Source organism: Arvicola amphibius, chromosome 7 (genome assembly GCF_903992535.2).
Source record: "Arvicola amphibius chromosome 7, mArvAmp1.2, whole genome shotgun sequence".
Classification (NCBI taxonomy): Eukaryota; Metazoa; Chordata; class Mammalia; order Rodentia; family Cricetidae; genus Arvicola; species Arvicola amphibius.
Window position 1 is genome coordinate 12,427,443 of NC_052053.1, and position 144,179 is coordinate 12,571,621.

Below are 144,179 nucleotides of genomic sequence, written 5' to 3' on the forward strand. Positions count from 1 at the left end.
GCTTTAAGAAATGTAGGGAAGGAAGAGGGGTAAGATCAAAGCAAGGAAGAATGAAGAGTCAGCCTTATTAAAGACTTTTATAAATTCTCTAGAAATCCATAACAGTGAAAACTTTGCAGCTGATTGATGCCTATGATATAGTGCAATATTGAATAATCATGACTATAAGAAAATTTATTCTGTGACTTTAAAAATATTATTACTGTTTAGTAAATCCAAGGCATTGTATGTGTGTACTTCTGGGAAGAAATCAATACTGTATGAAATAACACCTCTATTCTTTAGGGCACTAAAAAATAAATACAGAAATCCATTTACTTGTTTTAGTATTTGGCAAGGTGGGTTTTAATTGTAGGATATTACACACAATTTAATAGGACCTCTTAGCGCCATTAATATGTTAATGAGAACCAGGGCTTATTTGTAAAAACTAGATAAACTATGCAGTGGCCTTCAAACTTATTTGAAGATGGTCTTCAAATTTTCTTGTCTTCATGGTTGTATTTAGGTCTATGGAGAAATAATGTGAGTACAGCCTGGAACACAATATGGAAAAAAATAGATAAAAATAACCAGGTCCATAACAGGAAGAATTTAGGTATCTCCTTCTTCAGTATTTATTAACAGCTTCACACTGAGAGATAAGAAGATGCCCCCACACATGCAGGGCCCACCATCAGCAGCATATCTGAAGGCCAAAGGGGCAATGAAAGGGTGAACAAAATGTGGCTGATCCATACAACACGTATTGACCAGCCGCGGAAAGGAACGCACGACTGACCCAAGCTGTAATGTGGAACAGCCACAAAGGCATTATGTTAAATGAAAGGAGCCAGACACCAAAGTCTTGTAACACGTGATTCCAATTAGCGGAGGTTCAGAGCGGAGCTCCTATCGACAGAAGGTAGATTAGGGTTGCCTGGGGTTGGGAGGAGAAATGAGAAACGAATGCTAACGATTGTCCCCTCTGCAAGGTGACAATATGATGTCAGACAGTGATAATGGTTTTGCAACATCATGAGCATACTCAATTAGTGTATGATTTTGTTTCAAGAAAACAACAGCAACAAAAACCAAATGCAGGCTGGGTTGCAGCCTCAGGCTGAGTGTGAATTTAGCATGCACGAGGCCCTGGGTTCAAGTCCTCAGCACATGCACAAAATAAATAAATAAATGGGGAAAAAATCCATACTTTCCAGTATGGTGGAAAGTATGACTTTCTGTATCCAAGAAACTGACAACACAGCTATGTCTTGTCAAGGATATTTAATGAAGATACTGGCTGCTATTTACAGAAGAAATATGTACATACAATGCCTACACGTTAAATGTAGTCTAATTGTGAAAACAGGAAAAAAATGTACTCCAAAATTTCATACTGAATATAATAAATAAAAAGGAATCATTTGGCACAATGTCTATTATGTAATGAATAAATAACTCTATACCATGGATCGCACGACCTATTTACAATCTATCTGAAAGTGCAAATCAATTGCTGAAAATTAAGATTTTTGTAGTAACATTTAAGTCCAGAAAATACGGTTTTCTTCATCAGTAACAATAAATTTGTAGAGGAAAGGTTTTTAATGCCCAGGAAAAGATTTCAGTTTTGAAAAACGTTTTGTGCATATTGTGCTCTTTTGAATGTTGTTCTCCCTCTTAACGCTGACGATATTAAGAGCCTTAGTATTTCTTAGCAGTTATTACACACGCAATCCTGATTTGTAAATTTGTAAGAGTTACAATGTAAACATATTTTCTATAGTATCATTCAGAAATTACAGACCAAATAGCCATGATGCTTCATAGTATTGTGGTGCAGTTCTAGTCCTTCAGAGGTAAGATTATGGAAATGGAGGAATATGACCTATAATTTGGACTTTTATGGTTCCTCCACACCCTCCCCAGACGCCATGCCCCAAATCAAAGTGCTAAGTTTAAAAAAAAATTATTCAATTATATCATCATCAATGTATCTAAGTCAAACCCACCAGGCACAGTCTCATACTGCAGCCTGGAAGGGGATGTCAGGGGCTTGGCTTCCCTCAGCAATGGCGTTTCTTCGTGTGAGCCTGACGACGGCATGTCTGGAAATGAAGAAGGGAGACTATAGCGGATGACCCTAAGCTACGGCAGGCCCAATCACTTCCTCTCCTGTGGGATGCTTGGAAAGCTGGGTGTGGCCCCGAGGGGGTCTCAGGATGTGTCTCCGCTCATTCTGGAGAATTCTCTAGTGACAACACGGTCAGCAGTCACACGCGCACACAGGGCGTTTCGGAGAGATTGTGGACCGGAGACAGAACGTCGCTCTGAGCCCTTCGCGTGCCTATGGCCTGCGAGGCTCTAGTCTGTGTGACATCTGTGATAAAGTTCTCTGGTTGTCAATCACATTTAATTGCCGTACATAACTCCGGACATCCTGATGGTTTTTATTAGCTTGAGCGGCATCGGGATCTGTTAAAAGAAAGAGCAGGCAGAGTTGGCGTGCCTACTATCTGCACGTGAGATGCAGCTTTATTTTCCCCACTGGCTGACCACATTTATCACAGATTCCCTGGGTTCCGCCGAGACCTGGCCACGCACCACAGCCACAGAACTGCTTCGACTTGGTTGGTCTCTCTGCTCCCTCCTACCCTCCGGTTTTCCTTTCTTCCCCGGAACCATCTCTTTTGATCATTTTCTTTTGCATTGCACACCGGGAAAAAAAAAAATTAAAAAGGGTACCAAATAAAAAGGGAAGCGTCTGTCTGATGGCCCTGGTGGCAGATGAGGATTGTTTTCCCTTCCCAGCTCACCTCTGTGTCTCATACCCTGTCTCCACCTCCTTTGATCTGGATGAGGACCAATGTCAAAGATACAGTTTCATTAGCAACTCACAAGAGTACTTAACACCTGGACCGCACTGAAGCCAGCCAGTGGGCATCAGGCCTCATGGGCCCCCTGAGCTCGCATGCACGTACAGCAGCACTTCACTGTATGCCCCTGGGCACGGTCCAGACTTGGGACATGCCGCCTCTGGCTAATGACTTCTAGTGCAGTTTCCTTCTCTGACATGACTTGCTCTGATCTATTTTGATCTATCGATGTGAGCACCTGGGCTATCAAAAAAGGTAAATGGATTTTATTCAAACCAGGACTCCAAGGAAATCTAACACCCATAGTTCCTACACACATTATTTATTAGAACGAAGAAGGCCAGATTCACAAGGAGAGTGGAAAACTGGAAACACAGTACCTTGGGAAGTGACTACCTAGTGGCTCCTGAATGCTGCCACCACATAAGAATCTGTGTCCAGACTAGCCAGGTCTTCTTCTCTGGGTTTCTCTGTTTCTTCTTCTTATCCTTCCTTCCTTTCTTTTTTCCTTTCTTTTTTCCTCCCTCCCTCCCTCCCTACCTCCCTCCCTCCCTCCCTCCCTCCCTTCTCTCCTTCCCTTTTCCTTTCATTCTTTTTGAAACAAGGAGTCTGAATTTCTCCCCTGTAAGGTTCCCCAAATTTGAAATGGAGCCCCTCCTTCTAAAGAAGGACAGGTTGTTTATACACAGCCTAGCCCTCTGCTGCAGTCCATGGGTCAGGGACTGGCCCGGGGAACCATTCCTTTCTCTAGCAGAAAGCAGGAGTGGCCAAGTTGGAATCTGGACTCTGGACTGAGTTCTCTCCTCCCACCCCAACGCTGCTTTCTGAAGTCCAGTTGCTCCTGCTAGATCCACCCACAGCTCCACAAGACAATCAGAACGCCATCTGCATAAGGAGTTGGAGGGGAGTGAAGCAGGTCTGAGCACAGACGCAGAGACAAGCTACAAAGGCCCCTGCTTGTTGTAAGAAGAAACTCATCAGTGTAATTATCACATATAAATAATACCACAGCGAACCACAGAACACATTGTGCTTCATTTCCTCTGCTTCCCACTGGCAGTATACTCTGCATGTACAATATACTGTAATTACATTGTATATATCCTCATGATGTTTATGAATCTATTCCTATAGCTTTATCTAATGATTGTTGACTTCAGCGATGAGCAGCTGCTGTTTACCCGCAGTTGCTGATAAGTTCAACAAATGCACTGGAAATTTACAACAACAACAACAAAAAAAAACCCTCACTTTTCTCAAAGATATGGAAGAAAGTAGAATTTACTGCCCAAGAGGCTGGTGAAGCAAAGCTGATTCTTCTGTGGCTCATGTTTGGTTCTAGAACCTCCCCGAGAATCCTTCCCAAAGGCTGAGCCCTCTCCAGCACACAGGGCTTTGCATGTGATTTTGAGAATGTTTTGGAATCTTCTGAAGGGACGTGGATTCTGGCTAATAAAGTCTGTTTGTTGTAACTGGTACTGCTTCTCCCCCACTCTCAGCCGATGTATGGTCCCGTCTCTCACACACAGAGTAAATTATTATAGGAAAGGATGTGAGATGCTTGACCGCTGGCAGGATCCAGGTCGGAGGGGTTGGTAACATGCAAGACCGATCTCATTTTCAGGAATGAGAGGGCACGGTTGTGTGAATTAGTTTTTTAAAAGCCCTTCTCACTCCCTAAGCCAAGATTACTTTCTCCAATTGTTTTTCTTTCTTTCTTTCTCCTGAACGTTAAAAAAAATTGAAGCGTGAGGAGCTCTGGCATTCTATGTTAGCAAGCTCTGGCTTTGGGCCAGAGCCACACTACAAAGAGCGTACCACTGTGATTATTAAAACAAGAACCTGTCAGTCTCTTAAGACAGGATCTGCTGGAGAGGGTGGTGAGGTAGGCTGCTGTCATATCTGTGCCGTCATATCATGTTGAGCTAAAATGCCAGCTCTCTCAAATGACTCACATAATGCCATTAGCACCGAACTTCAAAGGGTTCACCTGCTTTCTCCCAAACCAGACCGAGGGAGCAAAGCTCTAGACCTTTTCCCGTGTCCTAGGCCAGCAAAGACAGCAGCACCGACCTAACGTGGCCAGCTGGCACGACGAGGAAACTGAAGTCCCAACAGTTTAAAACGGTCATCTGCTAAGACTAATATTTTATACCTACAAAAGCATAGCACTGGTGCTTATGACATATGGCCAACATTTAAAAGAATCCCCGGGAACACTACAAACGTTATATAAAATCCTACCATGGGACTTTTTGCCAATGTGTTATAAACATTAATGCATTTTCGAGAGACAATAAATTATCTTCAGTTTATAAACAATGGCACTGACTTTCCAAGGGTTGCTAAGTTCCTTGGCACGGAGCAGTGCATCACATCAAGAGTGGCACGGGGAGGCAGGCTTTCACGGGCCTTTGCAACATGTTCTAGCTGCACTGGCATGAGCAAAGGAAACTCCTTCAAACTCACTCATTGAAAGACCATTCTGACCCATATTTTTTTTTTGTTACAGCAATGTGACTATATCTTAGTCTTATAACAGCCAAACAAAGTTCTTAGACCCAAGGCACATGTGTGCTTCATGGTCCAAATTCCATTTAACACAGTCAAATGCTAGCCAGACTCCCAGGATGTCTTGAAAGTCTCATTAGAAAGGACTTAATCGCCACCACGTCCATGGCAGCGTGCCGTAACTCGGAACTTACTGAAGGGCTGGCTTCTGTAGTACCGCACAGTTCTGGCAGTATTGGCGATCATGCGCTGTGAGGAAGAAGAGAAGGGAAATGGTAGTCGGTTTAGTGCGTGATCCGCCAAGGGGGAAAACATTAGCTATTCCAACAACACTTGGTATCACCGGAGACAGCAGCATGCCCTGGCATGCCCTGGCATGTTGACGCTCGGAAGGCACCTGGTTGATATGTAACTTGCAGAGTGACATTAATAAGGCATCCTAGTACAAAGCGCTTGCAGGTAACGAATATTCACGGCTTCATGACACAGCTCTTTGTCTCGGCCTGGGCCTGCGCCTCACGTTGTAAAAGTGCACCTGACACTCTACTTTGATGCCAAGAAACTGCTTCCCCGTCCTTTGAAACTGTCTCGGATCTGAAGGAGGTTAGCTTTCAAGTTTCTCCCAGTTAGCAGGCAGTGAGGTGGTAGATTACACGGAACAGGAAGTCCGAATATTCTGCTTGGGATTGTTGCTGCTCACTATGCTTTCCTGACCCTTTTCAGTGTCAGAAAAAGTTTCTGTTTCAATCTGAACTCTGTTTTCCTTCCTTCTTTGTTTTTACCTCCTTATTTATAACACTGCCATAGTAACATTGTAGGAAACCAAAACGGTAAGAACAAGTAAAACCATGTAGATTATAAACTCAAGGGGTAAACGTATTTCTATTTTGGTGCATTGCCTTCTGATTTTTTTTTTTCGAGACAGGGTTTCTCTGTGGCTTTGGAGCCTGTCCTAGAACTAGCTCTTGTAGACCAGGCTGTTCTCAAACTCACAGAGATCCGCCTGCCTCTGCCTCCCGAGTGCTGGGATTAAAGGCGTGAGCCACCATCGCCCGGCTGCCTTCTGATTTTATAAATATATATGTATTTGTATATATGCATGTATCAGGCATATATCTGAAAACATTTTAAAAATATATAATAAAAATTGTTTTGGTTTTTTGAGACAGGATTTCTCTGTGTAGCCCTGGCTGTCCTCTGTAGACCAGGCTGGCCTCGAACTCAGAGATCCGCTCCTCTACTTCCCACGAGTCCTGGATTAAAGGTTGTGCGCCACCACCTGTCTGACTAGCCTTCTGATATTTTAGAAATGAACATGCAAATTCATTTAAAAAGTTAAGTCATACCCTGTATGTATATTTGATTTTGGTTTCCACTTTTACATTGCACTGAGATTTTTCCCCACACCATTTGCATCTTAAACATTCTCTAAGCAGACCAAAACTCAGTTGGCCTTTGTTAATTTTGTCAGCTTCCAGCGATCTTAATTCTTCTAAGGTTTTGGTTGCAATAAAAATTTAAAAGAGCATTTTTGTGTGTGTTTGCATACAGACACGAAAGAAGCAGAAAGGGCTGGGGGATGTGGCCTAGTGGGAAAGTGCTTGTTGAGCAGACGAGAGACCCCAGACTCAGTGGGCAAGTGGAAGAAGAGGACAGACACCTCTACCGTGAAGGCCAGGAACAGAGACCTCAGACTCCCATGGAGAAACCCTGGTGAGGCCTAAGCACCATTCTTCAGCCGGATGTCAGGTTTTGTTTAAGCTACTTGAGCAGAAGCTTGGCTTGGAAGTCCCTGCTACTGGACTTGGTGTTTCAGATTCTGAAGGGAACTCTGCAGAGGGTTGGATGAATGGTTCTCTCAGCAGACAACTGGAAAGGTTCCATCTGGGTAAAGGAACCCCCTATTTCCAAGGAGCTATGTAAACCGGTCCCCACTTTTTGCTCTCATAGGCCTTGGTTTGCTGAAGTGCAAGAAGATGCCTTTGAGGCCACGATGGAAGAGCCAAGGCCCACGAATGTGTATACAAGAGCATACAATGTGTGCTTGCCGCTCCCTTCCATTGCAGGATTCTGGCAAGCAGAGGCAGCACGTGTCTGTGAGGGACGCTTTCTCCCACACAAAGAGGCCATCGGAAAAGTTGCTCAAACTTTACTTTCATAAAGGATCCTAAAAACCAGCAGGACTGTTGATCGGCATGAGAAACAAACTACCAATACCTCCAAGGAAACATAGCATACAATGTATAATTAGCCTCTGGTATACGGAGCCCCAGAATAAACAGTAACTATGATAATTTCCCTGCTAATTTACTTTAAGCTGTTTCTTCACTCCTCTGAAGGCTCTGCATCGGAAGGGCACAAGTATATTCCATGTAGAATTATTGTAATTCTTCAGATATTGAATGGAGTGTAATTACCGAAACCCCCATGAAATGCTGCCAGTATGCCCCTCTGAAGAATAATAAAACAATTAGCAGAGGTCAGAAACCTCTTCCTATACCATTTTGTAGGGAGTAATTGTTCTGCTTTTTAGTTTTGAAAGATAAAACATCTCATTCTGACTTTAGTTTTAGTCCTACTCTTTATAGCTATCCTCTGAGGCTTCATAATTTTTAGCTCATTATGTAGTTTAAAATGTGAGAACACATTGTTCAATCTGTAATTTCTAGGCCCCGAAGTTCATTTTACCCCTTCCAAATCTTTGAGTAATTTTCACCAATGGTTTTAATTTTGACATATCCTTTTAATTTGTATTGGCCAAGATAACTTCAGCTTAACTTCAACATCCAAATTGGGCTTTATAAGGAGGTCCATTCTTTCTCCACGTGAGGTCCACCACAATAATGTTTCATGGTTGTAAATCCGTGATGATAAGTGAGGGCCACCAGGCATTGCTGGCCAATCCGTTGCTTTATAGAATTTTCCAGGGGGCTTGAAAAGGGAGGGGGTGGTTGTTACATATTTTAGCTCCAACCTTTTTTGCTTTGCACCCATTGACACATGCAATATTTATTTATTTATTTATTTATTTTTTTTTTTTTTTTTTTGGTTTTTCGAGACAGGGTTTCTCTGTAGCTTTGGAGCCTGTCCTGGAACTAGCTCTTGTAGACCAGGCTGGTCTCGAACTCACAGAGATCCGCCTGCCTCTGCCTCCCGAGTGCTGGGATTAAAGGCGTGCGCCACCACCGCCCGGCTCACATGCAATATTTAATATGCTACTGAGACTCCAGGAATCAGGCCCCCCCCCCAGCATTCCAGGGTGCATAATGCCTTCTATAGCCTGCTTATAAGCCATGGCTTCCAGGTGTTCAAGTACGCCCAGCAGTGCGAACAAACCACCTCCAAAGTCAACCTTCTCATCTATAACCATTTCTGAACTAGAAGTTCTTTGCTGGTTGGAGTCAAAAGTATTTCTCCCTCTTCTTTCCAGTCAATGAGCTCTGGAACCTTAGCAGATAGGTTAGTTCCTCCAACATGTAGAATCCCTCCTTTGGTCTCCCTTATTCAACCTAAACATCCTGATTTATTCAGCAGTTTCATTCATTCATTCATTCTTTGTGTATGGGGAGGGAGGGAGAAGGTGTTTTCTTGTTTTTTTTCCAAAACAGGGTGTTTCTCTGTGTAACAATCCTGGTTACTCTGGAACTCACTCTGCAGACAAGCCTGGCCTCCAGCTCAAAGAAACTCACTGACTTCTGCCTCCCAAAGGCGTGCACCACCATGATTGGTTATTCAACAGTTCCATACGGGACAATTTTGTCTCTCCTAGTCAGTTTCTACCATGGCATCTTCTTTCTTTTCTTTTTTTTCTTTTTCTTTTTTTTTTTTTTTTTTGGTTTTTCGAGACAGGGTTTCTCTGCAGCTTTTTTAGAGCCTGTCCTGGCACTAGCTCTTGTAGACCAGGCTGGCCTCAAACTCACAGAGATCTGCCTGCCTCTGCCTCCCGAGTGCTGGGATTAAAGGCGTGCGCCACCACCGCCCGGCTACCATGGCATCTTAAAGCACAGAAAATTACTTTCCTCCTTTGCTTGAGCTGGCTAAGTTATACATCTAAGTCACAATTTGGATAAAACTATGTAACTGACATCTGTTGGACATTGGAGAACTAAACCTTACTGCCTGATTCACTGGGCCTGGATTCAGCTCTCTGCTCTGTCCATGTGCAGCTGATTTTGAGGACCAAGGGGGAGGATTTTACACTCATCTCCACTAAAACATATCTAGTTGGTCTTTCTGTCTTTTGTGTTTCAAAGGACCTCGCCCCATGTGTCATCTTTGGTGGCAGACAAGATTATTCATGGTTGCATTCAACTGAGGCTCGCTGAAACCGAAGTTCAAGAGACTTGGGTTTCATTATCCAATTCCCATCATGGGGAGGGAGCAAAAAAATTATACCCTAGATTTGGAGATTTTGCCAGAGCAGGTTGGCCAGGCTGGAGCCAGCCAGGCAACTCTCCACAATGCCAGGCCTGGGGTCGGGTGGAGGCAGTACAGGGAGGGGAGTTGTGGGGAGTAAGCGCGGGGGGGGGGGGGAATGCTTGATTATTCCAGAGCAGAGCATCAAACCTTTTTCCATCCCAGCAAAGCTGAGGATTATGACTCCTATCAACTATTGCCTCATCACCAAAGTGACTTATAATTTGGGGTGATTGTGAGAACACCTCCATCGGAAGATGTTCCACGTTGGTGGGGTGGACAGGCTGGAACCCCTCGTCAGAACCCCTGAAATAACTCTCTGGTTCTAAGTGCAGGCCTTTGGGGCTTGTCTGCTTAGTGCAGGGCTGAGAGATGGGCCCAGCTGAGGCTGAGGAATTCTCCCCAGGATGAGCGCGTGCCGAGAGCTCTCCAAAGACTGTGGCCGCATCCAGGTATTTATTTCTCTTTATAGCTGAAGACAGATGCAGAAAGAGATGGCCCGCCCCGGGCCTAAGAGAACAATATGGAGACGAGCGGTGCCCGTGCTTTACATCTGGGGTGATAAACCAGACGCAAATGTCCCTCAACCTCTGAGGTAGATATTTATCCTTGGATCCAGTGGGTGGGAAGTGTCTTGTTCATGGCCTCAGTCTCACCCTTTACTGACCTGTCGCCCAATCAGGTCTTATCACTCATACCTCCATACCGTGTGGACCTGGGCTTATCTGCCAGGCCTCTACGCTTCCCAGTCTGCCTAGCTTCTTCCTGCTGACCCTTGGCTCTGCCCAAGCTCACCACTCCTGTTATTGAGAAGGTTCAGGCTTAGGTGTCCAGTGTTCAAGCTCAGACTTGCAGGCCTCCAGGCAAGGCCACCTGACACTGCTACAGGCTCAGACACCAGCGCTACAGCCTCCCTGTCCTTAGGCCATTTGGCTTCTCAGCTAGGAGCATCCTGAGGAGTGGCTCCTGGGAATCATGCCCTTTCTAGTGAGTGTTCTGAGGGGGTCAGTTTTTTGCCTCTCCTTCTGTTGACAGTTAAGATATCCATGACTATTCTTATTCTCTTTAATTTTTTTTATTTATTTAATTTAAATTTAAATTTTCAAAGAAAAATCTTGCTCTAGTCCAGGCTGGCCTTGAACTCATGACCCTCCAATGCCAGGATTATAGACATGTACCACACTGGGCACCACTGCTCCCCTTGCTTGCCTGGCTCTCTTTTTTCCTCTGACACTTCTGTTCTGCCTGCTTTGAATCTCTCCGTCTCTGTGCTTATCCAGGATAGGCTGCCTACAGCCCTTCCATGCTTAGCATATATAACTAATAAAATTTATACACAATAGTTTTATTCAGACTGCTCCATATTCAGGACACAATTTTTCCCAATAAGAAGGTACAGAAATATATAGTCTCTCTTCTACAAAGATTATGCCAATAGTAGCAACAACTAGTTATGCACAGTAAGGCCCAACTTCCCAGAACTCAACCAGCCTTTGCTGTATACATTTCTGAAGAAGCCTGAGCTTTGTCCCCAGTAGTGGGTCTTTGTTATGCAAAGGATCTGTGACAAACAGACGCACACATCTATCATATATAATATTCACATAGGAAGGTCATGGGACATCACAACTCAGGCAAGAGTGTTGTGTGCTTCTCTGCGCACACTGAAATAGATTGGAAAGACCCCGAAGGACAAAGTGCCATGGGTTGGGGGAGGGGAAGAATAATGTCCATTCTGGAACAGAAAGCTAAGGGAAAGAGAAAGACATCCTGAGTTAAATCTCAGTTTGGTGAAATGCAAAACATGACACCCTTACTAATTAATTTCTAACAAACAGAAAATGCTTTTGTTATCATTTTTTGTCATAGCATCCTTTCCAAATGTCCTTCCTTATCAAGTTCAGCATGGGAATATCACTGGATCATTCTTCTATTTAACGATTATTTCTTGCCTACTTAGAATACACCAGACACATTTATGGACGCTCATGAAACAGCAGAGGACAAAACAGACAAGATCCCTGGTCCACAGCCCTCACCTTCTAGTGCAGAGGACAGATGAAGAAGAGCAAAGATGGCCATCTCAGATGGTAAGAACTACTCTCCAGGCTGAGCAATCAGTCAGAGCGCTTGATGTGAGAGAGCAAAGGCAGATGGGGAGTCAAGGGCACCATGAGAAGAAGCATGGGTTTCAAGCCTGAACCATGGAAAGGAGCCCGATACCTGAAACTGGGGGAGAGAAAAACTCCCAGGCCAAGGTGACAGCTAGAACAAGGACTCGAGGCTGGAAGAGAAAGGAAAGAAGGGCAGTTTTGCCAACGTGGGCTCTGTTCAGAGTTGAAGTCTGAGAGGATGCTTGACGGGTACTTAGCATGGCTGGATCTTCTTCTGTGACTGTATGCAATGTGGTTTTCTCTGCTGCTGGCATGGTTGCAGAAACTTCTCACCCAGCTGCTTCTTTGGTGCATGTCTTTTACTACTACCATGACCCCTGCTTTAATAACTTGTTAAGTTTTAGTATTCCATGTGTTTTCATCTTATCTTTACTACAGCATCTATTCTAAAGGGACAAGGGACTACTCTGTAAGGTTTTTCCCACCTAGTGAAATCCTTTTCCTGGGCACTCTCATCTGCTCTGTTGCTTTGAAGCACGCTCTTTGGAAAATCTGCATTTGTCTTAGTCTGTGAAGTCTATATAAAGTGTGTTAGTCCCCAAAGTATTCCTATAGATTTCCTTTGAATTGAAAAAGTCTTGGGGACCAGGCAAATTTGAACGCTTAGATTTTTACCTAAGGACTCTTCCATAGCGGCAGGTAACAAAGCCAGCATTCCACAACTGTGTTTTAGACCATCACGGCTGCTGGAAGTCACACTGTTGCTAATTATATAACGGCATGCCTAGAAATGCCAAGCTGAAAGGATTCAAAACATCTCTCTTCCTTAATAAGCTTCTGTTCATGTTTCCAGAAGTCTAGAAGTTTCCTCTATGCTTCTCATTCCAGAAAAAAAATGACTACTTCCAAATCTTATTCTTAAATAAATATACCTAAATATGGCTATGTCTGAAATAGAACTAGCCTTCCAGTATTGCAGCAACTGTACCTATCAGTGTGCTTTCTGTAGCCGGGAAGAGTGGCAGCAGGCCAGCGTATTATCCTCTAATCCATAGCCAGTCTACCTTCCCAGCATTATAAATATTCATACATGCCATAGAAAGCTATGAGGGGCTTTATTCAAACATACTCCTTTATGTTTCCCCCCAAAGAAAGAATGCATGAGAATTTTTCCTTTTTTTTTTTTTGCACTGGGACCAGAGTGTGAATTCTCTTTTGTTCATACCCACAGATCCTGAAAACCAGTATGCAACAAAATTCTCTAATCCTCATTCACACCTCAAGGGGGAAGACACTCAAAACAAACAAACAAACAAACCAAAAACTTAGCCTTGGCATGCTGGCTTGCGGTCCCCTTGTGAGGTCAGCTCCACCGAAAGGCATTGGTTCCCTGGCTACCCTGGTGTCTTCTGCCCCTGTGAGGGGTTCCCACTGAGGACAGAGCCCAGCAGGCGCACAGACTGCCAACCCTGCTCGCACCTGGTCCTTGCTGATGGATGACTGACAAGAATCGAAAAAAGACGACGTACCCTTCTCCAAGATACTTAAGAGGAACCGTGTATAATAGTGATGGATGGGGTGGTGCCTGGAGGAAGGGTGGGCGGGCTGACTGACTGAGGGGAGGATAGCTTGGAAAGCGGACCAACACTGATTGATCAGTGTTGATGGATAATACCACATTGATCAGTCAGTTTTGGAAAGCCAATAAAATCTTTTTGAACTTCGATTTCATTTTCTAGTAACATCTAACTCATGGAAGGGCATTTCCAAAATCGAACTATCTGGTGACACAGTTTATCAAATCAAATCAAACCAAGCTTAGAAAATTGCCAGTACAGAGGATTAAAGGCACTTGGCAAACCTCTCCCTCCCTATCTCTCACAGCAGCAGGGCCTCTTTAATTTCTAATGAGGCACACACCAAACCCCAAGTGAGAGGCTATGTTTCTAGCCTTCCTTTCAAGTGACGACAATTTCTAGCCCACAAGGTGATGAAAGTGACCAGCGCAGCCTCTTCCCCAGCCTTAATGGGAACAAGCGTGCCCTGCCCCAGCCCTGTCCCCTTCTTCACGGCTGGGTGTGGGCGTGATGGCGTCCCATCATGGACCACGCTGAAATGAGAAAGAGGGTTTGAAGCCAGGAGCATTGACTGCTTCCTCCGAGCCCAGAGGCTGCCCATGCTCACTGAAGATTTTGACATTGCAAAGAAACAACACTTAACCGTGCTTCTAAATATAATAATGGCGTCCAACCCGCCATTAATCTCGGCTTGTGCGTTCGTAGCTGCGGATGCCAGCTTAACTAAATCAGTGGCTGTTGAACAAACACAAACATGGCCACCCAGAGAGACAGAAACAGTTAGGATCCCTCTTTGGCTTACTGCCTAGCCGGGAGGAGTTCACGGGCTTGTGGCTCTAAGGGTACAGGAATGAGGAGAGCCCTACTCGTGGGTCATCTTGACTTTGCCTTCGCAGGGGCCTACTACGAGAGGACACAGCTCTAGGAACTCAGAGACAACTCTCAGCCTCCCCAGCGAGACGGCGTGTTGGCTCAGCGTATGCTGCCAAGCTTGCTTGTTCTGGACCATCTCCTTCCTTTCATGTTAGCCAGTCCTAAAGTCAGTCGATTCTCCAGGGAGTGTGGGCTTCACATCTCTGCCTGTATTTTATAGCCCAGTGGTTGGCTTAGCTTCTCCTTGCGTCTTCGAATGTTCTGCATAAGTGACTTCAGGAGGGCATTTTCCTACTTGCTCAACTGTCCACTTTGGAAAAACAAGCATTTATCTTTTCAGAAAGGCTGGGAATGTTTCGCTCTCTACGCTAACAAGTGAGCAAGGAATCACTATTTTGCCTATGGCGCAGGTCTTTGAGGAGGGTGTGTTATTGTCTGCTTCCTCAGAAGGTCTAAGACAGTGGAGTTGAGCTGTGCTTCCTAATCATAAGCTTATATGAACAGGGCTGAGCCTTAGCCCACATACAGTGGGGTGTTTCTAATTTGTCTACAGACATACACGCTAGCTTGATGTTTCAAGAGACAATTGGAACTACAGGTTCTGCTAAGACCTCTCCAGCACTTTCTGACATACAGGGAGACTCATACACCACGGACCATCTATCAACCTAGAGGTGGCTAAAGCAGGCATGAGCCCCATTTTTTTTTTGTTGGGGAAAAAGACTTGTGCAAATGATGAGGGACGCAAGGACGGAACTGAGTATTGACCCCAATGTCTCCCAAGTTCCAAATCCCGGGGCCACGTTCACAGTGCAAAACAACCTTGGGCAAATGCATACCCCTTGGGCAAATGAAGCTCTACCACTCTGGCACTCCAGGCGACACGCAGCCCAGGGATTCGGAGACAGTGTGGCGTTCCATTGTCATAGACTGTGCAGCTAAAGAAAGGCTCTGGCAAGGGCCGGCCTTATTGCTTCACGGAAGGTAAGGACACAAACTACAGAGTACCTTTGCCAGACTCCCTCTTCTCTGGGTGGGGGTGGGGCAGAGGAGAAGGGGCTGGGAAAAACGGACTAGGAAAGGGCCAGTTTCCCATTTGTTACTGACATTCCATTGTTGTTGTTGCTGTCGCCGTCGTCATGGAGATCTCGGAGCCTCCAAGTCCCCTCACTGAACTTGAGTGAACTTTATGAGACTAAGCAATCCACACTTAGATTAATACCCTGCAATAAAGACCCACTCGGCTGCAGCGCTGCCTTTCCCCCACAGGCACTCCTGTCAGCCTTGGCAGAGAAACATTTCAAAGGCGTCCTGGGGCGGTCTAGCGCGCACAGACCTCACCAAACAACCAGAAACCCAGAAGTCACTCTTGAACATGCGTGCATTTTAACAACAGGCAGCGGAGGGGCAGAAACACGCGGGCATAAAAAGCCGGCTGCCGCTGAGAGCCAAGGTACAAATACCATTCAGCTCCACAAAAGAGTACTGACAGCAGACGGGGAAGCCAACCCGAACCAAGTGTTTCAAAACTCCTTTCTGTATAACTACCTTTGTAACATGGCAGCACACGCAGACGTTATTTGCCTGATTAGTACAAATGCAAATTTTATTTGAAAAAAAAAACATTGTGGTTAAGGTTATAATACGGCACCTACCATTTTTTCAAAGTTTACTAGATTGTCAATGAAAGTCTTGTTCCCCTCATGAGTAAATGTCATATCTGTAAAGAAATAAAAGCCACATTCTAGTCACTAACCGAAATATGTCATACTAAGAAAGCACAATAGCACCATTAGCATATGCGGGTGGATTTGCATAACACTGCCGTTGAAAAAGCTGATAATAGTTTCTTTTATGTTAGGTGTTTAACTTTCCAAATCACTTTTACCTGAGGTTAGTAAAATCTCTAACATAAACCTTTTTTTTTTTTTTTTTTCACTCGCAAGGCTTCGGAAATCACAGGCTTTTCATACCACCTCCTTCCCACCTCCCAACCCTTTCAGGACACTTAGACCCAGGAGTGGGAACCAAGGCAGGCAGTGTCTTTCTGCCAGACGACCCCTCCATCCTCACCCCTCCAGTCTCCCTCCCGCCTGGCCTGGGTGTGTCTTGAGATTTTACCTTTAATGAGCAAGGGCATGAAAGGGATGATGGGGGGGTCCAGTTTCGCTGCTGTCAACCTGTAGGCCCTGTGGTTTCTGGAAGGATCCTTGGGAGAAACAAAGTGTTGCTGGTCAGTGATGAGTGACAGAAACCACACCCCCCTTTCTAGCCTCCTAGGACACGTAGCCTCGTCATCCCACAAGCGGGTATTTGGGGTGAGACGGAACTATGGAAGAAAGGCAGATTTAAACAGGTTTGATTGGTTTTAAAACAACTTCACGCATGGAAGAGACAGTACTGCATGCCTGTTTTCACTAAGGAGCCTCCAGGAGCCAAGGACAGGCATCCTTTTGAGTGTAAAATGAACCTGTAGGACAAACTTCCACAGATTCCCCACTCCCTGAAGCCCCACCTCCTCCCTGAAGGTTGGCTCCCCACCCCATCCCCTACCTCGCATAGCCAGTTCTAACTCGCCCTCTGAACCGTACATTCCCTGCCTCCCAGCAAGACCCATTCATCCCATTCCTGTCTGGTTACACCTCCCAGACAACGGGGAGACATAATTTTGGCAAGCCGAGAGATGTAGCTTCCAACCCCTGGCCAACCTGAGCTGTGTTAGGTAGGAATCCTATTACACTGCTTTTCTAAGTTACGCAAATTGACCTTATGTGGGACATAAGTCCTCTTTAAGTTAGTTCCCGAGGGGGCCGTTCATTAGTCAGGCATGCTTGTTTTAGCAGCACTAAAAGGGATCATAAACTTCTTAAAGTCATACAAGGACAGATAAAATTTCTGCCATGAGAACTCGAGCTAATCGGAAATTGGATTAAGGCGGACGGCGGAGGGAATGAGAAAGCCACTGTCACTTACCATTAAACTCTCAAACTCCGCGTAGAACTTCTTAAACTTGCTTGGCAGTTTCTGTTCATCAAATGAAAATGACACACACATCTGTCAGAGTCTAGATCTAGATATGGATTGTGTGCGCTACCGTTTCTAAGGGAGATGCATGTCTTCTGGCCCTCAGTCAACCGCCTCTGAGCCGGGATGAACTATCGTGTGCTCTGTCACTTGGGAATCATCTCTGGCATATACGGAACTTGCCTTTGAGAGGTCTTCCTGTTGCTGAACTCTAGGAAGCTATGAAGGTGTTGGCCTTACCGCTTTTATTACATATTCTTGACTGGACGGTTCATAATCAGGATTGCCTGCATTCCTGAAACTATAAGTGGCCTGGACCCTCCAAACCCTTGTTTCTCGTTAACTCTTGATTTCCCAAATAGGCATTTAGCCCTGGAGAATGTTAGGATACAAAGAGCCTTAGGAAAGATGCAGCCCTTCTCCTTCGTATGTTAAGACATGAGAAAAAGGGCCCCTTCTTATGGTGTTTTCTTTTTAATTGTTTTTATAATTGTTTTCTCCTTGGTTCCCCAACAGTGCTGAGGTACAGAGATGCTCAGTTTCCTTAGAAAAGTTGAACCCTGTGTGTAACCTACGGAAGGAGTTAATCTCACGGCCTGGCCTGTCCCTAAGCCACGCTTCCTCTGGTCCACAGTTCCTACTTGCTTTTAGGTCACTTCCCTTCTGTGCTCCGAGCTGCCCTTCCAACCAAGCTCTCTGGCATGCTTTCTCTGCCTGGCTCTAATGGAAAAGGTGAGAGGCTACCAGAATGCTGGCTTCTCCCATCTACACGTTGGTGCTTGGCAGCACCACGATCCCTTTTCAATCTGCTGCTTCCCATTTTGCTGAGAGTTGCTTTGGTAAAGCCGAACTTTCTACCAACAAACCCAGATGAAGCAAAGCGATGTGTTTCTGCAGTGCACAACGCCTGTCTGCGCTCTATGTGCTACCATACAGTTCGTGAGCTTTGGGCAAGGGGCTGGAGGTTGAAACATGCAAAGACACACAGACAGAGAGACAGAGACACAGATCTCTAGTCCCTGGTAAGAAGCCCTTTCATCAATAGCACCATGGAGGCTCATATACCCAACAGTCAGGTGGGCCAACAGGTGAAAACCTTATCCTCTGATCCTCAAGGCCAAGGTAACACGTGCTCGTGAAGCAGAGCTGGTAAACAACTTTGACACAGCTTTCAGTAACTCAAATCAGAAGGAAAGTAAAGATCTCTAGCAGGAAAGAGCAGCTGGAAGCCAGGACTCCAAATGGTCCCAAAATGTTTCCCCAGCGTGAGAGTGGGTGGGTGGGACCTGGAGACTCCCAGCAGCCCTGCTCTGCTCCCTGTGGTCCCCCTTCTATAGCTGCTCCACCCACTAGCCCCCTGCAGTCCTCAGAGAACTCCCACCTCTTCCCCGGGGGTGTGGCTCAGACTGTCAGATTTCCATCTAATCACCCTTAGAACTTCCTATTCTGTTTCTGGAAGCTAGTGCCTTGTGCATTCTCCACATCCTCTAGAATCCATTTTCAAGGATGTGAGGAACCTTGTATTTTCTCGCAGAAGATGAATTTCAGGCTGAAAGTTGTGACAGGCGTTAGGGTTCTGATGATGTCACATGGAGCATCACCACACTGGATAGTAAATACAGTCCATTTTAAAAACTAAACCTTCTTGGAGCTGGCCATGGCAACACACACCTTTAACCCAAGCACTCTGGGAGCGGGTACAAGCAGAACTCTGCACGTTCCAGGCCAGCCTGGTCTCCGTCATGTGTTCAAGGCCAACTAGGGCTACGTACCCAGGACTACATATTGAACAGACTTGTGTGTGCTAGAACTATTTTTTTTTTTTATCAACGTTCACGGATACAGTCTGTTTTGGATCACACCTCTGTCATTCTAGCCCTCTTAACTCAGCCAGATTCTCAGACAAAGACAATACCCAACATGGTAATAAACCGTTTGGGGGCTCTCTCCACACACTATTTCCAAAGATGTGCCTTAGTGGGGGCCATTAGCCAATCCAGGGGATGGCTAGAAAAGTCAGCGGGTATTTTTGCTGTCATGATTGCGGAGTGGGGGTGGGGCGATGGGAAGTGCTACAGAAGTAGAGTGGGTGTGGTCAGAGAAGGAAGCAGAGAGCCCTCCACTACAGGGTGCCAATGTCTCACTAGGCCAAGGCCAGCACTCTCAGCGGCTTCCCCCCAGATATGGGTTGCTCTCCCGCTTTGAGCTCTTCTTACCACAAGCGTTTTCACTTGCTCCTTTGCTCCCTGACTGTGCTACAGTCCCCTGAGATCAGGCAACGTTCCTTACACTGCCCATGCCGTCACTCTGGGGCTCACGGGAGCTGTGTAGGATGCCCTTGGGAGGTTTTCATCAGAGAAATAATCCAAATCGAAGATGCTCATGAGCAGAAGTTCTCCTTACAGAATCGCATAATCACACTTCAACTCAAAAAACAAATGAAGGTTTATCAATCATGAAAAGGCTGATTTTTTCTGTCCGAGACAGACAATGACCGAAATAGAAGTTCATACCCGTGGCACTCTTATACTGGGGGAAAGTAAAGGCCTGGCCAATCAGCTGGCTGGATCCTCTCTAGGGGCTTCCGAGGTAGCCGGAAGGGCCCAGATTGTGCTCTGTCTCGCTATCTGGTTGCTGTTACGTGGAACCTACAGCTGGCCTCCATGGGCCCCTCCTCAAAAACCTCTAGAACTTTCCTTTCTTCTGACCCACCCTTTTGGACTCTGTGCATGGGATCAGAAGCCAGAGACATACTACGGAGGGCAGACTCCCTGAGGGGAACCCTGGGTCTCTCGAGATCCCAGGAAACATGGGCAGTCAGACGGTCGCTGCACAACGGCCTCCCTGATCGCTTATTATTGGCACGCCCACTCTGCTCCTCGGCCGGCTGGAAGCCGATACGGCCGCGTGGCTCGCAGGCCTCACCAATGCCCTCATGCCTATATTCAGGGGATGAACCGCTGCAAGCTGCATGCTGCCTGGAATTTGAAGGGAAACTCAAGACAGAAGGACGTGTGAGGACCTGCCTTAGAAAACAATGGAAATATTTAGGGAAGCGGGGGAAGAAAAGAGCTTCAAGGGGAAATGGGTGGGAAAAGAACGCCAAGGGGAACGGGACACAAGCGGTTGCTATTAAACACCGTGGCAAAGAGAGTCTCTCATACACTCTTTGCCTTCTTCTGCTGCGGTCCCTCTTACACATGCTTGTGTATGTTTATCAGGAGTCTATTTTTGTGAGTATGTTCTTAGAGTTTAGTGTTTCTTCAACTATGTCACATGGAAGGGGATAAGCACTCTCCGAGTGCTGAGCTAATGACAGATGAGGGTGTTTTTGAACTGTCAATGAATCACTCGCCCTGTTTGCTGCAGAAGTTCATAACACACCTGTATAACTTTAGCTCCAAAGACAGTCCGAGCCCACTGTTGCTCCTCTCTGGAGGGAGGAGTTGCCAGGTGGTTATGAGATACTCGGTCCTTTGCTGCTCCCAACAGCTGGCTTTTTTTTTTTTTTTCCCAGAAGCAAAATGACTACTTGGATAAAAATGGATCTTCTGCCCCCTTTCAATCATAGGGAAGGTCCCGTGTAAAGGCAATAAGCAGACAGTTTGGAGACAATTGAACCTGTGTGCAAAGCGACTTTTGCGGCCATCTGAACTAAGCTGCTCCTTCGTGTTATGCGTCAGACCTGCATTTATGACTATTTACATTGTAGAGACGGAACCGCTGAGGCTTCCCGTCCCTCCCCTTCCTGCCCCCACCTGGACAGTATCTTTTTAAACTCTCACGCTGCGGTGAGCAGAAGGAGGAGAAGGGTCATCTCCCTCCGCGGGTCCCACCTTTTCCATTGTTCCACCAGCGCGAGAGCTATTTCTACAGAAGAGCTCACCGGAGAGCCTCTGTTTTTATTCCTGTGGCAAAAGTCACAGCTGGATCCCAGCAGCGGCTTACCTCCCACGTTAGTGCCAAGCGGCTCACGGCGACGTTGCTGAGTCCCATGACGATGGCAAAAAAGGAATTTAGGTTTTTGTATTCCTTGCAGCTGGAACACAAGAGGTGCGTGTTTAAGTAGAATGCCACTTTTGAGTGAGATTTTTTTTAAAAAAAAAAAAAGTTAGAGTTATATTTTCTGATAGTCATTAATATTCATCAGGACTCGTTTATATAACCGGCAATGAGAGACTCAGCACCCTGTAGGAGTTTTGCTTGGGTAGCTAGGCTCTGCTGTTTGACACCCCCCTACAGCTTTAGAAAGTAGATGGTTTGGGCCATCGAGGTTTGAGTTTTGAGAATTTAAATTTACATCCCCAGAAGGTTGTTATTATAATCAGAAATCTGCTGAAAGCCGTAGTGAATCTGGGAGTGGGGAAGGGAAAGACATCCCATGGCACTGGGAAAGGGAAGGCAAATGTGGAGAATTTGAGACCTGGAGGTGGGAGCTCGGACCTGCCAGGTAGAAAGAAGTTAAGGATGTCACAAGGCTGTGGCCGCCCTGCCTCCTGCACGCTACGTTAAATGACACTAAATTGCTGAAAAGTGTCAGCTTCCTAGGCGCGGTCCCCGGGGCTTGGGCACTTGTTCTCCAGGAATTTGAAGTTGGGAGATAATTTATAGCATCAATAACAAAATAAACTTACTTTCTACTTAGCTGACGTTAGGGAGGTTGATAATTTTGAGTCTATGCTTATACCATTATGAGAATTTATATTTTGGAATGAAGCATGTGGACCAAGCCTTGAAATTAAATTTTTATTAAATTACAAATTTAATAATAAATATAGTATAGAAATTTAATTCTTATTAAAAATGGTGATATTATCCCAGGTACTTGCTATACCTGGTGGCAAACAACAATAACCACACCTTAAGTTCTTCATCCCAGGCCCCTAAAAAGGGAACACATTCACTTCATAATAAACACAAATCAATATGGCTATCTAAGTTGACCAGCACAATAAATAAATGTTGAATAAACATTTTTGTAGAAGGCTCACTAAATGGTTGCTTTGGCTGCTCATATTCACACTCAAAAACCATCAAATGAGCCCTTCTCCACGTGTGTAGAGATGGACGAACATGCACGCTAGCGGAGCTGTGGTGGTGGTCAGATCACACGTGAGAAACAAGCTAAGCCATTACAGTGCCAAGGTGAAGGGCTAATGCCATTCCATATATTATTTGCCCCTGTCTTGTGTAAGTGACTGGGAGAATGACCCAGAGCCCAGACCTGCTCTCTTACCCTTCAAGGCAGGTCAGGAGAGGGCTGTGTGTCTCATTTCTTCTCATGTGAAGAGAGGATAAAATCATCTACCCCAGTCCTGCGCCTCATCTTTCCTAAGCTCCTAACGGGGCCAAGAGCTTAAAGAAAATGTCGCAGCTCTCTACAGACAGCAGGCCAGAAAGACCCTATGCCTATAGCTTTCTGTTTCATTCTTGAGACTCGGGTTCCGAAAGCCGGCAATCTTAAACAGCCCAGGCTGAGTAAATTGGCTTCATTAAGGGACAGTCACACTCAGAACAAGGCTGAATAAAGGCTTAAATTAACCCAGTTTGATGTATAGGGAAGGCCAAGTTCATCTACATAATTAACAGGAGCCAGAAGGATAAATAACAAACATTAAAAAAATATATTCCTGAGTATTTTGAAAGGCTCATCTGTGTTGCCTCCATAAAACAAGAGGCAGGCCTCCTCTTCCCTCGGCGGGGGCATTTGGCCACCAGCAGGCTAAGTGTAAGAGAGAACACGCTCTCTGGGATGGGAAAGCACACCCTGTCATAGTTTCCATAATCACTCATTCCAAACACATGAAGGCATTCGCCCACTGCACAGAGGCCGTTCACGCTGCTCGGCAAAGTGGCCACACTCGGCTAACCCTTTCTTCAGATAGCCAGCTTTTCCAGAGAAAGAGCAAGCAGCGTGTGCATTCAGAGGACCTGGTATTCTATTGAACCCTCAACATTTTTGGCAAACACAACTCCAGGCATTTGGCAAGCCTGGCACCTATAAAGCACCAAAGTAGCTTCTCCCTCCTTTGTTTAGCTCTGGAAATCAGCCGCCCGTGTGGATCAGAACTGTTTTGGCTCAAGCAAATTGCCTGGCTGGAGGGCCACTTGTTCTCCCAACCTTCCTGAGCTCGCGCATCTGCGTCTAGGAGGGGAAGGAGTCCTCAGCTGTGGCCACATTTTAATTGTTATTTTTAGTACTGTGGTGATACCAAAAACATGGAAGTAAACAGGAGGTCGTCAGGCGTATCTAAATAGCCAGAGAAGATTAAATTCATGTCAGGGAGAAACCTAACTGGCCCCCGCAGTAAATAAACAGTTCCCCAAGAAGGGCTTTAAAAGAGAATATTTATAAGATGTTTGCTTTCTCTGATGTGTATGGAGATGATGTCCTAGTACCAGGTTAGCTGGCCTTTATGCATTTTACTGATTTTTATTCTGGCCGAGTTGGATAAACTGTTGTTCCAGCATGTTCTACTGCCCTCTACTGGTGAGAACGTTGTTATGTGGGACAGGGCTTCAAAAGCCTTGCAACAGAAATTCCTGCAGAAGGACGTTTGTTTACTTAAAGCACTCTTCAAACACAAAGAGGTTTAAAAATCTGAGGCGCTCAGAGCAAAACTGAGCCCCCCTTTGACTCCAGCACCCTTATTACAAGATGTGAATTTACGTATTGATGCTAACTGTTAGAAAGTCGGAAGACGTTCTTCTCTTACAGAATCCAGCTGCCGGATTTTCATTTTAAGCTGTAGTCCATTGAGAGACACAGCTCAAAGACTTATTATTTTTCCCTCCAAAGTTAAGGCTACTTACTGAGCTGCTATCTTGATAAACTTTTTCAAAAGCTGAACACGCTTGCTGAGCTGGGAACAAAGGCAGATCTCAGTGACAACCCAAAACTGAATTTCATTAAATCTCCTCAGGAACAAATCCAAGTTTGCTGTGGTCTTTTTTTAAAATATGCCTTCCAAATGTGTGAGTAGATTAGCTCCAGCTAGAAAGAAAGGAAAAACAATTTCACTTATTTGTTGCTTTTAAATCAAAACGCCAGCCTGGCTCCTCTATTGTCAAGAAAGCGTTCCTATGGAGCAGCAGATGTGAATTCCATCACTAACACGGATGTACTGTCATATAGATTTGAAGGGCCTTCATGAGGCTCGTGGAATATATACATATAAACTAGGGTTATCGCTTAATAGACTCTGGAAGACATAGCATACCATCACAGAGATTTCTTTCTTTAATATTTGAGGACTTTTATAAGCTCGGCATTCACAAAAGCCATCATGTGCTTCCAGATGGCAGCGCCCAGAAACGAAAGTTGAGTGGAGCAATCAGGCCCCCCAATCCGAGAGCCACCCAGGAACCGTTCCCTGGATGCTCCCAGCATGACCTCACCTCGTGCACGCAGTTGGAAAGATTTCCCAATCATATGTGGTCATCTGGTACGCCAAGTCCTTTGAGCTCATCAGCTCAAAAGTTCCCACTGTCCCAGTGGTGTGGGGCCTTCTTGTTCTGGCAAGGGAGTCTGGGAATAATTGTTGGGAAACTGGGATCATGAATCACAAAAGGTTTTAAGTGCTGGGTGATCAAACACCCATGACAGGAGTATTTTGAGGGGAAAGGATTCTGGGGACACGGTCCGAGGGCATATTGTTGAACAATGTGGTTTGGAAGTTAAAAAACGCCTTTGCCGTTTGATGTACTCTTGCTTCAAGGCCATCTCTGTCATCAACGTCACCACCACAGCCATCATCCCTGCCACCATGGCAATGAGATTTGGCAAAGGATGACCCAGGAAGGTTCTCTGTTGTAGGATGTTTAGATCACATTCTGACAAAGTTTGCTTTGAGTCAGAGGGTGGAGCTAGCTACGAGCTGACCAATAACCACAGAGTTTTGGAGGACTGCAGGCAGATAAAGAGACAAGGAAGTAGTAGGGCGGGGCTTAGAGAGGGTTTCAACCCTTTTGGATGGAGGAACGAACGGGATGAGAGGTCACTGTTAGCCAGGCGGTGGTGGCACTGCCTTTAGTCCAGCCATTTGGGTAGGCCTGAGGCCTAGTCTGGTCTACACAGAGCTTGTTTCCAGGATAGAATATAGAGAAACCCTGTCTCGAAAACCAAATAAATCAAATCAAATCAAATCAAAAAATAAAGAGAGAGAGGTCACTGGACACTTCAGGTTCTTACCCGGATATCTGACTCCTGAGTTTTTGTTGCTAATGAATAACTAGATAAACACTTCAGGTCTCCTTTGCCTGGGGCTTGGAGGTACCTGGAAACTTCCTTTTCCGTGGTTAAAGAGGGAAGATGATCTTGGAGACCTTCCACTTGTGTTCCCATGGAAACTGTTATAAAGCCAAGTACTAGCACGGGAGCTTGAATGTCTACCCACAGTACCACTTAACTGCTGCTGGTGATGGAGGTCAGGCTGCCACAGCCATGTGTGCGCACACCACCTGAAAAGGTGAAGCAGTGGCGAGTGTATGAACTGAGGCTATGCAGGATTTCCAGGTCCCTGAGCTCCTGAGAGCGCCTGAACGTTACTCACGTGTTTGGGCCAAACCCAAACTCTACGGCTCTGGCTAAGACTCTTGGTCAGAAGTTCTCATTGGTTCGCTTACCTCCCTCTGTATTGGGAGAAATGTACTATAAAGTGTCTTTACCTTGTAAGATGGGTGACTGGATAGTCTATAAAACCTTAATACTTATCTGTAAGCCTGCTAACTGTATTTGGATATTCAATATTCATGTCCCAGTGCTAGGGATACAAACTCTGGCTGTGCACTTTCTTTGCATGTTCAGGCTGTGTGCTCCAGCCCCAGGAAAGGGGTTCATGTTAGAAGCACTAATATTATACAGGTTTCATCTCACCCCTACGTTACGCACTGTGTTCTACAAATGCCCCTGCTTCCTAGACACCAAAGAAATGACATGGTCAAAAGTGGTAGGTGGTACCCCGCATTGCAAAGTTCAGTCTGCGAGATGCGCAAGTCAAGCTTACCACATAGTAGTCACCCCTCCACCCAATGGGTGTAATGCTACTTGTGGATACAGTAAGCTGGACTATGTGCACATCTGGAGACAGAGTATCAACATACTAGACTGCTAGGTACCCAGACAGGCAGGTGGAGGCACTGAATGGACCTTTTAAAGATACTGCATACTTGGGATCAATGTGTGATGGAGGATTAAAAGAGCCAGTGGGCAGGTGAATGAGAGAAGCCTTGCTCAGGGACAGTCCATGTTAGGCAGATAGCAAGGGCGGCTTGGAAGTGGGGAAGCTGCCAGGAGACTTGATTTGCAGGAACAGATTGCACAGAGGGACCAAATAACAGCTTTTAAAGAGCCTCTGAGTACCATCTTAGGAGACAGGGTTATGTCACAGGCAAGATAATAGACCATGTTAGCGCCAGCCTCGGGAAACAGCAGACTGAGCACAAACCGCACGATAGTAACACATGCTTGAAAATCATCCCTTAATCTTTTGACTGTCGTCTCCAGCTCCGGGAAATCAGGGTTATACTACCTAAGTTGGCAACTTAGGGTATTAATACCAAGGTTTGTTAAGAGGATTAAATGGGAGCGATTTAAGTGCAGCATGTGAGCCCAGTCCTTGGCACAGGGAGGGCCCATCTCTCAAATTAGGTCTCCTTTCCAGAGCGACTCCAGGGCTGCACACGCACAGGAAAGAAAGTGTGATTAGAGGCTAAGAGCTGGGCATGGAGTCACTCCGCAGAGTGCAGATAAGAAGGCAGAGGGTGACGATTCCAAACAGACCTGACGCCGATGGGCAAGTAGCTTACGGGACCAGGTGGGAATGGTTTCAGCCAGGGCAGGTATTTAGTAGAAGGTCTTAGGACCATGACTTAGGTTGGACTGGTTCTCTGTGGTCTCCCTGCCCCCCTATGGTGGCTGTTGAGGGCACAACCTTTCTGCTCCACTCCTCAACTGCTCCCCGCTCTATTCACTGACTCTGCTGTCTCGAGGCTGGGGTGACCCCATCTACCCACTAGCACTTTCCTGGAGGTTTTATGGTAGACAGGACTAATTCACCCGAGGTTTCAACACTAAGAAAGATGGGGAGCTCTTTTGGCCATGGACGCTGGGTTGTCATCTCGACATTACTCCAGGGTATAAAAGAAAGCCCTGTAGACTCTCCATCTTCCTGTAGTGGAACTTGTCATAGCAGGCTCTCTCTGATGACCCACCGGACATCACAAGCTCCGTGAGGAACCATGGACTATGAAGGTTTGTCTTTTTAGACTTTCCCACCGCAGAACGTCCACAGAACTGGAACGATGGTGGCAGATACTAAATAAAAGTCTAAGGAACCCAGTGAGTGGATACAAGGCGAGCCAAATTACAGTACACTGAAGCCCTGTTGTAATTGGTTTTGTACTAATATTTATACTCAAATAAAACTCCAAGAGAGTAAATCTCCTGAATCCAAGCCCCGCTCCAGTCGGATCAACGCTGGCACTCTACTGGGTGTAGACAACACAGTTTAACACTAAAATTCATTTTCTCCTGGACTGTTTGGGTTACCCGCATCCTGATTTGACTGTCATTGTTGTAAGGACAATGCTCCGGGGCACTTGTCCTGTTGGCCACAGAAGCAGGCACAGCACGGAGCGCTTAGCAGACACTTAGTAAGTGTGTGCTGATAGATCTGAGGGTTCTGTTGACATTTGGCCCTGCAGTCACCCCCTGGACAACTCTTTCTAGAAGGGTGATCCTCACAGAAATGCTTCAGCAAGTCCGAGAGGGAGGGCTTCAGGTAAGGTCTGACCTCTGTGAGCACAGAGAGACATGGCACCACCCAGCTGAGAGCTTCCTGTCCAGGGTCCTCGTTGCCAAGCAAATTCCTTCCAACCAGTCAGGCCTTAAAATGGAAGATAAGCAAGAGCCCAGAACTTGGAAGGCCAAAGGACTGTGTTCAATAAACAGAAGCTTAAAACGTTAGTGTCTGCCCCCAGGGAGCTGGAGACATTCCACATGCCTATCTATCTACCCCCCCTGGCTCAACACAGCGGCCAAGAACCAGCTGGCAAGAGAGGCCCCAGCACACTGTGTGGCAAACACATCACCCAGCACCCTCGACGGAACATCAGCAACACTGGCTGTTCAAGGTGTGAGTCTCCAGGGGAGGGTAGCAATTTTTAAAAATTATATGTGTATGCATGATGTGTGTGGGGAGAGGAAGGGCAAATGGTTCGTGGCACCAGTGGAGGTCAGAGGATGACTTTGTGGGAACACTTTTCCCCTTCTGTCTTGATGCGGTTTCCTGGGTTATTCATTTCATTTCTTAATTGCTCCATGTTGAGAGATGTTTACTCAGAGAGGGAGGAAGGCAGGTGACTAAGAACTCAGGAATACACAGACAGGAGTGTGACTCCATGCTGAGATTCCTGGGCTGGTAGCTAGGGTTAGGGCATGGCTAGGGAATCAAAGGCACTATGTCACATTTGTTCTTCCCTAAGTGAAAGCAAGATGGTGCCAAATGAGCTGTCCCGTTGGGTCTGGTTGCATACACTTGTAATCTCAGAACACGGGAGACTAAGGAATGAGGATTAAAACCTAGCAAAGGTGCATCCTTTTAGTCCCAGCACTTAGGAGGCAGAGGCAGGGGAATCTCTAAGTTCGAGGCCGTCCTGGTCTTCAGATCAAGTTCCAGGAGAGCCAGAGCTATACAGAAAACAACTCTGTCTTGAAAAACAAACAAGCAACCCAAAATATAAAACCCTCCAAAAAATAAAAATAGTAAAAATTTAAAAAAAAAGCAAAATAAAAAACAAAAACCCCAGGGGTCAGCATGGGCTACCTGGCAAGTCCACATCTAGAAAAGTGAGTGAGCAAAGACCCGTGGCCTTCTCTGAAGCGGAAACCAGGCTCCTGAGCAGTGAAAAACGGGGCCCTCATACGCCACCAAGGACTCTGACTCCACCCTCCAGCCCGACTCCCTCCTGAAGTTCCAGGCAAGAATCTACCTACTAAGGAGAATGCAATGTTCTCCAAGTTTTCATGTGGTTCACCTCTCACTTACATACTGCTTTTTTTTTTTTATATATATAACAAGGGAAGCCCATGGGTCCAGACCACAGGAAAGCTGGGGGCTTTGTGAAGCTAAACTTGGTCCTGTGGCTTCTAAGATCCTTTAATAGCTGGTCAATTCCACACTTAATTTCTATAGGATAAACAGAAATGGGGTGCGTCCTTTCTTCACAGAAGTTCTGGGTGGCTGGGGACAAGTGCTCTGACCTCTAGTTTCCCTATGAAGGTCCTGAGAGTATGCTGAGGGACGAGCCCTTCTAGGCCTGCTGCTGGCCCTGCCACCTGTCCTCCTTCAGAAGTCTCCGAAGACTGGTACTTCCCTTACAAGCCATCACTGCCCTCCTGATCTGAGCATCCCGATTTCGAACGCTAATACTGAATTTAAAGATGTTTCAATGAAATGAATCACCCCCCAAGGTTCTGAATACTAAACTGTCCTCCATAGTGGTGTGGCTTGGCTAATTTCCACAGATCACCGCAGCTGGGAGCATCTCCAGCGAGAGGCACCTGAGGCTTTCCCGGCAGACCACAGTGTAGAAACAAGCCACACAGTAGTCACGATTTTCAGCCACCAAGCCTCAGTGTGGCTGTGAATTAAGCTGCAGACAAGGTTTTCTGATTGCACACCACTGCCTCCAAGGCGAGGCCATTCACACCTACCAGTGAGTTCGAATTGCTCTCGCGGGCAGTGCAAACAGGCGTCCATTAATGGTGAGCGTCGTAAATACTGAAACATCATTAGGTTTGAGCACCACCTTTTCTGTGAACATAAAAAGCATGAGATTGGCCTATTAAATCCATCTGAGATTTGCTGCACTGCCCTAATCACACCAACCAAATTGCCAGCTCGGTGAATTACCGGAACACGCAACGCGCCTGCATAAAAGCAGGGGTGAGGGGATCCACTGAATAAAAAAGACAGCGCTTCAGATAGCCGCACAGTGCTTGGGATGCCATCGGAAATGACCACAACGACAGGAGGGCGAACACCCAAGGATCCATTTGCCCTGATCTACTCTGCAACCATGATTATTTATAAAACCTGCACAGCCATTTAGATAGCAAGTTAGGTTTCTTGAGGGTAACAATGCCTCGGCCCTTTGGAGAGAGAAAGAGCATTGCTAAAAACCTTGGTGGATGTTTTCAGAGATCGCACATGGTTTAGTTGCAAAAATGTTTTTTTTTTTCTTAAAACTTGTTCCCGAAGTTAACAGCATAACTACCTTCAGACCTTTTCTGTATTTTACAAATTAGTTTATTGAATATTATATTATTACTTACTATGTACCAGCCACTGGGGACACATAAAGAAATGATGGAAAGATAAAATATAAATGATAGAGATAATATAAAGCATAAATTAAAAATTCCAGTCAGGCACAGAGGGAATAATGAATGTGTGTATGTGTAGTGTGTGTATGTGTGAGGTGTGTGTCTGTGAGGTGTGTGAATGTGTAAGTGTGTGTGAGAGGTGTGTGTATGTGTGTGTGTATAGTGTGTGTATGTATAGTGTGTGTGTGTATATAGTGTGTGTGTGTAGTTGAGATGGGATAAGGGCCACCAGAGAACAGTAGGGAAGGGGGGGTTAGACAGTATGTGGCAGGGGAGCAGTTTAAGATTTTAGATGGGACATCAAGGGGCAGGCATCAACAGCACAATATCATTTAGGTGAATACCTAGTTTACTGGGACACCTATGGAAGAGTGTGTGGTCATCCCTGGGCCTGGACCAACTGGGACAAAAACAGAAGGCAGGGTATTGAGATCCCATCATCCACTTTAAGACCCTGCATCACTGGAATCATCGACCTTCACATGAGGCAGAAATGTTCCACTCCGCTCCTAAAGACCCCTCAAATGGCTATGAGACCTCCCCTGGGGAATTCATACCCTGGCTCCTTCCCGCATCCTCTCAATGCATTGTGGGTGACCACTGTCCAACCCTGCCAGCATGGGGTGCAGGTGCTCATTTACTTCCTAACCCCTCCCAGCCTGGGAGCGACTCGTGGACACAGAGTGTGTCTAATTCACCCTTTTCTGTCATTGCTACGTGCAATTGCCCAGGGCATTCGGGATGACACAAATTGACATTTCAGGTATGATATAATCGGGGACAAGGGAAAGAAGTTTAGTCCCAGGTTTGGGGGAATGGCATACTCCTCATGCTATGAGGGCAGCTGAGCTCGCTGGCTCTAACGGATAAGGAGGAAACTGTAATCACTTGAAAAGAGTCAGCCCTCAACTGCCCCGAGCTTCAGGTTTGCAGGCACTGGAGCCTTAGCTAGTTCAAGCTCCATGCACCTTTCTCAGGGATCTATAGGCCCAGAGAAAGAGCCTATGGTTTCCAAGGAAAGAAGCCCCAGGCTGTCACATATGCCAGAGGTTACAGACACAGCTGCCTCCCAAAATCCCTTCTCTTCTTACTCTTTTCTGTGGGAAGCTCTGAGGCAGGGAATCTCAGACATCTAATCAGTTCACCTCTTCCCACAATGTTTCTGTCATTCTTGGGAGCTCACACTGTCTCTGCCATCCTTCCGGGTCAGCCACGAATGGCCTTGCTACTTATGGTTAGCTAACAATGGTTCTTATTGGACAGGTGGCCTCTTTCACAAAAGCCCAGATGCTAATCCAGTTGTTACCTCCTCCGGAGTTCATCTTGACTATGATCAGGCCTTCCAGAGCCGAGTTTGTCAGCCACTGCACTGATGACGTCCTTCACCGAGGCAGCTACAGGCACCCGGATGGTGGTATAGGTATGGTCCCTGCAGTAGACCTAAACAAGACTTCGGAGATGGTTGACATAGTGAGAAAATGGTCACAGGCATTCAGAGAAAAGCATAAGCAATGCAAGTTATTAGATATCTGTGGTCAGGGTCTGAGCAGACACCTGGCTCAGAAGCCTTGCTCTTACTGACCCACTGGTGTGTGTGGTGTGTGTCTGTCTGTCTGTCTGTGTTACACCTAGCTCTGGAATCCATAGGTTCCCACAGCCTTCCCACCAGTTCTTTCACAGAAGTTGATAATCTTGACAACCAAGCCCTTTAAGAGATGGCGACAATTGAGGAGGAGAGGCAGTGCCGGTCAGGTGTGGGCAAGCATCTCAGCTCTGCCTGGGTACCAGACTCCAAGAACATAACTTATCAAGAGACCAAGGGGCACATCCAAGAGCCGAGAGCAGGGCTTTTTTTTTTTTTTTTTTTTTTTTTTTTTTTTTTGTGGTAGTGGTGGTTTCAAGGTGATGACATCCAGGGGCAGATGTTAGCCTGACTATAAAATTCCACACAAGAGATTGCTCACCCTCATCAGAGCCACGAATCGGCTGACGCTTCTGGGCCCTCTCGTCACCTGTGTTGAACTGCTGCAAAAGGACCTTGTGCTGTAAAAATAATAACCGCAAGTGACGTAAGGCAGAGCGAGTGACGTAAGGCACAGCGAGCGACTAACATTCCCTAACAACTCAGAGAAAAGAAGATGCGCCTGAGGAGCACTTAGGGCCACGGAATGAAGCAAGCAGATTTTATGTGTACAGAGGAGACATCACTCCAATATACTGTAATCCGGGGCTTCTGGGTGATCATAATGCTACAGATAGTGCCAGGCTCCGAAGACCCCTTACCTTCTTCTGTGGCGCTTTCGCATCTTCTGAGCTACAAGAAGCAGAGAAGCACACTGTTGAGTACCATTGCTTGCTGTCTCATTTTAGGTTGCTTCATTTGCACATCACTTTCATGTTGTGTTAAGCAGTGAAGTCACACAGTCCCTCTGGGCAGCAATGGGAGGCATACCATCCCATTCTAACAGGAAGAGGCCAAAATGCACGGAGGTGGCAGAACCATTAGCTCTCGTCACAGGGCAGATTCTGAGCAGACCCGAGGTTAAATGCTCCAGCCTCCTGGCTTTCAAAGTCAAACTCCTAACTTACTACTCGCTCTCCAGTACTAATCTAACAGTTCACTAACAGCAAATCCTTTCAATTAACAGAGTTAGCAGCAGGAGTGAATTTCCCATCTAGGTAAATGTCTTCAAATACCCAAAATGCCCATGGACTATTTTATTGCGGGTGGTCTAAGGGGCCCATAGCCTGCTAGCACAGAAGGCATCCAGCCTCTGCGCTTCCAGCCTCACTGCCACCGTGTGTCTGGGGCCGGTGACACAAAATCAGAACTGTGCCTAATGATAGACCAGCCGTAGCCATTTCTGCAGGCACAAGACTTTTTGGAGGAGGTTCTAATCGCGATGCTGGCACTCACTTGGGGGAAAGTGCACCCCAGAGCAAAGTCCCTCCTTACATTTGTTTGACGTCTTCTCCAACTCCGGCAGCTGCTCCTTGAAGGCAGCCATCGACCCCGGGCGTCATCTAGAGACAGACACATAGAACTCCTGTAATCGGCAAAGGCCAGGATCTTAGCGAGACCGGCATGGGGCAACGGCTCTCTAGAGAGCGACAGAGACGCGCGCCTGGGCCATGAATGTGGCTAGGCACCCCCCAAACTATAGCTTCATGGCGAGGAGAGGATAGAAGGGGGGCGGAGGAAGGGAGAGAAGGAGGAGGAAGTCAATATTACATTGAAATTGTTAATGAGAAAAGGTCCTGGAAATAGATAATGGTGATGAAATGACTATCAATGAATTATGTATTTTTAATTGGTCAAAATAATAAATTCTATTCTATTTACACTTTTACCATAACAAAAATTAAAACAATAACCGCAAGTGAATTTATGCGGCATTGTGTGAAAGAGCGCCAAGGCCAACTTTACAATCTATACTTTAAAAACGCTTTTATCTTTTTTGTTCTTTTATCCCCAGGGAATGTTTAATATTTATTCTTTTTCTTCTTTTCAACACAGGGGTTTCTCTGTGTAGCCCTGGCTGTCCTGGCACTCACTCTGTAGACCAGGCTTGGTCTCGAACTCACTGAGATCCGCCTGCCTCTGCCATCCCTGAGACTGGGATTAAAATCGTATGCCAACTCTGTCCAACTTAATATTTATTTTTGATATTATTGTAGTATTTGTTGTTTATTTAATATATCACCAGTGGCGGTTGTTAATGGTGCAAATGCAGACGCGGTCCTCCACACTGTGGCCCTTGTGCCGCCATCCCAGCTGTACTGTCTCAGAGCTGTGCCGACCACCTAGTAGCAAAAGCGGCACCCATTCCCCGTGTCTCTCAGTAGCAGCAGTCTCCATGGTCTGGCCACCACAACATGGTGATTACAGGGGAGGGGGCCCCAAGTCAGAATATTTCTTATTTTCCAAATCCTAACCCCTTGAATGACCACCCCCCTCAGAGTCCACTTTCCCTGATGCTGCACAAAGATGGCATGAGTCAAAAGGAGCACAGTTTCTTTGGGAAATTCTTTTTAGAGTAAACCGACATGGAAATTTTGAAACAGAACCACACTGTCCTTCTCGCTGTACCCAAGTATTCCTGGAGAGTTCTGCGGAGGAGCGTGAGTACCGTTTTATCCCCTTATCCTGGGAGAGTCATGTCCCACTGTGTCAGTTACCTGTCACCAACTACAAGTCTGGGAATACTACATGGAAAATACATAATTCATAAATTTAAAAAACTTTGATTACAATATAGGTAATATTTTCCTATCAGTTACTGTCATTTACCTCCTAGTGTGCTGAGGCTGAGAAACTCATCCTGGGTAGATATGTGTAGAAAAAAAAACCAGTAATATTCAGAACTTTGTTCTTTTAGCGCATAGGTCTCTGCCAATGGCTACAAGGGTAACTACTTAAGCTAGGGTTAAAACCCAAAGCCCATGTTGCAGTGAGCCACAGAAAGAAAGACAGCTAAGCAAGAAGAAGTATTAACCAAGGACGCAATCTCCATTCAAGACTGCCCCCCTGGCTGCCCTGACAGTTCCTCATGAAAATCAACCTGCTTCTTAAGCAGCCAGACTCACCTGCCGTTTGTCCGAGTGATCTTACTCCTAAGAAAGGAAGGAACATGACAAAGTCTGCATGCACAAAAATGTTTGTTGTGCAATTATCCAGGGAGGAGAGAAATGGAACAATACAAGCACAGATAAATAAATTTGTTGATAGTTACTGACTGATCATCAGAACTTTATATTACAAAGATCATAACTGACATGAAAAAATCTTTACAGAGCTAAGTAGAAAAGGCAGGCCTACAAATGCGGATACTAATGTGATTACATGCCTTTCAAACTACAAAGAGGACAAGAGGCAGACAATACACATTGCAATGCCACCGCTCACTTGAAATAGAATAGCCGTATAGTGGATGATGGTTTTGTTTTTGTTTTTTGTTGTTTTGTTTTTTTTTTTTATCAAAGTACCTCTCTGGCAGTGAACATGCTAACCAAATCAGAGCTGGCAATCCAGCATCTCTATAGAGTTTGCTGTATATAGCCCTGTGCTATGAGAAGGGGAGAATATTCTTGGAATGAATGACCCCCCCCCCCTTCACGTACCTCCAGGAAAGCCATGGCCACCATCGTCTTCTTGGAGAAGGTCCCCAATACATGGCAGCCCACTGCAGAACTAATCGGATGACCTCCTCTTGTTGTTGAGGGCAATAGTCCATTCTCTCCTGTTCTGTACCTTGAGAAGGCTGTGCGTGGGTAAGTGCCAAGGAGTCAAGGAAACCACAGACAGAGCTACTGCCCACCCAGTTCCGTGCACTACTAGCAATGCAGAGAGTGACAAAACCCAGCTGCAGACAGCTGCAATCTCCCACGTTGGTCCTTAAGGAGTCTCCCCCTCATAGGGTACTGAAGTACACACATACACACTCTTGGGAACTCTGAGCACTTTCCCCCTGATAGCTGACGGAGGAGTTAAAGACTATAGACTACATAGACTAATGTGTTGACAAAGATTCCTGTCGGATCTAGTTTCAGCTCATTCCCCCGGCCTGCCCTCTATCCTGCCTTCACCTCTCAGGATAGTAATGGATTTCCCTTAGCTTATTTCTGGGTACTTTGCTTCATCCCGTTGGGTCTCATAATTGTACCTACCATCTTTAGGATCCCCTTCTTTACATGGATTTCAATTTAACATTGCTGGGTGGTACCCTGTCCTGCCAGGACCATGCTCCTATGAACAAGCAAGGTGGGAGTAGAAAAACTCACTCGGTATCAGGGAGAGAACACCTTTATATAATCAGCCCCTGATGAGGACGCTAGACCCTCCTGTACCACACCTTCTTCTCTTACCTAGAGCCCCACATCCTACTTCATTGTCAACTTGTACACAAATGGGCAGCCCTCCGGTACAAGCTCTGTGAGGCTTGGGCTGATGCTGTTTGCCCTGTGTTCTATACCATGCCCAGTGCCACGACCTTCATCTCAAAGTTTGACCCATTCATCAATAGAACTCAACACTTTGTTGAGTGCCTACCACATGCCAAAAGTAAAGGGCCATGCTGTCATTGACACTCCTGTGAGGACGATACAAGTATTTTAGACAGACTTTTCCTTTTTTAGTGATTTATAGTAGCTCATATCATCATCACCTAGTTCATAAAACTTAGAATTTATAGTTTATGCCATAAACTATACCAAAAGGCCCCCGGCAGAGCTCTATTTTCCCACCTGTGAAGAAACTGTTGTTTCCTTTCTGAGAGTGAGCAAAGCACACAAGAGGAACAAAAAAGGCTATGATGATCTAGCGACAGGACACAGCTGGTTTCAAGTCCAAGACTCCCAAACTCCAGATACTGTTGTTCCCATTGAAGCACATTCCTGAGCCTCGTCGCAAGGCCACGAGATGCCCCCATCCTAGCTGAAGGCGACAGCTTAAAAGGCAGCTTAGAAAACTGCCTTGTGGCAGTGCTGCCGCCCAGAGCTGAACCGAAAGGGGCCTCTCGGAGAGAACCATAAAATAATCACGATCAAGGGGAATGACAGGACCGTTAAGCAAAGGTTTACTGCATGTAATGGGTTGCAAAATGGCTTTCATAAATTGAGCACGAGGATTCATAAAAAGAAATTGCTTCAAGCTGTATTGCTACAATTCTCTCTAGCTTACAATAAAAAGAGGGAAGACAGATCACTTTATGTGAAAATTATTTCTTTTCTGATTACCCTTTGGTCTCTTGAATATATGTATATATATATATTATATATATACACACACACACACATATATACATAAAATATGCATACTCGGATTTTCTTTCTAAGAATTACAGCGCTGGTTTATAAAGTCGTGTGGCCATCGTGTATGGCAGGCGTCAGCACTGTTGGGATTGACTGACGAAACTCGGATACTGGTTGGCTCAGCAGAGGCTGAGAATCTGGACTTGCGTCCTTCGGTTCCCGCTGTCTATTGCTTTGATTTGGAGTGAGTCACTGTGAACGAGACAAGGACAACTTCCAGGCTGCTCTTCAGATATAGTTAATGACACCAGCATGAGGCTGATCCAAAGAGAATGAGGGACCACAAACTAATAAAGCCTAACACGGTCTCTTTTGCTTAATTTTAATGGTAACCGTGTGTCGTGTGGCGCTAGTTTTTATAGGGTACGCTCCCACTAAGATTCAAGTCTAGGTTTTAATGCTCTAACGCAACACCACCACAAGGTGATGTCTTGAGGGACGTTAACGTCTTTGTGGAGAGACTGTGTGTCTTCTCAGGAATGGATTGGTTCTTTCTAGAGTGAATCATTGTGAGGCATGTGAGCTCCTTTCTTGGCTCTCTTTTACAATTCTGCCATTTGCCCTTCTGCTTAAGAGTGGGATGAATGCCTTCGGCAGATACTGAGTCAGATGTGGCCCCCTGGAACTTCCAGCCTGCAGAACTGGGAGCTAATACAGCTCTTTCTTTGTAGCTGCCCTAGTGTCTGATGTTCAAGGGCAACAGCGAAATGAATCTCAATTCAAGAAGTAGGAAAAAAACTCGGCTTAGGCCCAGGCTTTGGAGAGTTTCTATTTTAAAATTCATCTTTGGAGTCAGTAGGATAAAGTAAGAATGGCTACGTTGTGGGGTTTGGTAAGTATGAGATAGTAAAATTTATGAAATCCAATAGAGTGTGTTTTTAAAAGCCCCTGCTATGCCAGGGCTTACTCTGAGCTCGCTCTCTACGCCAGCTTTCGTGACTTCAGGCTGTCCCCACGGTGTCTGTACTCCTCTCTTCCCCTCAACCAGGCTTTCCCTCCATCCACTTTGCTACAACCTAAGTCATATCACCTATGGAAAAACATCTTTCTTAAGGCCCTACACTGTGAAAATGTGCACATATTCTTGAACTTCCGTGTCCTTCAACTTTAAAAAAGAATGTCACACTGTGTCCTGTCTGATCCGAGTCTTTAAAAAGATTTCATTACACACGCGGTATGATTTCGAATCACTCGAAGACGGTGATGTCATACAAAGGAAAATGGGAGTGACTACGGAGTGATGTACGGAATGGGAGCACTGCCTATCTCCTACCCTATCGCTATTGCTAGGTTACAAATCATACCTGGCTTTACATGGGTTCTGGGGACCTGAACTCCATCCTCCTGTGTGCACAGTAGTCATTTTGGTAATTGAGCCATCTCCCCAGACCCTGGAATCTGTTTCCTAAGGGACACAGAGAAGACTTCATAGGTGACAAACTGGTAATAAACTAGTGGTTTCTGTTCATTCCCACAAAAATCTACCCCAAATTTGAGAAGGGTTGATGGTCTGGAAGAAAATATATTGTTTAAATGGCCAAACTCGTCACTTATGCGTTGCTGGTTTCAAATGGGGCAGTTATTTACAGTTTCCATAGCCTTTTGATAGCAATTCCTTCAACTGTCAAGAGGCCGAGCAAGATTAAACGATTTCCCAGAATTTAACAATGAAACTCTTAGGACTGGGACTCAAATTCTCAGGTCGCATAGTCTTTCCCCGGAGCGTGCTATGTTCTATTTCATGTGATACTGGTTTCCTTAGCAAACATGTGCTATGTAGTAGATTTAAGTCTGTTGGGTATCAGGAAAATTCATTGGAGATGGAGAGAAATGTACCCAAATTCTCAAAGCATGCCCAGAACATACAAAAAATAAAAGTACAAGTGTTACTGTCTGCTTGGGTAAAGTGAGTCAGGGAGGCAGGAGCTGCTGGTGTCTGAACTAACATCTGCACTGCGTTCATTGCTGACAGCGTCGCCATGACTAAGCCAACTCTGTCACATCTACCGGCTATTCCAGTTCTGGCCTCAGCCTTCTCTCTAAAGGGGAGCCGCTGCAGGCAGGAGCACCGAGTCGGAACCCTTAAGAGCTGGGTCCAGGTTTTAAGGACACGGTGGATCTCCACATTTACTATTTGGGGACTAGGCTCAAAAGAGACTTCAAAACGCTGGTTGGTTAACTATCTTAAGTCATTACTCCATTTGGAAATGCCAACACAGAATGTACTTCCCCCCCTCAAAAAAATTACTTCAAAAATATCACAGCTTCTCTAGACTTTTATCCAAATGATCCAAAATCTTTCTCCACAAAGATGTCGAGCACAGCTCACAGAGCTGTTTCTAAATCAGTTCCCAGTGATTTCAATGCCACCAGGTACAGGAAGTCCACGCAGATGTCAAAACATCTGGCACATCTCTTAAACGGGAGCTTTCAGTATCGGTTGCTGAATCTACAAGATGACAAGCAAGCCCTCAGGGCGGCTGTCTCCATGGGAGAGGACCAGCTGGTTAGGCACCCGTCCTAGGGCTGCAGAGAGACCCGGTGTGTGCTCAGGGTTGAGAACGGAAGAGGTGCAGGCCGGAAGGCAGGCCGCACTCTTTCTACTCTTCCCGACAGCAGGCTTGATGTTCCATTGAGTCATTTTCCTCACGCCAGCTCTGCCGTTCAAACACTGTAATTATTTCATATATTTTTACCTAGTTATTATCTTACTCACCACAGGCACCTGTAATTTTTCTGTATTTTTTTAACTGCTCATTTACTTATTCTTAATTCAGCTAATAATGGTGCCATGTATTAAAATTATCACAGGGAAAGTAAGTGAAAACCTCCCAGGATGTGGAGACAGCAGATTCATTACAGCCTACAACGGGGAATAAAATATTATGTATACTTTTTGCGGTAAGTACATGCTAATTATGCAGCTATTTATAAAACACTTATCAACATTCAAACTGATACCCCTCAATGTTGTTGTTTTCGAAAACCCTGCTTTGCATACAAGATCTCTGCTTGCAACCTGAAAACAAACTTTGGGGGTCACCTGCCCCCTGAGGAGGCAAAGCTTTAGCCGTCCTTGCCCGATGCCAAGCTCCTCTCGCGATGGCACACTCGCCATGGCGGTATTTAATGGGATGCCAAGGTTTATAATGTGCTTTCACACACAGAGCCCCATCTGATCTTCAAGACACGCCGGAGAGTGGGGAGGGCAGGGATAATTACCGCTATTATTCCGAGGGTCTCCTCCAGGTTAAGTATAATTGCCCATGTGGTTCGGAAGCTGTAGATCTTCCACATGACCTTCTGGCTTCAGAACACTTGCTCTTCCCTCTCTGACCTGGGGCCTCTTTGCTGCCTGTCCACCCTGGGGAGCAAGCAGTTCAACACTCTGCCCACTGTCCTTTCCTCGGGTGGGTGCTCAGGCTCTAGAATGGGATGGCCAGGTTCACACGTAAGCTGTCTGCATAGATGCTCTTCAGTTAGCTTCAAAGCCAAGGATGGAATGGGCTAATGTAAGACGTCAGACCTACTTCTGCAGCAGATGGAGTGTTTAGCAGACCTTAGCTATGGTACTTGTCGCTGCCCTACCTTTGGGCCGACTCTGCTCAGGGACCCTGTCAAACCAATGCACATTGCTCCTGTGTTTATGTGCAACTGTTAACTCCAGGCTTCCAGAAGCATCTACGGCGCTGTCAATATCTTTACACATCTCTCATTTTCTTGCTTAGACTAGTTTTCCTTTGTTGATTTTCAGAATTTCTGCCTTTAGAAGCCCCTGCCTCTTAGGATTCTCCTTTCAAGTTTCAAAGGCAGGGTCTGCACTGTCTTATGGCTGAGTAGTGAGGACACAGCGCTTGGTAACACACTGTCAGAGTTCACACTGGGTGGAGTTGGGGGCACTGCCTTATCTCAGGTCTCCTACCGGAAGAAGCAGGTTGAAGAGGCCACACCCCACAATACTGATATGAGCTGAGAAAACGTCTTTGAGGAACTTTGCTGCTCAGCTGCCAAGATGGTTGTTTCCTTCAAATCAAGGCATCGAGTTCATATCAGCAAATCAACACTTCCTTACCAGGAAGAAATCCTCAAACTGCACAACTGCCCAGGGGAACTGTTCTGAGGGCGATAGACAGACACACTTTTTCCAGAATTAAATAGGGGTTATAGTATATTTGGCTTCCAGGAAATTGAAGTTGACAATTTTTCCATTTAGAAATCTAAAGAGGGCCTGGGGAGATGGCTGAGAACTTAAGAACACTTAACTGCTGTTCCAGAGAACTCAAGTTCAGTTCCCAGCACCCACACTGGGCAGTTCACAACAGCCTGGAACCTCAGCTCCAGGGGCATCCAATGCCTTTGACCTCCATGGGTACCCACACTCGTTTGCATATACCCATATGCAGACATACAAATGCACATAATTAAAAATAATAAAAATAAGTCTTAAAAAATAAATTTAAAGAATGTCCCTGAAAGCTCACTTCATCTCAAGACTATGAAATTAACTGCTTTATTAATCTTCTGTCTACAACAGAAACAAGTTTTGATATGCATTCCCGTTGAGAGCCCCAGCCAATTCATAAAGATAACATTTCCTGATCAGGTTCACAGAGCCATGACTGACGGGGACGCTGTCTTCTCAGAACGAGACCCTGTTATGTTTGTTTCTATATAGGAACAAGATACATAAAAGGACAGTTTTAGCTAGAACTTAGTAGCAAATCTATATTCCATTTTGCCTTTTTAATTCGGGAAACTAAATAAATTACTTTCATATCAAAAGCATAAAATTTGTCCTGATACTCAGCCAAAGAAAATTAGTATGCTAATAGAAAATATTGAACTAAAATTACTGCTGTATTTAAAATTCTATACATTTAAATATAACCCATTTATCACTTAGGATCCTTTTAGCTTCAGTCAGAATTCATTCTAAATAACAAAGACTGGTATTCACTGACATTAAAAAAAAATATATTGGCAGGGTAAGTTCCAGACTGGTCCAAATGCTGACGTCGCCATCACAGTCCCCATCTTTGTGACTGCCGACTCATCTCAGGTTTATCCTTGAGTTCTTCATTTTCCTTACCGCCCTAGATGGTTAGTCCTAGAAACTGGGCTTAGAGGCTTCCTGTTCTGTCTTAAATATTTCCACTGTTTTTGCCCAGAAAACCAAGAAGCCTTTCTCTGAATGTTCACTGGCCCAGTCTACACGGGAGCCTCGAGATGGTCTGCAAGAGCAGCTAAGAACTAAGCCTGCCAGCCTGGTCTCCAGTGATGGCTTGCATACCGGTGAGGCAACTGGAACACAGACTGCCAACAGCTACGTCCCTGTGATATGTTCTTCCTGGCAGTAGATTCAGACTCTCCAGTGTTTCCTTGGTCCTCCCGGCCTCAATCATTCTTTTGTGTCAAGTGAGATATGTAATACATCCTTTCTTTTGGTCTTGTGTTTGAGGAATGGGTATTGGAAAAGCAAACAACATGAAAACACTCAACGTGGTGGCAGTAGTGATCAAATTTCAAATATAGTTAACGCATAGCGGTCACCCACTGGGCTGAGGGCTATGGTAGAGTTTAACCTCAAAGCAGAAAATGAAGACACCAGGAGAGAAATTTGGTTTAAAAAAACCCAAACACTGTAAACAAAACATTCTATCTCCCCCTTTCCTTCCCCTCCTTTTCCCAACTATTGGAATGTTTTTTCATAAAACTCTTAACAGTAGAAAGATGTCAGGTGGATTTTTCTCTTGCTCTTTCCATGGCAACCGAAAAGTTTTGCAGGGACAGTGTTGTGAAAATGGCAACAACTGAGCCAGGCAGTGGTGGCGCACGCCTTTAATCCCAGCACTCGGGAGGCAGAGGCAGGCGGATCTCTGTGAGTTCGAGGCCAGCCTGGTCTACAAGAGCTAGTTCCAGGACAGGCTCTAAAAAGCTACAGAGAAACCCTGTCTCGAAAAACCAAAAAAAGAAAATGGCAACAACTGTTGATATTCAGAAAGATACCCCATGACCTGGAAAGCTATTCATAAAATCCTGTTGTAGTGAAAAAGTATATGAAATGATAACATGGTCCCGTTCTCATATTTACAACTATATATCAGGCTGGGGAGACGGCCAAGCTGACCAAAGCCTTGTTGTACAACCTTGAGGACGTAAAGTTGACACCTAGCACCTGCCTAAAAAAGCCAGGCATGGTGATGTGTACTTGTAAGCTCAGAGCTGGAAGGTATGGGCAGGTGGATCACCTAAGGCTCACGGACCAGCCATCCTAGCCTAATGACCTAGTCCAGTGTCCTGCTTCAAAAACCAGCATGGATGTGTCCTGAGGAACAGCACTCAAGGCTACCTTCTGGCCTTCACATATATACATGTGCATGTATGCCCTTGTGTGCAGGAACACACACACACACACACACACACACAGGGATGGGAAACAGAATGAGAATTTCTTTAAAAGTATTTATCTACATGTATTAAAAAGGATGACAAGAATACACAACCGAAAATGTTAGTCATAGTTCCATCTGGGAAATGATAGGTTTATATATGGGCAGCTTTATTTTCTCTTTAAACTAAAGGAAAATTGAATTGAATTTTAAATGCAGATTTTTCAAAGATTTAAAAAAGCTGCGAATGAAAAGTATAGAAGTGAACAAATATGATTTTAAGACTCATTATAAAGCACTTGTATTCATCAGGTCAAATCATGTCCAAAGTGTGTCTAATGAATAGAGTCTCTCTCATTAGCACATAAAAGGGCTGATATATTAATGTTAAACTGAGTTCTACCACCTTTTTTTCCATGTTAAAAGCAAAACTGGAAGAGACACACAATGTGGATTAAGGATAGAAATAGGTGTCAGTGGCTCGGGCTTGAATCTTTTCTGTGCTGGTAATTACCTTTCTCAGAGCAAATCATAATTTTTCATTATCCTCGTTTATTGATTTGGAAAAAGAACAGGGAAAAAAAATACTGAGTACTTCTTTGCAGAGCTGCTGTGAAAAGTCAGGGATGTCAAGCACTCTGAAAACACTCTGTACTTTACCAAACCCACAAAGTCGCAAAATGGGCTTAAGTAATTCACCATCTCTGTGCCCGTGCTAGGAACGAGGGAGCCAACTGACTTACTTGACTGCTTATTCAACACCCCTGCTTCTTCTGGGGTGCAGCAAACATGCACACACACACACACACACAACACACATGCATATACACATACATGTTGTGTTGTTTTACCTGATCATCAGCCATTTCTCCACTCACTCTCTTTTGTCAGGCTCCCCCCATAAGCCTATACAGAAAGTCTTTCACCTCCCCTTACCCAGGATGCCTACGGATCGCATGTCAAGTAGACCCTCATTCCCAAGGGTGTGGGAATGACGCAAAGGCACAGAAGGTTTGGTATGAATCTGTCCCACCAGTAAAGCCTTATGTTCCTGCTTGCTCAAGCCCCTTCCTAAGGATCACTGGAATATCCTTTTTTGCCAAGGTACCCCATTACCTTCTGATGGGTTTTCCTTTCTTCCTTAAGTTAGTCACAGCTGGTTTGTGTTGCTTGTAACCAGAAAAGTAACTCACCTAAGGGCCCTATCCACGCCATCTCCTTGAGAGGAAAGGAGGGCTGAAAACTGTAATATACACGCCCTTACACATATATGACCTTGAGGATAGAGCCCTGCCCCTTTTCTTGGCTTCCTGGGACATCATCTCTGGCCATCACAGAACAGTCCTCATTAGAATCTCCTGCCCCTCAAACATAAGGCCGAAGCTTTTGCAGCCTAATGTGGTAGCCACTAGCCTCATGCGGCGATGTAAACTTAAAACAAGGACAGGTAATCAAATCAGATTCAGTTTCGCAATCCCAGTTTAACGTAGTGGCCACTGAACCAACATAGACTGAACCGTGGTGACTAGACCATGTCATGGCCCAGAGCCCCGCCTTCAATTCTCTCTACCTACAAGGGAACCTCTTACTAGTTTTTGGAATATCCCTGGGTTTCTCCTAGGAAATATACAAATGGGATCCCTAAGGGTCTTCATATTCTAGAACTATTAGAACCAAAAAGGCCTCTTCTTCCTCTTCCTAGCCCTTTTAAATGAACCTTTTAAAGAGCCCCAAGAATGTTTAATACAGGTAGAAGTTCTATAAGGCATTTTCTTTGGTTAAACAAGGCCCTTTTGTTTTACAATTAAAACCCAACGGAAGCAAAGATAAACCTGTATAAATGCAATGTATAGTCAATGAAATGTCCTTTTATTAAATATTTATTTATTTATTAGGTGTACAGTATTCTGTCTGTGTGCACGTCTGCAGGCCCAGAAGAGGGCGCCAGACCTCATTACAGATGGTTGTGAGCCACCATGTGATTGCCGGGAATTGAACTCAGGACCTTTGGAAGAGCAGGCAATGCCTCTTAACCACTGAGCCAATCTCTCCAGCCCCCCCCTTTTTATGAGACAGGGTTTGTGTAAACAGCTACTAGCTAATCCTGGAACTCACTCTGTAGACCAGGCTGGCCTTGAACTCACAGAGAACTCTATCGGACTGCCTCTGCCTCCCAGTGCTGGAATTAAAGGCGTGCATCATCACTGCCTGGCAAGAATGTTCTTAAACTGCAATTAAAGGGTTACAGAATCACTAAAAATTTAAGAAAGTCTTTTAAAGAAATCAATTATAGAGAAACCAAATGATAATTCCAAAGGAGCCTCGGGATACTACTCAACGTTTGGGGTGGGGGCTCTAAGGTCCACATTTGCAAAGGAATGCTAAGGGCTAAACTCAACAGAATCTTGTACAGATAAGGTGATGGTATATAGTCCAAAGCTCTTAGAAGAGTGGTCTGAAACTCAGAGCTGATCCAAACTAGAATGGTGAAGAGAATTTTAAGTGGAAGGAGGAAGATAGGAGGTACCAGTTAGTGTTAGTTACAGCCCTTTCTATAAGCCTAACTTTCCCTAGTCTTGCTGAGAAAGGAATTGGCACCAGAAAGGCAGGTCCCCTATGACTGTCTGTGTTGTTTACTTTCGTTCTTCTTCTCTCCTTGCCAGCACCATTGCCCCCACCCCTCTCTGCTGGGCATGGCATTGAACCTTCCCTCCAGAGCTGCTCTTTTCAAAAACAGCCAGCATCATGAACGTTCTGAGTCCCTCTTTAAAGGGAGAAGCTAAGAAATGAAGATACAGGTCACAAGCTTCGTGTGGGAGCTTTAAGTTAGAAAGCCAGGCTTGGCCCACCCGAACTCCCACGTTCTTTTGGTTTCTCTTGCTTAGGCTTACTGGCATGCTAACCACTGAGAAAAAATAAGGCACGCTCATTAGTGGTTTTTATTTTCTTTCCAGCAAATCTCAAAGGTCTCATAATGTCATCACGTATAAGAGAAGAGAGCATGAAGAGACCCTGAATAGTTTAATTTTACTTTACAAAACTGAAGATGAACCTGAAAGAATACATAATATAGGTAAGACTCATTAAGCAGGGCATTACTTGGAAATATAGTTTACAGGCAAATAAACACCCAAATCTCACTCTCCGCAGCTCCCTCTGAGTAATAGCCATTCAACTGAAACCCTCCCCATCCTCACATTCTGTTGACGTCAGAGAGAATTACGGGTGAGCAAGGGAAATGAGAATGAGGTAGGAACAATTAGAATTCTGAAAAGGAAACATTGCAGCATTGATTGGCTTGCTCAAAAAAGAAATAAAGTGACAATCTCTTTGAATATATTTAATTGCTCAAGAAGGTGCAAAGTGTTTGGGGGTCAAAGCTTTTTGTGACTTTAGAAAATAACGCAGATTGGAAAATAAACTTTCACGTCTCTTCCAAAATCGATGGAAAACCCCCACCCACAAAATTCACCCTCCTTTCTTCAGTTTAGCGTTTTGAATGCCTATGATTTCCAAGCTCACCAATTGGTTGGCTCACACCATCTTTGAAAAGTGTGCCATAAAACCAAATGCAGTCTTGATGTCTATCTAGCAGACTGTCCTTAGTCCTGTATCTTTGCTTTAAGACAACGTTATGTAATGGGGGCGGGGAATCAATCTCAAAAGAAATGTCAGCCTTGCCTTCCTGAGTGCACAGTTTAGGTTGGGTTCATCTTTTCTGACATCTGGTTGAAGACTGAATGGCATTTAAGGTTTTAAGCAGTAAGAGACAATTAGTCATGGAGGTGCTGTCCTCTGGATAGATTAATGTCTCTCTCTAAGGGCAGGGCTAATACCTCAGGGAGCGGAGTGATGTCTCACTCTCTGGGACTGAGGAGTCACTGTGAGGAGTGAGGAACCCACACTTTGTGTTTTGTCTCTCCTGCACGTGCCTGCCCACACTTCTGCTCTTGTCATTTAATGCCACAGGGCAAGGGCCTTGACAGATGCAGCTGCTTGGTCCCCAAGACTTCCAGAACCGTGAGCTATACTAACTTTGTTCTTTATAAACAGCCCGGTGTTGGGAATTTTGTTAGGGCAATGGAAAAGCGGACCGAAACACTGAGGTAAACTGGCTTATACTTCATACACTTAGTAGAACCCATAGACAACAAAAGGCAGATGCCCATCTAACCGAGGAAAATGCTGGCATCCTGGAGTCTGATAAGAGTAGAAGGTAGAGCACCACCTAAGACACGACTTACCTTCGGGAGTGGGAACGAGGCAATGGCCGGGTATGTGTGGGTGTTTCTGAGAGTAGACACTTACCAGAGCAAAAGGATATTGGGCCACCAGGGCAGGGCAAAGCTGGGTATTTGGCATAAAAACACAGTGCATCATAACAAAGTCGTTTAAAACCGAGTCTGGAAAGGTGAAAAGAGAAGAGATTGCGTTCTTGTGGTCATCTCTAGGCAGCAAGGGGATCTGTTCTCTTGTTCTTAAGGGTTATTTAGGTATGTGTGTCTCTGTGTGGGTGCCGCCTTCTGAAATTAATGATACAAACAAACCTTAAGATCATATTTGATTTCCTAGGACAGTGAAAAAAATATTTACAAAAAAGTTAGCCTTGTATGTGCAGCTTTGGTTGCTTTAGCCACAAATAATTTTTTTTTTTTTCTGTGCTGGGACCTTACAAACACCAAGCAACTCTATCATGAGCTATCACACCAATCTATATGCCTAAATATCTATATCTATATATGCTATTTGTATGTTGAACATATTTGTATATTAAAGAATTGTACAGGGCAAGAGCATAAGGCTGAATTAACACATAGCCATTTGTCTATTTTTTACCACCTTTGTTGCAATACCTCTCTTCTTTTATCTTTGTTTTTACCTCCTTCCAGAAGGCGCAAGAAAGGAGAGAGGAGGATAGAACCGTGGGGAAATGGAGAGAGTAAAAGCACAGAACTGGAGGGCCGAGGGGCTCAGCCAAAACAGACACGATAAGGCCTGTGAGCTGCGCCAGAAATGGCAAAAGCCAGCCTGTGGATGAGCGCAGTGGCCTGCTCTGTGCCAGGGAAGAAGGGAAGGGCGAGGGAAGGAAGGCTTGTCTCAGGACTGAGTTCTATTTACTTCATCACCGGCATGCACGGTGCTTCTTTAGTGCAAGGATGGCATTATCCAGGCATTCTCGAAGGGAAAACGTGTGCAGACAAACCTAAAAGCCCCGGGAGGAACTTTACTGAAACTCAGAACCCAAGGTGCTTTTTTAGTTAAAATGGAAAAAAATGAGTGGAATGGGTGGGGGACCTTTACCCGTCAAGACTTGTGGAACTTTCTGAGTAGAAAATGGGGGAAATGTGAAATTTTAAGTTAGATTTCCAATCCAATGTCTTTAGCGATATTATACCGCAGAGCCTGAATCTATGGCTAAGATTTAATCACTGTATGCGTAATCATTGTAGTATGTTGTAAAGTCAAGCTGCCATTCCCCGGTGTCACTGGGCATTCAACGCTGGCTTCTTACGCTCAGCCAGAAAAGAGGCCAGAGAGAAGCTGTCTGGAGCTTAGTTTTAATTACAGAAGGACACTTTAGAGAATGCTTGCCTTTCATGCCACCCAGAAGGTCTGTGCTCTACAGTCATTTAAATTCTCTTTATTTGCTTATTTGTTCTTGTGGTGCCCAGGATCAAACCAACACCCCTGAACACACTCGGCAAGGGCTCTAGCAATGAGCTACATTCCCAGCCCCACAGGACTTTCTGATTCGCCAAGGCAGAGATTGACCACGGGTTCCTGAAGGCTGAGGAGCTGGTCACAGTGTGACCAATCACCCAGCACTTTCCCCCTCCCCCTCACTTTTTTGTTTGTGATAGGGTCTCTCTACATAGCCCAGGTTATCCTGGGACTCACTAGGGAGATCAGGCTGGCTTAGAACTCACAGAGACCTACCTGCCTCTGCCCCACAAGTGCTGGAATTAAAGGCATACGCCACCACAACCGGCCTCACATTTCAATGTGGTCTTTCTCTCTATTCATGGACAACAACTCTTGAAAATTTATTTCAAATAGCCATACCCTAGAAAAGGCTGTCCCAGTTAATTTGCTGACTGATGCTGGTCACAGAAGTCAAAAGGCTTGGACGCTCACAGATCTTAAGTAGGAAGGCACACTTACAGTCTGGTACATCAGGAGATGTACTGCCATAGCCAGCCGTGTCCATTTCCTTAGTGCACCCAGGCTCCACTATGCTCCCTACACTGTGAACCCACAAGTTCCTTCCTTCCCGCTCTATCCACAGTTCATGGACCTGAGCTAGGATTGTTTTTCGTATCTGCAGCAGCAATGGGGATTACTTATAAAAAACCATCAGGGAAACTGCAGTGAATGAAGTATTATATTAAACAATGATGTTAGCCTCATCTCTAACGTCAGAAATCACATCCAGCGTGGCAGCCATCAGAGTCACCAGTTCCTAGTGTCCAACCTTTTTCTTTTCTTTTTAATCTAGGGGTGAAGGAGAGCTGGCATAGGACCCAGGGGGCGTGTTTCCACTAGGGCTCTACCACTGAGGTAAGTCCTCCACCCATCCCTTCTTTACTGATCCCGATTCCTACCTCCCTAAGAGGAAACCAAAGGAGGGTATCTTTGTTCCCCTATCAGTAGTGTATGACAGATGCTTTCCTTAGATATAATGAGGCATGAGCCCATACTACACCACACCATACCACACCACACCACACACCATACCATACCACACCATATTACACCACACCACACTATACTATACCACACCAAACTAATCACACCACACCACACGCCACACCATACCATACTACACCACACCAAACCATACCACACCCACCACACCACAGCACACTATACTACACCACACCATACTAATCACCACACCATGCCATACCACACCATATTACACCACACCACACACCACACCATACCACACCATATTACACCACACCACACCACACCACACTATACTACACCCACACCACATACCACACCATACCATACTACACACCACCCCACACACCACACCACACCACCCCCACACACCACATACATCATAATTGCTAATACACTGGAATCTTCCTTTGGCTCTCATCACTCATTTTAGAAAACAAAATGGAGATTCTTACATTATTCAATGACACAGCTTGGGCAAAGAAAAAAATCCCACCTACATTTTTCTGATCTCTGGCCTTGGAACTCTAGTTTATTTGGGGTTACGGATGCCTCTCAGAGGAACATGTACTGTTTTAATTCCCCAGTAGAGAGAGGCATGGATCAGACTCTCATCAGAGCCCTCAAAGCCCCCATAAGGAAATCAACCTACTACCACCGCCATCTTGGGCTACACCTCCAGAACTGCAGGGCTATCAGAGGCCATTTTCCTGAGCATTAGAGCTAACGGACACTTTCTGGGTGTGGGTGAAAGTGAATGGCATTTTAACAGATGTCTGCAAAAGTCTATGCCTAACGAGCTTGAACAAAATGGCACCACGGCTAGGGACAGGTGAGCTCTGCACCACCCAGGGACGCTCTTTGAGAACGAAAGCACCTGATACCCCTCTAGGACTCCCTCGGAAGCACGCACTGACAGAGAATCGGGGTTTTCTTCCTCAAAATTCCACACCTGGACTTACTGGACACATAAAACTCTCATGGGCACGTACCTGTTGCTTCATTCAAAGACGGCTCGAGGCGAATTGTTTCTAAAAAATGCTCTAAAATTTTTTCAGGCGTTCCTGACATCACAGTATACCTGGACAAGAAATCAAAAGGGCATTAGTTTTACACCAGTGAGCATTCATTGAGAGAAACGAATTACTGACGTATAGTTTTGAAAATTGAGATCCCAATACACCATATGAACTATTCATGACTAGTATGTTCTCCGTGGTGAGGGAGACCGTGTGTGCTGCCCTAGAACACAAGAAGGCAGGGGAAAGACAGTCAACAGAAGCAGTTATCAAAATGTTCTTTCCCCCCCCCCATGTAGAACTAGAGGACCATCGAAGAGAGCAGCCCCCACAGCTGAAGCTGAGGAACGCCAGCCTTATTCCAAGAGAGAATGAAAAGAAGTCTATAACCCCTGGAGCAGTCAGAGTGGAGACGGGGCGACCAGCAAGTGATAGCTGTAGGGGGGCAGAGGACACGAAGATGGTGCAGGTGTCAGTCAGAACTCAGACCTGGCCTTCCCACTTGGCTCAATGACAGGAAAGGAATATCACAATGCAAAGAACATTCTCTTGTGTTTGGAAAGCAGAGACAGAATGGAGCTCAGGGGGAACCCTGCTTCCTTTGCCTTCTTCACTAATGCACTTTTCTCGCCCGTTTGAGACTGTGGAGGAGGTGTGGGAAGAAGACAAGAGCACCTGCAACATCACTAGGGTCTTACCTCCTGCCTGAGGGATGGAAGAGACACGAGAGAATGTGACCCTGTGCATACAAAACAGAGCGAGTGAAGCAGCCCTGGAAACAGAACTCAGGGCCTCGTGTGTACCAGGCAAGTGCTCTGCTATTGAGCCACAGCTCAGACATATGAATATGATTCATAGACAAGCTGCCAGAGGAGGACCATAAGGCCACATTAGCCAGGAAATCGAGGGGCAGTGGCAGTGGAGAGGGCAGCCACACCTACTGGTGTTTACTATGCCCTGACCACTAGGTGGGGTCTGGAATAGGTACCCCTGTTTATATTACCTCTGCTCTGCTGGTGGGGAACTGTTTGGCAAGCCTTAGAGAATGCGATTGTGTGTGACTGTTTGCCTGTTTCTATCCAGCAAACGCTCTGGTGGAGAGAGGCCTGGCTGCCAGGAGCTCACTCCGAGCAGGAAATTCTCCGTGTCACCAAGAGTCTTACTCTTTGAGGGGACTTCCCTGTTCTGTTTGGAAAGCAATTTGTATTTAAATAAGAGGTCAACACATTCTTTAACTGAACACAGAGTGGGTCGGGTCATGTTACATTATTGTTTGGGGAGCGAGATCCACTGGTAATGCGTCCTTTGTCAGAACTTTAATTCTGAAGCAGTTTGTGTTTATATAACTGTTCTCCTTGTTTGGACTTCCCTTAGGCAGCATGTTCTGCCTGCTCACATAGACTAAAGACCCGCTGGCAAGCCACACAAGCTGTCACCTCTATAGAGAGCAAGTGTCTTCTTTAGGCTCTGCCTGCCTGGCCAGTCACACCCCACTGGATCTTTCTTTGGTAACTGACTCCCTCTAGTGGTACAGCTCTGTGGATTCTTTACCTAGCCTCTAGCTCCACAGAACTCAGGAGTTTGGACAGGGGACTGAAGAGAAAAAGAAGGCGTGGAACTTCTAGATGGCCCCAGTTTGGCCTAAAACATCAGATTCTGACTTTACATCACACGACAAATAGGCAGGCGCTCACTGCTAGAGTCCTCATTATGTGAGGTCATTAGTGCTTGAGACCATAGAGTACAGCTCTTGTCGGTTTCTGGTAAGGAAAGCTGCCTCCTTCCAGTCAAAAGCACACCCCAGCCAGCTACCTTATATCAGCCAGCATGGTGTCCTAAACTTGTGAGAGGAAAATCTTTTCCTAATCCCAAGTCTGCATTTAGAACAAACAAAGCAAGTGCTGGGAGAGGAGGAACAAGAAAGTGGATCTTCCTGTAACCAAGCTGAGAGCATCGCAAGGGAAACCCAGTCAAAGAAAAAGGCAGGCCCCACCCGGAAAAGGACAGGCATTTCAAGGTCTTGTCTTACTACATTCTCACAACCCAGCACCCAAGACATGCCCCCAAAGGGCATGTCACAGGGAATCCGTCATCACAGCTCCTAACTTGATATCCACATTGATGCCATGCTCAGTATTTAGTGGTTTGGGCGGAGTCAGGCAGTTTTGAAAGCTTAATGGGTAGACATCACCTAAGCTGGATTTCTCAGGGGGAAAAAGGTAAATCAGAAAAATAACATCATTGCTATCAAGAAGACGATGTTCTCCGAGTTCAAAAGGAACAATTTCTGCAGACAGATACCCTCAACTGTATGTCTCTCTGCAGACATGGTTGTTGGCATGTTATCGAAGTCAACGAGAACATCAGTCATAAATTTTACTTACAGGGACCGTCCTTTTAGCTCTGGTCAGTCTTGGAACATGACCCCTTGAGAGATCAGCTTTCCATTCTTTAGGGAGCTGACTGTGTGGTGCATTGTTTGGTACTCAGTGAGTGACATTTCATAAATAGCTTGCTACAAAAATGTACGGGTGCATTATTTTTGAATTATATAAGAAATTGGACTGGATGACAGGACACAAATGAAAAATTGATATGATACTAAAATAAATGTAAGACACATGGTGTCTTCTTTGATATCGCCTTTAGTTCAGCTTTTCATTCCACTGAATTTATAAACTGGAAGACTTATAATAAACACAGGCTTTTGATTCCTCCTTTGTATATGCAAGAGGTAAACAGAGGCCTCAAGGGCATCTCTTGATCAAATGTTTTAAAGTTAAAGAGAATTTTCCAGATAGCACAATTTCCCTGAGACATGAGACAGTATTAAAGAATGTAGTCATCTGCAAAATCATCTAGCTATAAATAAAAATCTTGGACGTAGCATAAACCCTCACACACACACACACACACAAAATTGTTGTGGTCATCTTCCTCAGTAGGCTACAAAGATAACTATCAAAAATGGATAATAACAGAGATAAAAGAGCTGGAACCATAGCACAGTGGGAAAGTTCTTATCTAGCACTTATGAGACCTTGGGTTCTATCCCCAGCACAAAAAGAACAGATAAAAGCAAAGGTAATTAATAAGCAATAGAGAAATCTGGAAGGGAAGCTTAGAGTTTGGTAAGCAAAAGAACAGATTCTGATGCAGTTCTTTCTAAGGGCACCCCCTTTAAACTCTATTGGCTTGCAGCATTTACCACGGAGTGCTGAAGTTCACCGTTTACCTAGTTATCACTCGGCCGCTCTTGGTACCAGCATGCGCACTGATATCAAAACATGCAGCTGTCCCGGTCCCTCATACGGAATAGCATGCATGCACCTTTGATTTGCTCTAGGTTTCTGATAGCACCATATTCATGAAAAGAAAACGTGATATAAAGAGCTGCCATTCTGTATTGTTTTTAAGGAACAACCACAGGGGGAAACACGTGGACATGTGCAGATGAATCCCTGACTCTCTGAGTATTTGGGGACCCGTGGAGTCAGGGACTCTACCACTCTGTTTTGCTACTGTAAGCTAGAAAGCGAGAGGAGCAGAAAGCTGGTCAGGCTGAACTTCCCTTTCAGGCAGCAGTTCTCAGCCTCCTGTGGGTCCCTTTGGGGCTGAACGACCATTTTACAGTGGTCACATATGAGATAGTCTACATCTCAAGTATTTACATCATGATTTATAAAAGTAGCAAAATTACAGTTATGAAGTAGCAGTGAAAACAGCTTTATGGCTTGGGGTGGTCACCATGACATGCGGACCTGTATTAAAGGGTCGCAGCGTTAGGAAGGCTGAGAACCACTGCTTTAAGGAGTCAAATGCGTTCTGAGTCCTTGAGCAAACCACTTGCCAACGAGAGCTGAAATGCCTCCGTCCCTTTCAGAGGGGGTTGTTGTGAGGATTTCGACAAAATTTGCAAAACATATTGTGCTTATTTAATAATACGTTTCTTCCTGTCTTCTCAACTGTGTTGACTTATCCAGATGAAAACATCTGAGTCATAAGCTTTTAGTCGAAACAATAGAAATTCATCAGTTTTGGTGAGCGCTCTGATAAAGGAAACCCCACTTTCCTTGGCAACAAAGGAAAACGCTCTTTCAACATATTATTTGGTGATGTTTCTTTAGCAAATAAACATTCATTTGCTTTTCTTATACACAGATTGAAAATTAATCCCCACTTAAAAACCCAGAAGCCCTGATTTCCTAGAGGCGTTTCTAAGTCTCTTGTCTCAGCTCAAATGTGGGTACATTTCATGACACAGTCTTAGGTAGGAAGCTACAGCAAGAGCTGATGCTGAACCCAGCTGGACTGAGAACGACTCGTGTTAAACAAGAAGCCTAAGAAATTGCGAAGTGAAATTCCTACTTGATGCTGGCAAGAATGAGGACCCGGGAAGCCCTGAGATAGCACATGGTTTCTATTCAACCTCAGAGCTTCATTCGTGATGCTGAGTCGCTCTGATAACCAGGTGAAAACGCTTTCTGAGAAAGCTCCCTAGGATACTCAGATAGCACAGATTCTCATCCCTGGGGCCTGTGCCCTGAGCTGCCTGGCAATGCCTCCTTACATTGTTCTTACAGGGTCGTCTTTCTGAAGCTATTATGGCTGAACAGTGTGGAGGGAGAGGCTTCGGGGAAGGACGATATTCTCTCTGGCGTTGCTCTACACAGCACCAAGCTCAATGCGGTGCCAGAAATGGATACATTATGTGCCACAAGATGTGTGATTAGTCAATAGAGAAAAAAAAAGTCATACACACTGCCATCTTCCACAAAAAGGGAGAACACGCTATTGTAGACATGATACCATGTGAAAGGTTAATCATAGTCTGGCAATTACAGTGTTGGATGCAAACATACTTTTGCTGAGGCTGTGAGTTTCCTTGATTAGAAGCTCTGCTCCCCGCTGGGACCTTCTCCAGCACCAAGACATCTTGGTCATGTTCTTTAAGTCTGACTGTATTCGCCTCAACGTCCTGCAAACACAAATTATACCACATACAGATGCTGCCGTTCACTCAGACAATGACAGAAATTTCCAAAGCTTCAGAAACTCATTTGGCGCTTGTGATGTTAATTGTCGCGTCTACAAATTAAGCCATTTTCAAAGTCAAGGGATGGAACGGTCAGAGGGAGGACCAGATGAGGTTTGAAGCATATGGTCTGAAAACTGCTTTTTACCCTAGTCTCAGAAAATCTCCGGAGGGGCCTGGTGTGGTGGTGGGAAATCTCTGGGGAGGGCATGGAGCAGGCTAACTGAGAACCAGAGGCATTTGTTCTCCCTAGAAATATGTGGCAAACAGCACCGAGCTTCAGCAAAGTCCTTTTCCATGATCCTTAGGAGTGGCCCTTCTATCTAAATAAGCAACTGCTTTGTATTGATTTTGACACATGTGGGATGTATGTGCGTCAATGTTCCTTTGTGTGCACTCCACCTGTGCAGGTGTACACACAGAAGCCAGAGGTCTACACCTCAGCCGCTCTCCACCTATTCTTTGAGACAGAGTCGCTCATCGAACCTGGAGCTCTCTGACTCAACTAGACTGTCTGGCCAGCGAGCCCCAGGGGTCCGCCTGTCTCCTTCCCAGCTCCAGGGCTAAAGATGCACGCTACTGTGCTTGGCTTCTTAGGTGAGTTCTGGGGATCTGAACTCAAGGCCTCGGGCTCGTGCAGCAAGCCCTTTATGGACTGAGCCATCTTCCGAAGCCCAAGCAACAGTTCTTTCAAAATCAAACAGAAATGCGGTCCAAGCCCTTTTCAGTTGTTTTGAACGGCTTTATAAATGATGTAAGGAACAAAAACGGTCCAAATATGACTCTCTCAAATAATTTTTTTGGCAGAGTGTAACCTCATGGGTATAAACGCCAGAGTTAGTCAAGTTCACCTAAACATTAATATACTTTAAAATAGTCACTCTGAAAATATTACTACTTTTTCTTAATATTTATTTATTAAACTCACAGCCTCATGGAAGAGATTTTGAGGCTAGCCTGTTAACAATAATATTTTGCCTCCATTTTAAATGACACTGGATAAGGATAAAATCAGATTCCTATGCCACCTTTCCCTATATTATTCAAAGGTATAAATTTTATTATTGCTAGTTCATTATTCATTATCATCATCATCATTATTGTTTGTTGTTTTGTTTGTTTTGGTTTTCAAGACAAGCTTTCTCTGGATCACCCTGGCTGTCCTGGAACTTGTTTTGTAGACCAGGCTGACCTCAAACTCACAGAGAGTTGCCTACCTCTACCTCCTGAGTTCTGGGATTAAAGGTGTGTACCACTACCACCTGGCAGATGAATATCACTAGACAAAGCATTAATTTCCATTAAAAGCACTCAGTAAATCAATAGTGAAATGATATGAGAATGGTTTGGAATTGGGAAGAGTTAGGACACGAACCACAGAGAAGACGTGGGGCCAAGGGAAGCTGCCACTCGGCTGGGCAGTAGGGTAGAAAAGGGCATTAAAAGGGACGTAATCAAGATCAGTGAGAGACTTCTCATTTTGGATATTTTGCTAAGGCAACTGCTATTATTGTCCATTCACATGGAGCAGTGCAGGCACATGTAGAAGTATTTGATACAGAAAAATATTGGATGTCTGCTGCTGGTCTCCAGATTGTACACCAGCACACGGAGCAGGCCAGTGTCACAGCGCATCCCTTTGCCGCAGTCCGGTGGGGTGAACAGTCCACTCAAATCCTTTCTTCTTCAAGAAGGGGGGAAATGGGATATCTTTCTGCCTCTCAACTCACCCGCAAAATCCGGTTGAAATCTTCCTTGTCAACTCTTAGGAAGTGACAGTTATCTTCTCGGAGAACAATGGAGGCCGCTCGTGGGGCATCATTCACAAGAGCTAACTTGCCAAAGTCATCTCCCTCGTGCAGGGTGCAGACCACACCCTGGGGAGAGCAGGACATTCAGATAAAAAGGGTCAGACACCCTCTTTCTTTACTCCCAAACACTCCCAAACACTGTGTATATAAATGGGCTGCATCCAGGATCACATAAATTAAAAAGGCTCAATTTTTCTTTCACAGAGTAAATACAGTCAATGAATGGCTGAGTGCAATAATTGAGAAAATTTATGATCAAAGATGAAATTATGTCTTTTCTACAGCTAGTAACAATGCCGTGGTAAGTCTGCAGCAACGTTTGTTACTCCTTAGAGAAACACTAGCAAATGGAACACAATTAAGTTTCAAAAAAGAAGAAGATATATATAGATATATACCTTGCCATAAATGACTACATTCACTGATCCTTTTAGAATAATGTACCAGGAGGTACCTTCTTCCCCCTGGTTAAACACTAGACACAAAAAGATAAAGAGACTTATGACAAGAATAGAAGCACATCAATATAAATTACAGCTTATCAAATCATCACTTTTAAGTCCCCAGAATTACACATACATAAAATAAAAAAAAATTACTGGCAAATCCTAACTAATTCAGGTGGAATATTATTGTCTTCCTATGGAACATGAAAGGACAAGAGATGGTATGATTTGCTCTGCCCTGAAAGGGAGGTGTTTACTGGGTATCAATTTACCAACCATCCATTTCTTAATGGAATGCATGTTTCCCCCACAACTCATAAAGCATTGTGCCGTAGAAAATAGGTTTTAAAAGTGACCTGACCAGTAATGCAAAGTTTGAAAACATGCAAATCAGTGCTGTCGCATGTTGATAAATATGTACCTCTGCATATGCTTTCAATTGGTTAGATGATAACTAAGATATTCAGAATAGGAACTCTCCGGGGGGATGAGAGCAGGGCAGACTGAAGGAAGGGGCATGAGGCAGCTGGAGTGGGCAGTCTCATCGTTTGGAAAACATTTAAACTGTTGTAGACACGGAGTGTTTGATAAAAAAGAAAATATTTCAATAGTCTGTGTTTTCATCCAAAACATAAATATTTCATAATACAGTGAACACGAGTGGATCTGAATGAAAGAAGTAAAAGACAAGCAAAAATTGAATTAGAGCCGGGCGGTGGTGGCGCACGCCTTTAATCCCAGCACTCGGGAGGCAGAGGCAGGCGGATCTCTGTGAGTTCGAGACCAGCCTGGTCTACAAGAGCTAGTTCCAGGACAGGCTCTAGAAACTACAGGGAAACCCTGTCTCAAAAAACCAAAAAAAAAAAAATTGAATTAGATGAAAAAGAATTAAGAGGCAAAAATTAAAAAAATAGGAACGTGATTCTGAAAAGGCAAAGAAATGCCTTTTCTTGCTGAAGGAGGTGACAGAGTTAGAAACAGTGCTCCTAGCGACCAAAAACAACATATTTTAAGATATGATTTTTCAAAACACATTTTGCATCTATAATTCACATTTCCCATTTATTTTTAATTATTGTGATGTAGCTACCAAAGAACAACACTTTCTTTGGAAAGTGGAAGTTTGTTTCATTGATGTCGATTAGCAAAGTGTTCTGTGTCACTGGGTTTAGGAAGTGCCCATTTATACCTAGCTGTCATTTTCTCTTTGGCACAGAACCCCTGAGAACCTTTGCCTTGCTGACTCATCTCCTGATTCTGCCATCGATTAGGCAAGGGGCCATTTCCTGGCCTTAACCCCAGCTGTGGGAGGATTCTGTAGGACTAGTGGGAATACCAGCTTCGGGAACACTGCTCCTCTCTACTAGTACCAGAGTTTCTTGCCTCCAGATATGATCACAGGGCTGGATGACAGCTTGGATCTTAGAGAGATGCCCCACGTGATTGACATGGTGGGAGTATCTGAGGCCAAGAAATCCTCCTGGGCTTGGAGCCCATGGTGCAAAGTGAAGAAGACCATGAGACACAAGACTTTAACTGTAACAGGAAATTTCATAAGCCAAATTAGCTCTTTAAAAAGTTAATTTAAACTTCTTTGTGACTGGCTTTTATGTAACCCAGGCTGGTTTCAAACTTGCTATATAGCCAGGGATGACTGTGAACTTCAGACCCTCCTACGTCCATCTTCCAAGTGCTGGGATTATAGGCATGAGCCACCCTTCCAGTTCCATCCCCTGATCCCCTGGGGTTTATGCAGGGCTGGGGATAGGAGCCTAGGGACTGTTTTACACATGCTAGGCAAGTGCTTTGTTAACTGAATTATCCCCCAGTCCCAAATTAGTTCTTCCAATCCACCGGTTGAAATGAAGTCACCATGGAAGCTACCACCCACAGCCCTGTGAGAAGAGCAGAAACTTCATTCCACCCATTTTAGACACTGTTGAAACAGTAGATAGAGAACCAGGAGGACCAGACAGGCAAGTGGTTCACGGATGGCGCTGGGAAACCACCAAACTTCAGATTAACGGACGTAGCTGGAATAGCCACAGGTCCAGAAAAGGGCAAGTGCCCCGTGCCATCCTTCCAGGTTGGGGTCAATAGGGAGAGTACGGCGTTGACCTTGAGCCGCATGCGGTGCGGCCAGGCACAGGGCTGCATTAGGACTCTTACTCACAAACAGTTCCTCCTTTGGCGTGAGACTCGAAGATGAGAACCCCCGCTAACTCCCGCTTCACCTAGAAGGAAAGGAGGACTGTGGGAAGGTGAGGTAAAGGAGGGGGGACTTGTGTTTAGTGTGGGTGCCCTCAGCTGTTGCCCCCAGGCTCACCTCAGGTGTCTCTCTCACCTCGGTTATACAAACTCCTGTCATCCAGAACTACTTTCAGTAGACTTGCTGCTGGGATCTCAAGGTCTATACTAAAACAACAGAAACTCTTATAACAAATTCCCACCAGGCAGCCCCTGGGTGGCATTTATTGATCTTGTGGGGTGCCAGTAGGCCACAGTGAACATGCGTGAGAGTTTTTCCACCATGAGGATTACTGGAATGGAGTTTGAACCTCAGGTCTGTACCTACACCCACGCTGAGTCATTTCTTAGGCTCAGATACTGTTTTTTGTTGTTGGTCTGTGATTTTTTTAAAGTTTATTTGTGTGTGTGCGTGTGGTGTGTGTGTGTACAGTGTTTGAATGTATGCCCATGTGTCACAGCTTGACTAAGAGATACTTACTGTGGTAGAAAGATGGGATAAGGCTTTGATATGAAGGAGCTCATCATAGATAATCTCTAGGTCATCCACAGTCCTCTGGCCAGGCCTTCAAAGAAAGACAATGACGAAACATGTTATTATACAAGATTCAAATAAGGAAACGGATACCGCGGCCAGTAACATGTTCAGGGGCTTATTCTACATGGGAAGATGCTGACTGAGGGAGACACTGTGCCATAACAACCCCCAAGGTACCAGAAGTGAATGTCCTGACTAGTGGGAAGGATATGGGAGGAGCTCTATGTACCCAGGCTCCTCTCCCTTCCAATCTCAGGGGGACAATCACCCCTACATGGTCATTGGCTAACTTACCTGACACTTCATAGATAATTATAAGACTTTGCTTCTTATTACATCCTTCATCAACAATGATAAAACTTGCCTCTAACACGAGGACACTTGGCTGATCACCTTGACAATGGATTCACATTCCCTGAACTCTGGTGTTGGATCGTAGCTTAACAAAAGGGTAACACTGCTTTTCTTACTGTTCCAGGTTGCACACGATACTCCTCCCAGAGGACTCTAATACGGGATGATTTCTTACCCAACCCTAAGGAGCTATGTGCATCCAGTGAGAACAAGGCAAATCACAGCGCCTGGGATTTCAAAGAGAGGGAAAGGGAAGTACGCCCATATATCTGAAACTCTGTTCTATGGACTACCATGGCCCACAAAGGGTTAATGATTTGTGTTACTGATTTTTTTTAAATGCCAAAACTTAGTACTATATAAAGTTAGAAATATACTTCTGTTGTGTGGAGTAAGGGGTTATTTTTAGCATAAGAAGTTTGAATAAATTCCTAACCGCTTTTTGTGCCTAAAATTATTTTGGAGCCACTAAGGGCATTCGATAACATTAATGATAAGAGATAAGATTAGTCAGTAATTTGGGTTTTTTATGTTCCTTGCAATATAAGGAAGTCTGACTAACATGTTCTTGAAAGTTGTAGCTAGGTTATTAATCCTGAGAAGGCTGGGAAGGTAGAGAAAAGGCGTGCGCAGTGACACTCATCATGTGTGGGGATGAATGAGGGTGGCCCCCATAAGCTCATATATTTGAACTCCTGGTCTCCAGTGGGTAGAACCATTCAGGAAGGATTAAGAAGTGTGACTCTGTTGAAAGAGGTGTGTCACTGGGGGTGGGTTTGAGGTTTTAAAAGTCCAGTTAGCTTTCTCTGCCTTATGGATTTGTTTCAACATGGGAGCTCTCAGTTACTGCTCCAGGGTTATGCCTGCCTGCCTGCCTGCCTGCCGCCATCCTCCCCACCATGACGGTCCCAGACTCTAACCCTCTGGAACTGTGAGCTCCAATAAACTCTTTCTTTTATTAATTCTGTTGGCATGGTGTTTTATCGCAGCAATAGAAAAGTAACTGCGACACCATCCCTTTAGGGTTCCATGGGAAAACCAGAGATGGTTCCTTCTTGAGAGAGATGCGAGATTTACGCAGAGCCGTGGGTGTTAGCGTACCTCCATAGTTATTCGTGTAAGTGGAAAACAAAGCCCAGCAACATGTTACCCAAACCTCAAACCAAAGTGAAACAAACTTAAGGCAGAGTGTGGCGTTTAGTCCGGTAATTTACATCTGGGACTTAAATCAACTGTGGAGTGTTCCGAACTGCACTGTAAATATGCGGGAATGGGTAGCTGGATTAAATAAGTTTGCAAACACATAACTGCACAAGGTAAGTGTCAGGCCTACTTGGAGATAGCTGGGGGGAAGAAAACATTAGGACTCACACATGACCTTCACAAGGGCAGCTTTGTCATGAACAAAAGAATTCTATGTCCTTGTTACCCAGACTCCAAGGAAGATGACCTGTTTATTAATCCTAACTGCACAAACACGACTCCAGGACTTGGGAGATGCCGACCACATTCATTTCCTGCCAAGGATCATCACTGAAGAACACAATGGCACGCTGGTCTAGCGTTTAGCTGTGTCACCTAGGAAGTGCAGATCCTCAAAAGACACTGAAGAGAAGCTGGGCCCCAGGGGTGCCAAAGGAGCCAAGCCCTCTTAGCAAGTGCCCAATCTACCACTTGACTTACATGTGGGGATTTTGCAATGAGTACCCTTGGGGATTTAAAAGTCAATCAAGTCAGCCCCATGCATCTGCGGCCATAGAGGCAGCCATGGGGGAAAGCCCAGGTAGGCATAATAGGATTACAGCTCTTCAGCTTGAGGAGCGGAGAGGCCCCGCTGTTTGGGCTTCTTGACTTCAGCTGTGACAGCACAGTTGTTCCTAGATGTTTGTCTAAAGCAGACTGGACAGCCTCACCTCCTAGGTAAGGATTGAGCTGAGGGTGTGGGGGGCAACCTCAGAAAGAAAGGTTTACAGGTATGAAATCAGTTCTGAACTCTCGGCTGATTCAATGTTGGAGTTAGGGGAGCAGATCTATGGGTGTTTAGGAATATTCATGTAGTGACGATATGAAATCGTTATTGCTTAGTTCGGATGTCTTTTTAAAGTTTAGAATTTTAAATTTTATTTGAATCACCCAATTTAATACATTAAATTATTTAGACTTAAATGTTGTCTTTAGAATTTACAAATGCTATTACAGTAAAAAAAATTACATTTCATCTGTAATTTCAAACATAATGAACTGTCAGCTCTTCAAGGAAATAAACTCAAGATTTGCCAATGTTGAGCCATTCAAATTACTCTTAGGATCTGTATGGGAAGGGGTAAAGATGGTAACATTAATGGCTAGTTTTGAAACATGCTCTATTGGTTTAGTGTCATACACCAGGGGCCTTCCTTCCTAAATTCTCTTCATCCCTACTGCTTTGTGTCCTGTCTGTTTGTCTGTCCCCCGTCACCCCTCACCCCCGCGCCCCCGTCCTTTCCCGTCTGTTCTTCACTGTGCTCTGCCACCCAGGACTGCTCTGTTCACTCTCCCTGGGGAGAGGCCCCAGCTCCCATCTGTAGACCCAGGAGCTACTCATCCCCAGACAGCCTTCTCTCCTGGCCTCAGGTGACTCCCTGGGTCACGCATCCCAGTTCCCAGTACTTCTTTAGCATCCGCTGAGGCTCTTTGAAGCCTGGCCTTGATTTACTGTTCCTGATTCATCTGTCACCACTTACTGTCAATCTTTCCCGACAGCTGTGCTGTCTGCTCCAGCCATCTGCACACCTCGGTATTTCCTCAAACACACCACGCTTCATGTCCTCAAGACTTCCTGCAGCTACCTTCTACCTAGGATGCTTCCTTTTGCCTCAAGCCTCCGTTGGGCTCAACAGCCTTTGTCCTTCCAAGGCTGGGTTGCTGTGGTAATTTACAACACTCTCTGAGGGGTGCTGTTTGCTGACCTGCTCCTAACTAGGCTCTTCTCAAGAGAAGGGTGTCAAGAAGGCGTTGTGCTCTGGGATTGCGGTCTAACCTAAGAACCCTCCGCTTGCCTAATAGTCCAGTGGCGTCTTTCTGCATCCGTGAGATGGGAATACTGCGTGGGACTGCAGTAATGATGTAATAACGTGAACAATGGCACACGAAGCACTGTATACGCAGGAACTACAGCGCAAAGGCAGGATGACATTATTATAAGGGCCAGTTTTTATCACGGCTCACAGACAGGCGTTCTTGAAATTCCTGATGAATTTAGCAGTAATACCAGCAGAGCCGAGGAGCAGGTCTCGGCCTGTGGTCTGAGGGAAGTGGGGGTTTACGCTCTGTACTCTTCCCACTGAGGTTAAGGGATACGAGTTGTCTACCGCAGACATCATTTTGATTTACGCCCTGACAGATAGTGACAGCTGTCTTCCTTGTCTGGTTTTTGCTCTCTGTAATTTCACAGACCTGCAGTCAGCTGACATCAGACATTATCAGATGGAAGATTCCAGATGTAAACAATTTACAAATTTCAAGTAGCTCATCGTAAATCATTCTGATTGTTTCGCCTTTACTTTGTTATATCTAATTTATAACTAGATCCTATTATAAATATGGTGGATGATACCCAACTCTCTCTCTCTCTCTCTCTCTCTCTCTCTCTCTCTCTCTCTCTCTCTCTCTCTCACACACACACACACACACACAGAGTTGGGTATCATCCACAGTTTCAAGTATCCATGGATCATCTAAGGACATAGCCTCCATGGGCACAAGGAGAGGCAATCTACTTTTCCCCACAAATAATAGAAAAATGTATATCCATGGAGTTATGCCACACAGCCAGTTACTCTGCATCAAAATGAGTGTAGGGGAGGTGTGTGGGTAGGTGGATCAGGCAAATGGCACCCAGTGGGCTAGGAGCTTTTTTGGCTAGAGTTTTGTCTGTAGTATGAAAGGCCTAGGAAGAAACAAGCAGACATCACCACCACAGCCCACAGTGAGCTTGACCCGAAGTCTCCAGAATTCTTGGGAAGTGGGAAGCAGATGGAAATGGACAGACTAAGCCTGAAAGCTCTGGAGCCGGACACCCACAGAAGACAGGGATGGCCCAGATGACAAGCTACATGAGCCCGCAAGGGGTGGGTCTCAGAAGTTCACCAGCTCAGATCGACTAGACTCTGCCATCCCTGGCTGGGTCTCAGTAGATCATCAGCTTAGATCAACTGGACTCTGGGCCATCCCTGGCCTTCACTTACCACACTGAGCAAGGGACAATGGCAGAGTTTATCATGGGACAAAAACCTATTCTCTGAGATGATCTCCAACGAGGATTCTTAGGGTGGCTGATGGAGCCTGAGAAAGGTAGACAGAGCTAATGTAATGGTTTCAGAGACACACAGTTGATAAAGGGTCAGCGGTTGTCCCAGAAAGGATATGAAGTGGCCTCAGGCTGGAGAAATTCTCTTTATTTTGGCAATAAATGGGAAGTAGAGGCATGACCTCTTTGACCCCACACATCTCTCATGAAGCAGAGCCTGCTGGGAAGAAACCTAGAGAGGTCCACCTTACTGCTTGTAGGAAAGGCTCTCGTGGGGTACCCCTAGAATACAGAAACCCGAGCGGTAGCCTGCCCCAGCCCTGGCCGTCTCTCTTCAGTAACCAACCCATGGCAATAATACCTTCTGCAGGGACTGACCAAGTGCTGTGGTGAAATATGTGGGGGACCTTTGAAACCGAATCAAACAATGTCTAAACACAGGCTAGCTTCCAAATGAATGGAAAAAAAAGAAAAACATTGCAGCAACAACAAGAAAACAATTCCGTGGTCTGAAGTGTTCAATGAAATGACCAGGCTGGTTGCTGCCATTTGGCAATAGACAGAGGTTGCCAGGAGCTCTTTGATCCTGTTTACAGCAAGTGGTTGCAAGACAGGAAGAGACTTACTTTTTCAAAACGAGTCTACTCACAATTCACAAAGTGATAATAAAAACATTCATAAGAGATTTGCCCAGAGCCAGGACCCTGTCCCTCTGGGGCCTCAACATGTCATTAGGATTGACAGTTGAGGTTAATACTAAAGGGAAAAGCCAGACGAAGCTAAAACCAGTCTAGTCAACCTGCATCCACCTAAGCAAATCAAAACGTGAATCCCCCTCCTAGCCTGAGTGAATCTCAATGTCAGCTGTAGGAGTAGCCACAGCACATCTGGCTGCTCCCAAGGGCACCAGCTCAGGGCTGCTGTGCCACCTAGCATCTTTGGGAAGGTTCGTCTCCCCACTCTTGCTCTCAGATGCAGGTATCCACTTGATCTGCCCCAAGCCCTCAAAGAGCACCCGAGAACATCTGACACTGAACCTTCCCCACCACAACCTCTGAACAAAGTCGTAGTTTTCAAAGCGGGTCTCTCATAGCAAATAGTGGCATTAGGCACCTTTCGTGCTTTGGTCTTTATGGGGGTGACAGGAGGAAATGGAGAAGCGATCCTATAAATTAGTCCCCAGCCTGTTCAAACGGCCATGAAAGAGTCCCAAGGGCTGAAGGCAATTTGGCTTTTAAGAGGAAAAGGAAACGGGGTGCACGGGGGGAGGAGATAACTCCCATGGACCTTCAGAAGGGGAACCTACAAGGCCGGGGAAGTGAATTGACTCTCTGGATGTTCTGAGTGGCAGCTGGTGAATGTCCCTGGTCTTTACTTGTCCTTCTCCGGATGTCACAGGGAGAGATGTCAGGCATCCCTGCTTCTTTACAAACCTGCGTGGTGCCACATTGATGTGGATTTGCTGGATCCCGCTGGGGAAAGGCCTAGTTTCTGCAAGGGCTGCATTCTGGCAGTGATGTCTAGTTACAGACAAGATAATAAATGGGGATGGAGGGAGAAGCAGTTTGTACATTAAAGGCTGGGTGGGCTCAGGTGATATTGGACACTGCTGGTAAACACCGCTTTATCAAGGAATTTATCAAGGTCAGAGGCAGTTCCTCAGCTGTCAGGATGTGGGTAAAATGAGGGATTCAACCATTTACCCAGAAGCATGTAGGCATGCCTGGGGGTTGAGGGAATGGGACAATATGCAGTTGAGAAATCAAGTAAACTGGTTCCAGTAGACCTGCCATCTGGTAGACCCAGACTGGTGTGGACAGCACTCACAGAAGTCAACCATAGAAATACAGGCACAAGTCATGTTTAAGCTTCTAATTTTCAACAAGTGCTTTGTTTACTTCTGGAGGGACGTTTGTTTCTGATGGAGGATTTTACCACATCCACCCGACACTCTACTTGTCTGTCATGTTTTAGCCTCCCATCACTTTCAGGTGCTCTTGAGACTGTATAAATCTTACTTCTTCCAACCCCCTTAAAAGGAAGTGTGGTAGGGGTCCGTGCTCTTGTCTAGAGAAACAGGTTGCTGTTGTTTGTCTGTTTGCTTGCTTGCTTTTTCCACCTCCCAATACTCTTCTTCATGCATGTCAGGGGCATTCCCTGTGACTAACAGTGAGGTGGCCTGCCCAGATGCCACCCTCTCAAATTAACCACCAAGAAGTTTGCTAGATGCAAGTAGCTATTTTCCATTCTAACTGGCAAGTCTATGTAGTGGGGCTTTGCTTGTCTCTACGAGATTAGAAACCCATATAAACTCTCAGCAAACAGCAAAAACTTTCTGCTTGTAAGAAAGAGTGCCATCCCATAAGACATGGGGTCCCAGTTCCACAGGTCAGAGACTCTACACCCTAAATGCTTTTAGGACAAGGTGTTTGGTAGAGCTCAGGAATAGAATATACCTAATATTCTTCCAGAAAATGTCTCACAAGAACACTCTACTATTTTAAAAAAGAAAGAACTGTTTGTTTTTATCTTCTGTGTATGAGCACCATGTTCCTACCTGGTACCCAGAGCCCAAGAAACCCAGAAGAGGTTGTCAGAACCTCTGGAACTGGGATTACAGGCAGTCGTGAGTCACCATGAAGGGATAAGAACTAAACTACAGTCCTCTACAAGAGCAGTTAAGTTCCCTTAGCCACTGAGTCACCTCTCCAGCCCCTACCATTAAACTTTGTAATAAGTACAACTACTGATACTTTCCTTTGAAATACCCAAGTATTAAATGAAGGAGGACACACCAAAATTAGGAAGGATTCAGATGGAAAGCTCACACTCTGCCTTCGGGTGCAATAGAAAATGCAAACTTTCAGAGGTGCTACAAGGACATATTGTTAGCTTTACTTTGTTTCTCAGTAAACTGTCAGTTCTTATCTGGGATAGTTGAATTATCCCATTTTCCCTCTATCCTCATCTTCTTCCTTCCTTCCTTTCTTCCTTCCTTCCTTCCTTCCTTTTCTCCTTTCTTCCTTTTTTCCTCCTCCTCCTTCTGTCATTCTATCCTAATTTATTAACTCTACTAGAAAGGAGAAACCCGAAGCAACATTGTAGGAAGGAAAGAATCAAACAAGAGAAGCCCTTGACATCCATTAAGCACAACTTCCTCTTCTGAACATGGAAAGTTATAATTAGCCATGTAGAGTTTATAGAATTATTTAATGCCTCAAAGGGATGAAGGATGTGAGGTCACCATGTAAAATACCCAGTGTTTTTCAAATGTGAATCACTACATCTTGTGTGTGGTGCTGATGGAGTAAGGTGGCTCCTCCCAGTTGTGGTTTGTCTTCTTACTTAAGCTTTCCAGCACCTCTTCTAGACATCTGTAAAGACAAGCCTATTAATAACTCCAAGACAGGGATCAGTTTTAGAAAAGATGCATGAGAGCCAGGCATGGCTGTGAACCATGTTAGTCCCAGCACTCCAGAGACAGAGGCCAACAGGTGTCTGTAAGTTTGAAGCCATCCTGGTTTACAAAGTGAAACTCTGCCTCAAAAAAAAAATGCATGAAGCATATATAATTTTAAGAAAACACTGTTTATCTGAAATCTAAATTTAGTTGGGCATCCTGTATTTAATCTGGAAATAGGAATCATAAGTCACTTCATTTCTGTGGCATCAGTTTTGACAATGTTACACCCACACGACCATGTGGACTCTGCTACTGACAACACAGAGCAGAACTCAGTGCACCAGATACATATAAGAGGAAAGCCTAATATCCATTATTATAATAACCCTTTATGGACAGAGGAATCATCAGGACCTCTCTCAAAGTAGAACACCCTCCTACAGCAGATGGTACACTTACATCCCATTCTACATGGTAATAATTTATTGAATGTGTTATGCTCCTATTTCAGATTTATAGAGGAATGATTTAATGAGATGAGGTAATCCTGTAATAACTACTTTAAAATACAATTTCCATGATGTTGTTCTTCACCAATGCCCAAGATATAACCTACAAAGCCATCCTGAGACCCTTTCGGACCATGGCAGGTGGAACACAGCACCAGAGTTACACATCTGGATCAAATTCACAGTCCACCATGATCTGGATCACCACAGGCAACAGTGTTTGCCTAAGCTGGCTCCTAATCTATAAGGTGGGAAGTACGTGCATTAACTACCTCTCCGTTGGTTGAAAGAACAAAATTAAAGAAGTATTTAGCCCAGTGCCTAGCACACAGGCACTTAATACATGCTGCCTATCATTAAGTGCAATTGCGTTTGTATTTCCATTTACTAGCCCTTGGAAAGGAGGTAGAGGGTTAGCAGGCATTATTAAATTTTTGAGATTTGCACCCAAGAGATGTTGGATGCGTGGTGGCAAATTTGTGAGAATAGAATCCTGGCTCTTATGCTCCATATTACTGACAAGTTATTTAGCAGGCTCTTGGATTGCATGCATGTATTTCAAATGGTATCATTAAGGTCTCCAAAAACCATTGATTTTAATCTCATACAAACGTCTAGCTGCTCTCAGTCTTGGCCCGTCTAGTCTATTCTCTACAGTCATTAGAGATGTCAACTTCAGAGAAGTCAATATAGTGCATAACTGACCATTCACATCGTCCGTTTATGCTCTTCCATGGCTCCCTGAAAGGACTGTAAATTCCTTCTAATGTCCAAAGATGGCATAACTGGCCGTCCTTCATCTGACTAGCTTAATTCTGTACCTGGTCCAGGAATCCTTAAACATCCAGCAGCTCTTTATTTTCCAAGCAGGTTTCTGGCCCTCCCCAATGCTTGTGCGTCTGCCTGGCTGGAAGCTCCTTCTCTGTCCTGAGAGGAAGAGCACCGAGGCAATAATAGCCTTTGCTGCTCCAAAGAAGCAGAGAATCAACCCACACAGGTACCCACCACAAAATGAATGTGTGCAGGGACATTCAGAGATCAGATAGCACATTTCATACCATAAAACTGCAGTCCTAAAGACCCTCACACCATTAACTGTAGAAGAAGGAGAAGGAAGAGGAGAAGGAGGAGGAGGAGGAGGAGGAGGAGGAGGAGGAGGAGGAGGAGGAGAAGAAGGAGGAGAAGAAGGAGAAGAAGAAGAAGAAGAAGAAGAAGAAGAAGAAGAAGAAGAAGAAGAAGAAGAAGAAGAAGAAGAAGAAGAAATAGGACTTGAAAATCACCAGATAGCTAGCTTCCAAAATGTAAATCGCAATTTTATATCTGCGAGATAGGACTGCAGGTGCTATGGATTCCTTTGAAACTCCTGGTAGTTTTCAGATTTTCTACAACGAAGAGATCAGCTTGAACCATATAGGAAGTGATTAAAAACTTGAGCTAATCTTACCAGGAACCCAAATGTGTAAGTGTTCAGATATAGCACTGCTGCCCTGGACCCCAGTTCAGTTCCCAATACCACATCAGGTAACCCACAGAGAATCTAATACCTTCTTCTGGCCTCTGCAGGTACCTGAACACATACACACACACACACACACACACACACACACACACACACACACACAGTAATAATAATAATAAATAATACCAATACTAATACTACTACTACTAATAATAAATATTTTAAAAGACAAGTTTTGCTAATTAAGAAGAAGTACACAGCCCCCTGACGTCCCCCTAACTACTGTATAGAGCATCTAGTCGGCAGGGCTATTGGGCATTAGAGCCACCAATTGGCACGGATGGACAGCCTTTGCCTCTTCCCAGTGCTCATTTGCTTTCCAGACTCAGATGCCTAAACCTTTCACTGATCACATAAAATAAGCAAACTGCAGTTTATGAGTTCCAGGCCCATTTGGAAGACAGCAGAACATGCTAACAACTTTCGATATGGCGATCTAATTTTCCTGTGCTGTCCTCCCTGCCCTGGCTCTTTCCAGGCTCAGTGGATTTCTTTTTCTAGGAAGTTTCAGAAGGGCATAACTTGAATGAGATTTGAGAAATACAATCTTCATTTCGCTCCCACTGCAGGCCTCCGTGAGACCCCTGTAAAGAGTGGGACACAGTGTCTCCTTCTTCATGGAGGGAGACAGAAGGCTTGACGGCAGGAGAATCCTGCGTCCGTGAAGCCTCTTTGTTTCCAGGTGGCTTCACCTTTGACAGTATGGTACCTACCTGGCCATCTCTGTATCTTTTGGCCAAAGGCTTCCTATCCAAAGTGCCTGCTTCAATGTACCCAAATGCCCACACCTGCGAGGAAGCACTCTGCTGTATCTATGTGTGCAGAGTAACCTCCTGCATTCAGGCTTATAAACAAAGCGAAGTCAAAACAATAAGCTCTGAGAGTTCATTTGTGTTTGATGGCCCTGTCTCAACGCGACAACAACAGCACTGTCAACCTGTCACCGTTCTGCAGCATTTGCCCCCAAATGCCACGCAGGTCCACACCTGCGCAACCACGACGGGCATTGTGAGCCACTCTGTCTGCCACCACATAAAAAGCTAATTTCACATTCAGAATGTATGTTTTTTTTTTTCTTTCAATACCAATAGCAACAAGAGTGTGCCAAAAAAAAAAAAAAAAATTCCCCCTGAAGCTCTATTCTGTTTTTTAAACTGCGGAACATTCTTTCATAGTTTGACAGTTAAAATGCTGCAGTTAATGTAATAAACAGAGAATTTTTCTAAGTAGCCTGTCAAAACAAGTGACACTTTTTTTTAAAAGCCAGCGAGTCTCAGCCTCAGAACAATGGGAAGTACCTTTCAAAGCAACATCTTCATTATACAATCAAACTCTCAAAGTAATCTTCTCATCAAAGAATATTGTGTTATTTCTTTCCCAGTAATTATCAGAGTTCTGCAACCTCTCTGGCAGTGGTGACTATCACAAGTGCAGCTGTGTTGAGTTCAAAAACTGGGGGTCTTGGCCCCGCTGACATAGAGCCAACACATGCCGTGGCTCTGCGTTTCTCAGTTACTCGGCACTTTGGGCCATAAGGAGCCAACTGCCCCAGGACCCACAGAGGTGGCCTCAGTCTCCAAGAGCAAAGTGCTTCGTCAGTCCCTTTGAGAACAGACTGGGTGCTGCTGATTCTTGATCAAATTGGCTTCTTTTCTTTCCTCTTAAATAGAATCAAGTGATATCTCCAAAGGTTACTAGAAAATTGAAAAATAACTAACCAAGAGCAGGGGGGGGGTATGTGTGTGTATATAGAACTTGAGTGTCTATCTCACAAAATTCGATTCCATCTTTCACTTTCCCATCCCTGAAGAGCTGCCATTCAAATAGGAAGGAAATACATCAGCCTGAAGAAGCATTGCCAGCCCAATCCCAATGTTTGCCAAATTAAAAAAAAAAATCCTGGGAAGATGGGAAGAAAATCCCCAAATAATACATCTTGGACTATCAGTGAATGAATCTTTAGCTTCATCTTCTTGCTTTTTTTTTTTTTTTTTTTTTTTGAGATAGAATCCTCATATGTAATCCAAACTGGTCTGAAATTTGCTACATTGCCCAAGATAGCCTCCAGCTCCAATTTTCTTCCTACCTAAGCCTCTCAAGTGCTCAGACCCAAGGCCTGTGCCATAACACCAAGTGCAAACCTGCTGTTCAATAGCCAGAGGTCAACCGCAGCCAAGCTTGGGGAAAGCAATGTTTCTTGAAGACTTGAGTATCTGGGGTTCGTGCACTTCACTGGATTGTGGACAAAAATGGGAACAGCACCATCTCTCCTTGGGAGTGCTGGGAAGTGAACTCATAGCTTCACTTACAGGGGCTAGACCAGTGGACCCTATTTCTAGGGATGACTCATGAAACCTAGGCAAGAAGTCTTGAGCATACAGCCCATACTCAATAAATGTCTGCCTCATTTGACTCTAACTTGGGATTGCTTCTCTCATTGGCTTACAGACTCCTCAAAGGAGCAGTTACTCTTTCTACATTTTAATCCACTTGGTAAGCACTTGAAGAGAAGTCTTAGTGAATTCAACGGCAAGGAAGAGCTGAGAGAGGATTGGCAGGGGCTGTGAGCTCACTCAGTCACTCAAAAATGTTTATTGATGGCTTCCTTGTTGGGGACTGTGGCGTTTTGAATGAAAATGGCCCTGACAGGGAGTGGCACCATTAGGAGGTATGGCTTTGTTGGAGTAAGTATGGCCTTGTTAGAGGAAGTATCTAATTGTGGGGGCAGGCTTTGAGGGGTCTCTTATGCTCAAGCTACACCCAGTGACCCCATTCATTTCCTGCTGCCTGTAGATCAAGATGTAGAAGGATCTCAGCTCCTTCTCCAGCACCATGTCTACCTGCATGCTGCTACATCCCACCATGACGACAGTGGACCAAACCTCTGAAACTATAATACACCCCAATTAAATGTTTTCCTTTATAAGAGTTGTTGTCATTGTGTCTCCTCACAGCCGTAGAAACCTCATCGAAGACAGGTACATAGCCTGAGTATTTCACACTAGGGAAGCCCTCCCCACAGTACAGAATGCTAACACACACTACCTTGTCCATTATAGGATGTCGTACAGCCCTGACTGCATCCTTGCTCATGGGTCTCGAGCTATCTTCTGCTCACACAGAGCTCCAGAAAGAAGGAACACCCTCATGTTCCTGCTTAACTCAACTCCACAGCATTCAGAACAAGTTAGGTGGTCAAGATGTGCTGGCGAACAAGGGGTTAATGAAAAAAAACCCTGGCACTGTGTGATTGCCTTTCACAGACTCCCAGTGTCTAACTGCTTCTCGGTGGGCGAGAAAGCAAATGTGCAGGGCAAATGTGGCAGGGATCCTTGACATTGGATGCCTTTAGTATCCCTAGAGTCTTCACCTCTGTCCAACGGATGCCAATAGCCTGTGTGCCCACTCGTATTCTGACAATCCAAACATCCCCATGCATTTCCAGATGCCTTAGGGTCTACCTCAGCCAGACTCAGAACCTCACAATGATGCCAGCTTGAATGAATGTGACAGCAAGGAAAACAGGAGAAAGAGAGAGAGAGAGAGAGAGAGAGAGAGAGAGAGAGAGAGAGAGAGAGAGCGAGCCAGGAGAGATGAAGGACAGACGATGAGCAAACTGGTCAGGAGGAAGGGAAACAGTCTGCCTGGAGAGAAAATGTGGTTTCTGAGGCCATTTATCATTTGATTTCCACAGCCCCGGGGAATTCTTGTGCCCTCGGCCATCCTCCTCATGATCCTGCAGGGCAGACAGAGCACAAATTGGCTGGGCAGCTTCCTTGGACCCCACTCCTGCTTAGGTCGGTGCAGCTCTGGCTTTTCTATTTGATATTTTGGATCCTTCTATTCAATTTCTGTTTGAAGAAAGGGGATTGGGGCTGAAAGAGCTCAAAACCATGGTTCTAGAGTTAAGGATGATAGTACCGGCTGGGATGAGGGGAAAGCCTTTGAAATGCTCTGTGTAGAAGATTAAGCCCCAAGAGAGAGTTTGGACAAAGGGGACACGGTGTGACAAAAATGACATATGTTGAAAAGCCCATGCTGCCTGGAGTATGGGCCAGTGAAAGTTAAAGAGTCCTGGGGGAAGGAGATAAAGCTGCCCTCAGAGGCCATTGTGAACTGGTCCAAGGGGCAGTTGTTGGGGAAGTCCGTCTGAGGGGCAGCTCTCGCTTGGAAAGTGCCCAGTGGACATAGCAGATGTAAAATTGAATGTTCTTGCAGAGACCCGAGCATAAAGGAAGGTCGGCTGAGCTAGTGGTTCAGGGTTGGCATCCATAGCCGCCTGGCACTGGCTGTACGGTGGAGAGGGCTTCGTTTCCAGCATGAAAGCAGAAACCTGTGTGTGGGGTTTCCCAATCTAGCGCCAAGCCGCCTTGACTGCAAAGGTTTCCCTGAGAAAGACTGGGAGTGGCCATGTGCTTTGTGGGCCATGGAGCAATAGCAGAATGCCTGGGGTCTAACAGGGGCTTCACACTTTTCTTCTTTGACCTAATTAAATACCTCAAGGTTGTTGTTGTCAGCTAGTGGCCAGCTGTGGCAGACAAGGGGGCTTCCAGCTGCCTCACTGACTGAATGGTGGCCATGAAGGGTTTTTACCAAAAGAAGGAATGAATGATTTAATGAATGAAAGAATGTAACACGGGCATGGGAGCTTTGCTTCTGGGGATACTTGCCCTCTAGAACTATGAAGAATGGGGCTGCCTCAGTCTGGCATAGAAGCAGAACAGTTTCTACTTGCCATTGGCAAAGGCCATTAATACAGGCACTCTGGTTTGATATCCTGAGTCACCTGCTAAAGATATATAGTTTAAACTCACGTGAGTGGACAGTGGAGTTTGGGGAGGGGGTCAAAGTTTAAAATAAAACATAGACAAACACCACTGTAGTATCACCCCTTAGCCATCCGTCCTCTGACATGAGGGAAGGCCAGGACTTCTGCCACCAGCCTTGCACCCCTCTCCGGATGTGCCTGCGGCAGCCTGGGACAGCCAGGCGAGCCGCGAGCTCCCACTTACGGTTTGCGCAGGATCATCCTCATGTGGGCATCAGGGCCCATCTGAGACAGCAGCAGCATGGTGTCCTGGAGCTCCTCATCACACTCCTTCTTCTCCTCCTCAGTAGGCAAAGGGGCATCCTCGTGCTCATCATCCAGAAATCGATAAAATAAATATTTGTCTTGGAAATGGCGCTCCTGGTCCACTGTGGGAAACATAGAGGCCAGGGTCAGCCGGGGCTTGAAGCTATGACCCACAGTTCGCTGGCAGGGTTACAGGGCCGGAGTACAGCCATGCAGCGGCTCAGCTGGGAGCCCGAGTCCTTTGAACTCCACCTCACTCAGGCGGGACAACTAGAAGCCCAGCCATCCCTTTACAGTCATCTGAGCCACAGCCTCCTGGACCCACCCGATTTTGCCTCCCCGCGCCTTCTGTGGGCACCTGCCAGCTTTTATAGGATGAGCACACAACGCCTTGGTGGCATTTTCTACAGTGTGGGGCGTGTGTCCCAAACTGGTAAACTCACTGTCAGAGCTTGCTTGCGGAACGGCTTTGGGAGTGCGGTCTTACAAGAGGCATTCCTTAGGGAGGTCAGAACTCAGGCGTTTCCTGCTCTATGTACCCATTAAGACACAGTTCTCTCCCCACTTGGAGGAAAAGAAAGGTTTACAAGAACACAAAGATCTGAACAAAGCCAAGCAGACCAAGCTTCCAGGCCATAGACTCCTCGAAGGAATTGGTGGTCATTTTCTCTCAGTTTTGGTTTCCAGAAAGCTATTTCCTCCATTTCTTTTGGCAAAGCTGGGGACTCAGACCCAGGAACTCACACATCCTAACCAAGTGGTCAACAAGATTTAGGTCTCTGTTAGAAAAGAAGGTGGGCTGGGCTAGAACCCCTCCTCTAAATGTCTGGAAATCACTTAGTCCCTCTATAGCACGAAGTGTCAAGGTTAAAGGCAAAGAACAGTGGTAGACCCCGGCAGATCCCCGAAATAGGGATGGCAGTGGCGGCGGCAGCAACATGAGGGTGCGTATTGCAGCACAAGGTCCTTAGAACCCACCCCAGACCTGCAAAGTCAGAATCTGCTCTGAGCAAGAGCCCCAGGTGGTTGGTACGCACATGTATACATGGAATGTCTGAGGAAACTCGAGCAAGATTCTTTCTCCCACGTTCCCAGGTGCTGGCGGATGAAACGGCTGATTTGAATGTTTTCACGTTTAGAAAAGTAGGCTTAAGCAAGTGGCGTGAGCAGCTGAGCGGCAGTCACACCTCGGCCATGAATAGCTCTTCTGTTCAGCCAGAGCTGCGGCCGTTACTAGAGACCGCAATTGCAGCGCGCAGCTCTGATTTTAAACATGGCCATCCGGCGGGGATACAAATCGGCTCTCCCAGACAGCGGTGCAGTGGAAAGGCAGCTTCTGAATTCATTACTGCCTCTCATGTCATCAGCGCGGCCACACATTCCATTGCTCTTTCATCCTGCGCCTGTCTCAGGACCACGGTGCAATGCTTGGAGTCTAATCACACCATCAATGGACCATGAATGCAAACTAATAAACATAATTGGAGCTGATGCACTCTGGTTGCAATTTCATTTTCCTTTCCTTCGGTCTCGGAAGTTAGGAAGGTACAATGGTGGAACGTGGCCATCAATAGCATCCGCTCGCTGCATTTGTATTGCTAAATGAAGATGCTAGCTTGGTGGTTCCTTAAGGAGATCATCATTCTCTTTTGCCCCTTTGGGAATGCGGCAATAATAGCTTACCCAGGGCAATACACTTCGCATGACTTGAGAGTTTTCCAGAGCCTGGGGCCCATCTTACCGTGGTTGAGGACACCGTCTTCCAGCAAGACCTGCCACATGCCAACGGCTTGAGTCCGGGAGTGAACGCAGGACGTTTGCTGTATCATCCAGTCTACCAGTTCAGTCCCGACACAGCATTGTCTAAAGGGGATGAGACACAGAGGATGGAAAAAGTCTGCACAGAGAATGGGAGATAGCCTTCAAGAGGAGAACCTTCTGAAAAGCCTGGTACCATAAGCGGTATCAAGGCAAAGAAAGCGGTTTTTTTTTGGGGGGGGGGGTCGTGGGGGAATATAGCCTTAGGCTCTTGCACCAACCTAAGCTGGGTCGTGTAAATAAAATAACGCTAGAAGAAAGAGCACCAAGCTACTCAAGGGCGGCTAGAGGGAAAACATTACCCTTCCTTCTAAGTCTAACACTGAGCTGGGCCTGGGACAGCTCAGGGTGAGGGCTGTGGGGAGAAGTAAGCAATTAGCAATGCAAATCTTTCCGAAAAGGTCCTGTGTCATGAGCACTAACGTGTCCACAGAATCTGTCATCTAACAACACCAGATGCTCCCTGTACAGCCATGTGTTAGTCCCAAAGCTGTCCCCTGTAGTGGGTAGACAAGCTATGTGTGTTAGTTAGGAGATACACAATTATACACTTACGTATTAGGAAACTCTGAGGGAGGTGTGAAAATAGAGCAGGTGTTACTTATGTGTGTGTACAAGGGAGAAAGTGCAGTCCTGAAGTCCTAGGGACAGATCTCAAGGGACAGTGGAATAGGGCAGGGAGGCCCAGAGCAGAAGGCGGCTTGCAGCTGGGCCTGACTCATTGGTGGCCTCCCTTGGCAGGCCAAGAATGGCCCCGCCTCTGGGCATGAGCAGAGGCGGGACCAAGCCTGAAGAACTCTCACCTAAACTGAAGTAGATTCCTTGTCCTGGGCCACTGGGAAAAATCGTGAAGTGGTAGAGTTATCAAGTTTCCTACTCATTAACTATATGACTTTGGCCATCTCTCTGGTTCTGTTTCCTTCTCTGTAAGGTAAGGGAAGAACAAGTGATGGCCTTGGAGGCCTTCTCCAGTTCCAATATTGTAGAATCTCAGAAATCTATCAGCTCTTGGAATGCAGTGACCCTGGCCCAGGGAGGACGGTGGAGAAGGCCAGCTCTGCTTATCCATCACAACCTCAAAGGATGAAGAAACACCTACATCTTCACTTTGAATTAATCAGATACCTCTGAGCTAAACATACAAAACAAACATTTCTCTTATAATTTGGTAGATTACTAGTGGAAAAGTTCTTATAAAAGTATAGAAATCAATTTTATTTGGCTTTTAATTCAATGATTGCTCCTATTAAAAAAAAAGCAACAGAGCTGACTCAGAGCATTGAATTTCTAGGAAAGACACACGGACTTTGGAGCCAGAATGCACAACAGGGGCATATAGTAGAGTCCCTGGGTATCATTTCCAATAAATGACACCGCATCAAGACTGACTGTCAACCACTCTAGCATAGTGGTCACTAGGATGTTACTGGATCTGGCGGGGCCTCAACTCTCTGATACTGAAGCAGACACACAATGGGATAAAGAGCAGGAGGGAGGAGACGGAGCTTGCCAGCACGGATCTGGGGCAATAGCTCAGACTGCTGCAGAAGAAACCGTGCCCATGGTTTCCAGTGGAGCCCGCTGGTCATCACCAGCAGATCATTCATTTATGTCATAGGGTGTGGAGCAGACATAACACCTCTGTGTCAGGGATTTAAGTCTCCACAGGAGGGCATCAGGAAGAGATTGGTTTCTGACTTCCCGTTTCCACGATGTGTCACCAAACATGACATAGTTAATGGAATTTCCCCAACACGAGTCAATAGTTGGGCGAGCATACTCACATTTTAAGGGAAAAAAATAACTAAAACATCCAACGAAAAAGCTCTTTTCAGCCATGCGAGCTTTTAAGGTCCCTCTACAGCAAAAGAGCTGAAGGGCTAACAGGTTGGACTCAGGGAACATGTAGCACACGTGTTTTAGCTTTGTTTGGCTTTGTTTTAAATCTTGACTTTCCTTAGAACTATAATGCAGGAGCCACAGAGTCCAGGAAGATTAACACTGAGGGCTGCAGAACAAGACTGACAGACTCTGGAAGAGGCGGTGAAAATGTGGCTGTGGGGAGCTGGCTCAGTGGGCATCTGCCCCACAAGCGTGAGGACCTGAGTTTGAACTGCCCATGTAAAAGGCGAAGTGTGGCCAGGCACATGCCTGTCACTCTGGTGCTGTAACAGGAAGAGACAGGGGATCCTGGGGCTTGCTGGTTGCCAGCCCAGCTCCAGGTCTAGTGAGAGACCCTGCCTCGAAGGGATAAGATGGACAGAGACTGAGCAGGTCACCCAGTGTCCTCCGACAGTTTCAGCAAGTGCACACCCCGCCCCCACCCCACCCCCGCCAGGTTCAGTAGCTTACTAAAATAAAACTTCACTAGAAAACAAACTCCATAAAAGATTTTATATATTTTGTTCACTTCCATATCCTTAGAGCTTGTAACACTATGACTTAAAAATAAAAATCACTGAATTTAGAGATCATCCATATTTGGTTAAATTTGCTTGTGTACTCTCTGGACACAGGACTTAGTGAAGGGACAGTATTTGCTCTCTTTGCCCAGGGTCAGGTTTGTCATCTGGGAAATGGACACATACCCAGATATGCCTTTCTGGGAGGGATGTAGAGGAGATAAACTTCATGATCCCATGTGGGAAGTGGCGTGGTGTCACCCTAGGCATATAAGAACTGTGTGAGTGCTAGCTGAACTTAGTAGGGCCACGGAAAGATGCTCGCAAACAACACAAGGGATTCCTCCTCTTTGTTCATGCCTGCACACATCAGCCTGCAGTGCTGGGGCTAAAAGAAGCGAAGGCTGGAACCCTGGGGTTTATAACAGAGGCTATTTGTCACATTTTTATAAAACACCAATTAGAGGGGCCAAGCCATGAGGATGAACAAACACACCTGTACGTCTTTAGCCATGAGGATGAACAAACATACCTGTACATCTTTAGCCATGAGGATGAACAAACATACCTGTACGTCTTTAGGTGGTATTTTCTGTCTCTTATCATGTGGGGTGCTCGAGAGAGAATGGCAATTCGTAAGATTTTCCCAGCTCTGAGGATCTTCTCTGAAGGGACCTGGGTGTTAATCAGATGGGAGGAAAAGAGGGGAAAGGAGAGTTTACGGAAGGGAGTAGACCCGGTGAATTCTTAAACCGCTTTCTAATCAGAGTCCAGATTAAAAAAAAAACACAACTCATACATATTTACACTGCTCACTCATGAGACATGTCACTGTTATGTCGGGAACTGAGACATGCTGCATAGTTATTGGCTCTGGGAAGTGGCTCTGAGGGGCCTTGACTTGACGCTCTGACACAGGAACCACCTCCAGTGGTACTTAAGAAGCGAGCTTGGATGGCTCATCAACCCACCTACGTCCCATTACCTTGGTAATGGTGTTAGCAGGACGGAGAGGAACGTGAGGTTCAATGAGAGGTGTCTGAAAAATAAAATGTTAAGGCAAAAGAAAATTAAACAAAAAATTCAGTAAAGAAAATTATGGGTTGGGGATAATAAGAAACACTAATTTTTATGAAACTCAAAATAGAATTTAAAGAGAGAGAGAGAGAGAGAGAGACAGAGAGAGAGAGAGAGAGAGAGAGAGAGAGAGAGAGAGAGAAAGAGAGAGAGAGAGGCCTCCTAAAGAACTTGAATGCACAGGCATTCAAAGGGCAAAATTGGACCATTCAGTTTGCCAACATTTAAATATAAACTGTTTATAAAAAATGAAAAAAAAAGAGAACCAAACAGGAATGATTCAATGTTCATAGGCTTAATGAGAAGGGAAAAGGCAGCTGGTTGAAGCATAACAAACACCAGAGCAGGGAGAAAGCAAACAAGGTAAACAGTCAGAGGTTACAGGGACCTGCCCTGGGCTGTGGATAAAGTATTGATTTGGGGTGGGAATGCTCCGTTCCCTGTTCTCTTGTGCAGTTAAGACTCTTTCTCGGCAGTGCTTATTTTGTTTGTTTGTTTGTTCGTTCATTGTTATTTTCACATGCAGCTTCCTGCACTAAAGCTCCCAGAACCCAAGGGAGGGAGGCAGCCGCTGTGCATCTCTTTCCTGAGAAAACTGCAGCCTTCATAAGTCTATGCCAGTCAGATTAGCGCCAGGACCTAGCCGGCACTCTTCAGACGAAACACATTCTGTGGATGGATGTGTTGCATCTGAAACAATGGAGAAGTCCAGTTTCTATAAAATGGTAGCCCCAGCCTTCATTATCTCACATATCTGGCATACCTTTCTCACATACCTTTCCAAATATCTCACACACCTTTCCAAATGTGTCAGGTCAAAGGGGGTGGAAGAGTCATGGGTACAATGTTAAAAGGTGGGGGAAGAGTCGTGGATACAATGTTAAACGGTGGGGAAGAGTCGTGGATACAATGTTAAAAGGTGGGGGAAGAGTCATGGATACAATGTTAAAAGGTGGAGGAAGAGTCGTGGATACAATGTTAAAAGGTGGAGAAAGAGTCGTGGATACAATGTTAAAAGGTGAGGGAAGAGTCATGGATACAATGTTAAAAGGTGGAGGAAGAGTCGTGGATACAATGTTAAAAGGTGGGGGGAAGAGTCATGGATACAATGTTAAAAGGTGGTGGAAGAGTCATGGATACAATGTTAAACGGTGGGGAAGAGTCATGGATACAATGTTAAAAGGTGAGGGAAGAGTCATGGATACAATGTTAAAAGGTGGAGGAAGAGTCGTGGATACAATGTTAAAAGGTGAGGAAGAGTCATGGATACAATGTTAAAAGGTGGAGGAAGAGTGGATACAATGTTAAAAGGTGGGGGAAGAGTCGTGGATACAATGTTAAAAGGTGAGGAAGAGTCATGGATACAATGTTAAAAGGTGGAGGAAGAGTGGATACAATGTTAAAAGGTGGGGGAAGAGTCATGGATACAATGTTGTTTGTGACACTTTTGAATAGCATGATTTGATTTGATCTGATGCCTTTGGAGCGTTAGTAGTCTGGGGCTCTTTACCTAACATCCCCCAAAGATGCACACATCTTTATGCCCAGATGTTGAAGGTGTGGTGATCACAATGTTTAGACCAGCCTGGTGTTTATGAGGGTTGTGTTATCAGATGCAAGAAGGAAAGGCAGAGTCAGCACCCAAAAGCGGAAAGAGGAGGACAAGGGGGGAAAAAGAGGAGGACAGACAAGGGGGAGACAGACAAAGGGAGAAAGGAGGACAGACAAGGGGGGAAAAAGAGCCCCCATTGAGTCTCCAAAAGCAGCATGATCTTGTTGAGCCTCCATTTTAACCCAGAGGCTTACACTAGAGGTCTGGATCACAGCGGGGAGGGCTCATTGATTTGATTATCTCGGCAAGTGACAGTTTGTTATGGCGGCCCCCAAACACTGACATAAAGATTAAAACACTGTACAGCAACACCTTCCTGCCTTTTGCGAATAGGAGTTAATTACAGCGAAAATATATTGCTGAGTTCATTTCTGCTTCTCATTTAAAACACTTAACCACTGAAGGAGATGAAGGTCACTCAGTTTTAAGAAACGGTTTAAACCTCAATGCGAATATACACATATGAACATTATATATTTGCCTTTTATCAATGGCAAATTTGGGACGGGCTGGTGCTTTTAGCATTATAAAAGAGTTAAAGGGGTAAAGAATACTGAACTTCAAAAACCGGCAGAGATGAGCCATAGATTTGCTTCTAAGACTGTGTCTCCTTGAACTCACCATTTCAACATTTTGTTCATGTGACTGGCATCTGGCAGACCCCACCCACTGAAACACATGGGGTGTCGGCAGCACGCCACTTCGAACAAGCATAGACCAAAGGATGTCAATGTGGTATAATTCAAAATAATGTGCCCTGCCAGCTCCTGTGTTCTTTACAGTAGACCTGCTGATGGGAGAGAGGCTGTGAGACCAGGCAACTCCTGTTCTCAACACAGAACATTGGCCAGCCAGGGAAGCAGAGCTATCGTCCATCAGGTCCCTAAAAACACACAGCTGAAATTGGCTGTGAACTTCCCAGTTATGAACTTCAGCTCCAGTGATGCTCTAGTGATCCTGTCCCTGCCACACACGGGTGACTTCATACATCTGCGAGGCTTCCTGGTTACAGATCTAACTGTAAAAGCTTCTGGTTGTTCCAGAAAACGATGCTAGGAGCCCGTCCCTTCTTCCCGTTCTAGAAGAAGAGGTCTAGTGCAGAGGGAGGTGGGGTTGTTTTCCAGACCCCGCCCCATGAAAAGCTGACGTTTATCAGTTTGTCTCTAAGAAGCTGGTCAAGCTGGAGGTCAAGAGGAGGCCCAAACTGAGAATGGCTGAGAAATGTTTGCTCCTAGTGAGCTGAATGAAACTATTCAAAGATATATTTAGTTGCTTCTTACTATATTATAACAAAAAACTAACAAATGGTACCTAGTTTAGTTTATTTCAATGACTTTGTTTTAATTCCTTGGAACCTTGAAAAGGAAGTGTTACCAAAGCAGGGCGGTGCATCAGGCTTCAACCAGAACCCTCCCTTTGATCTGTGCCTTCTAAAGGCATACAAGGTTTGCTCAGCCGGACAGTCCTGGCACCAGTTCCAGGGCCAGGAGGCTGCTTCATCTGTTGAAAAGCAAGGTTCTCAAAACCTTCTCCACCTCAGAAACGTCAGGTTCAGGGCGACACCATGAATGGGTGTTTGCGGGGAGAGGATTTCTCTTTATTTAAATAAAGTCTGGAGCCAGGCGGTGGTGGCGCACGCCTTTAATCCCAGCACTCGGGAGGCAGAGGCAGGCGGATCTCTGAGTTCGAGGCCAGCCTGGTCTACAAGAGCTAGTTCCAGGACAGGCTCTAGAAACTACAGGAAAACCCTATCTCGAAAAAAAAAAAAACAACAAAAAAATGAAGTCTGGGAGGGCCACATGCAGGACAACATGGAAAGCATTCTCTTCAGAGAACAGGATTAGAAGGGCCTGGCCGTGAGTGGTGGTGCAGACAGACTTGAGACAGACAGGCAGGCAGGGTCCCTAGACACCATCACTGGTGAAGGTCCGCTCAGGGTCCCCTACGTGGACAGTGTGACTACATTGCTTTTGCGTCCGTCTACTTATTTCCAGTTTGTTTGCCCTTGTCATTCGAGTAAATTTCACCACAGCTGTGTTACAGAGAAATAAGGATAACAACTGTATTCTGTGAATAGTTAGGAGGATAGACATAACACGGTTATTCTTATGAAGTATTCAATAGGAAACCCTGCCCTGGAGACAGGGTTGCACGTGTCGACCACACTCCTTCATCCATGCTAGCTCCTTGTTTTTACCGTCATTTTCTTTTTCACTGAGAACACTTAGGCCAGCGGTGTGTACGGGCTTGCCTGAGCTCATATTGCTACTCTCTGGGATTGCTGGTAGTTCAATCTATTTATAGCTTACTCTAGTGTCTACATGATAGGATCAGATCATAAGCTCAGTTACCACCACCTCCACCACAGCATCCACCACCAACACCCCCACAGCCTCCGTTACCAACCTTTTCTTCTAAAAATGTCTTGACTGTCATGTTGGAAGATTTTGTACGTTGTTTGATCAAAGTTCTTTGGAAAGGTACAACATGCTGGCCATCCCTTCCAGGTCCAGGTATCGGATTTGGTCATATAAATTTTCAACAATAAATCAATCACTTTTACTATCTGAAATCATACCCATTGGCAGTATGCAGCATGCTTAGTCAGAATGAACTTTCTAAAAAGCAACTTTATAAGAATAAAGCATTTACACAGAGGAACTGATCCCTAGGGGATAAGATAAATGTGCCAGAGAAAGGATGTCACAGAAGTCCACCCAGGAGGACAAAAGCCACTCAAGAGACCTGATCAGAAACAGACCTCTCTGCTGGGGAAGAGTTCTACAGGCAGAGGGAAATGGGGAAGCCAGCCAGATCCACTCAGCCAAGCCCCAGGTTGGCAGAAGAAAGCCTTTGGAAAGAGTGCAGAGGAGGAAGGAAAAAGCCACCAGGCCTTGATCCAGATGTCCTGCAAGGTACCGGAACTTAGAGGGCATCAAGAACCCTTTGTGGCATAGCCGCAGCCAGTGATGCCACCGGTCTACCCGCTGCCAAGAGGAAGGCCAGATTCTCCATGCCCATTCTCCTCTGGTCAGAAACTAGAGCTATGAGGGAATAATTTCATTATATCAATTATTTCAATATAGACTAGATTAAACAGAAGAGAGAGAAACAGCAACATAGCAATATTAGTGAGAACCAAAGGAAGAAAACCAGCCTGAAGGTTGGGGAGCCAGGAAACATGCCTCCAGCAGCTTTTAAGAGCATGGGAAGGACAAAGAGGTGCCCTGAGGGGCCAGCCCTACAAGGTGGTCACAGCAGCCACAGACTTGGGCAGAGGCTCACCGTGCAGCCTTCCAGCCCTCTAGCTGGCCTGTATCCTCCAGTAACATTTTCTGTGTCAAAGAGGAAGGCAGATGGGAAGCCAGTATGGCACAGGGGCTTCATTAATGATGCCTTGGTTTGTGTCCAAGAGCTGGCCTCTGCTTTGACCTGTAGCTAGAATGCACACAGCACAGGGAACTGGCTGGGCAAGGGATGGGCCTTCTCTGATTAAACTGCATACATTCTAGCACATTCTCATGAGCTGATAGAAATTCCTGCGGGCACGAAGGAGTCCAAACCAGGCTGTGAACATGTGATCCTCAAAGGCAGGCAGGAAGGACAGATAAGGGCAGAAGCCTCCAGCATTTTCTTGGCTGTCTCCCCTGAAGGCTTCCCTCAGGATTAACCATAATTGGTTTTTGTTTGTCTTAGGGAAGGGGTTTTTCTTTCAGCGGCTTTTTATTATGTTTCTATTACCAGTGAAAGGGGAAAATAGTGAGGGAAAAAATATTCCTTTTGGCATCCGAGCCAATTCAGAAATACTAATCAGGTGATGAAAAATATGAATTTAGCTTCCATTACAAGGTGCACAATAACCCCCATGTGGCTATAATGAGGTAGACGAGGCCTTGTAATAGGCCTCACGGAAAAGCATATTCAGGCCCCTTTGAAAACAGGGTGATTCTTTTTAGTCAAGTGTTTGCTCACAGAAGCCCTTTGCAAGACACAACATCTTAAGCCAAGAGGAGACAAGAATAACAAGCCAGAATGGGCCCACGGAGCTCAGAGCAGGCGCTGGCAATCCGGGGCAATGAAAAGTCATGGCAGTCACATCCAACCAGATCCACAGATTTAATGAAGGCCTATGGTGTGGGAAGCAACGGGAAAGGCTAAACTAGGGATGAGGACGGAGCGAGTGCCCGATTTAAATGAGCTATTGAACTTTCTCTGGGTTCGCCAGCCCGCAAGTCCAGCTGAGGCCACAAATAAATACTACGGCTCCGTGGCTTTCAAAGCCCATCAGTTTTCTTATTTCTGTTGAGCAAAAGAAAAGAACAGTGAATTTCTTAGTGAAAATGACACACTTCTTGGAGTTAATGTCCCTTGTTTTGATATTTTGAAATAATACAACCAAACCTTTGAAATGTTTGCTTTGTTCTTACCATGCCTGCCACGCCACCACCCTGGTCCTGGATGAAATACAACTCAGGACTAAGACACATAGGCAGATTCCATGACTCAGAAATAACCAAACTTTTCCACTCCTGAAACCATGGGAACAGCATCTCTAGTCTCCTTTGGCCTCTGTCTGTGAGGCTTTTCTTCCTCTGAGACTTTCCTGGTTCAAAACTGGTCTACAGAGAAACGCTTCGATGCAAGAAGCTTAGAAGGCTGAGCAAAATGAAAATCACTTCTCCTGGGCACAGAGAGTTGAGGCCGCAGTCTACACTGACTGTCTGGGAACTGCAGATACAGACAGGCACTCCCACCCAAGCTGAGGTCAGCTGACCTGTGGCAGAAGCAGCACAGAGGGATAGGAGTCCTCGAACTTGGGTCCTGCTGAACTGCTGCAGGCCAAATGTGAACCAGTTTTCATAGGAACCCTTGGTGATGGGCAGCAGTCTCTGGTGGGCTCTGTAGTTTTGTGTTTTGTTTATTTCAACCCTAATAGGCTCTCATGGTTGTGGCTCAGGAAAGGAGGGGCTGAGTGTATTGTGAACTACACTGAGGGTATTCTCCAAAGCAAAGGCCCGCTATCCAGGAAGAGATTCCTTGGAGTCTGGGCCCACCCGAAGGAGGGGATTAGCATCCACCATCCTGCATTAACTGAGAGGGAGAACAGAAGCTAAGAGGCAGTTGTGGGAGCTCATGAAGTCTCATCCCTAGCTGAGAAGCTATTGGCAACTGACTGGAACGAGAGCAAGTTGTCTTCCAGAACAAACCTCCAGAGAGGCTGCCCATACCCTTCCAGTAGATAGGCCTACCCCTGCACATCCTGATGGGACTAAATGGACTCGATGGGGAGAGACACAAGGAGATGAGTTGGGAAATAAAGGGAGTAGAGGAATGGAGGAGGAGTTGGGAGTTGAGTAGGGGTGGATTTGATCAAAACACAATATATGTGTGCATAAAATCTGCAATAAAAATAATTTTAAAAAGGAGGGTTCCAGACTCTAGAATCTGGAAGTTTAAGGAAAGTATATGAAATGAAAACAAACAAGCAAACAAAAAAAACAGTTGTAAAAGTCACAGACTGGGAGTTCATGTTATTGAGGCTGTGGAATAAGGGGAACACTCATCCACTGCTGGGAGGACTGCAAATTTGTACAGTTACTATGGAAAACAATATGACTGTTTCTCAGGAAGATAGGAATGACTCTTCATTGAGATCCAGTTATACCATACTTTAGGCATAGACCTAGAGTGAGTTTTACCTCACTCCGGAGATACTTGTTCAACCAGGTTCATTGCTGGTCTATGCATAATAGCCAGCAACTGTAAACAACCTACATGTCCCTCAACAGATAAAGAAAATGTAGTATGCTTACAAGATGTATATGTAACCAACAGAAAAATATGTAGCCATTAGAAAAAAAATTTAACCATGAAATTCACCAGTAAATGAATGGAACTAGAAAAAAATTCATCCTGGGTGAGGCAATTCAGATCCAGAAAGATAAAGAGGGTGTGCATTCACTTCTATCTGGATATTAGCTGTTAAGTCAATGAGAACCAACCTACAATGCATGGAACCACAGAGTTCAGATGTAGAGTGAGGGACTGGAGAGCTAGGAGAGAACAGGTAGATATTCCTAGGAAAGAGAAATAGAATGAACGATTAAGTATGGATAGGGGTACTGAAATGTGAGAATCAAGGATTGAAAGAGAGGGATTGGGGCAGAATGTAGGGAGAGACAGCTAAAATTAAGGGTCATTTGAGGGATGGTATGGAAATTTAATACAGTAGACACTTCCTAAAATATATACACATATGAAGGTGACCTAAATGAAATTGCTGAATAATGGGGAGAAGTTCCAACTAGACATTTCTTGTCATCAAGTGAAGCTTTCAGTCCTGAGACTGGGTTATATATAACTGAGTTGTTGGCCAAAGAGGTCCCATGGAAATCCCAAACAACCCAGGTCAGGCTGTCGCCATGACTACAGGTTGTTCTATACAAACTGACAGCAAGGGCTCATTGTTGAAGATGACATCTACACAATTCATTGAACATGGAGAGGTTGAGGTGGTGCCAACACAGAACCTTCACCCACTATGTGCTATTCTCTTGTGTACAGGAAGGTATTCTGCGTGCTACCAAAGGAGAAATGTACACACCAACTGAGCTACAAACCCTTTGGTCTACAATGGTGTCCTGCCTGAAAGATATACTAGCGCAATGGTGGCACAATGCTTGTGGGAGTCACCAACCCCTCTCTTATTTGACTTAAGGCCCACTCCTCAAGATAAAGCCCAAACTGACATTCCTTAGGTGACCAATAACCTGAGACTCAATATCTCAGGGACCTAGAGTAAAAGCAAATACTATTGTTTAAAAATATGTAACAATAAAATGACTTCTAATGGCAAAAAAAGGAAGTCACAGATGGGGACACAGGCCACCTACTAACAAGACTCTTACCAGCCCCCTCACACCTCCCCAGCACCAGCATAAAGACAGTACAGTCTAGTAGAAGGAGTTGCAAGACTTGAACTTTTTCTTTTATTTATTTCTTTACTTTCTCATGTGTATAAATGTTTACCTGTATCACTTGTTGCCTGGTGCCCCCAGGAGCCAGAAGAGGGCATTAGATTCCCCTAGAACTGGAGTCACAGAGGGTGGTGAACTACCATGTTTCCATTTTGGGAACCAAACCTGAGTCCTCTACAAGAGGAGCTAGTCCTCTTAACTCTGAGATATCTCCCCAGCCCCTGATTCTAACTCTTTTTAAAGAGATTTTTGACTTCTTGTACTACAGCAAGCATGAAGTGCCACTCATTTCCTAAACAGAAAACTTTAGGCTAAAGGACTATGAAGTGGTATGAATGAGAAAACCCCAATAGCTCACATGTTTAAATGCTTGGTCCCCAGTTAGTGGAACTGTTTGGAAAGGATGAGTAGGTGTGGCCTTGTTGGAGAAGGTGTGTCTTAGAGTTTCTATTGAAACACCATGACCAAAAAGCAAGTTGGAGAGGGAAGGGTTTATTTGGCTTATATATTCCACATTGCTGTTTATTACTAAAGGAAATCAGGACAGAATCTCTCTCTCTCTCTCTCTCTCTCTCTCTCTCTCTCTCTCACACACACACACACAAACATACAAGGAAAGACAATATCAGCTTTCTGAGACAAACAAACCCCAAGCCCCAAGGGGAGATGAGATGTGTGTCAATCAACCACAGCATTCCACAAATACCACTGCCTTCTCCACCTTCACAACTGTAATTTTGATGGAAGTCTAAGTTCTGTGAAAGATTACTAAACCCTCTTTCCTCCCGTCTTACAAAGTTAAGCCTTGACCTCCATCACCCTGACTTCCATTCCGAGAAATCCTAGCAACAAAGTTCAAATCTGGGAATAGTGTGTTCTGTAATCTTGGGGAACAGAGACCATGATTGAGATTCACATCAATGTTCAGCATGCCCATGGATGGATACGTATTAATGGTAAGTCTAGGGCCATTATTTGCACCATTAAAGTCTCTAATCTAAATCTGGATGTGGTGAAATACTGAAAGTTTTTGCACTTACTTAACATTTAAAAATATGCCAGGCATGTAAAGTGGACATGAAAAAGACATGATCGGAGCTCTACCCACTTGGGACCCAGGCTCCAGCTCCTGCTTCGTGTGTTTCCAAGGCTGCAAATGATTTGCATAGCACGTTTTAGAAAATCTAATTGTGCTGAAATGCTAATTATTATACACAAACTAACATGGAAATATATATGCTCTCCCCTACTCTTCTACACAAATGATATAAACATCGGCCTCCTTCTTGTGTTTATCACTTTGAAAAGGTCTTCAAGAATTTTCATATCAGAACATAAAGAGTTTTCTCATGTGGTTTTGCACTTCCATGCATTTTTTTTGAAGCTGTTTGGCGGCCACTGCATGGACATGGCATGACTTGTTGAACGATCATCTACTGAGAGACACTGAGCACTGTTAACCTGAGTTTGGTGCCCATCAAACAAAAGATAAAGCCAATGAAAAGTTATGGGATGTTCTGTTATCTCTGTGCTCCTGAAAACCCAGGAGGATTCCAGGGTGGGGAAAAGTATAGTTTTAAACAATGACATAGCAATAACCACAAGTGCATGATATGAATTCCTGAGAGGCGAGCGATGCAGCTGCAGCAAACAGACTTGCAGCAAATCCTTCAGACGTTTTGTACAGAGCTTGTTAGAGCAATTTTCCTAAATTCTACTTCACTGCACACTTGGAATGCAAGGAAAAGCCGGGCACTAAGACGAGACACTGGAAATGAGAGTGTATGTTATTTTTCTGGTATTTTAGCAGTTTTTTTCCCCTACAGCCCATGGGACATCTGCTAAAACACAGTGGATGGCCTGCATGACAGAAATGTTCTGAGAATACTAACTGCAGTGGCGGTCATATAGAAGACACTGGAAAAGGCCAGAATAATTTTGGCCCAAAATATAAGTGTTTTAGGGTTGATTGAGAAACGGTCTTTTTAATTCACAAATTATTACTAAGTACTACGTGTTAGTAGCCCATGACTCCACAAACAGGCCAGGAATCAAAACCATGGTGATATTATCTATGAAGTCAAGAATTACACAGTTCAATATATTAGCCAATGGCTTTATATAGGCATTTACATTTATAGTTATTAAAATGTAAAAATTCAGCCCGTAAGCTGAAGTTCATGAACCACATGCCAAGAGCCAGTACCAGGATGTGTTTTGTCCCAGCCAAAGACTTCTCTTGCCTAGAAACTGTGATGGTGGCCTTAGAAGTCTGCATGTCTCCATCTTTCTATATTCCCCATCGTTCTCAAGTCCATAGCTAGCACATCCTACAACAAACATGGATCAGAAGATGTTGCTCTGCAAAATCCAACGCTCCGACCTCTTCTTCCTACTCATAATGCAAACTGAACTCTACAGCCTGAGCCATTTAGCTCCTGGCGGCTCTCTGATCTCCTCTGTTCTCCAGTCCCTCCTTCCCTGTCACTTCTCACTCTTCCTTCTACCTGGACACAGTTCCAAGATGGCCACTGGTTCCAGCCCTTCCAAGTCTCTGTTCAAAAACCCCTTACCAGAGAAGATACTCTGCCCATCCTGGAGGATGCTCTGCCCATCCTGGAGGATGCTCTGCCTCTCCCTGCTGAATGGAAATCAGTATTCTGCTCCTCTTGCTACACACACAGGCCCTTAAACCTTTGACACAAGGCTTATCATTTCTTGTCTGTCCTCTCCACCGAAACACTGGCTTTGTGAACTTCACCATGCTCACTCTTCTGTCCCCCGGCTCTTGGCATACAGAACTACTTTGAGACGTCATTACTGATGAATGGACAGTTTTCTTCATTAATGAATTAAAGTCTCTTAGCAGACTTCATTTATCTGTGACCAAAAAGGCAATCTGTATGTTTGAGTTGTTAAGGAATGTTGGGAGGAAAATGGCGGCTGTTTCCACTGAGCTGTGATTGGTCGGAATCTCACTGGCAGGGAGGAGACTTAAGTCAATGTTTTGTATATCACACAGAGATCTCATTACAGTGCAGATCCGGGCTTTGCCGATCTGGGATTCTCTACTTCTGACTAAAGGTATTGATCCTGCTGGTATGTGGGTGTCAATTTGAGCACTGGAGAATTCAGGGTGTGCCAGTGCAGTCTGCACATCTGTAGCACAATTCTTCACTAAGGTGATGTTCCCTAAAGATTGGGCTAAGGTATCATATTCAAGAGGTTATCACACTAGCAATATTTACCTACATAAACTGAGATGACTCCTTCAAAGGAATCATTTCCCAACCAGTTTTTGGTTATTTGTTTGGTTATTTGTTTGCGTTATTTGTTTCATATAAAAATATTTTATATGAAAGCCAAATACTAGTAAAGAAAATATATGTCCTATTTGAGTAATGTACTTAATATTCACGAGTAAAGGGCTTTATAATTTCTAAATTACAAATAACTAGTTTCAACCCAAATTATTGCACAAACATAAGGACTTCAAGAATAGTTAAATCACAACATAATCTTTGCCTTACTATCCATGCTGGCTAGTTTTATGCCAACTTGATACACGCTGTAGTCATCTGAGGGAAGAAGCTTCATCCGGAAAAATGCCTCTCTAAGACTGAGCTGTAGGCAAGCCTGCAGACCATTTTCTTAATTAGCGATTGATGGGAGAGGGCCCAGATCATTGTGAGTGGTATCACCCTGGGCAGGTGGTCCTGAGTTCTGTGGGAAAGCAGGCTGAGCAAGCCTTGAGGAAGAACCCAGTAAATAGCACTCCTCTGTGGCCTCTGCCTCAGCTCTGGCCGCAAGGCACCAATCTAGTTTGAGTTCCAGATAAACCCTTTCCACTCCAAGCACACTTGTTTATGGTGTTCCTTTACAGTAACAGTAACCCTAACTACAACAACATCCTAAAGGAAGACAGAAAAAAATTCCATATTTATAAAACTAGTCCTTTAAAATGGAGGGAAATGTTTACAAAGTGAACCTAAGTTTCAACAGTCATCCATACTACTCTCAAATGGCGGGGGAGGGGGGGAGGTGCAGAACAGGTTATATTCTTAGTCTGGCTAGTTAGGGTAGAACAGAACTATACTCATGGATAATAAAAATATCAGAATTTCTTAAAGGGCCACAGAGAGACAGATAGACTGAGGGTCGATACAGCCAAGGGCCAAGACTCTAATACACCCCTTGACTGCGACTTCCCCAGAACAGACAGTGGACTCCGAAAGCCTGCTCCACCCCTGCTAAAGAAAACAGATTCTGTCAAGGAAGGCAAGAGTATAGGCCACATACCTGGGGGCTGAACTGTTTTCAGGGAAGCCGAATTCTCAAGTGTGGCGATACCTCCATGCGAGTTAGCATCCCTCCCTGAGCAAGGCAGGAGGAATGCTTACCAGCTATAGTTCAGAATCTCAGTACAGAGACCAGAGTTTCAGATACCATAAGCATTGACATGTGTGCAATTTGTAACCAAGATTGCAGCAATCTTAGATACCCCCAAACACAGTTAAAGTTTCACGTCTTATAAAATTTTAGAAATACTTTCATAACCCGCCTGGGCATAGACTATTCCTTAAAGTCGTGCAACATAATGACACACAATAACACCCTATCTGTAACAACATGGGATGACATCATTGTCTGTCATTTTAATTTGACTCCAAATGTGCAAATGTCAACCTCATGCATATTTTAGAACATCGGCAGAGCGGCGCTAAACTTAACCCGGAAGAATTTGAAGAGGACTATTCTGGTAAATGATGCCAAGCTTGGGTTATAGTCCCAGGTTTGGGTGACAAAATCCTTAAAAATAAAATCGGTCCGATTGGGACACACAACAGAATGATCTGAGAAGCTCTAGAAACTCAACTCGCTACAGGGGACTTTTCTCCTCCTTGGCGCCGTGAAGTTTTATAATCAGTGAACTTGGTGAGACAAAGAAGAGAACCAACCTCTGGAGAAAAGGCCATGCACTCCTGTTGTTTTGCTTCTCTGTTTGTTTTGTGGGATCTCTGTTTCCTCCCCCTACCAGCTAGATCTGCCCTGGGACCCCTCTGTGTTTCCCCAAGCTCTTGCTCCTGCACACGCTTCACAGCTTGTACCACAGTTATTTTATGTGTTTATTTTGCTGGATACTAAATGAATTCCTTAAAATCAAAACCTGGGTCTTTGTTATCTTGGAGTCCCCATGGTGCTGTATGTAGATTATTCATTAAATATTTACTGGAACAACATAGAGGCATCTCTGAGGATGGAGGAATGAAAAGGCAAGGGAAGAATTTTCCTCTTTTCACGCCTGACATTCCGGTTCCACTTTCTAGAGTCGGGTAAGGAGATCCTAAGTCTACTGGATGACAGCAAATGACCTGTGGCGTTGTTCCTACTGCCTTCCTAGACAAATTTCTCTCCAATCAAATCTGCAACAAGGTGTTGTGCACTGGGAAATAAGAAACACTGACTTCAAGGTAAAACCTTTGTATTCCCTTCAGATTGAGGAAAGTTCTAGAAAGTAGATCATCCTCGAGACTGGAAGCTACTGTTTTTCATTATCTTTTGCTTATGTTTTCCCTTGATATAAACAAGATCAGTTTGAGAGTTTTCACTGTTCGGCTAATGTTTTTTGGGGGAACAGTTTTGAGACCATCATAAAAGTGATACTTTAAGACACAACGTCCAAGATGCTGCTCATAATTTCATGGATTAACAGACTTCTGGAAGTCCCTACACAGACCCTAAACCTGAATGAGCATACTTTTAACTCTCCAGACACCAACTGTTAAATAAAAACCCAGCAGAAATGTACAGATACATTCACCAAAAGTCATAAACCAAGATGTCCAGGTCATGCTGGTCACGGCAGCCCCCACATTGGAATTCTGACACAGTTTAAGGCTGCACACCCATGCAGCCTAAATCCCCCCCCCCCCCCACACACACAATGCTCAGTAGAAGAGCGGCCGTGGAAGGCAAGTGACAGATGGTTTTCATTGACACAAATCACTGGTCCCTTAGAAGACAGGACAGCAGGGAGAGGTTGGGAGGAAACAAGGTGGGCGGGGCCTCGGTGACAGGGCTGCTCTGCTTCCTGTACCGGACAGCTTTTTGAAACAGTATTGACATAATGGAGGTGCGTGCTCTCTAGGAATATATTATTATTTCAATAACGAGTTAAAAGAGAAAAGTCTGTGCTACAATAAGAAATCAACTCCATCTCCTCATAAAACAAGTTAGGAAAGTTTGTACTTAGCACCCCTCATCCAGGTGAGGCGCACTCTGAAGGAGGCATTTGGGTTTTAGATTTCATCTTGAGCAGTCCCTGCGACCCTGAGGGAGGGTAACAGTTGTTCTAAAGAATGGCCAGCCTTAGTCGGGGACTTAACGTTCCTTTGAAGGGTGGCCTGAAGGGGAAGGGAATGCATATATGCTTCCATCCATGCAAACGTCTTTCTCTATGATTCCACCAGCAAGCTCCATGGGCGGAGGTACAGGACAGCAGGCTGGAGACTGAGCCTAGCTGACCACCCGGCATTTTCAGAAATATTTATTCTTTTCGTTCTTCTGGAGACATTTAAAAGTACTCATTGCAAATTTCAAGTACCTCTTGCTTAAGGCACAAATACTACTCTCAAGGACACGCAAACACACACAAGAAGAAACAAAGAGGTGCCGAAGTCAGCACATAATTGAATGTTCTATAGCTTGATGGCTTCACTGGCGATCTCTGGCCAGGCACACATTTTCCACCAGACCAGAGTGTTATTTTATTCATTCGTATATTCCCTGCAGATATCATCTGACGGCCTTCTTCTCAGATTCAACGTCTAAGACTCCACAGAGAGGGACAAGCTTTTGTCTACAGGGTTCTGAAGACAAAAGCAATGGTGGAGGAGGTCCTTCTGTCTATGTGTTGCTTTCATTGGTTAATAAAGGAACTGCTTTGAGCCTATAGCAGAGCTGAGGGGGAACAGAGCTAGTTTTCATATAATCTACTAAATTTGAAATAAACGGGCCACATTTAACGTCGTGCGCCGTGGGAGTCTGCAGTGTGTTCTTTAGCGGGTGAGGAGCAGTGTGAAAACACTCAAGTTAGAGGTGACCATTCTCCAGCTGCCAGCAGTCAGGGGCACTGACGAATACATGTGGGGGCTTCCCAGGGTCAGAGGGTTGTGCAAAATATGATTATTCTTTTAGGATACTGATAGAGATCCTCTCAATGAGGCACGGGATTTGCTCTGTTTTCAAGCAAGGTTTAATTATACTGTACACTAAAATACATAACTTCTTGCTAACATAACACTAAATCATAAGCAATATCCCACAGTACTGTAGATTCTTTTAAGGGAGAAATTTCTTTAATTGCATATTGATAATTTAATAGTTCTCTTGCCATTATACCCTAAACGCATATCTAACTCTATTTTATACTCTATTTTATACACACAGGCCTCTTAAAGAGAGAGGTTTGTGCTGGGGAAGTGGAAAGAGAGGACGACAACCGGCCTGGTGGCTAAGGGGGCCTTCCTAGGTGGGTGGCTCTCCAGCTGCCTTTAGCGTGAGCATGATTCAGTGGACACAAAGGAAGCAGAATAGAGCTGCAGACTGAAACCAAAGTCACACGGGTGGGAGCTGAAGACATGAGGAGTTCCTGAGTCTGGCTGGTGTGCAGCTGGGGTGGGATGGGGCAAGACAAAGGATACAGGATACAGAAAGATACTGCGGGAGACACTTCAGATGCATCAGTGCTGGTGACGGACACTAGAACGCTGGGTTGTGAATTACAGTAGAAGCTTATGCTTAATTTTTGGATTTTAGCCGTTTTCTATTATAAAATGATGCATGCTCATCAGAAAGTATAAAAATCTTAATCATTCAAAGCAAAATATGACTATTACTTTAGGATCTGAATATTAATCCTTCTAGATACGGGGTTTGCTCTATTTTTAAATAAGGCATAATCACTCTAAATAAAATTTTATATTTCCTCCTTCTTAGATAGCAATAAATCATAAAATTTTACCTATTTCTCTTTTGAATGAGAAATTTTATTAAATATGTGGAATAATTTAATGGTTTTCTTGTCATTGTACATTCAAGTTGTTTTTTTTTTTTTTTTAGCAATTTTATAGTAAAAATATGCTACAAGCTTAGGCCAAAAGTTCCCATGACCCACTCACTGAGGTCTACCTCTCAGAGTCAGTTTTTAGAAGGCAGAACATGAACATCACGGGTTACGGTTTTGAGACACTGGCATATTGGGATGCTTTCACCGAAGGCAACTTCAGATGGGCTGTTTCCTGTGGATAGACTCTTAGGAAAGTGGTCTATCTTTGGCTTCTTAAATAGAGTCATTCTGTATTAAGATTCATAAATATTAATAGGAACAAATTAGTCAATTAAGAAAAAAATTTCCAACAGGAAAACACAAATACATTTTCCTAACATGTCAAAGCATCCTATCTAAAATGCCGGCAGCTATTATTTTAATAGCCTTATAGCTCCCAATTGGGAAAGGCAAAATAATTACTAAAAAGAAAATGGGATTCTTTGTCTTATACTTTGAGTTGAAAATAATGCACTCAATTGACTTTTGTACAGTCCTCCCTCTACATGGACGTGCATTTTATCTGGGTTGATTGTAAATTCTAAGAGAGTTTTTTTTCTTCCTGCCTAGAACAATCTAGCAAGCCAAAGGTACAGTAAACACAACCTGGGGACAAGTGCAAGAACACACAAACACACGACTCTGATAACCTTTAAGAGTCTGAGAACCTGAGAGCGGAGTGCATTTGATCCATGTTATACAAAATTCCTGGAATAGTAAAGGCCTATTAATGTTTTCAAGAAAGCTTTTAAACCTTTACAAAGCTCATCAAAACAAAAATGATCAAAGCCCTAAAAGCATACCATATAAAATATGAAAGCAGGCTGGCCCAGCAGCACACTGCGTAAAACACCAACTCCATTTCCAAGCTGGCTCATAAACCAGGTGGGTTCCCTAAATGCAGTCCTGTTGGTGTTTCCTTTCAGCCATTGGGCTGGGCTGGTGCAGACAATGGCTTCTATTGCACATGCGATCTGAGTGCTCCCAAGGCCAAAGAAATGAGTGGTCAGACATGCTGGACATCTAAAACTGCTATCACCCATGTGTTTTTCTTCCTTCCTTCTTCCATAATTTTCTAAGTGCTTGTAGTGTGCATAAAAAGACCAAAAAGTCTCCAAAATTTAAATCCTCCTTCTTTTAGGGGGGAAACAATAAGCGTAGGGAGGCATAAACATACTTCTGAAGCCAAGCTGTGTTCTACCTCAGTGCAGTTTGTTCCTTTAATCCAAAGTCATTGGAAAGACTTTAGAAATACTTGAAACATTTACAAGTACGATGAGAAAGACTCAAAGGTTTTTGTGCTCGTTTATTGACTAGAAACGTAAACTCTGTGGACAGGATTGCCACAGGTTTTCAGTGTCTTGGGTGTGATGTGCTAATTGCCACCGCCCCCTGATTAAAGCCGAGCAGACTAGGGTTAAGCACTGTGGGAGTTGATGAGTAACAGGCTTTTTTTTTTTTTTTTTAATACCAGAAAGCACCAAAAACTGTATTCTCTCCCTTAGCCAAAGTTCCAGGTGCTGTACTGGGTTTTACAGCCATGAAATCAGCAGGAAGGGAGTCAGGATTTGCTGAGTGAGACAGGCCTCCCTCTCAGGGCACTTGTCCCAGGGTTGGAGGACTTGTCTTGTCTCTCACTCTCTCTAACTTTGGGAACACTACAAATCTCTGTTTTGTGCAGCTTAATTTTTTTAATGGTAGGCTTCATTTTAAAGCAAATCTCTGCCAAATAAAGACACAACTATTAATACACCATTGTCTTACCACTTAAATCTAAAAAGAATCGCCAAGAACTGAATGAGTTCTTTTCCCACAGTGTGGTTCCCTCCAGAAGGCAGAGAGGCCGCTGGCTTCACCAGCACAGGAAGGAAGGGGAGGGCAGCTGGCTCTGATGGTCACACATTTCCTCTAGGAGGGAGGGAACCCCTGTCTGGGTGATTTAATCTCTTATAAAATGTTCTTACTTCAGAACTTCGCAAGCCAAGCACCTCGGGTGACTGACGAGGCCTGAAAACACTACGAATTCCTGTTTTCGTTTTTCCTTAATTATCTGGCAATATCACTTCTGTTTTTTACTCAAGTAGCCATTTTGAGAGGCATTTCTCTTTGGTTACCATTAGGAGTTTAAACCTGTGGATCCCCCCACATTGCTGAAGGAGTGTGTGGAAATTTTTCTGAGGATACCCAGCAGAGGACCATACAGTTTCCAGAAGAACTGTTTCCCAGCATAGACCGGAGTGTGGGTTCTTTTCCCCACTACACACACAACTGTCCTCTGGTTACAAAAGCAGACACGTGCACAAACTAAAACTGAGCTGAAACACAAGCTCTTAGGTTTTCTTATCTGATGTAGGGTGGTGGGGGAGGGGAAGCCATTCCATCCTTCATAGCTCACCCTAAAGAACCCTTACAGCAAAGCGAACTATCAGAAGTAAGTGATGGAGAAGGAGAGGTCACAGAGTCTGGATTTATCCAGAAGCTGCTACACAGGACCCAGGAGAGGGCAAGAACAATTTTTTATTAATTTCAACATGTTGGTGCTTCAAGTCAATGCTGAAGACTAGCAGCAACACTTTGGTGAAGGGACGGACTCTCATTAGTCCCATTTCACAGATGAAGAAACCAAGGCAAAGGAAGGTCAAGTCCCTTTGATCACCCTTCTGGCGTTTCAGTTACTTATGCAGCCTTCCTAAAGCAGGGGAGAGTTCCCAATAGCAACAATACATCTAGGACCCAGACACTGGTTTCTAGTACATTGTTGAATAAAAGGGAAAATGAATTATTTGGCAAAACGATTAATTATAATGCTGGGTAAGGGAATGCATTAGAAGTATTTAGTTATAGCAGATACAATGCTCAAAAAAAATAAAGAAAACACAAAGAAACAGTTGTGGAACAGAGGAGCTAAAATTAGAACAATGTAAGGAACAAATCCAATTGAGTAGTGCTACTATAGTGCTTAAAGTATAAAACAGATACCCAAGACTCCATAATGATGCACAGAGAGACTGAATTAATAAATAATCATTGAGAAGAGACTTACTTCTCATGAGAAGGAATTGGAAACAGTTCTGTTGCTGTTGTGCAACCAAGGACTCGGGACACAGCTCCCTGGTCCTTTAAAAGTCCACCATGGGTTGTCCACAGAGATACCCTTCCACGGTTGTATGCAAAGGGGGGGCAGGTAGGGACAGTGACCTCACGGAGAAGAAACTTGGCAGTTATGCCTTAACCAGGTGAGGAGCAAGGTCAGCAGCACTGACTGGTCATACTGACAGGGCATTTCTGATAGAATTGGACAAAAACGGTTCATCTCTGTGTTTTCTTCCTGGAGCCTAGAATGTGGACCGAATTTGAGAAAAAGGCCAGATAAATCCCAACTGAGAGAACATGCTACAAAATACCTGACAACACCCTGCAAAACTGTCCAAAGTCATCCAAACAAACGTCTAAGGGACAGGCAAATGTTGCCCAAAGAGGCGGGAACTAAATGCACCATGGTCTCTTGGGAAAGGAGACGGACGCTGAGCAAACATGAAGGAAAGCTGGGTTTCCTTCATGGGCTTGAGGACCATGGTGCACATTAGCATCTTCACATGATCTCAGGAAACCATCCTTAGGGATGAAGAGGAAGTAAGGGCATTGTCAGTGAAGGAGGACGTGGGAGGACCTGCAGTCAGCTGCCTGCCCTTCCAGAAGTTCCGAAGGAAGCTCTCAGACAGACAGAACTGATACCAGAAACTAAAAATATTAGGAACAAAGGAAGAACTGTAGTAAAGGAACCAAAAATAACTCTGAAAATGGGAGGGGGATAACGTGAAAACTTCGACAAGATACATAGATAAAATGTCAAAGAGTTAAAAAAAAATGTAAATTGTAAGAGGAAGTTCCTGCTTCCTGCTGTATGGCTCAATCAATAAAAACTACTTTCAAAGTCTTTCTAAAAACTTAATTGAAAAAGACAGGTAAAAAAACTATATATAGTGTAAAATATATACACACATATACATACACACATAAATATACATGTGTATGCATTGGTGTGCGGCATATGTGTAGATGTGGTATATGTGCAAGTGTGTGAGAGTATGAACAGCCATGTACCCGCATGGCGGCCAGAGCAGCTGGTGTTCTGCTCTCTCCTACTCTCCTAGACTCAGGGTCTCTCACTTAACCTGTGGCTAGGCTGACAGCCAAGAAGTTTCAACCATCCTCCAGGGTCCGCCCGCTACAGCGCTGAGGTTACACGTGCGTATGGTCACCCTCAGCTTCTCATGTGAGTCCTGGAGATTTGAGCTCAAGTCCTCCTGCTTGTGTACGAAGTGCTCTGATCTGTTGAGTCATCTCCGCAGCTGTGTGTGCACATGCATGTGCATGCGTGCATGTGTATGCGTGCATGTGTGTGTGTGCATGCATGTGTATATGTGTGCATGTGTGTATGTGTGTGTGTACTAGGTAGTGACATTCATAGGAGTTGTAAAAATAGTTTGATGCTTCCCAATAGCTAACATAAACTGTCATATTTATGGTCAGGAAAACACATTGCAAAATCCACTGTCTTGCTACACTTCACTTTAGGCTCCTGGCAGAAACATTTCCTTTAGGCACAGACTCCAGACTCCAGTGGCTTCATCTGAATGTAAATTTGGCTCCCAGACTTCAATGACTTAAAATCGAATAGATTAAAAAAAAGAAGAATTCCTTGAATATTCTAGAAAAAGCGGGACAGCTTAGGCCGCACACCGTTTCAGCACTGACACCTGACTTGCTCAAAAGCCTTAACAAGATCAGCCTTCTTAAGGCTCGTACCACACGTGTTCAGAGACAGTGGGAGAGACACAGTGATTCTGATTGTGTGGAACACACGGGATTTCTAAGCACAAAGCTTCCTGCAATCAAGGCTATTGCAAAATGTCATGTCAACATTATTCTCCCTAGTGCTTCTGCCCCATTCCTCCATAAGCAAAGAATGAAGACTCCCCGCAAATGAGATATTGATTGCATTATGATGTTCTGAGTACCTCAGACCGAGAGGACCGGAATTTTAGCTGTCAGCTGCATGCGCGTTGTCGGGAATGAGAGAGACAGGCAGTGGTTATTTCTCTGGTCTCCCCTTTCCTATCTGCAGAGCGGAAACCACATTCGTTGGCTCAGAGTCTTAGTGGAGGGGTCACATGACCCACCCTAGCTCAAACAGGGTGTTTGCACAAGATTTCCTCATGGTAGATGCTGGGGAATAACCAAGAACTAATGGAGACCATACTTCCAAGGCTTCCAAAACAGCAGGAAGCAGAGCCCTGAGTTCCTGTTAGTCCAAGGCCAGCTGCCGTGCTCTCAGCCCGCAGACCCCCCGGCAGCCAGCTCCAGCTTCTACAGACTGCAGAAGGTGGCTATACGTGGGCTTCTCTCTCCTGTCCTTGTGTAGTCTGGAGCTACAGAGTAGAGAAGTTTCGTAGCTGTAGTCTGGTGTGGAGGCAGTGTGCCGGGAGGCGACTAACCAAACATCCTTTCTCCAGAGAGCCTCAGTTTGCGGGGAGGAGGATGGTGTGGTGTTTGCCGCTTGTTTCCTCCCATACCTGGATATAGCTGCTCTTTTTCCTGCTCTATAAAGTCAGGAATTTATTTCACTGAGCATTGAAGCCCCAGACCAACGTATAGAGCCTGGGCAGCGCACAGTAGGTACTTACTCAATACTAGCTGATTTCAAAAACAAACTACGCTCATTTTTTTCTTATGATTCCAGCATTACCTCACTCCTAGAAACTTTATTAATTGGAAATTTCTAAGCAGGCTAGAAAATTAATTTATTCAAGAAAAAAAGTGGTTATTAACTCATGTAGTAGTGTAAGAGACTGTAAAGAGAATGATTAAACTAATTAAGAAAATAAATTGTTTCAAGCAGGCCATAACCATTTAGTATCACCAATTCATATAGAAATAATTTGTGGGCTCACTTTCAAATAATAGTCCTCTACCTATTCATTAAGTAAGGTCCCTGAGGATGTTTATTAAGTAACACTTTGTTAGGCTGGTTCATTTATTCTTTGCACTTGAAATATTCCGTAAGTCAGCCCCTTATTAATGGGAAAGGTGACACCTGCCGTTATACACGGTTTACCCACCAACATAAATTCTCTAAAAATCTACAAAAATATAATAACGAGTGAAGCAAACCTAATAAACTTCTAGCTGATCCGTGTCTTATTCATTAGCTAACTTCTTTAAGAAATATCACCTTCCAATCATTTGCTGGGCAGATGCTTTTAGGTACAAATCCCGATCATCTATCTTCCCATTCTTTTCTGATCAGACATTTCCCGTCATTAACTATTGATTGGGTGCAGGTAGAGCACTAAGGTCTAAATCACCCCGCATTCCTGGATATTGCCTTGAACAGTGACCTTGACCCTGGGTCCTGAAGCCTTTCTCGTCAATGACAAATGCATCTTTCCACCCGCTCAAGCCGGAAGCCTGGGAGTCATTCTTACAGTTCCTCCTACCTCACTCACCAAATAATCCCACAGAATCCATCTCTAAATCCACCCTGGATGCCGTGCTGTGCCGGCCGCCTCTGCCGCAACTGCACCCTCCTCTGGCTCTCTATGAGCACCACATTGATTTCCTAGGAGTCAGGGAACTTAGCCATGCTGTTTCAGTTCTTCCCATCCTGCTTATTGCTGTGACTGTTTCCCCAGTTCTTACCAGGACAAAAACCAAGAAGAGCCAAACTACAAACCACCAACAACACTGAAAACAAAAACTGATATCAAGCCCCGTTTCATACAGATAGCTTAACTCTTTCATTTCGAGAAAGTGCCTCGTGTGGCCCAGGGTGACCTTGAACTTGTTTAACTGAGGGTGACATTGAACTCCTGATCTTCCTGTCTCCACCTCTTAAGTGCTAGGATTACAGGTGTGCACCACCACGCTGAGCTCCTAAATCATTTAATAAGTAGCTCCAAGTCACTCAGGAATGAATTTCCAATAACAACGAACCTTACTGTTTAATAATAATAATAATGGATAAGATACTTCTTTGTTTCTCTAGCTGTGCACAGCTACTGATGACCATTACTTAGTCAAGAAGAAAAATTGCAATAAAAACATTGGGCCATCAGAACTTTGAAAACACCCAGACTTCGGTTTCCATGCCCACTTGAAGACGCTGTGTATAAGCGGGTGGCCCATGAGAGATTTTCAACTACAGCATGCGTCACAGCCTGGAGCTTCTATGTTCTACCCTGGACAAGTAACACCTTCACTATGGAGAGGCAGGAGAAGCAAGCTGCTATTTTACAGAGGACGGTGTCATCAGCATGTTCAAGCACTCCACCTGCAAGGATACAGTCATCCAGCCTAGGATCAAACCACAGTTCAGTAAAATCACATTCTCGGAATGTGACGGAAGGAAAAAAAGAAACAATGTTGCCAATAGTAAAGGATGCTCATAGTATTTTTCAAATGGCAACCTATCACTTCTTGTAATGCTTAGCTCTAGAATAACAGAGTTAAGAAAGTACTCTAAAATGAACCACTGATCAACAGACTTGATTCTTGGGAGAGTGTTTATTTAAGGTATTGGAAGCTCCAAGTCTTTCTGTGGACTCGCAGGCTAGATGGCACTCAGGAAAGTTGAACATCACCAGCGTGATACACTAGAACTATACATTCACTTCTGAACAGATAGATGGGTGGCTAGACGGATGTCACTCTAGATTAGTTTGAATGTTCCCAAGTTTTAGGAATCTTAGAAAATCACATTTACTATCCACATTTTCACTAAACATCTTGCTCTGTGTAACTCAAACTTCAAGGTTGGGTGTGCTGGAAACACTGGCATGGCCACCAGAGGGAGCCCGCGTGTTTTTCTGAGTCTACAAAACACCAAAAGGAGAAAAAGCTTAGAAAACATAAAGTTGGACAGGAGAGGGGAGAGGGGCTGCAATCATCTCAAAGACTGTCTTATGGTCTGCCAGGTACATCTCCCACTTACGCTACAAATACCCTCACTCGGCAGCGGTCTCTCGCAGTGCTTTGACGCAAAAAAAAAAAAAAAAAAAAAAAAAAAAAAAAAAAAAAAAAAAAAAAAAAAAGCTGATTAGCCAATCATAATAGTTTTAAAAGTTCACCTACCCTAAGACTAGAAGGTCCAGGGCGAAGTGCTGTGACAGCATCCATAGCTCTCTGCCGTGCCCCAGGCAAGGCGTCGGCAGCTGTTCTCACCATCCCTGCTTTCTTCTCTATTCCGGTTCATCTTTGCGCTCAACTTCGGGATAAGGTTTGGGTGTGGCTTCCTCACTTTGTTTGGGATCGGGCTATCAAATTACAGCACTTGGTGTGACTTAGGATTTTTTTTTTTTTCCCTTCTCCTCCCTGAGCCAAATGATGAGGGCATGAAAAAGAAATGACTTTTTCACTTGTCATCTTGATGACGCCCTGGAATGGAAAACTGGACCAAGTTCTAAACAGGATAAGAGAGGGCTTCCACCAGGAAGTCTACAACTGAGCTCATGTGACCCATGGGCCCAGCTCAGCCATCTGCCAGCTAGAGAAATGTCCCAGGTCTTTCTAACATCCCAACCCCTGCCATTTGACAGCATTATCAAACTGTGTGATTAATGTCTTGTTAATTTGGCGGGGGGGGGGGTATACTGAGAGCCATAATCATTCGTCCACCAGGAAAGAGAAAAACTAACACAGTTTCAAGTTCATTTTTGATAGCAATTAAGTGACAGGGGCACATGAATCCTAACGCGCGCATACCAAAGTCACACATATTCATATTCTCTGAGACAAAACTTTTCTGTCTTCCTTCCCTTCCAGTTACAAATGAAAGTGTGTCAGGAGTGAATTGAATGACTTAGCCTTTTTTTTTTTCCAAGTTTCTTTTTCATGTCTAGATAGGGTAATTTTATAATGTATGCAAATAAATTAGCGCAAACAAATTGAATTCTACAGGGTTAGGTCCTCGGCTGGATGCTGTTGGGCTTAACGTGCTTATTAATGCTTCGGATACAGACTCAGAGACGTTATTATCAAATTTAGCAATAACGCCCAGTTGGGTGGGATGGCTGACAGTTAGGAAAACTGGATTGAAATTTAAAATGACCTTGATGAACAGAAAAGGAATAAGGGGGCAAAATTTAATAGAAATCTTTGCAAAATAATTCAGTTCTAACGATGTGGGGGTGGCAAAGAAGAGAGAAGCGAGCAAGTGCTGCCTGCACAATTATGGCAGGAAAGGAGCTGAAGGTCGGACTGAACGGCAGGCTTCAGAGACATCAGCAACCTGGTTCTGTCGCTTTAAAAAAAAAAGGAAGCAGGATTTCAGGAACAACAAAGGGGGAAATTGTTACCCTAATTCCTCTCCTAGATACAAATTATACCAACCTAGGAGAAAAGGTGTTGCTTGGACCCAAACACCTATAGGTTTGGAAGGCAAAGTTTTTAAATTTATGATTGATGACATTAACCCCATTAGACAAAGTTCTCAAGCTCAGTTCCTTTGTTCACGGAACGCTCACAGTCTAGAATTTCCTTTCCCCTTCTACTTCTCCATGAGGATGCTCTGAGTCCCTCCCTCTCCTGTGTGCCCAGCCACACGGTGTGTGCTTCCACAAATCAGATAGCAACCAGCACTGGGTGACAGTGCTCCCCAGCCCCCAACCTCAAGGAGGATGAGGAACTCTCTGCAGTGCTGTGCTTAGCAGCTGTCAGGGCTGGGACTTTCACTAAAGGCTGAAGAGCTCTTAAGGCCACACTCCACTGCCCCATGGGCATCCGCAGCATCTTAATGTACTTATTTGCTTGGTGTCTGCCTCCCTCTGGGGCTGTTGTATCTGACAAGAAGCACCAAGTTTTATTTATTTTTCATGGGCCCATTCAGACCCTGGGATTGATCAACAATGTGTGCTAAATTCAAAGTTTTCGACTAAGTAGGTAATATATTCTGTGGGTATTTCTGAGTTATTCTTTGCTGAAATAAAATAGAAAATAAATTATAGTGTAGTGAAGAGAATTTAAATAGTTCTGACAACTGGTACAAACCTGACCCAAAAATACTGATAGCGATTGGACAGCTTTATAAAATGCAAAAGAATGAAAATAGTTATATATCTTTGTACATACACAAATTCTTATGTATGTATCTACATACAGTATGTGTACATCTATAAACATTTATGGAGTTATCATCTATTGTGAATATGATTTTCCCTAAAGGCAAAGAGAATGATTTAAAAAAATTTTATTATCTGTACACTCAGCAAAGCTGTCTTGACATGGAATTCAAATTCTAAATGATGGGGGTTGGAGAGATGGCTCAAGAGCACTGGCCTGCTCTTCCAGAGGACCTGAGTTTGACTCCCAGCACCCACACGCCAGCTCACAACCATCTGCAACCCTAGTCCTAGGGAATCTGATGCCCTCTTATGGCCTCTGCAGGCACCAGGCACGCACATGGCACACAGACATACGTGCAGGCAAAACACCTATACACGTATAAATAAGTAAATGAACAAATAACTTTTTTTTTTTTTTTGGTTTTTCGAGACAGGGTTTCCCTGTAGTTTCTAGAGCCTGTCCTGGAACTAGCTCTTGTAGACCAGGCTAGCCTCGAACTCAGAGATCTGCCTGCCTCTGCCTCCCAAGTGCTGGGATTAAAGGCATGCGCCACCACCGCCCGGCCGCAAATAACTTTTTATAGATTATAAATGACAGTCAATCCTAGATCAGATCATGTCATCTGAGAAAACTGTTTCCTGTCTCTACCATGCAACATACCTGCAATTTGGTCACAAGTTCTCAAAATAGAAATGATAAAACCTCAACTACATCAAACCTAAAAGATTTGCCAGCTCCGAATTAGCTGAGATTACTCTAGCCACCCACAGTGATGAAGAAGATAACGGGCCACGGTACAGCCAGGCACTGTCCTCAGCTGCAGAGCCAGCGTGGCTGTGCTTTACAGAGATGTGACATGATGCTCTACTCCCTTGCCAACGCTGGAGCTGCTTCCCAGGAGCAGAGACCACTGAGCAGCCTCATCTCAGGACAGGCCACTTATCAGAGAGAAAGCCGGAAGAGGCTAAGGATGGCGGCGACCTCCGGCCTTTGTCCCGAACATTATCATCTTGTACATAAAACTCTACATTGCCTCCTTCCTCTGTGATCTCCCACGCACACCAAATTCTACCCACTGACAACACCACGAGAATGTTCTCACCGTGACAGAAGCTTCACAAGCCATCTGCAGAGGATAAGCTCTAGGTCAAGATATTTTAAAGACCGCGAAGAAGCACAAAAAACAACCATCAGATAGACCCATAACATTATAAAAACAATTCTAAAATACACAGTGAGGCACCACCCAGGATAACCCAAAGCATGCCCCTTCACTAGGCAAACTCACAGCCAGCAGGTACCAGGCTCAAAGTGGGAAAACAATCAGATGCCACCAACCCCTGATCTAACAGACGACGCATCCAAGTTTAGGGCTCTGCCTACATCGGCTGCTTCCTAGCCAGACAAACAGCAACTACAAACCATCTTAAAACTTCAGCCACCGTGTCACGGCAGAAGCTAGAGAGACGCAGGACGGTCCACTTTGATCGCAGCCGATGAAGGGAGAGAAGAAAAGGCACAGGGGAACCCTCCAAGGACATTCCTCCCATAAAACACATAACTCACAAATACAAAAACAAACATCTCTTCAGAGGCCGGAGAGCTGAGGTTGTCCTTGGCACCTTGGCCATGAAGTCACTGGTGATTTCTGGGAGGTGGAGCAGAGTACAGTCTTGTCTTGGCTGGCTGGCTGCTCCACCCTTCCTAACAGGCCAGCTTTTAAAAAAAAAAATAAGTCAGTATTTACACACCACACAAGTTGCCGGACCCAGGAACAGCTTGGCTAAATCTAATCTCTACCCTGGCGATAAGCAATTTGCCCTTCAAATTCCAAAAAGGCAGGCTTGGGATTTTCTGAGGCCCTAGAACTCTATTGTTCTGTTCTGTGGAAGCTCTCTCTGGGCCCCGTGTCTGTCACACGTGCATTCAGATCTGCACTGGTGCTAACTAAGGTCCTCGTTAGACCACAAGGACCCCAAGACAGAGGGAAACGGCTCCTAAGGAGCCTTGAACCCAAGGCAGGATGTCTTCACAGGCTCAGGACCTGATGCAGGCATTTTACAAGCAGCGGTTTTAAAGTAGGCTTCACAGAAAAGTATGCGAACCCAGTGTCTGTGCTAAGGCTGGAGTTGAAAGGGTTCACCCAGTTTTAACGGATATCTGAGATTTTTACAATGTTCTCTAACCTTGACAAATGGCAGCAGCAATGAGAAAGAAGTCACTAAACTCTGCTAAGGTCCCTAACATCCTGACTGACAGCTGCCTGCCCTAGACTGCGGTCCTTTCCTTTATGAGGTGGTTTAAGAACTGGTCACAGTTTTCCCTTACCAAGTGACGAGGTAAAGCCTTAAATCTACCAAGTGACTTCCCTGAATGGTTCTTCATCTACACAGCTAATGGTTTTTAAATGTTTGAGAAACTCTCACCAAAACTAATCTTACACGAGGCCCTCCCTGTCAGTCGTATGAAAAGGAGCCATGCTAGCTCACTTGCTCATACCTAGGTGTGTCCAGATCTGCTCGGAATCATCACCTTGAGATCCGAGGGGATCCTGCTGACTATGGGCCGGGCCCTATCTGCTCATCACACCATCGACTCAGTAACTGCCTAGGGATGAACACTTCAAGGGAAGCAAGATGTTGATAATTCGGGAAATGGAATTTATTTTCAGCAGCCCCCTGATCACAGAGTCTATTTTCTTGCTTTTTCCACACAGAAAGGATAGAACTTTCCAGAATAACAAAACCTCTTGGCAATTGGCTCTCTAAAGACTCAACACAACAAACAACAAAATCTCCCCAGGGGCACAAATCTCAGAGAAAAACTCCTTCCCTTAAAGGCCAGCTGTCACATTAGCTGGAGAGCTGGGACCTGGGGTTTTAACTTCAGTGTTAAACATGGTCAGCCAGGTATGGCGTGGAAAGAAGAAAAATAAAACTGCTGCTCAAACAGATCAAAGCGAGGGATTTCTTTAGAAAACCAACAGCCATGAGCAATCACAGCCGTGTGAAAACAGCCCACTTGCATTATTGGCTCCAAACTCATTTTTCTAATCTATGTCTCCAACGTTGCATAGGTTCCAGTATCCTGGGTCCATCTGACACTGATGGCCCTAGCCCTTAGAGTGGGTAGCAGACAAAATAATCCAGCAAGTGGCGATGTGGAACTAATGAAAAAAAAAAAAAAGTTCTTTTTAGGCACAGTAAGACCTGGTCTGGAAATAAAACAGAACTGGCAAGGTAGTTCAAAATCTACATATCGATGTCCTCATGTTTGATTAAAAGTTAAACGCGGTGATTAAGGAAACTGCGCGTGGAAGCCGGGGAGGAGAATAGATTCCTTCTACAAAGACTCTGTTCAGGCCCCGAAGCAATCATCATCTAAGCAGACTTTCATTCCATCCCAGGGGCGTATCATCGTTATTTAGGGAATACAGCGTCTCTCAGCGTGTACTTAAAGAAGAGGACGGATAAAAGAAAACATCATATCCCAACTTGTTCCTTTAAAGGGAAAAATTTCAATTAGCCCCACTTTAGGGCTCTTAGGCCTCTTTTCATCTCTCTGGACTCCAGCTCTACTCATGACGGTCTTTCATCTCCTCTGCCTTATTTGACTATGCACGGAGATCTTCCCAAATTGCATGTGGTATCATTCCACCTGTTCTATTTGCTAATACGGAGTCCATGTGCTTTATGGTTTGCCCGAGACCGATCAAGAATAACCCAAGTAAGTATCTGCTAGTACTAAGACCTGGGCGCTAGCTTGCCCAATCCCCCAAATCTTTCAGGGTAATATGTTGCCCACACTCCACTGAGGTTCTGCAAAATTCAGATTCCTATTTTGTCTGGAGATGAGAACATAACAGCTGGTAGGGCCTCTGCTTACGGTCCTCTCGTCTGTGGGTCCCTCTGCAGGGGGCGCCCAACCAAAAGGTCACCCAGAGACTAAAAGTGATGGGATTTCCTTTTGAAGCTTAGAACATGCTAGTCCCCCCTCCCTTCCAAGGCTTGGGCGTTCTGTATGATTCTCCAAACCAACAGCTGTCCTTGATGAGGAAATTTGAGGCGATTTGACCATCTTTATTGGCCTCACGGTCTGCAGTCTAGCGGTTACATAAATGCACTGGGGCTCCTGCACACAGGGCAGGATCAGCTTGCAATTACTTCCTGAAAAGTCTATTGCTGGTGAATCTTGTGAGACCAATTCCCTAGCCTCTTTTAGACATACAGACTTGGGGTTTTTGTTGTTGGCATTGTTGCTGGTCTGTTGTTTCTTATTTTTGTGGCAACAGCAGAAGAAGATAGACAGCAAGGGTCATTGAAGAAAAGTCTGTTAAGGAGGGCCACAAGAGGCATCAGGACGGTTACTTTAGAAGGGGTGAGGACACGTTTCGGAGATGAAAAGATGGTTGGAAAATGATATAGTGCTGAAGAAAACACTAATCGCAGTGACAGTCCTAACATTTCTCCACACTCTACTGTTCTCACTCCACGCTTTTCATAAACGATCTCATTCAATATTCATAATAGAATTTTGAGGTAGTCATGACTAACAGCCGCATTTTAAAAAGCGAGACAAGGCTGTTTAGGCAAACAAAGCAGCTTATACATAGCCCATTGCTGCGTTCTGAACTGCTTTCCTGAACTGAAGAGAGTCAGACTTTGGCATGACATTGGAAGTGGCGTTGCCTAGGCTGGGACTCCTGCCTGACGTGATAGAGCAGTGGGCTAGGGCCAGCCGGCTCTTCAGACACCAGCACTGTGAAAGGCAGATGGTTTACAGAGTCAGCGCTCTGGAAAGGGAAACAGAGATAGCCTGAGTTTAAATACAACTATACCCTGTCCACAGTGGCAGGCCTGAGAGCAGAGAAAGGGAAGCGTGACAGTTCAGTAACATTGTCACTTAGGTCTAGCAATGGAGAACAGGCTTGCAAGATGGTACATGTGAGTACTAGTCAAATATCATGATGGTCATCCCGAGGCATGTTCACCAGGAAGCCATCCACGCTGCAACGTAAGCATTTATTAAGTGCACTTAATGGAATTAACACTGTCGTTATCCACATGAGCAGTACGCTGCTGAGATCCTACTATCCTGGGCACATACACTGGACATGGTTGGTGGAAACTGTACCTTTTTTTTCCCGTTGGTTTGTTCTTTTGAGACAGGGTCTCACTATGTAGCCCTGGCTGTCTTGGAACTCTCTCTGTAGACCAGGCTGGCCTTAAACTCAGAGATCCACCTGCCTCTGCCCCGTGTGCTGGGATTAAAGGAGTCAAACACCACACCTGACCCTGGGCGTCTTAAATAGCCTCCCTCACCTGTTTTCAGAAACCAATTACAGCAATTAGCCATCCTCAGTTTCCAAAGAGAAATGCTGACCTTAGTGTTAGGAATTTTTTTCTAACGCGAGCTCTCTGTCGATGCAAATTCCCAATCAAGCCAAAGCAACACAAGCCAAGTTAAGAAATATCCAGGTTTAATGGGAGTCCTGCGCTCTCCCCGAAAGCGACCACCAGGAGGAAGGAAAAGAGACCACGTGATCCTCCTTTGGGAGTTCACTTAAATACTCTGTGGCAGTGGTCCTGACACCCCCCCCCCCTTGCCCAGGGAGGGGTCAGGACCTGGCATGCTGGGATTTGGAGTCCAGACCAATAAAACTCTCAGGCCTGGGGGCTAGGATAGAGGTGAGGGGCTGGGGTCTACGCTCCCAACTTAACATTTAGTGCACTGGGAAATAATTAGGCAAATTCATCAGCAGACCCTTCGTCATTTACATTCCCAGTAAGGAAAAACAACCAGTTTTTCCTCACAGGGTTACAATGATTTGTTCTATTGACGTATCTGCAGCATGGGAAAAAAAAAAAAAAGAACCCTCAGCACTTGCAAGCTGTTCCCTTATCATAACCTTCCTTCGGACTAAATACCAGAAACATGTGACAATCATGTCAGAGCAGTCGCCCTGCTCTCCTGGGTATTTTGAATGACTCACCCAAGATGGCACAACAAGATTAGGAGACTATTTATTGCTCTGTTGACTGCGGATGGAGAGCTCCCTTTGCTCAGAAGGTCACTCTGGCTATGTTTTTACCTTATGACAGTTACAGAAGTTAGGCAGAGAGAGTGGCTACTCACATTCTCCTTGTCGGGAATCCCTAGAGGAGGAAAGAGAGACAGAAGAGGCCATGAATTGTGTGATCAACCTCTGCAATGGAACCAGAATCCTTTGCTGGAGGCAGACCAATAACACTTCCATGTTTTCTGTTTGTGCACCCATGAAAGCTCACACAGAGAGATCATGGCACCCGTACATAGCTCTAACTCAATGCATCGGGAATGGAGTGATGTGTCCAGGCAGCAATAACTGGGATTATTTTGTGTTCACCAGATGCTTTACCCTCCCAGTGGTAAAAATCTCTCTGTGGCTCGTTGACACCACGTAAGCAGCTAACCCCACTGTCTGGATGCCAGAACGCTCAGAACTGTGGACAGATAAATCTATTCTCTAGCTGCGTGCACACATCGCTACACTATAACCACCTCCTTCTGCTCCAGCAATCAGAACTCTGGTGCAAGCAGCATAGGAAACCCATCAGAATGCAAGTTCTGCAAACAAGTTCCTTCCTGTTGTACTCAGGCCAGACCTGAGCATGGCAGCGGCTGTTTCAAGACAAGGGTTATCCCAGCTCCCTTAGCTCAGAAAATGCACCGCTCTTCCGTGTGCTCACCTGTTCACCCATTTACAAACATTACCGGCGCATCCACCAGAGGCAGCTCCTGGTCTTTTTCTCTTGGTGGACCTTGGGCTGCCTCTGGGAAGCTACTATGAAAGGTGATTTTTCAGCCCTGCAGGTCTTGACAGTTGGGCTAAGGTGTGAAGATTCTTGGGCTGCCACCTTCTATGGGAGGCAAAGGCCATCATTAAGGAGCTTTGCACAACATGGGGATAAGAATGGCCAAAAGGAGGAAAAGGAGCAGTTCAAAATTAAAAGATAATTTATTGGGATTACATACTTGTAACCTTAGTGTGCGGGAGACTGAGCCAGGACGATTATGAGTTTAAGGCTAGCCTGGGGTATTTAGTAAGACTCTATCTCAATAAAAAGGGTGGCAAGATGGCTCAGCAGGTAAAAGTGCTTGCTGCAAGCTTGACCTGAGTCCAATCCCCTGGCCCCACATGGTGGGAGGAGAGAGCTGACTCCTATCAATTATCAACTGGTTCTCATGCATGTGGCATGGCTCATACTTGCACAAATGTTCACAGAATAACAAACAAATAAATGTGATCATTGTTATTTTTAAAAAGACACCAAGATCAGTGGCTACCACTTGACGGGGTCCAGTTCAGCAGCCATGTGATATCATTATATCTTTATGATATCTGTGATAAAGATATTGCGTTTGGGAAATCTGAATATTGACTTGATAGTGGCTGTTTTTACAGGAAAGCATGACAGCTATTCCATGTGGTTGTAGTGCTGAACACACAAGGAAAAGCCTTTATTTTCAAAAAGCCAGGGGCAGGGCTGAAACTGTGATCCTAAATACTAAGGAGGCTGGAGCAGGAAAATGGCAAGTTCGGCCACTCTCAGGTCTGCAGTGAGACACAGTCTGGCCAGAGAGAGAGAGACCTGCGGAGCGAGAACCAAGTTCAGACTCCTAAGCTTTTAGGAGAACGTAGAAGGACCATGGAAGTGTTGAGAAAAAAGCGGGAACACCAGGATCATGCAGCAGAGCCCTGAGGCCCAAGGGAGAACAGGGCCGGAAAGTTATTAAATTAATAAGAACGGTGGGAGCCACTGAGGCTATCGGTTATGACCAACTGTGGAGCACTTCATTTAAAAATATGGCGCAGAAGCCAGACTCGTGGGGCTAGTGAGTGGCTAGGGCTGAGGACGTGATGGCTAATACCATAATAATTATCATGTGCCCGTCAGACTTTTGACACATGGCACGTTTTGATTCATTTAACACTCATGACAACCCTAGGGGGAAATTGAGGCACAATGTATCTGAGTGTCTTTCCTGAAGTCACATAGCTAGAAGACAGCACAGTTGATTTTCTTCGGCTTGGACATTCCTAATGAACCGGTTATTTCTAGCTCAGCCAAGAGGGGGAGGGCAAAAGGAAAGAGAAAGAAAAAGAAAGAAAGAAAGAAAGAGAGAGAGAGAGAGAGGGAGGGAGGGAGGGAGGGAGGGAGGGAGGGAGGGAGGGAGGGAGGGAGGGAAGGCCGATGTTCCTCTTTCCTGCTTCCTTTTCAAGGGGGCAGATGTGGGGAGAGGGCAGATGTGGGGAGAGGGCAGATGTGGGGAGAGGGCAGATGTGGGGAGAGGGCAGATGTGGGGAGAGGGCAGATGTGGGGAGAGGGCAGATGTGGGGAGAGGGCAGATGTGGCGAGAGGCTCTAGAGACAGAGAGTGACAGCAACACTGTGGGACAGAAGGTAAGGAACCCTGAAGATTCTAGCCAAGTGAGAAGGTGGCCCCTGCAGAAGCTAACAAATTGGAGAATGAGAGTGACCTTAAAGGAGCAGGGACAGGGTGGAAATGCTGTCGGCCACATCCATATCTAGCCATCAAAGTGCCATAACTTCAAGTACTTCATGCTTGGTACTTTGTTACACACACACACACACACACACACACACACACCACACACACACACACACCTGCAACAGGGATAGGAAATAGAGAGAGGAATCAGCAGTTAAGATCACGTACTACTCTCCCAGAGGACTGAAGCAGTTCCTACTCTCACATCAGATAGCTCACAACTGCTTCCGGGAATCTGACGCCCTCTTCTGGCCTCTAAAGGCACCTGCACTCTTGTGCACAGACACATACATAAAAACAAGACTGATCTTTTAAAAAGCACCAGACAGCTCACTCACTCCTCCCCTAGCTTTAGACCTCAGCCACAGGTGGATCTCTTAGAGGAGCCTGATTTTGTTTTGCTAGTGTACACTGAGTGTGCATACCATGCCACTTGACTGCACACATGTGTGTGAAATAACAGAGTTAAGCTATCTATGACCTTCCTATGTGGGAGAGCACGCAGCACCTAGCACCTACCAAAAGCCTGAGATGGGAAGGGCCGTTTAAAAAGAACTAGTGAGTTCTGCTTCTTCCTTTGGTCGATAGACCTAAAGTGAACAGATGATGGGATTCCTGGGGACCCCATGTGACTAAGACAAGCACAGCTTGGGAATCCTGTTCTGAAAAGGGCACAGAATGTTGCAAGCATGTGGATGTGCAGTATGGAGGTCCCAGCCTGCACCAGAGCCGGCCACTCTCCGCTATGAAGACCCCACAGGACAGCGCACAGACCACAAGTGCAGGCTCTCCAGCGTGAGCTGCCGGTCTGGGACACACAGCAGAGTCAGGGTGCCTCCCCTGTCATGCTGGTGTACAACACACATTTTTTTTTGTCACATAAAAACACATACCACAAAACAAATTCTCAGATGCAAAATGCTCACACTTCACTTACTGTCATTGTTGGAGCCCGTTTCCATAACACCATAGGGAGGAGCCAGAAGGCCGGCCATGTACTGTCGGTATTTCTGCAAGACAAGATTGTAAAGTCAGCACGCAGGTATTTACTTGCTTGAGGCGTTCGTTTATTTACATGTTAAAGAGCAGAAACCCTGAGTATCAGGAAACCTGAGTCTCTTATTTTTAGAGCCAGGAAGTGTGTTCTCTGGGGCTCTGGGTTTAAACTAAAGATGTAGGGTTCAGCCTGAGGCTTCCTGGGAGAGACTGAATGTGCCCCCTGCCCCAGGCAGGGCCCCACCCAGCCACTTCATTGATGTGTTACGCGTTCGTTGGGAAGGAATGGCGGGGTTCTTACCTCTCCCCACCCTGTATACACAGGCACCTGAGAAGCAGTGTGAGTTGACAGGCTCAGACACAGGCACTGTGCCGCCTGCCTCCGAGGTGAATGCCTCTGAATCAACCTCTTTCAAAGCCAAAAGAAACGCAGCAGCTCTTGGAACAGGTCTCTTTGAAAAGAGGCTGACTCGCTCCCATTTACCTCCCTCCTTTTACGCGGTACACCTGTCTGCTACGTGACCTCCAAAGCACTTTTGTTACATCGTCAAATAACATCATTTGGCTTAATTTAGATGCTCCCGAATTGTCTGCTCCTGGCTTTTGGTCCAGACATGCTCGGAAACTTGGGGCTCCACAATATATGTGATTAGCCTCAGGAGTCTGCGCTGCGTGGGAGGCATAAGGGTTGGTGAGCATCAGGCTAGAAAGGAGGGGCAGTTACAAAGAATGGAAGGTGAATGCTCTCAGGCAGTAAATGTGGCTTCCTCCCTGGCAGAATGAAAGCTGGGCAATTTCACTGATCGTGTGCTATCACGTATATTTATGGTTTATAATTACCGTGACATACATAAATATTCAACGGCATCAAAAGAACCAGCACCCCATAATATGTGCCATACAAACACCAGCAGAAAGACTTTCATCTGTAGCAATGGGCAGCTGGCGACATGTGGTACCCCAGCCAACCATCTGGCCCATTTGGAAGGTTTGAACAGTGTTGGCATGGTACTTTCTCTAAAGAGCCTTCTAGTCAAGATGTGACTAGCTCCTCCCACCCTACTTTTTCCTTCCAAATAGGAAACAACTATACCAGCATGTATGTGTATGCCAACGTTAAGATGGCGGTCCCCCCTCGCTTCCCCTCTCCCCGGTCTCTGAGCTGATCACTTGAACATACCTACAGGACCAACATGTCACCCAGTATTGCTCTCAACCCCTTGACATCTTCCCAGTTCTGGCTCTCTTCTTTCTTACACTGCCATTTACCCTTCTCTCTCATGGGTTGGCATTCTGGGCATTCAGCTAACTTGTGTTCTACATTGAACAGTTTCAGAGAGGGTGTAAGAGATCTGTCACATCCCAAGAAGCTTTGTGACCCTCCTTCAACCTTTGGAGTTGTTCCTCTTGTTCTTTACTGTTCTCTTAAAGCTTCTAAAAGAAATCATTCCTGCTCAGTTTAAGGGGCCAGTTTGTTTTGCCTAGAAGTGTTCTCTTGGGACCGATGGTGCTATTTTCCTCAGCACGTCAACGTCAATTCCCATGGACTCAGGAAGCGCCATTGACCTTCCTCCAAGCCCAGAGCACCTGGTCCGTGGCTCGGCTCCCCCAGTGCAAATCCCTAGGGCTGCTGCTTTAAGGACAGAAACCAGGGCAGTCTCCAGGGAAGACCATGCAGGCTAAATTTAGAGATGTGCGTTTGGAGTTTCCACCATGGGAGTGTGGTATCCCAGGCACTGGGCACACCAAGAGAATAGGAGACAAGAATCCTTGTTCTTGTGATGCATCGAATTACCGAACACGGGGCACAGGGACTTGTGCTTACTGTATTAACTCCCCATTGTCCATGGAGTTCCCATCCCAAGGCCAACAATGGACACCTTCAATCACGGACTGCACTGACCTCTGTCTACCTATTCACACATATATACAGTGAACTTTAATTTAAAAATTGGGCACAGTAAGAAATTTATGGCAACTGATAATACAACAGAATGATTCTACCAACTCACTGCAATAAGTGTCAGATGAATACGGTCTCTTCTCATTTGTTCCCTCAAAATATGCCTTTGTGCTCAAATAAGTGGTACCAGAATGGATGGGAGGGAAGTAAAACCATGGCATGTAACATCACAGGCAACTACCATACATATTTAACACTTGGCTGTTGATTTCTAGCACACATTTAAATAGACAAAATACCATGTACTCACATACACGTAATCATCAACTGGTGGCTGATGTTTTCTCACTACTATGCATATACCTGCTTATCCTTTCAGAATTCTTTTGGGTTAAATTTTAAATATCACACAAATTTAACAGTAAATATTTCAGTAGGAATTTATGAAAGATAAACGTTCTTCATAAACAAAATCACAGCATCGTCAAATCTTCTTAAAAGTCCGCAATAGCCAGATGATGTAAGAATTCCATTTCTTTGTATATGTCATCAATGAACTGAATTTTAAAAGTAGTTTATTTAATAAGACAACTATTTAATAATACAGTAGCTTTTGGTCTTAAATGAAGATTATAAAGACAGGCTTAACATATCTGTAAGTAAAGTAAATGTTTTAAAAGGAGGAGGGGAGGGAGTGGGAACTGGGATTAGTATGTAAAATGAGAAAAGATTAGTGCCAGGACAGGCTCCAAGGCTACAGAGAAACTCTGCTTCGAAAAATAATAATAATAATAATAATAATAATAATAATAAATGCATTTGAAGTGTGTGTGTGTGTGTGTGTGTGTGGAATAGGAAGAGATCCTGACATTATCCCTGACCTGCATAGGTAGGCACGTTTGCATGTACATGTGCACAGAGGCATACATTACATAGACAACCACAGGCAGTCTAGAGCAGTGGTTCCCAACCTCCCTAATGCTGTGACCCTTTCTACAGTTCCTCATGCTGTGGTGACCCTCCAACCATAAAATTATTTTGTTGCTACTTCATAACTATAATCTTGCTCCTGTGATGAACTGTAATATAAATATCTGATATGCAGGATATCTGCTCTGTGGCCCATCCTCGGCATCACTTCCAGGACAGGAGTGAAGAATCTTCCAGATCAACTGCCCATAGACAGTTAAATCATCTCTAGCAATTCAGGTCATGTTGGCTGCTAAGTATTCTCAAGTTCAGATGTCGTGGAGAGACACAAGTTGTTCCCACTGTTTCCTGATCCAATCCCTGCCCCTGCACCCCTGAGTCTGTGAGCATGAGAAAACAACCTTTGGGAGTAGATGCCACTACATTCGGAGCAGATTAGGATACAGCAAGAGAAACCAAACTGGGAACTTGGTGTCTGACAGTGACGTTATGTTGTAACACAGCATAAAACATGTGACTTTGATCTGAGGACTGAAAAGCGAGAGGAAGCATAGTGGGACTTGGAGGGCTGTGGATGGGGGCTTAAAGAGGAGGATGGTGGGGAAGGAGGAAAATCACCTTTCGTGATTCTCCATAGCCAACAGAATGAGGCTGAAGTGATGTTGTGTGACTTACCTGGTTAGACCACAAGCACATGGTCTCTGGGGACCTGCGTGCCCCAAATGCTACCTCTTATAAGCCACTGACCATGCTCTAAAAACACCCACGTTAAGGTTAGAGGCCACCTGGTAGTGGACAGTCCAGCTGAGCTCAGTCTCTGCGGCATCCAGACTATTCCAGCTACCCTGACCTTCCAAGCTGATATCGAGACAGGGGGTAGCAGACAAGTAACCCTCCTGGGCCTTGTAGAACACCTGACTCAGAGAATCCACATGCAATAAAATGATAATTGTTTTATGCCAAGTAGGCTTGGTGGTGGCAACAACCCAAACACCAATTCACACACACACACACACACACACACACACACACACACACGTACACACTGCATCCTATGAGAAATCAAATGCTTGCAATTTTCAGTTCTGGCTTCCACAGTGGTTGGGCAGGGCTGGGGGGACCTGAGGACTCCACTCTTCATGAGGTCTCTGTAGTTAGTGACCCTCCAAACAGCGTACAAATGTTAACAGTGTCTGTAAAGCCCGCGGTTATCGCCTGGATCGGAGGAGGGGCATGAGATGGCCACTCTAGGCTTGCACAGGGACCGATGATAAACAAACAAGCAAGTTCTCCATAGATGAGAACCAAGAGATCTGTGCAGACTCAAGCCTGGAGCATCTCTGGCTGAAAAAACCCAGGCCATCCCTCTGCTAGTGGGATCGGCTCCCGGGAGCACTCAGCCTCAGAGTGCATGTGGCCCAGGGAGAAAGCAATAATACCTCATGACAGGGTGCGGCATGGAGGAGGGAGTAGTCCCCTCAACTCTGACGTCCTCTAGAGGCTGCAAGAATTGAGAGACTGGCTATTGGGATACCTTCTAATAGTGTTGTATGTACCACAGAGATCAACTGGGAAAGTAAGAGCAAGGTGACTGTGTTGACAAACCTACACTGTACAGCAGTTCATAGTTTTATATTTTGGTTGTGAGCCATCTCTCCAGCCCAACAGTTCATCTTTTTATATGTTTAAAAACAACTGCTATTTTCTGAAAAATAAAACAAACCAAAGGTGGTGTAAAGACCACACTTAATGAAGTTCACACATCTACGTCAGTACTGGTCAGCACAAACCCGTGGGCATTAGTCTTCAGAGGTGACCCAGGAGGCCTTTATGGCTGTGACAGCCCCCCCCAAACACACACACACACACACACATACATACACACACACCAAGCCTCAGCAGCTGAGGTATGTAGTGGCTTAGCTGAGCTCTTTGTCCCCATCTCCTTTGAAATCCTGGTTGACCTTTCCCCCACAAACCCTTTCCCTGGACCCCAACGCCCTACAATAAGGCAGTGGCCTCCTAGGCCTCACTCAGGCACTTTCTAAGGGCCCCAGGTGCTTAGAAAGGAACTATGCCGCTAACCCAAGTCCTGAAAGGACAGGTGTCAGCAGAGGCGAAGCAGCGGTGAGCTGAGGGAAGATCAGAATCAGCTCTGAGGTGGAGAAGAAAGTGCTGAGCTCTGGTGTTACCCAAACTCCTGCACAGCGGCCCTCAGAACATGGCCTTATGAGTGACGTGTAACAGCCCAGGCTTTCTCTTCCATGAGTGTTTGCTCCCATTCACAACATCCTCCAGAAGGTCCTGCTTGGGCTGGAGGTAGGAGCACAGAGAATCAACATGGGCTCAGTAAGCTATCTGGAGACCCAGGGTATCACTGTGACTTTTCCCAAGAGGCACTGAAGGGACTAGGGAATGCCCCTCCCAGTCTCTCCGAGAAGTTACAAAGTCAGCTCTTCAGAGGAGAGTAAAGCCAGAAGAGCCACCAAGGGTTCTAGGAGAACCTGGCAGATCTAGGTCTCCGATGTCCTCTGAGAGCAGACACCGGAAGAGTAGCTCATCAGCCGGGCCCCTGCAGACATGTCCTCCGGCTCGAGTCTCATCAGTAAGATGCATGCTGAGTCGGATCTGGGGTGTCTCAGCTTTGTGCCACGCAGTTGGGGGTGTCGACAGAACCCTGAAGAGAGACGTATCATGCAGACACAACTTTCGAGGCCTGTGGGAAGGCAAGCATCTTTACCCTCACCGATTTCATAAATTACTAAGTGCAATTTCATTTTTAAAAATGCCTTTGGTTCCTACAAAAAATTGAAGGTTTCCAAACCATGATTAAAGAATCTCTAGACTTCTCACTAGGTTGCTGTCACTCAAGCTCCTCCACAAGGCTTCAACAAAGCCTGGTTTAAGATTGACTAGGCAATACTCCCGGTGGCTCTGCTCTCCCTAATAAAGACTTCTACGGCCATGGATGGATGGTGTGTCACTGTCACTGAGAAGCTCTTCCAACAACAAAAAGGCACTAATAGGGGCTGAGACAGGAGGATCATGAAACAGAAGCCAGTCTGGGTTCAATCAAACAAGGTGAGCGGGTGGAGAGCAGAGGTGGGGCCCTTGGCTAGCATGCCTGAGGCCCTGGAGCTGATTCCTAGCTCTGCAGGGGGTGGGAGCTGATTCCCAAGGCTGTGGAGATGTGCAACCCACACCACAACATTGACCTTCTCCAGCTCCGGAGTGAAGCTCCCCAGAGTGGCTCCCAGCAAGGCGGGAGGGATGAGAAAAGGACAAACAGGCTCCTCCTAGAGTTTCCATCTTATCCCATGTCAAGCAGTTGAAAGGATTGCTTTTATACTTTTATATTATAGAGTAGAAAGATAAATTTGCATAAATTTTAAAGATTAAAGCAGGCGACTTCAAAGAAATTCTGAACTGGCTGCTGGCTACTTCTAGCTACAAAGGGTCTAGACCCCAGGCATTGTGTATTGATTTCCTCTGCACTCAGGAACTTCAGTGGGAAAAAACCTAGGACCTCTGATGTTGGGGAAAGCACGCAGACTTTGGTATCGCGTAAGCCTGCAGCCTTAATTCTGACTCTGCCAAAAGCTACCTGTGTGGGCTTGAAAGACACTCAACCCAATCTCCCAGATAAGGAACTTGGGCAGTTATACCCAACTTTCAGACCCTTGTGAGAGAAAGAAATAAAATCTATGAAAGTACCCAGCACATACTGGGCACTTAGTTAGTGGATACTGAAAATAAAAAATAATACTGAAAATAACAATAAACCAAGGTTGAGTCAAGATAACTGTAGTATATTTGAATTCTGTCATCATATCATCAAAGCTTTGGGAAAGGTCACTTTCTACATCACATTACTGAGGCTGTGACAAGCACATTGTATAAAGACTATAGTAAACCTGTGACTCCATGTGCTAAACAGAGCTATGGAAACATTAAGAACCTAAATCATAGGCTTAAAAAAAATCAGAGATATATAATCTAAAATATTGCTGATTTGCAATTGTCTTAAGCACATAACTTAACCCATAGAGCTTTAAAAATAATTCCACAATGTAATGGAACACATCTGTACTGCCAGCATTTGGAAAATAGAGGCAGAAGGATCATGAGTTTAAAGCCAGCTTTTACTACACAACAAGTTCAAGACCTGTCTGGGCTAAGTGAGGTCTTACCCCAAAGAAAACACCAAAAACAATTCATAATATAGTACCTACTTTGTATCCACATACCAAACTGGTCTTGGGAAGAGACAGCAGGCTTCATGGTGATGGGAAAAGGAAGAACGCAGAAATACAAGGGTCAGTACAACTGCCTCATGATAGCCCTGACAGAAGAAGGCCTCCAAGTTGGGTCTCTTAAAGAAGCTAAAAGCTACGAGTATATGAGGTCACTGTTAAACCAACCCACTCGAAATACCAACGATCCCCAAGATGCTGGCCACTATGGGTGGGGTCCCTAAGTGCTAGCAACTGAAAGCAGAATGGCCACTTCTAAGCACTCACTGACTAAGTCTCACTCCCCAGAACATGGTCACATTAACACCTTCAGACAGTGCTCGCTGACTGACGCCTGCTCCACCAAGACTAGGAAAGCCCAGTGGAGGCTGTGAAGAACTGTGAAGTCTCACACATGATCCCACCAACAGGGACAGCCATACTAGAAAGTCCCAGAGAAGGCTGCAGCCATGGCTGCGAAGATACGGGAAGGGGTGTGACAGTTTAGGATTTAGACATCAGGAAAACGACACTGAATCAGGGATGAGGGTCAATGAGCAGGAAGAGGCGGGTTGAGAATGAACCAAGGCCAGCAGGGTAGAGGGCAAGGATACAGAGATGGGGAAGAGGCTTCAGTATGCAGGGTCTCACAGGTCATGGTTAGGATGTGGGCCATTGTCACACAGTAATGGGAAGCACTCGGATGGAGAAGTAGGAAGAGCATATGCGTGTTTTCAGAGCTGTGAGAAAGGTTTTGATAAGAACATAGGAAGGCCCTGTGTACCTGAGAGCTGGCCTGGATGTGGCGTAACCAAGGAGCCACGGGAGCTGTCTGGAATGAGGGAAGAGGGAGGGGTGTGGTGGAAGGGGTGGATGGAGATGAGGACATGTGTTCCTAAAAGCAGGGTGAGGCCACTTCACCTGCTTTCTGTGGACAATTTGTGATTGTAATGCAACAGCCCTGTGTCTTTAAGCTATCTGGAAGGTTGGGGGGGGGGGCGCTTCAGAGGGTTCCCTGGGACAAGTAATTTAAGTCAGTGCTCAGTGTCCTCTAGCCATTAATTAACTGAGGTCTCTTTGCAGAACTCAAGCCGGGAGCAAGGCGCACACAGTAGGTCAATTCTACTGTGTTGAAAGTCACCTAACAGTTTGTTCTGGCATGGTGACTGCATGGCAAACTCTATGGTCACAGTAGAGCTGAATCCACCGTGGCCCAGCCAACATCCAATACAGCTGTGAATGAGGAAGCAATTAGCAATTGCCTCCTTGGTTGTGGGAGACAGCTGACATTTTATTTAACCATGTAAACCCTCAAAAGGTGGTGGATCTCACATATGGTTCTTCCAAATGAAACTGAATGTGTAAAACCCCATTCCTATACTAAAACAATGTGTATTTATTTTTATTTTGTGTGTATGAATGTTTAGGCTGCGTGTGTATAAGTGCAGCGACAGCATGGGTACCTGGTGCTCAAGGAGGCCAGAAAGGGGCGTCAGATCCCCTGAAACTGGAGTTGCAGAAGGTCGTGAGATGCCACGGCAAAAGCAGTCAGTGCTCTTAACCTCTGGGCTATCTCTCCAGCCCCTAAGTCTTATAAAATTAACAATAATATCAGCAATACAAACCATGAAAATGGAAATTCCAAAATAAATGTGCTTCAGTATTGGTAATACAGACTCTGGAGGGCCCTGCAGAGGAAACTACCCGTGGTGGATTGCTTGCTCTACAACTGCACAGAGGACAGACAGCGGGGAAGGGAGCTCAGCAGAGGAGATTAGGTCCAGGGCCAAGAAGACCTCACTGGTTCAGAGACACGTGAGCTCCATCTAGCTCAGTCCCTCAAAGCCTCTTACCCCTGGGGGACAGGCACTGCCCTCTGCTTGGTTTGCTTTCTCCAGAAACATTCATCTCACCCTTCCTTCCTCCTTAACTCCCAGCCTGCCTCGTGAGTCCCAGCGGGCACGTGACATCCGCACAGAACGACTGGTCACGTATTCATACACACTCCACACTAAACGAGGACACTGACAGATGGTTTGTCCCCTCAGCCACTCAGAGCCCCTTAATTCTTCACTTTTCAAGCACTTCCACTCTGAGGCATCTCAGCTGCCCAGCATCCCCCCCTCCCCCCCCCCCCCCCGCCCCGCTGCTGTTGGTTAGGCTGACTTTATTCACGTGCCTACATTGGTTCTATTTATTTTTATTTTATGTGTATGTTACAAGCTCCAGTGAGCAAACCTGAAAGAGCTTTGTCAAGATAAGTAACATATATTTATTGTACATTTCTATGCAGCCAGGGCTTGAGAGGCCCAGGCACTGTGGGGTATGGAAATGCTCGCATTCTTTACGCAGACCTTGGGTCCTGTCATCTCTCTACTCCGGGTCATCTGCACCGCCCTCTCTGCACAGGGTTCTTATTGGCTGCCCCCAGTCTGGACTGTCTGATATCCCTCTAAGTCTCAGTGGCAGATTAGGCCCCATTCACCCAGCGTGACCACTAAGAGGACCAATAACGAGAGTGACGCTTTAGCCAGCTGCAAACCGTGTGGAAGGGAACGCTAAGATGCCCCGTGTTTGAAGAGGTGGCGTGTGACAGTGGGCAAGGCTGAGCGAGTTGTGAGGTCATGGCTTTAAGATTCAGGTGACTGCAACCTCCAGTTCCAGCTACGTACATCTCTGTTGGTGCTGACAAGACTTGGGAACCTGCTTGTCCCTCTGTCCTACCTGCTTGTCCCTCTGTCCTACCTGCCTGTCCCTCCCCTTCTAGCTCCCCAGCCTTCTCCCGGCCACTCCTTTCCAAGCACATTGACTTCTTTAGACCTCAATACAAGGGGCCTCCTGCAGGAATGTACTCTCCCACAACTCCGCCTTGCTAGTATGTCATCTGAGCTTGCTTCCTTGGAGTGGCGGTCCCGGGTCCCCTAGTCTACATGAGAGTCTATTGTCCTAGCATCACGCCTCCAACGCTAACGTGACCATCATTTACTGTATCCAAACATGTGCTGCTTCAGCCCCCTTTTCTGCTCCATTCCAAGCTAACAGAGGGCAGAGACCTTGCTAGATTCACCTTCATTATGTGCCTAGAGTCCAGCAAATGCTTCTGCTGTGGCACCCCTCACTAGGATAGAGGGACTGAGTGAGGTCACTGAGGGTCCTCATGGCTCTGACACACAACAAACATTAGTTCCTACTTCCTCTGCATCATTTTTTTTCCTGAACCAGTTCTGTCAAAGGCCTCTTTTTCATTTAAAAGAACTATTGCTTGAAATAAAAAGCAGCCCAAATGCATGGAGATCCATTGTGGAATAATCTTTTGGGGCACTGTGAAGACGTGTCTCTCTGACTGGTTTAATAAAAAGCTAAACAGCCAATAGCTAGGCAGGATTTTTGAGGCACAGAGGACAGAAAAATGAGCAGAGACGCCAAGAGAGGGGGAACAAGCAAGACAAGCAGGAGGAGAGGTAACAACCATGGGTCACGAGGCAGCACATAGGTTAATAGAACTGTGTTAATTTAAGTTATAAGAGCTAATTAGAAAGCCTAAGCTATCAGTTGAGCTTTCATAATTAATATGTCTCCATGTCATGATTTGGGAACTGGTTGGCGGGATGGATAAAGACCTGCAACCAAAGACTAGTGATCTGGGTTTGAGATCACGTGATGGCGTGCCTGAGTATCTCTGCGGTGTTTGCTCTTTAGGAATAAACTTCCTGCTTTCAGGCAGGGACAGAGGAAGCAAGGCGATAGGTTGATGCTGATAAAAACAAAACCTGATGTGGGGTTCCCCTCTGTATGCTGTGAATATCATTGGTTAATAACGGAACTGCTTTTGGCCTATAGCAGAGCTATAGGGGAACAGAGCTAGGTGTGTGTGTGGGGGGGGGGACTAAACTGAATGCTGGGAGAAAGGAGGCAGAGTCAGAGAGAAGCTATGTAGCCCTGTCGTAGACAGACGCCAAAACCTTGCTGGTAGGCCACAGGCCTTGTGGGAAAATATAAAATGATGGAGATGGGTTAATTCTAGATGGAAGAGCTAACTAGCAATACACTTAAGTAATTGGGCAAGGAGTGTTTTAAATAATATAGTTTCTGTGTGGTTATTTCAGGGCTAAGTGGCCAGGAACCAACAAGCAGCCTCTCTCCCTCCAACAAAAATCCAAACTTAATTTACCGAAAATCTGCAAATGTTGTCAGGTGTGATGACTCAGCAGCTAAGGGCACAGGTCAGGCAAGTGAGAGCCATAGAACCAGTGTAAAGACCAGGTGAGAAGTGACTTCTGGAAGTTATCCTCTGACCTCTACACAAGTGCTAGTCACACACACCCTAATAATATTTATAAAAGTTTGATACTTATTTATGAATACTTACTTGTAACTTAAAAGAAAGTCAGAGGGCAAGAGAGAGAGAGAGAGAGCAGAGCCAAAATATATTCATGGAACTTTAGAGAACCCATGTATAATTTCCATTTTAGTCTCAAAAACAAGATAGCAGGGTACAATTTTAATTCTAATACAAACAGATAAACACACATGTCACCTCCTAACTCCCTTTACCCGACAGCTCCATCTCCTTCCCGGCAGCGTGCTGTCACTACGCAGACTATCAGCACATACCAGCACAGTTCTTGTGAATTCGGAAAAAAGGCCTTCATATATATAACGGATGTAAAGAGCAGAGTGACTGTCAGAGGCAAAATGAACTTTATTCAAATTTGGTTTAAATGAAAACTCCAATCTTTGGCAGTTTGAAAACGATAAGACAAATTACAGAACATGACAGGGGTGGTTGGTGCCTTGTGTTTCACGGAACCCAGTTTGTTGAAACTCGCTAGGAGCTCGTTGGTGCTTATGTAATTTCACCGAACCAACTTGTGGCTTTATTTCTCTGGCCATTTTTAACATTTCATTTTGTTCTGGATGAGCTGCCCATGCTCACCTTGAACTTACTTTATAGCCCAAGACAGACTTAATTAGCCATCCTCTTGCCTCAGCCTCCCAAGTGATTTTTGGTCTTCTCCATTAACCCATGTCTTCCAGTCTCACTGAGCATTCCAGGGTCACCCTTGGCCAGCTGTCTTCTAGATAAAACCCGAGTTGGCTGCCTACCTCTGGCGCTGTCATTTTGATCACTGGCCACTGCCCTCAGGGGTCAGTCTTGCCTCTCTAACTCAGTTCTCTGGGAAGCACATTTTAGATTCCTTATATTCTTCATACTAGGCTATATTAAGGTCCAAGGGTCCCATTGATCCAACGCCCTATGTGCTGAGAGCCAAAGAGTCTATTTTGTGCAGATAATCAGATTGCTGATGCAATTCAGAAACTTAACTTCAAATGTTAATTGCCCAGTCAGAAAACAGACACTGGGCCTCCCTGTACATTAATTCCATAGCACCAGAAGGACAGATGTGAGCTTTCCATCAGCCAACCTAAATGAGGCAGTGTGACCTGGGGATACCATGCTTATGCGTGTTACTCAACACTGGCAACACATGGGTATTCTTGACTTTATAGCAACTTAAATAAAAGTCCTACTAATATAAAAAATATTAAAATTTACCCAAATTAATAAGCATGATGCTTTAAAATAATATCTATTGAACGAAGTGATATCTAAATCTTTCAGGAGAGCTGTGGAACAATCTGAAGAGGACAAAACTTCAAGCAATAGAGAATGACCCTACTAGAACTTAGAGCTGGGTGGTGGTGAAGCACACCTTTAATCCCAGCACTCAGCAGGCAGATCTCTGTGAGTTCGAGGACAGCCTGGTCCACAGAGCAAATTCCAGGACAGCCAAACAAACCAAGATTTTTTTCCCTAGAAAGTTTGCCCATCTCCTTCCCACCCACATACACAGCACACAGCTAACCTGGACAAAGAGGCTACTCTCTAATCAGTGAATATGACAATCCCAGATGTGGTGACAGCCCATGAGATGGGAGCCTGGAGAAGGAGCCTGATCCTAGACTCCAGGGCCTTGGAGAATCTAGCTGGGCTTTCTCTGCTCACCCATGGTTCCATAAATGATGGCATTCTAGTGTGTCCTCTCTGCTAATCAAAGCCAGCTAGTCTAGTCTGCCTGCACCCAAGGAATTGGGACGGCTGCCCAAAGGCCTTCCCACTTCAGCTCGGAGGGAGTGTGAGGCACTGGCCAGAGGCAGGAGTTTAGAGATGAGGGAGAAAGCTGAGCAGTATTTAACCTATCCAAACAGGCAGGGTGAGGAGAGAGATGGGCCCGAAGCATGCTATGGTAGCTAGAGCGGTGACGGGGTGGGGTATTCCTGAGTGTGAGGTGGCGGCTGTAGAAGTCGATGAGATTCTGTCCTAGGGTGCAGGGCTCAATGGCACACCAAATTCCTCCTGGCTCTCCTGCCCTGCTCTGGCTTTGCCTGCCTCAGGTCTGGTTTCACTCCCCACCCCCCGCCCCGATATTTGCCAGGCTCTCCTTCCTTTCAGACTTTGGCTCCTACTTTGAGAATCCTGATATCCAGAGCCTCCAATCTACCTAGTAGCTATATCTGTCTTCTTAGCTCATCATTGGGTCTCCCGTTGTTCCTAAGACAGGCAAGAGTTCACTCAGCTACAGGCAGGTGGAGCCGTAAAGAGGGTTAAGGTGCCAAACAGCACTGGCTCTCTTCCCCTAGGCGGTCACATGGGAATCTCTCGCCCTAAACCTGGTTATGTTGGAGCCCAGGTTTCCCATCTTGGAGCCCGTGAGAGAGTCCTTGGCAAGCTATAAAATACTGTACATGAGTGCCACGAAGCTAAGGCGTTGGATGAGTGGCAGTTCCAAATACCAGAACTCACACTTGGAGGCATCCGGATAACCAGTCCCTTTATTTCACTGATGGAATTACCCAAATCTGAATTCCTGAAGAACACTAGCTCAGGTTCAAGGGGTCATTCTGTGATAAACTTGTGGTGGTTGACAGTTGTACATCGCACTACGATTTAGAAACCATCGAACTGTGAACTGTAAGTAGGTAGTCTGTGTGACGTATGAATCGCGCCTCAACCAAAAGCAGAGAAGACGCTACGCGGACCTCTGGACATGAACCAGAGTAGGCTCATTTCTGTCCGAGGGAGGGACAGAAGAAGATGGGGAACACTTTGTCCTGGGAATTCTGAGTGGGCTCTGATAAAACATATATGCTGAATTTACCTGTGTGGGGCCAGTCCTGAGCTGCCTGTGGGAGGGATGTCGTGTGGCATGGGAACTTATGTGTGTATGTTCCCCTGTGCCTGCATCATACAGAGCCGTGCACAATATTTTCAGCTTTTGATTTTTTCCAAACAAAAGGAGAAAACAAGCACATAAAACCCAACAGTGAACTGACAAGCAACTTTGCATATATATAGAATTTCCAGGCAATAAAGCATATGCTCCAACAAGCGTGCCTTTGTTTAGGGGGAAATTGTGCTTTGCGTTCCCACAATGCCCTCGTCCAAGCCCAGTGTGCCCTCCTAATTTAAATTAGTCTTTCAACTGTAGGAGCATTCCAAAAGAAACTGAATTTCCACAGTATCCATTCATAGAACTTAACTAAAACTTGAGGGTTTTCTTATTTTTTTTTTTAAAACAGGGGTAGGTGGTGCAAACCCACAATCCAGTAAGTTTTTCTGCTTTGCACAATCCTAAGAAAAATCATTTCCTGAATATCTATAAATATTATTTTGGTGGTAAATGGCTTTAAATAGCTGTTTATGGAAAACCAACAATACTGTAAGACTGCAAAGAAGCCCGCCTAATATAAAATGAGAGTGATAGAATTAAACACAAATTGCACAATTATATTCTAATTTCTAGATTATAATTCAGTGTGTCATAATGATGTATCCTGAAAATTATGCTATCAAAAAAAAGATTTTTAAAAAGAACCGATTTAAGATAACTTTTCTTGTGAATCTTAAAGTGGTTCCTTCATCTGCTGGGTAAGTTCATTCTGCCTGTCACAATAAGGACAATTCAAAGGAAAGACCTCAAGGGAAGGCTGACAGCCTCCCAGCTCCAGTAGGTTTTGCCTTCCTGTAAGTGAGATTCCCCACCTGTGTGGACAGTAGTAATCTAGCAGAAAAGTAAGTGTTTTTTTTTTTTGTTTTGTTTTTTGGTTTTTCGAGACAGGGTTTCTCTGTAGCTTTGGAGCCTGTCCTGGAACTAGCTCTTGTAGACCAGGCTGGTCTCGAACTCACAGAGATCCGCCTGCCTCTGCCTCCCGAGTGCTGGGAGTAAGTTGTTTTTAACACTTAAAGCTTTGTGGCCTGGGGCCTGGTTGGTGCTTAAGAGTACTGCTTGCTCCTCCAGAGGATAGATAGTCATCTCATTTCTCTCACGTCTCCTTGGGATTCCAGCTCCAAGGAATCTTCTGCCCCCCTCCCGGGGGCACCTGCTTCCACATGGCACACACTCTCTCAGACCCATGTGCACATACGTGCGAATCAAAATAAAAGTTTTGATTCTAAGATCTCCATCACTGGCAGGGCGGTGGTGGCAGAGGCAGAGGCAGGAGGATCTCTGTGAGTTCGAGGCCAGCCTGGTCTACAGAGCGAGTTCTGTGACAGCCAGAGCTACATAGAGAAACCCTATCTCGGGAAAAAAGGACAGGAACAAGATCTCCATCACTGATGTATGATCCCACTGCGGTGCAATCCCAGATAAGCCTCTATTTTCACTATGTTTTTCTGACCTGAAGCTGTGGTGTGCGGATGGCAAGACAACAGGGGAGTAGAAGCAAACATGTAAGACTGTGCTGACAGAGTTCATGCTGAAAAGGGAAACATTTGGAAACGGCTCTGGAGAAAACTCTAGCAACAGGTATTGTGTGATATTTGCTTTTAATCCTTCTTTCCCCAGATTCCTTTCTTCTCAGATATCAAACTTAGATATGCATTTCTGAGCACCTATACATGGATTGAGTGTGTCCTTAAAAATCCTGTGCAGGAAACACCTTCCCCCAGGTCATCCACGTGGAGGACAAGACTACAGAGTAGATTCGGGTCACTGTAGCCAGAATGGGCTTGTTCTGAAAGCAAACTCTGCCCTCTTACTCTGCCTTGCCCATGTGAGATATCACGCCATATCAAAAGGCAGTGAGAAGGCCCTCACTAGATAAGGCCACTCCACCTTGAATCCCTCAGCCTCCTGAGCTGTGAGCCAAGTTCATTTCTAGTCCTTATAAATTACCCCATCGGTAATATTCCAATACAGTAGCACCGCATTGACTAAGATAATGTGCTCGGTGATTGGAACATTATTTGTAGATAAAGCTCAAGACTCCACATTTGACCATCTCAGAAAATCAAATCAGAAGTAGAACAGCTTGGCTAGATAGATGTAGGTAGATAAAACTCCAATAGGCACCTGAGAACAATAGCCACAAAATGTGCCCTGTGGCATGTTTGTTTGGCATATTCATCTTATTTCAAAGTCCTCAATCCTCAGATAAGGGAGCTGAACGGGTAGAGAAAGAATCCTGGCTCTGGGGAAACGTGTGCTGGCCCTACTTTCGAGTAATAGTTACCAATGATAAGTTCCACAAAGTCAAAGTTTTAGTTAATTACTACAGTTCAGATTCTTAAGGGAAAAAAAAAACACCCACAAGAATGGCTCACAACAGGACAGAGAATTAAGAGTCCTAAAAGCAGAATCCAGCTGTTGTCCAAGGAGGACTGAAAACAAAGAAGAAGAGAAAACATAAGAGGAGCAGTTACAGGATGCTTCCCAGGGAGCATTCAAAGCAGGCGGAAAGTCACAGAGCCTCCACCGCCCGCCCTCATCCCTCGCATCCCAGAAGCCGTGAAGAGCTCTCCAGAGAAAACCCAACGCAGGTCTTCTGTTTGGTGCTCTTTGAAGAGGCTCGATAGACAAAGCGCTAAGTGGCCGACGAGCATGAAGAGCTCAAAACAGCTCAAACCCGGTGTTGCGACAGTATTCCATGACGTACACGGCCACTTTCAAGGCCAAAACAATGAGTGCAGGCGCTGGTGGTCGTGTGAATATTTCACACGGTTGGTGTGATCTGGAACGGGGAACAGACGGCAGAGAGACCCTCCCAATGAGCTCGGCCGCACGCCAGGAGCAAAGGCACATCTTGGCACACGCCTCACAGTCACGGATCGGCCTTCTCTGCTCATTACCTCCTCGCTCTGCCGTCTCCACTCCTATTCACAGTGCATGAGTGGGACCTTCTCTCTCACTCCAGTGGAGTCGCTTCCACTTACTTCCAAAACGCACGCTCATTTAAAAAAAGCAAAAAGCAAAGAAAAGAAAGCTCTGCTACTGTCTCCCACCAAACCCTTTCCCCTAGAGTGAAAAGAGAAGACCTAGAATTATAACTTTGAGAAAGATCACCTCTGGCTTTCCACTCTACATCTTTCAATAAATGGGAATTTAGGCTTTCAAAGTTCTCACAGGAAACCAATATCACTTTAGTGCCAAGAGCCCAGAATCTTGGGCCAGTGAAGGACTATCATGGGTGACTTTTCTCACAAGCAAGCACCCATGACGAAGCTAAAGAGGCATTGGGAGGACCCTATGGACAGCAGAGCTGTCCACAAGGGTCACTGACCTTGAATACTCTCTGGGGACCAGGCTACACCAAACAGGGGCTGAGCAAGGAAGAAGGGAAATATGTTACTGCCCAGCCCTCACCTCCATGCAGTATGCTCAATTATTCTAAAAGTAAACCCTGACGACTGGTGCTTCTTTCCCACGATGCACACTGCACACACAGAGCAGGCTGCCCTGACTTTGTATGTCTATCAACCAATGAATAGGAGGTCTTAACGGAGAGTAGGTCTTCATGGAGAGTGGTGGATTTTAAAAAGATTTTTCTAGCAGCATCTTTCCGAAGGGCTTGGGAAGAATCGTGTACTGGTCTGCACCCAAAGGCTCTCACTGTGACAGTGTCAACACCAATATGCCATTGAGTGGGGTCAACTGTAGGATGGGTTCACTTCTGTTTACAGCCCAGGGCCTTGGACATGCTAGACAAACAATCTACCATCAAATTATCCTCACCTCCGCCTTTGAAGGTGCATTTGAAAGTGAGAGTTAGCTGCCCATAGATGCCTAGGTCAGCTCCACTGTGATCAGAACCATCCTCAAAATCAACAAAACATTATGTCAGGACTTTTGGGCATCCCTGGAGCCCTAACTTCTAAAAAAGACAAAGTTCATACTTTTCTTAATAAATTCATTGTCAATATGACCATGGCTAATACTCTATGGCTCTAAGGCCCTAGCTAAATCAAAAGACTAATTTTTTAAAATATGAGGTTAAAATGTAATCTTATGAAGAAGAAAAGGGGCAAGAATCCTGAGTCTCCAGCCCTGTGCTCAGCACCTGTAGTTGAGGACAGCGGCCTTCGGATCTGCAGAGGTTACTGGGCCCATGACTTTTCTATGTTCCTTCTCTCTTTACCATCTGCCACAAAGGATGTCCATGTGTGGTCTCATCTCAGGATTCACCAGTGTCTTCAAACTCTGTTCCATTGTCCTCAGCTCTCCCCAAGGACTGAGTCACGTCACCCCTCCCGTCTTTGCTCAGTTTTCTGCTTCCAGGTGATGTCCTTCGCCCTGCTGACCACAGATGGCCCATTTACACTGTGTCTTCGCTGTGCTGGGGCAGAGCGCCAGCATCCCCTCTCTCTAGAATACAGTACACTTGTAGACGTGAACCGCCCCAAGCTTCTCTTTCTCAGACTCGCCTGTGACATGGTGCCTGAGAAAAGAGGCAGCCTTAACAAACGTTTGCTGCATAAATCAATAGGAGAGGTCATAAATATTTGTGAAAGTTTTCAACAGGACAAACATTCCTGAATTTCCGGTTTCTTCTTCTCTGAGATCCGTCTGCAAGCAAGCCTGTAGAACATTTCTTAATTAGTGATTGATTGGCGATGGCCCGGGGCCATTGTGGGTGGTGCCACCCCTAGGCTGGTGGTCCTGGGTTCTATAACAGGCTGAGCAAAAGTGGGGAGCAAGCCAGTAAGCAGCTCCCCTCCATGGCCTCTACATCAGTTCCTGCCTCCGGGTCCTATCTGTTTGCGGTCCTGCCCTGCCTTCCTTCTGTGATGGACTATATGATATGGATGTTTGTGTCAAATAAACTCACTCCTCCTCAGCTTGCTTTTGGTCACGGTGTTCATCACAGAAATAGTGACCCTAATTAAGACAGAAACTGATATCAGGATTGTGGGGATTGCTGTAACAGACCTGACCGTGTGTTTGGGGAGGATTTTTAGAAGGAATTTGAACTCTGAGCTAGAAAAGCCATTGATTCTTTGAAGTCTGGTGAGCTCTCTGTGGGAGCCTGGAAGAAAGACTGAGAGCGGAATGATGGGGCCTGGCTTGGGAAGTTCAGAGGGAAGTTTGAAAACTCCAGCAGCGGCGTTTGCCATTTTGAATTAAGAATCCGTGGTTCTGAGAGTGAAGAATCAGCTATTATAAACTGGGCACCAGCACTGCTGAAGTGAATGGAGTCTTTGTTTTCCCAGGACAATTGATGCCGGCCTGTTGGAACTGAGAAATTACCTCGGATTAAGAAGAGACCAGCATCCTTGACACGAATTCTCCTAGGAAGCATTCCCTCAGTGCTCAGCACACACAAGCTGTGTTACAGAGCTGACCAACTGTGGACCTCATGCTGCCAGCCGAACTTAGTGGGGTGAAAGCCACCCAGGTGGTATGGATTTTGAAGGCGTGAAGGTCATGGAGAGCAGCTGAGGCTTGGCACTGTGTGGCAGGGCTGGAGTCCCTGAAGAGAGCCCAGGGGAAGCTATTGGGGAAAGCGCAGCACAGCTACTTCAAGAGACCCCAGACTTCTGGAGATGCCAGTACCTTGGCATGAATGACCACCGAGAACAACAGCGGAATTTGATTTGGCTTTGATTTGATTCTGACTATACCCTGGTTTTTCTCTCTTGAAAGAAGAAAGTCTTTAGCTAACTTTTATCTTACAGGAGCCCACAGTTGAGAGACTTGGGATTTTTAAAAAGACTGCATTTTTAAAAGTGTTTGGATTTGTAAGGTTTGAGGGACTTTTTTTTTTTTTTTTTTTTTTTTTTTTTGGTTTTTTTAAGACAGGGTTTCCCTGTAGTTTCTAGAGCCTGTCCTGGAACTAGCTCTTGTAGACCAGGCTGGCCTTGAACTCAGAGATCCGCCTGCCTCTGCCTCCCGAGTGCTGGGATTAAAGGCTTGCGCCACCACCGCCCAGCTTTGAGGGACTTTTTGAGTGTGAAAAATGTCCCGTACTACGATGTCAACATTCATGTGTGATCTTAGGGATGAATAAGAAAGGAAAGGCTATGGCTTAATCGTGACATGTGGGTATGCCAAGTTGACAAGGGGTGGATTGGGCTGGGCATTGTTCTGACAACTTGTCACAAGCTATTTTCATCTGAGAACAGGGAACCTCAACAGAGAAAATGCCTCAAGAAGATAGGGATGTGGGCAAGCCTGTAGGGCATTTTCTTAATTAGTGGCTGATGGGGGAGGGCCCAGCCCACTGTCAGTGGGGCCACTTCTGGGCTGCTGGTCCTTCCTGGGTTGTATAAGAAAGAAGGCTGAGTACGGCATGAAGAGTAAGCCCTCCACGGCCCCTGCAGCAGCTCCTGCCTCTGAGATCCTGCCCGGTTTGAGTTCCTGTCCTGACTTCCTTCAGCGTTGAACAGTGTTGTGGAAGTGTAAGGAAATAAACCCTTACGTCCTGAACTTGCTTTGATAGTGACATCTTATCACAGCAATGGGAACCCTGGCGAAGACCAGAGGAGTCTCCTGCCACTGACAGTAAAGCCATTGTAACTCAGCCGTCTCGAAATCAGCTTAGTAAAGCTCCCGGTGTTCACAGTTACCGGAAATCTCTATGCCGATTGGGGAAAGGATGGACTACCTCTCTTCCTGATGTTTTCCCAGCTGAACTTGCGTCCTCACTGCTCAGTTGGTAAGAAAGCCAGATGCCCACTCATTTCTCCTTGCCACACACATACCCCCCGGCCATGCTCTCAGCTGCCTCTAATCCCACCTCGCAGAACAAATGACCATGAATCTGGCCCTCTTTGTTTTGTAATCAGACTTACTGTCCCATCAAGCATCTCAGTACTTAGTACTGGCCCAGAATTCTGAGAGAAACAGATGTCATGGCAGTGAGGTGAGAAAAGGGGCTATAAAAGCAGATATTAGTCAGGAAAATGTCTTTTTAAAAAAGGAGTGCCAAGGAGACGGCTCCATGGGGAAAGTGCCTGCTGCCCACGCACAAAGACCTTGAGTTCGGATCTCTGGAACCTTCGGAAAAAGCTGGGCGTAGCTCAGCACTGGTATGTGGAGCCGGGAGGATCCTGGGAGTTCCCTGACCAGCCAGTCTAGACAAACGGGGAACTCCAGGATGAGTGAGACACCCAGGGTCAAGGAAATAAAGCAGAAGATGTCAGGGAGGACACCTAGCATTGGGCTCTGGTCTCCACGTGCACACACCCAGGCGAGCACAGCGACAACATATGAGCACACGTGAGTAGACCACATACTTACAAAAAGAAAAAGAAAGGTGGAAGACAAGAGATAAAAGGAAACAAACTACATATTTAGGGCTTGAGAGAAGTCAGAAGACGCTGAGAGACCTCCCAAGCTAGCATCTGACAGAAGTTGCAGTCACGCTTGTAAAGAATAGGCTGGCACCAGTCTTGGGACTCATCAGGAAGAAACATTCAATCAGGCCCAGCTTCTGGGGTGTGGGACCTGCAACCTGTGCAGCAGCCATCGGAGGGCGCTGGTCCTGGCTGACTGCTGTGTTGCTGCTGTCCTGGGGTTCGTAATAATTTCTCAACAAAGAGTCCCATGTTTTCATTTCCACTGCTGATTCTCAAAGGATAGAAATCGTGGGATAAGACGTTTCCTGTGGCGTTTGGTGTCTCGGCGGAGGGAGTGACTTGAAGGGGTTTTCCTCACACACCCCCTCCCTGTTTCTCACGGGGCTTTTGCCAGCTGCCTCTCTTGATTTAAAGATGCTAGAGAGACTTGCTGGGTGGAGGAAGGAATCGGTACCCTGATGTTGAGTGCAGAGAGCAGGAAGCAGCGCTCAACAAAGTTCTAAGTGGAAGAGATTCTAAACTCCTTCTGCCGGCTTCCTCTTCCTCGTTTGCAGAGGTAGGAAATGACATTTCAAAAGACAACCAAGGAAAGCTCTTCAGAATAAGGCTCCCTTACATAAAGCCTGACTTCCTTGCAAAGAAAATTCTTCGAGTCCCCTTAGAAGTGGGAGGGGAGCAGGAGAGGGCACGAAGGGTCACCCTGAAGTCCCCAGGGACAATTGTGGAAATGGCTGTCGCCAGTCCTTCAAGTTCTGACTGAGCTTTGGCTCTTATCAGTCATCTAACCTTCCCAAACTTCCTGTCCTTAAATAGAGCCGCTACAAATATCACTAGCAGCTTTCCTCAGCAAAAGCCAAGTTCTGGCGTCAGGGCCTCAGCTGCCCAAACTGAAAGACCTCTGCGTGGTTCTCGGTTCACAGTCGGAGGTCCCGCTTACATGCTTTCCAGCTACATGCTCTCCATTCACAGTCTAGAAGCTGAGCATCTGTTCGAGCTTTGCTTTCCAGTCGCAGGACTGCTGGTACAGAGGCATGTAAACTCGGCAGTGCCCACAAAGCAAGCCACGCACCTTCCCTTCTTCTGTGGCTGCACCTACGTGTCTCATGTGCCGTCATACAGTCCCGGAGTCTGAGACAGAGCCTTTTAAACACCTGCATGCGAGAGTGCCTTTTTCCTTTGCAAAAAGTTTAATTACTGATATTGACCTGGACCTTGCGAAATTCCTATCCATATTTAAAATTCTTCCCTTGCTGGTTGGTCTTAGGAAGTAATGAAGCAAGCACAATCGGACATGTGCACATGGTCTGGATATATGTATACAAATATATTTGATTATAGCTCATCCACGTGTCTAGGCTAGTCCTCTGGTAAGACCTTTTCCTGCCAGTGGGAACTGCAGGCTGTAATGGCCTCTGTGGGAGAAGAAGCATTTGTTACTTGGACATCATCCTAATTGCAAAGCCACTCAGTGAACAGAGACCAACTATTGCCCGTGTTTCTAGCAACAGGACACAATCCAGTCTCTAAACCACTGAATTCTATTTGTAAGCAAACAAGACCACTTTACTGACGTTATTATAAAGTGTAAGTGTGACTGCCAAAGCTTGAACCATGAGAAGCCAGCAAAAAAAAAAAAAAATGGATTTCTTTATTAAACATGCCCCAAAGATGTCAAAAGCCCATTAATTTAAAAGGATTTGGTGCCATGTGATCACTCTCACAGCTCTTTAGCAAGGAAAAGAAATGAGTGTCTCGACACATAGAGTGTAACTTCGTTAAGTATTAACGGAGACGGTCCGGCTTGAAGTCCTCATTCAGATCTGCTCTCCGAGATGATGAATCTGGCTTTCCTGGTATTTAAAACAAGATCCAAACCACCTATCAATCCCAGGAATTGCTCGTCAGCACTCCTCTCCCCGTCTGCAGGCTCTCCCCCAGTGGAGAGGTGTCTAGGAAGTCGATTAAAGCGCACGCTCATAACCCTGTAAGTGGTTGTCAGCCCCGGGAAGATGGACAAGTGGGCTCTTCGCCAGATCAAATGCTTCCCATTAGGCAGTCAGAAAATGCGAAGCTCCCAGCAGCTCGCTTGTTCTAGCAACATGAAATCACCGCCACTCAGATAAATAGGAGAAACGGTCGAAAACCACTGCGCTCCGTTTTTCAATTCCATCTTCCATGAAAAAGGAGAATATTAAGTTGCTTGTCACATCCAGGTCACCAAGCTGCGGCTCCCGAGATCATCGTGGATTCAAAGCAACTTTAAAGGCGTTTAGGCTTAACTGACGAGGCAACGCCAATACCAGGGATGGTGAAGTATTCTGAAGGTCCGCAAGAAAAAAACTAAAGGGGACGAAGAAGTCAGGGCGCCTTCAAATGAAACACGGAGGTGAGACCATCTCTGTCCTCCGCTACCAATAAACACCCAGCTTCCTCCGGAGGGAATAAAGAATTAACAATTCTCCCACCACCTCTGCAGCCAGCACACTGTGTCTAGTCACATTCAGACCCTACCCCACGGCACTGCACAGCTGAGAGAGTCAGAAGAGCTAAGGGTTTGTCTACTAGGAATCGTGGCCAAATCCCCTCTTCAACTGCACCTCCTGTTTTCCATCTGCAAGATAGTTGGCAATGGGGAAAGCAGGAAACAGGCAACCTAAATCCTCTACAGTCAAGAGTCTCCTCCTGCGGCGTGTTTTCTGTTACCTCTGTGCAATCCTGCTGCTACAAAACATCCAATGGGGACAGTAAGAGAGCTCAGTGGGTAAAGGATCGTGACACACAAGCCTGTTGACCTTAACTGGATCCCCAGAACCCATGTCAAAGTGGACAGATTGACCCATCTCCGCAAACTTGCCCTCTCATCTCCATATGTGGTATACATGTGCCGTGGTAAGCACATGTGTATATAGGGTCATACTCAGATAATAATAGATAAAACATTTTTAAAAGACTCTTCAGTGCTCCAACTTGAATGTGTTATTGTATCGATGCTCCAACTTAAATGTTATTGTGTCATCTACCTGGATGCAGGCCGTTGATTGCGCCCATACTGTTGCAGGAAAAAACACGAATCCAGGCACACTGAGGCCTACGGCAGTAAGTCATTTTTTAATGCCTACCTAAGTGTCTGGGAATACAGAAGGGGAAAAAATACATTTGTGGAAATTCAGAAGTGTTGCAAGGAAGAGGAAAGCTAAGCAGAGATGCTAGCGTGCAGGCTGTGTTTTCTAAAGAGGACAGGACAGGGTGGCTTTGTAGCCTGTGTCACATAAAGGGCTCAGACACACGCAGTGCTCTAGCAAGAAAGGCGAATGAAGACAACCGACGGGTACGGCTAAGTGCGAAGAGCTCTGTCTTATTCCATTTTGCATTTCCATGCCAATTTACCTAACCCCACCACACACAACAAAAAGAGTTTTATTTGGATCATGATTCAGGAGACTAGAAGGTCCATAGAGCACAGACCAGCATCCTGGAAAGGACTCCATCGCAATATCACATGGCTGTGAGGCAGAAAGGGGACCAACCTTGCGTGCGGGAAGGGCACATATGAGCGAGGAACAGAGGGGGAGCAGACACAGTCCGCTTCAGCAACCGTCAGTCCTGTCCTACTGCACAAGAAGAAAATGAATATTCATGGAGGTGGAGCCACATGACCTACCTTCGGCTAGGCCCTGCCTCTTCAAGTTTCCATCACACCCCTACTCCAGGGACCAAGCGTTCCGCACACGGGCCTTTGAGTCACAGACCGTATCCAAACAATCACAGGCTTCCTAGAGCAGATCAGTACACGCGCTCTGCAAGGGGCTGGACACCTCAGGTCATCCACATGGAAAAGTGGGCGTAGACAATGCATAACTAGGCGAGTGTGGCTGTGTTCCAATAAGCTGTATTTACAAAAACAGTGGCAGTCTGGCTGTAGACAAAGCTGTAGCTTCACAGCGCTGTCCTGGAGCATACCAGGAGACACAGGTGGAGATGCTC

The 144,179-nt window shown here is 45.3% G+C and overlaps 1 protein-coding gene and 1 long non-coding RNA gene across 2 annotated transcripts; one reads left to right on the plus strand and one right to left on the minus strand.

Moving 5' to 3' along the window:
- Positions 1-1,251: 1,251 nt before the first annotated feature.
- Rapgef4 (Rap guanine nucleotide exchange factor 4) lies at positions 1,252-118,566 on the minus strand. Its single transcript, XM_038338012.2, is given in 36 exon segments — positions 1,252-2,457; positions 5,564-5,618; positions 16,005-16,069; positions 16,471-16,558; positions 17,323-17,373; positions 21,322-21,412; positions 24,187-24,326; positions 24,328-24,351; positions 24,353-24,367; positions 24,772-24,786; positions 24,789-24,872; positions 24,875-24,909; positions 30,098-30,116; positions 30,118-30,188; positions 32,067-32,101; positions 32,103-32,210; positions 32,709-32,803; positions 33,044-33,074; positions 33,717-33,729; positions 33,732-33,807; positions 35,882-35,902; positions 35,904-35,927; positions 35,929-36,031; positions 48,281-48,362; positions 51,639-51,727; positions 56,528-56,643; positions 58,431-58,577; positions 58,910-58,986; positions 61,131-61,191; positions 61,686-61,770; positions 76,828-77,011; positions 78,631-78,752; positions 81,678-81,784; positions 82,095-82,148; positions 115,140-115,159; positions 118,494-118,566. Coding segments are annotated over 36 exon segments (2,589 nt in total). The 5' UTR covers positions 118,552-118,566; the 3' UTR covers positions 1,252-2,329.
- Positions 5,815-13,625, plus strand: LOC119819684. The gene is made up of 4 exons (XR_005286297.1): positions 5,815-5,972; positions 10,258-10,380; positions 11,746-11,875; positions 13,131-13,625. It is a non-coding gene; the product is annotated as an uncharacterized LOC119819684 (long non-coding RNA).
- Positions 118,567-144,179: the final 25,613 nt, after the last annotated feature.